The following is a 144,179-nucleotide window of genomic DNA, read 5'->3' as shown; positions in this document are numbered from 1 at the left end:
TGAGAAATTCCTGTTCTGTAAACCCAAACAAGGTTATGACTATTCAGCAAGTGCAGTTGAACCTATGAGACTTCACCTCATTTTTCAGCACAAGCATAAATTGATGAGCTAGTGAGGTTGAAAAGTAGGACGTTAACCAGCAAATAATACTATAATCCCAGCACTTTGGGAGGCTGAGACAGGAGAATCACTTGAGCCCAGGAGTTCAAGACCAGCCTGAGCAACATAGTGAGACTCCACCGCTACAAAAAAATACAATAGCCAGGTGTGGTGAAGCATGCCTGTGGTCCCAGCTACTCAGGAGACTGAGGAGGGAGGATCACTTAAGCCCAAGAGTTCAAGGTCGTAGTGAGCTTTGATCTTACTACTATACTCCAGCTGGGGTGACAGAGCAAAAACCCTGTCTCTAAAAAATAAAATAGGCCAGGTGCAGTGGCTCAAGCCTGTAATCCCAACACTTTGGGAGGCTGAGGTGGGTGGATCACGAGGTCAGGAGTTCAACACCAACCTTGCCAAGATGCTGAAATCCCGTCTCTACTAAAAATACAAAAAAATAGCCGGACGTGGTGGCTGGCGCCTGTAATCCCAGCTACTAGGGAGGCTGAGGCAGAGAATTGCTTGAACCTGGGAGGCAGAGGTTACAGTGAGAGGAGATCGCACCACTGCACTCCAGCCTAGGTGACGGAGTGAGACTCTGTTTAAAAACAAAAAACAAAAAACAAAAAACAAAAACAACAAAAAAGGTAAAATAAAATAAAATAGACAATTATGAGCCTGGGAGGTCAAGGCTTCAGTGAACTATATTGTGCCACTGCACTCCAACTTGGGTGACAGAACAAGACCTATCTCAAAAGAAAAAAAGCAAATAACAGTATCTTAATTTTCCCCAGGTATTAATAATAAGAATTATAGGTTATTGTTTATTGAAATAATAGCTTTGTACCAGGCACTTGATATGCACGATCTGAGTTCTTCTTTCTCCTGATATCAGAATTTGTATTGGTTAGAATGCATTAAGACTCAAGAATCTGAACACTCAGGCAATAGTGACCTAAATCGTAGAGTCATTTAATCTTCTCCCCTAACAAAGAGGTGAGCAGTTCCAGGGTAGTTTAGCAGCCAGGACACGAGTTGGGCATCTCTACATTCTCTTGGCTTTGTCTTCATGGTGACATGGTTATGGAAGCCCCAAATATCACATTCTCTCTTGACACCCTCCAAAGCGGGAGAGAGAAAAGTAACAGAAAGAGGAATCTCCTCCTATGCCTCTGATTATGGAGGAAAATGTTTCCCCAGGGTCCCCAGCAGATGTCCACTTTCAGCCCATTGGTAGAACTGGGTGGCATGGCTACCCCTAGCTGCAAGGGAGAAGACACACCAAAGAGTGTGTGTCTGCTGCATTCAAGGCAAGGAAGAGGCTTTGGGCACAGCTGCTGGGTAGGCAACCACTTGCCTTCTGCTGCGTTTATATTGTTATCTCCCTTTTACAGACAAGGAGGCTGAGACATGGAGAGGTTCTATTTCTATTTCCCCAAGTCACATACTTGAAAATGGCAGAATTAGGATTACCCTTCATGGAAGTCTGACTTGAGCCCAGATTCAATCACCACCATATACTTTTCTCATCTGCTGTACAAGGCTACATCAAGTTTAACAGCTTGCCCATTAATTGTACTTCCTGCTCTTTCCATTAACCTTAGATTGAGGTCCCAATGTTGTAAATTCTTTCTATAAGGCAAAGAGGCACATTCCATGGCTCTATAGCATAGTGAGGTAACTGAAGCGACCATTGAAATAATAAAATCCCTAGGAAGGGAATGATTTAGCAGAGCAATAATAGAGGGATGAATGTGGGCCAGGCGATACAGTGAAATAGTAAGTTCATCACAGTCACTGGAAAACCACCATTCAGACAAGGCCAGCTGATGCATGTCTGCTGTTCAGCACCACTTTTGCTGCAGAAATGAAGGTGAAGGTGAAGGGCATGTCTCAGCCACCCAACAAACCTAGCATATAATGGACCTTGAGCACAGTACAATTTTAGTGATTTCTCTTTGTGATTATTAATGCTGTTTTTGCTGGAAAGTGTATTTTAATTTCTTCTAGCAAGTGGATGAGGAAGAGAGGACAGGGGAAATAGTTTATTAACTCTCTACATCTGCCAAGCCCTAGGGAGAAGGCCAACTTGAGGCACAGCCGGGAAGTGTTATGCCTTGGGGGCCCTAACTCATGGGTATGTGCAGAGGGGTCTACACTCCTGGTGAACTGTCCATCTAGAAGGTGGCAGAAGTGTGAGGCTGTCGCAGGAGTTGCAGTATTTGAGGCAGACAGGATCAGTGGAGGAAGTGGCAAGCTCAAGTAAATGCCAGCCACACCATCCATCTGGTAAAGAAATGCCAGCCATGCCATCCCTGGTCCCATCTGACTCACCTTCACTGTGGCTGTGGAGCTCCAGTCCTGGGACAGCCTAATGCTTCTGACACCCTGGCTGCTGAGACTGTAGGAAGATGTGTGGTGGGCAGAATCATGGCCCCCGAAGACATCCATGTCCTAAACCCTGGATCCGGTGAATATGTTACCTTACGTGACAGAAGGGGCTTTACTGATGCGATTGAGATTTTAAGATACAGAAATGGTCCCGGTGGGCTCAGTGTAATCACAGGGGTCTTTATAAAAGCAAAAGGGAGGCAGGAAGGTCAGAGAGAGGTTTGAAGATGCTACATGACTGACTTTGAAGATGGAGGAAGGAGCCATGAGCCAAGGAATGTCGGCGGTGTCTAGGAGCTGGAAAAGTCAAGGTAATGAGTTGTCTCTTAGAGCCTCCCGAATGGACGAAACCCTGCCAACAACCTTGATTTTAGCCAAATGAGACCCATTTTGGACTTCTGACCTCCAGAACTGTGAGAGAATAATTGTGCTTTGTTTTAAGCCACTCAGTGTATGGAAGTTTGTTACAGCAGCATAGGAAACTAATTCAAGGGGCCAAGGGGGAGGCAGGTGCCCCGTTGATGCCCACAGACAAGGCTGAGATGGTCAGGGGACGTGCACACAGGGAGGGGGAGTGTCTGGGTGAGGACACAGCCCCAGCTGCCCTGCACCCTCCCTCATCCCCCTGTGCTGCAGGCTAGAGTCGGAAACTCTCCTCACCTCCCCGTAAGCCTTCCCAAGGTACATGGAGACCCCTGTTTGCAACTAATCACCTGCCAGCAGTCTCTGTGCTGGAAATACACTACATGACTTGTTTCAGGGCCAAAGGGCTGACGGCCGGTTCCTCAGTTTCAGAGTTCCTGCCTATGTTGTGTTCCTGCCCATACTACAATTTTCCGAAGTGCTTTCCTTGCTCTAGTTTTAAATGATCCGGCTGATGGGACTGCTTTCTCTCGCTTCCCTGGGAGGCTTGGTTCATTACGTCCATTAGCACTTCCCCATTTCTCCCCAGCAGGAGATTTTTAAAAGCATCAATTCAAATGGCAGCTGCCTCCCCTCCAGCAGAGCATTGGCATCCAAGCTCTGTTCTGTTCCCTCCCTTGTCCCTTGGCAGTGGAGATATCCCAGGCAGCCCCTCACACTGGGAGGCATGTTGCTGGTTAGAGAAACCTGTGTGCCCCTGGGCTTTACAAGGATTGCATTCCTTTGCAGTGGTTGTTCCCTGATTGGGAAGATAATCACTTTCAGAGCCTATGGAGAAACTGGGAAAAAAAAAAAAAAAAAAAAAAAACCCAAAGAGGTTTCCTTCTTTTACCTGAGTTGACTTTGATCACAGGACACTGCGTGGCCGCCTGACTTGCATTAGAAAGAAACCTCATTAGGAGTTGCCTGTACAGAGTCAAGAGGCCTGGCTTGAGCTTCAGGCACGAATTTCTCTGTTGTGGGCACCCAAATAAGGATGGGAAGAGGTATATTTAGTCTTTTGCAAGAGCATTTTGCTCTCCAAATAGCTGTATGAAAATCAGACCGTGCTTCATTGTTAAGCATCCAGAACATGTTATTAATGGAATGTGGAGACAGCATTAGGCAGGATTAGTTATGCAGACAATCAGCAGCATTCTGGGCTCAGAGCATTGAAAACAAAAATTCCAAATAATTAAACCTTAATCATTCCAAATATCAATGGAAGGTATTAATACAGCTGCTTTTTAAAAGATTTTATCTTTGCTTATTATTTACCAGAGCTATGCATGATAGGAACTTTTATACAAGTGCAAGCCTGCAAGCATACATAGGCCAAATGTGGATGAAGTCAATGAGGACAACACACAGATGAATAACTGTAGCAACCAACAGCATATTATACTGACAGAAAAAAATCATAAACAAGCTGGGCGCAGTGGTTCACATGTGTAATCCAGTGTTTTGGGAGGCCAAGGGAAGAAGATTGCTTGAGGCCAGGAGTTCAAGACCAGCCTTGGCAACGTAGTAAGACTCTGTCCCTACAAAAAATTTTTTAAAAAATTAGCCGGGCACAGTGGTGTGCACCTGTGGTCCTAGCTACTCAGGAGGCTGAAGTGGGAAGATTGCTTGAGCCCAGGAGTTCAAGGCTGCAGTGAGCTATGATCTTACCACTGTACTCCAGCCTGGGTGACAGCAAAAACTCTGTCTCTAAAAAATAAAATGAACCAAAATAAAATAGACAATTAGATTATATTAACAACCACAAAAAATATGTGTCCTTTGGAAGTATCCAGTGAAAGGATGGAAAATGGCATGCATGTTGTCATTCCCTCCTCTGACTGCAATAGACATCATGAATCAATCACCATGCTTTTCCTGGTATACCAAAATGTTGCATTAAAATCCTACTTTGCACTGTGCTGCAGCTAGCTGTTATCAATTGACAGGGTTTGGCATGCAAGATAAAACTCTGGTCTGCAAATTAGAGTCATCTATTAGCAATTTCATTCAAAATCACTTCATGATCTAAGGATTTGCCTCACGAGGATGCCTGCACGTCTAAGACAATGTGCTAGGTCCTGGAAGAAAAGGAACACAATGGATGTTTTGTTGAGCTAAGTGGAACAAATGTGAGTGTAAGTTAGGGGTAATCTTATCAAGAAAGATAATATTTGAGTTGGACCTATAAGAAGAAGAGGGAGTACAGCCCTTCAGGAAATGGGCAAGATCATGAGAAACAGTCAACAGGATGAAAGTACATTTTTGGGGCTCTCGCCTGTAATCCCAGAACTTTGGGAGGCTGAGGCGGGCAGATCACTTGAGGTCTGGAGTTTGAGATCAGCCTGGCCAACATGGTGAAACCCCGTCTCTACTAAAAATACAAAAAAAATAGCTGGGCGTGGTGGCACGTATCTGTAATCCCAGCTACTTGAGAGGCTGAGCCAGGAGAATAGCTTGAACCCGGGAGGCAGAAGTTACAGTGAGCCCCGATCATGCCACTGCACTCCAGCCTGGGCAACAGAGCAAGCCTCTGTCTCAAGAAAACAACAAACAAAAAAACCCCACTACACTTCTGAGATATTCTGGGATACAAAAGGATGAGATGGGGCATGAGGCTAGAAAGATAGGCTGAAGTCTCTGTGTGAGGTGCCCTGAATGCTGTGCTGGGACTTGCCTATGGCGAATGGAGAGCAAGTGATTTGTTGTTGAAGAGCAACCCAAAGCTATCCACGTTTTAGAACAGAACTCTGTCAGCAGCTTGCAGGGGGGTTTGTACAAAGGGGCCTCGAGAAAGGAAGATGTAATTCCTTCATCTCCCTTCCTCCTGCTGACATTGCAGAGCTGCTTGGTCAGTTCATTTCCGGGCTGGTAATCTAAATTGTTTGAGGTGCCTTTTCTGAGTTGTAAGAATCCCTCTTCTGCTTCCGCTTCCCAAAAGTCAGGGGATGTTGAGCCCTCCAGTGACCTGGCCCACTCTAGACTGGGCACTAGATTGCAAGCTCCCTGAGGGCAGGGACCAGATCTTGTGTCATTCTAGTAACAGCCCATGCCTGCCACACAGCAGGCACCCACAGAAGTTTGTTGAGCTAATAAGCGTAGGGTTTCTGATGACAGGCAGACCAAACCGTCATGCCAGAGCACAGGCTTCATGAACCTATGGGGTTTGGGCCTACTGTGCACTCAGTATAATGACCCTGTCTTAGAGAAAAGGTTTGCTGCCTAATTTTCCCCTAAAGGCTCTGTTAGCTCAGACTCATGAAGTGTCCTAGCTGGAAGCAAATTGATGGTGGGGAAAACTGAAGCCCTATGTTACCCATCTTGTGAGCAGCAGAGTCAGAATTAATACTGGGTCTTCTGAACTTGAGTGCCCTTCACCCTCTACAAAAGCTCACAGCTGCCCATTCTATTCGTTGAGTGCATGATCTGTGAACTTTCAGCAAATAGTTGAATTAATGGAGGTGGCAACTCTGTATAGATTACTGACTTCGAAAGAAGTAACATTTTTCAAAGAAAATCAATTTTACACTACAATAGAACATGAATTTTAGGGAGTGGTGGTTCTTCAGAAGGCATCTGGCAATCTCATGGTGTTTACAGAAAGCCCAGTTGATATCACTGTATCTGGCAAATGGAATTAATACAGGTTGCTACTGGACCAGCACAGTTAGTAGACAGAACTGACTGAGGTAACAGCTATAAAACCTACCACAGGGCCGGGCGCGGTGGCTCACGCCTGTAATCCCAGCACTGTGGGAGGCCGAGGCGGGAGGATCACAAGGTCAGGAGATCGAGACCATCCTGGGTAACACGGTGAAACCCCGTCTCTACTAAAAATACAAAAAATTAGCCGGGCATGGTGGCGGGGACCTGTAGTCCCAGCTACTCGGGAGGCTGAGTCCAGAGAATGGCGTGAACCTGGGAGATGGAACTTGCAGTGAGCCGAGATTGCACCACTGCACTCCAACCTGGGCGACAAAGCGAGACTCTGTCTCAAAAAAAAAATAAAATAAAATAAAATAAAATAAAATAAAATAAAACCTACCACAGGGTTGGCCCACACTTAAGTCTCAAAAGTCGTCATTTTGTTTTTCTTATTGGTGGTAGTATTTCCAGATGCTGCAGCTGAAGCCTAAGATGTTACCAATTCATCCCCTAGAAAATCCCAGATAAACTGTGGGAAGGGCTGGACCAATGGTTTTAGGAAACAGCCACCATTCATTAAGTCCCAGCTCAAAGCCAGGGACAGTGCCCGAAACTTCTATATGTTATTTATTCCTCTCGAAACCAACAAGGCAGGTGTTGTCCCTCAGGTGGACTTCCTGATTCTGCTAGTACCTCAGAACCTGGTTGTCAGTTACATGCTAGTGTTGCAAAATTGTATTTTGTGTTTATTTATTCGTCTTTGCATTATGCACACTGTTTAAAAGCATAATTGTTTGCATTAATGGGTTTCCTTTTCTGTGGAAAGGGTTAATAACAATTACTATTTCATAGTGTGGTCATAAGGATTACATGACTTCATGCATATAAAATACTCAGAACAGTGCCTTCCACAGGGCATCCACTCTAGTTTCTTTATAAATTGCAACTACTGTGATGATGATGATTGTTACTGCTTTGGTTTATTTTTCCTTCTTACTAGCATACTCTTCAGCCCTGAGACTCGTAAGACAAATGTTACATGTTTGCTTCCTTTTCCAAATGAAGCTAATTTTTTTCTAATAATAAAAGCAATACACTAAAAACAGAAAATAGAGACTAGCAATAAATAATATTAAACATGATTAATACCTTTAATACATTATTTTATTAAATTAATATAACTTATTTTTAGAGCAGTTTTAGGTTCACAGCAAAATTAAAGCAGAAGATATAGAAAATTCCCAAATACCCCTTGCACCACGCATGCACAGCCTCCCCATTATCAACAGCCTCCCCAGAAGGGTGCATGTGTTACAATCAGTGAACCCACATTGAGACATCATTATCACCCAGAGTCTATAGCCTACATTGCAGTTCACTCTTGGTGCTGCACATTCTGTAGATAATTTTAGCTCCTTTTTATATACTTATATGCACACACACACACACACACAACCATGTGTTCCCAAAACACATTTTAAGCTATCAAGAATTTAACCCAGAAAACAGTCATTCATTTAACCACCAATTCACTTATCCAACAGAAATTACCAAGAATTTATGATGTACCCAGCACTGCCTGGCCTGAATAAGTGGTGAGCAAGGCTGTGCTGCCTTCTTGGGGCTTAGGGGTGCTCTTCACAGCTTGAAGTGAGTGACTTTGAGAACGTGCAGGATTTCTGGAGGAAAAACAAACCTGACCTCCAGGACAGACCTAGAGGCTCCTTCACTGGACTGTTTTCCTCAAGAGCCACGAAGCCATTCTGCCCCTGCTCCTCTCCCTTCTGCACACACTCCGGCCTCAGCCCTCCCTTCCACGCCTGCACATGTACACACTGGTCAAGGGCGTGGGCCATCCATTGCTCCAACAGACTTTGCAAGAAGCTTTTTGGATTGTGTGAAAACAAAGATCTTAATTTTCTAGGGAAACATGATTTTTTTTTTTTCAGAGAAAAGCTGATTAAGTATTCACTGATTAAATACGAGAGAAAGCATTATTTATGGTTGACAATTAATCAGACTTAATCCATCTGGTGGCCAAGACCAGCCCTCGTACTCAGCCATGTTCAGGGAACAATTGGGGCACTTTGAGCCACAAGGACTGCCGGCAAGCTCTGCCCAGATTGCTGGGGAAGGAGTAGTGGGTGTGTATTATTTATGTTCCCCTTTCAAAACAAACCCATCAAAAGAACAAAGCCTCCGTTCTGCTGGCAGCGTCGGCAGCTCGGACATATGGCGCTCCCCCGGTTCTTGCTGCCGAGGAGTGGGCGTCGGGGCTGCGTTACTGCCTGCAGCCATCTGCTGGGTGCCAGTTCCTTCCACTCCGAGCTGCATTCTAATTGTGAAACAGGGCCACGGGAAGGAGGTGGGGAGGGTGCTGGGATACAAGACACAGTTCTGTGACAGAGGAAATGTGCCTGTCCAGATTGTCATTTCTTATGCACATGGTCCAAGTCCATTCCCCAGGAGGAGCGTGAGATCCTGTGTGAGAGAAAAAAGAAGGTGAAGGGCAGAGGTATGGAGCAAAGAGGGGACCAAGGAATGGGGGGCGGAGACACTAAAAGGAAGCTATTTATAGGTCCTGACCACAGTTTATTTCCAAATGATATTTTGATATTTCTAGCCTCTCTTGCAGATGCCTGTGAAAATAGTCACAAAGAAAGCACACACAGTGGGTGATAACTGTGTCTTCAGGAGCTATTTGGGTCACAGAATGAATGTTTAGTAAAATGTGATATGACCATAATCCTTTTTTACTCAGGAGTTTCTAAATGGAAGACAGGGAGAATCCAGGCATGGCTTGTAGCATTAGTTTGGCTTTTTTGTGTGCAGTAAACTTTGCTCTGTGTCCCTGTAATCTGACAAATAGGGTAGGAGGCAGTGGCAGAAGTCACACAGCACTGAGCTGGTGTGTGTGTGTGTGTGTGTGTGTGTGTGTGTAATGCCTTGAAGCAATTAAACATACCATGTGTGATTCTTCATGTCACATACTGCATGCTGTTATCCACAGATGACTTGCCCGTGTCTAGGCACCCTGCCGCAGGAAAGATGCAAACACATATAGATACACATTTATAAAACCAACTGGAAACACATATTTGTCCTTGGAGAGAATGAAATCCTCCAAAGACTGTTGTTCTGACTTGAGCTGTGGAATTTATGACATTAAGCTACCATTAACTGGGTTATGCCAGGGTTTTCTTCTGTTTTATTTTTCTTTCTAAGACCCAGGAATCACACTGACATTACTGAAACCATCACCTCACACCTGGGAGAATCACAAGACCAGTCATTTTCTTCTTGCCCCCGGCATGCCTGGAGACCAAAGTCTTTCAAGGGTTGCTAATCCCTCAGCAAAGGCAGAACAGGTGGAGATGGCATTTCTCTAAGCTAAGGATTTTCCCCCCCAGACTTAGAGGGAAAAACGTAGGAGAAAAAAATTGAGAAAACTATGAACACTTTTGTTTCCAAGGGCATTTCTCTTTTAGGGTAAAAATAACATAATGGTCCCTGGCCTGTGCATCTACCCTCAAGAGACGATGGCCTCACCTCTACCATCTTCCCTGGCGGAACCCGTAAGAATGGCCCAGAGCTCACTGGGCCTTGTTTGTGGCATTGACCTAAGGGGAGGTCTGGGTGCCTTTGAAATGTGCCCTGTTTCTGCTATTTACGTAGTGAAGCGCATGGAGTTGTCATTCTCCCTAGCCAGTGAATAAAATCTGAAAGTATAAAATTTAATTTGTAAGACTGAGAAGTACGAAATCCGATATTTGTATATCCCAGCAAGCATTACCTAACACTAGATCAAGGACGATTTCCAGAGACTGTCAGTATCTAGGAGGCTCTACCCTGGACACAGTAAAGCAGTTTTAATATCGAGTCATTTTCATTAAGCCTTCATGAGAAAATGAAGTGTGCTTCAGCTCGCAGAACCTCAGAGCTAGGAAACAGCAACCCCTTCGAGCAGGGGTTGGAAAAGTTTTTCTGTAAAGGAGCACATAGTTGACATTTTAGGCTTTGTGGATGGAGGCAAAATTGAGCAACTATTCTCACTGAAAGGCTTTTTTAAATTTTACAATTTCAGTTTCAAATGTAAAAACTATTCTTAGCTCTCAGGCTGTACAAAATTTGCGGCGGTCTGGATTTGACCGGCAGTTGGACATCCAAAGTCCCTCTGCAGTGTTCTCATAGGTAGCTGTCTGTACTTAGCTTACATTCCTCTAAGCCACAGAAAGCTCACCACCTCCCAAGGTCACTAAATCTGCTTTAAAGGAGGCTAAAATGGCTAGAAAACACTTTTTTATATTGAATTAGAATTTGCCTACTGCATCTTATAACTGAAGAATTACTTTAAGAACTGATTTAAATCATTTTAAGAACTGATTCAAATTACTAGAAATAGTTATTGATGGAAAACATTCTCTATTCCCTATTCTCCCGCCTAGCAGCCATGTTGTAAAGTTGTCTTCGTTCGTTGCAGTCATTATGAAAATAAATTATTGTGCTGTGCTGTAATGCAAAGAAGCCCTCGAGACCATTGGGGTTTACAAAGCTATTTGCCTTTGTACTAAATGTCTCCATACTGCAATGCTCCAGGAATTCTTTTCTTTCCTTCCTACCTTCCTTCCCTCCCTCCCTCCCTCCCTGCCCCCCTCCCTCCCTCCCTCTTTCCTTCCTTCCTTCCTTTCTCTCTCTCTCTCTTTCTTTCTTTCTTTCTTTCTTTCTTTCTTTCTTTCTTTCTTTCTTTGCTTTCTTTCTTTCTCTTCCTTCCTTTCTTTTCTTTCTTTCTCTCTCTTTCTTTTCCTTCCTTCCTTCCCTCCCTCCCGTCCTTCCTTCCTTCCTTCCTTTCATTTTTCTACCTGATTACTTATTACAGGGATGTTATCGTGTCTCTTCTTGTTGTCTGTGTGCCTACTGAAACAGTTACTGAAACTCCTCCAAATTAAATGTTTCTAATCTTCCCTGGGCTAAAAGTAGTTCTCCACGGGAAAAGATCCCAGGAGCCCTGGGGCCTTTGGTATTTGACTTGAGAACTTTATCAATACAGTATTTAAACCACCTGGAGGCTCCTGCTCTCTCTCTCTCTCTCTCTCTCTCTCTCTCTCTCACCCCCTCAATACTAGATAGGCTTTTGAGGAAATGTGAAAGTTTTCTAAAAGTCATTATTACCATCTGTGAAGTTTGCTGACTATAAATTCCTCGAGGACAAGTGACTTTCTTTCTGAACTTCACAGCCTTAGATCCTAGTCCAGTGCTTCACGTACAGTAGAAGTTCAATAAATGGTTCTGAAAGACGGAAGGAATAAGAGGTTTGAGGGTCGTGCTAGGTTGATTTGTCTCAGCATATCTCAATTTTTAGTGGAGGTTTATTGTGTTTGTTTTATTAACACTAACCTTAGGGCTATTAAATAATATCGCTTAGAAACCAAAAGAAATTAACCCTCAGGGGTATAATTTGATATAAATAGAGGTAGGCAATTTCCAGTATGCACTCTATTTCTATAGACCCAACATGTGCTTTCGTGAAACCTGGATCTGTGGGGTTTATGTAAATGTGAACAGGCTGCACCGGGCTCACAGACTGGCTGTGTAGAAGTGGTCTCTGTTTGTTGTTCAGATGTTGGGAGGTAACAGTGAGCTTTAACTAATTACACCTCAAATCACCCCCAGGAGGTAGGTAATGATTATGGATGTACTTGGCTGAAGTAACTCAGAATGTCTTAATAATCACTTAATAGAATCTTATCATGAGAAGCAAATTGCATTAAATGGGCAAATGAAGTTGACTGTGAGAAGCAGAGTTAGGAAATAAAATGCTATGGGGGGTTTTATATGGGAAAAATCCAATTAACACCTTTTTAAAAGAGTTGGCCTCATGGCTTTTTTCATATCTCTCACAGTGCCTATCACAGGGTTATGCCCTGAATAAAGACTTTCTCAATGGATACTAAAGAAATTATAGGTAAAAATGAAGGGTGTGAAAAGATACATTGTAAGGGGAGGAAGTGGGAGGTGCACCTGGAAGCCAACATTACAATTCTACTTAGAAGCAAATGGCAAAATAATTTCATTGTGAAGCTACTGTGCAAGCTTTGCAACGATGATCCATTTCTTTCTTATTCTTGAGCAAAATGGCCATCATCATGTAATAAACACAAAATGCCAACCAGACAGATTGCACATATACACATGAATGTGCTCTCGACTTACCCAAATTTGGGAAACCCTAGGGCTGAAAGAGCCAAGCCCAGGTGTTAAGGCAGCAAGATGACAAGAAGCTTGGCCAAAAGAGTGTGCGGGTAGAAGACACACTAGGAATTTTGTGTCCCATCCAAAGATAAGGAGACATCATGGAAGCTGCTGGAGACTTTTGTGACACTGGGTGGGGTAAAGGAATGGGTGGATTTTCCTCGGGTGAAATGATTTTGGGAGCTTGGGGTCACTGTCAAAGCTGTGTTTTTCCAGAAAACCAAAGAGCGGCAAGAACATGAAGAAAATCCAGACTGTCCATTCGTGATGCACAGATCCAACAGGCAGGGCCCAGGGGATAGGGTGTAGGGAGGTCAGTGGAAGGTGCTGGGGAGTGGGAGGAGGTCAGATTCTGGGAAAGTGACCAAAGCAGCACTGACCAAAAAGTCGTGTGCCTGAGACTCAAACTGGACCAAAGTCGAAAGAACAGTCAAGACTGTACTCTAGAAACAGCACGAGATAATTACATCGTTAAGTGGAATTTTACGCCTAAATTGAATACATGTACGTGTACAGATGTATATGTACACATATATATTTATAAATGTGTATGTGTATCTCACACATACACACACACAACTTTCACTTTCACACTTTCACAGTTCCCTGTCATATGACCTTTTTTCTTACATAAGGGACATGCATCAGATAAAACAGCGAACACATATTTACTATTTTTTAAAAATAGGATGAGCGGGGTGGGGAGTGGAGTGGAAGCACGTGCCGCTGGCAAAATGGGCACCGGGGCTTCTGTCTTCGCTGGGAGAAATTGCCTCCATTTTTATATGAAGGACCAGATGGACCCTAAAGCAAATAATAATGTTTAGGAGAGTGCTGGGATCTATTTTTTCTTGCAATGTAAAGATATTTTGCCCTAGCTTTCCTCCTGGGTTAGCTCTATAAATATTAGGAGCCTTTCTGCAACCATTGTTTGTCTGCACTTCCTTTACCTAACACCTCCATTTGCTGCCATTTGCCTACCGCGGCGATGGTGTCGGGCATTGGCGGCGTCACTAAATCACCCTCATTTCCCCGGCCCTGGGACTGAAGCAGGCCCTGGCCATTATCGCCTAATGGCGTGTTCTGCTGCTGCGGCTCTTCTCAAATCCGCGATGGACAGGCCTCGGGATGCATTTTAGCGTCATTGTAATTGAGCGCGGAACGCTCTGGCTTTTTTAGACCTGTTTTCCGGTCTTGTAAGGGTGACTGACAAGAGAAAGCAAGCAGGTGCGATGGGCAGTGGGGGGTCACCTTTTCACACCGAGGACAGCAGCAGCAGAAAACGATTCGCTGGGGGACCCAGGAAATGAGAAGCTAGGGCAGGCTTTTGAGCATCACCTAAAGACTTGAGTTGTCAAATGCAGCGCCCCCGCCAACGCTGATTCAGTCCACAGCGGCTCTGCAGTACTAACCTAATGGGTTTCCAAAACCTCCTCAGGGGTGCTCAGATGTGAATCACCGACTTCCAGAATGCATGCTGTCTCTCAGCGGCACAGATTCCTGCTGGCCCCCTGGGGAATTTTAATAACATGTCATTTAACAAATTAGAAGGTGAAGCAAATTAAATACAGTAAATCAAAGTAAAGCTTGAAAAACAACGTAGAAGCAAGCAGGCCTTTTCAAAGCAGGCAGATTTGAAAAATGTAAGGTTTCCAAATGGTTAGCCAAAAAAGGGAAAAGTTACCATAGCAACTCCTAAAGTCTGTCTAGCTAGTGGCCACATGTTTTCAAGTGTCCTGCTCTATAGTGGGAGATATTTAAGGGCAGTTTCTAGATTTTTTTTTAAATTAAGGAAATGAATAAACAAGCTTAGTGGATTAGTATCCCCCTTAAAATTCAAGAATCAGCCTGAGATTTCTGACAAGGAACAGCTGCTGTGGGTAATGCAGACTGACCACTTGGTGTCGCTGTTGTTCCGCTGCTGGGTTCTGCAGCTCTGTCCCTCGCTGTTGAGATGTCCTCCCTTTCAAGCAGATGCTTTCTGTGAGCCGCCCTAACATGCATTTATTCAAAATGTATTTATAGTGTCTGCCATGTGCCAGAAACCATGCGAGTCTCTGGGGATAGGCTGGTGAACAGTTTGTGGAGTTCACAGTCTAGCAAGAGAGACAACCAAACAAATGAAGTAATTACACGTTGTGATTAGGTCTATGAAGGAAAAGATCAGACTCCTAGGATGGAGACTAAGGTGGCAACAGCTTTTTTGCAAAGTCATCAGGGAAGACCTTTCTGACGATTTATTAGGCTGAGACCTGAAGGATAAGAAGGGCCGTGGACCTGGAAGGGACAGGTGAAGAGTGTACCAGGAAGAGAGACAGGGAAGCCCACCAGGGCTGCTGCACAGTGAGGGAAGAGGCTGTGGCCAGGGATGAGCAGGTAGGGACCGCGTCATGCAGAAACCTTTAGGCCAGGGTCACGCTTCTGTTCAGATGTTATTCCTGGCCAAAGGAAGGGTCTTGAAGATGATTCGATTATTATTATTTATTTAAATAATTTCCTTTTCACACCGTATTGTGATTCCCACTGTGTCACCTGTTGCTTTAGACATATGTGAACACTTAGAAAATGCATATTCAATATTATAACAATTTAATTTTTTAACACAGCTATTGTTTTCCTAATACCAACTATAGGATACAAAGCTTAACAAAATCTTTGCTGGTGGGGCAGAGCTTAAGAAGTCTGAGAGGCCGGGCTCGCTGGCTTACGCCTGTAATCCCAGCACTTTGGGAGCCCAAGGCAGGTGGATCATGAGGTCAGGAGTTCAAGACCAGCCTGGCCAGCATGATGAAACCCCATTGTCTCTACTAAAAATACAAAAATTAGCCAGGCGTGGTGGCGGGCACCTGTAATCCCAGCTACTCGGGAGGCTGAGGCAGAGAGTTGCTTGAACCCGGGAGTCGGAGGTTGCAGTGAGCCGAGATCACGCCACTGTGCTCCAGCCTGGGCAACAGGGCAAGACTCCGTCTTAAAAAAAAAAAAAAAAAGAGAAATCTGAGAGAAGCAGACAAAAAGCATACGGTGAGAGAGCACTGGACTGTGACATGAGTTGGGAGACACGGGTCACAGACCCCCTTACAGTGCTTCTCAAACTGTGGTCATTACCCCCTCACTTGTCTTCTGCCTCTCTGGACTTGGGATCTAGAGGCAGGGACTACCCTACCCACCTTAGTAACCACCACGATTAGCACAGGAACACAGTAGGTTCTCAATAAGTGCTGGATGGGAGGATGGATGCATGGGGAAAAGGGACAGGCACAGGGTAAGAGGTGGCTTATGCTTGTAATCCCAGCACTTTGGGAGGCTGAGGTAGGAGGGTCACTTGAGGCCGGGAGTTTGAGACCAGCCTGGGCAACATAGACTCTTCTCGAAAAAAAGAAGAAGGAGGAGAAAGAAGGAGAAGAAGGAGGGAGAAGGAGAAGAGTAAGAAGAAGGTAAGATATGTGGAAATACCAATGCTGATAAGTGAGCCTCCTGCAGAATCCTGGTGACAGCATCTCAAAGACAAATCATTCTCAAGTTCCGAGAACAGGTGGCCCTTCATATCCATGGGCTCCACATCCATGAATTTAATCAACCTCGGGTCAAAAAATATTTTTAAGAATGAAATAAAAACTATACAACAATAAAAAATAATACAAATAAAAAACCTATACAGTATAACCACTATTGATATAGCATTTACATTATATGTGGTATACAGTAATCTAGAGATGATTTAAAGTATATGGAAGGATATGCACAGGTTAGATGCAAATATGACACCATTTTATTTTGTTTTTATATATTTAGGGGTTATAAATGCCATTTTGTTACATGAATACATTGTGTAGTGCTGAAGTCTGGGTTTTTAGCGACATTGTACCCATTAAGTAAATCCTCATCCTTCATGTACTCTCACCCTCCCACCCCTCTAAGTCTTCAATATCTAATATTCCCCTCTCTGTATCCACGTGCACACATTATTTTACTGACCATTTTATATAAGGGACTTGAGCATCTGAGGATTTGGGTGTCTGCAAGGTGGTGATGGGGAGGAGGGTGGTTCCTGGAACCAATTCTCCATTGATACAGAGGGATAATGTAATAAGACAAAGCATTTCTCTAGCCTCTTTGTGTATGTCCTAAATGTTGATTGAGCACCTCATATATGCAAGGCATGTGCTAGATACAGGGATACAAAAATGAGTAGGACATCCTCACAGTCCTGATGCTACTAACAGGCAATAAAGGAAAAAAGCTGAAAGCATAGTTTAGAAAGTGTTATGTACTCAAGGTGAATAATAAATTATATGCTCTAGGGGTTAAGAAGAAAGAGGACTTTCAACTGTAAGGGTCAAGGAAAGTAGACCCTTACAGGACTCATCAAGGAAAGTGATGGTGACTTTTGCATTTTCTCTCGAAGGATGGGAGATTTCCTCCTGGATGACAGAGCTCTATGAGCCTCCCCTCCAAGCTAAGAGAGGTGGCTTGTTCCTGAACACCACGCTAAAGGAGAAGGGATTCAAAGCCATCTCCCATCCCTTCTCATTTTGTGAGCCGCCATAGTGCATCCAGACAGCCCTGCATCCCAGATCAGGAGCTGCAGGCCACCCCTGATGAGCACATTCTGGGTGTGAATTTGACCACAACATTCCCAAACCTTCCAAGCAGTCTTTGTGGCTTCCTGTTAGAGTCTTTAGTTTAGGGTCACTCTTTTTTTTTTTTTTTTTTTTTTTTTTTGAGCGGAGTTCCACTCTGTCTCCCAGGCTGGAGTGCAGTGGCGCGATCTCGGGTCACTGCAAGCTCCGCCTCCCGGGTTCACGCCATTCTCCTGCCTCAGCCTCCCAAGTAGCTGGGACTACAGGCGCCTGCAACCACACGCCCGGCTAATTTTTTGTATTTTTAGTAGAGACGGGGTTTCACCGTGTTAGCCAGGATGGTCTCCGTCTCCTGACCTTGTGATCTGCCCGCCTGGGCCTCCCAAAGTGCTGGGATTACAGGCGTGAGCCACCGAGCCCGGCCACTCTTCATTTTTCTACTGCAGTGTTTTTCCAACTACAGATCACAGTCCATTAGTGGGTCAGGTAATCAATATAGTGAATGTGACCAGCATTTTTAAAAAATGGACTAGAATAGAATGGAAACAATTAAGATGCATTGCATAGTAAGGGAAAGCTTTTATGGGTTAAGCATTATGTGTGCAATAGTGGCAGCCCTGCTGGGTGATCCTTCTCTGAGAGGCTTCAGGGGACAAGCTTCCCTGCCAGAGTATTGGTGCCATACTCCCATGGCAATTCCGAGCTTTGATAGAATTGAAGAGAAAGCTCTTAATTTAAACTTGGATATCCTCTAAGGTCCATGAATATGTAAATGCGTGCCATAATTCCGTGGAATACATTTTTGTGCTAAACATAAACATTTTTTGAAAGCAGATGTCTTTTTTGGAGTGGCACTAACACATTCTCTATTCTCCATCCCATTATGCGTGTGCGCACACGTCCTCCCACGACTGGCCAAAGGAAGTTTATGTCAACACTCTGAGTAATATGTTTCATCAGACAGGAAAATACAAGTCAAAGTGCCACGGAATGTTTGTGCCAGGGAGTCACCCAGAGCCTCACAAAGCTGTGGAGCCTTTTAAAGTCCCTCCAGGTCATTTTGTTAGGGTTGTTTGCAAATATGTACTTCTGCCACTAACAGATTTTAGTTTGATTCAATAAACCACTGTTTTCTACTTCCCTAGTGTCTCATAGAAGCCTTTACATTATTGATGGAATGTAAGGCATGCCTCGGATTTTCACTTCCAAAGGTAGATTGTGAAACCGTGGAAGCATGATTAAATTTGATAGAACCGAGTAATGCCCAGTTGTCATTTCTTGATTAATTCTTTCATTCAATGAACATTTACAAGCACCCAGTAAGAGAAAAGAATGTTGGTAGCTGCTGGGGATGCAATGATAGACAAGCATAGTCTCTGCTGTCAGTAAGTTCAAATTGCACTGAGCATTCAGCAAGTCATTGTGACATTTTTGCTTTTGGGGATGGAATTATGGAGAATAATACATTTGGGAAAAAAAATGAACCTCAACCCTTTCTAAACAAATGAAGATATTTTAATGATTGTATCACAGCAGCAGTGTAGGTGATCTGTGGCTGTTATAAGGTGGTTACCCTCCTTTACGCAAGATCCAAACCAATCTCAAGAATTAAGCAAAAGCACACATATGCTGTCTGAACATGTTAGAATAACTTGGAATGGAGGTGAGGCTCAGGCAAGCGTGTGCAGAAATGGCTTCAAGTCCCTCTTCTCCCTATGGTTCTCATGTTGTTCACACAAATTGCAGGCAACCTGCGGCCAGTAAGATTCTAAAGGGAAGGAGTCAACATTCATCTTGACGCTTTCAGTATCAGCTGTTGTGAAGTGGCAACTAACAAGCTGGTAAGTGCATTCAGGTTAACATCACTCACTTCACATTTTCACATTTCTTAGAAATTTTGCTGATTCCGGCCGGGCGCGATGGCTCACACCTGTAATCCCAGCACTTTGGGAGGCTGAAGCAGGCGGATCACGAGGTCAGGAGGTCAAGATCATTCTGGCTAACATGGCGAAACCCTGTCTCTACTAAAAAATACAAAAAAAAATAGCCGGGCGTGGTGGCGGGCGTCTGTAGTCCCAGCTACTCGGGAGGCTGAGGCAGAAGAACGGTGTGAACCCGGGTGGCGGAGCTTGCAGTGAACCGAGATCGTGCCACTGCACTCCAGCCTGGGGACAGAGCAAGACTCCATCTCAAAAAAAAAAAAAAAAAAAAGGAAGAAATTTTGCTGATTCCAGATATACCAGTGATAATTTTCTAATGTTATAGTTCCTGTTTGACAGCCTTCCCTGGAGAAGGGGAGAGTGTGAACTCATGTAGCCAGAGGTAGTGGCCCACAAGGATGTGGTCATGTCCAGGGCTTGAGGGCTGGGAAGATCCATAGATGCCAGCCTGTGTCAACCTATCTTAAAGACTGTGACCCCATCATCAACCAAGGCTTCCTCTGTTCCAAGACCCCTGAATCTTTCTGTGGAAGATTCAAAGAACAGTTTATTTTAAACACTGGGATCTTAGCAAACGCTGGCATCACTGAGCTTGGTCATAAAAAAAAATCTCTGATCCAACTGCTCACTGTCCCCAGAGTTCTCAGGAGCAGAGCTGACCTGGAGATGACCCACTCTGGTGTCACTGCCTTAAGTCTCTGTCAGGATCAGTCCAGATGCGTATCCATGGGGTGTATTAGAAGCCCACTGTTCCCAGAAGATAAGGCGACCTGACACCATACTGCATTGAACCAATAGGATAGGAAAGGTGATTGTGAGAGGTGACGAAGTCTGCGTTCTCCTGCCTCATGTAAGTAAAGACTTGCTTGTCTGTAATGAGGAGGATTGCCAATGTAAATATTCCAGAGTGAAACTACAGATTACCAAGTAGAGCCGATCTGCCTGACAACAGCTTTATCCATGACTGTGACCAACTCACAAAATTTCCATTACACTTACGGAAAGTATAATGTCCAACTTTACTCTCAGTAAAGTCCAAACATTTTTGTTACAAAATTTAAGCTGATGAAAACCTGGATTTTGCAGTGTGTGGTGGGAGTTAACATGTGGGTGTTCACTTTAACTCTTCTTTGAAATTCAGCCTTTAAAATCTATCACTGGAATTTAAGATGTTAATATGTTATCAAAGGACCGAGTGGCTCTGGGAAAGGGTGGGGCGAGGGCAGCACTGAGATTTCAGACATTGGTGGTAGTTAGGGCACTTCCCGAAGGCTTGCTTAGCTTTTACCACCGGGTGTGAAAAGACAGGTGTTTTCTGTATAAGCGCTGTGAGCACACTTTCATCTTTTTCTCTCCTCTTCACGTTGTCAGCACTGTATAGACAAAGAGGTCCGGGTGCCTACAGATAGCAGCTACTGATGGTATCAGTGCTCCCTAGAGCAGGTTGCGGGGGGCGACAGGGGGTACCATCTACCTGAATCGGACTCACTAGAGTTGCACATCAGACCAGCAGATTCCAGATTCCACTTCAGACTTGCTGACTGGAATCTGGAGAAAGGGGCAGTTCAAGGGCGGGGCCAGCGGGTGCCTGCCTTCTGGTGCCTAATGTTCACCCGCAGTGATTCTTATTCCAAAAGACATTTCAACAACATTGCCTGGTGCGAACAGCAACCCTGAGTGCACATCTGAATCATTCGGGGAACTTTGAAAAACACCTCTCACAGACCAATTCCTGGGGCTGGGCATGGTGGCTGATGCCTGTAATCCCAGAACTTTGGGAGGCCGAGGCTGGTGAATCACCTGAGGTCAGGAGTTCGAAACCAGCCTAGCCAACATGATGAAACTCCATCTCTACTAAAAATACAAAAATTAGCTGGGCGTGGTGGTGGGCGTGGAGGCTGAGGCAGGGGAATCGCTTGAAACCAGGAGGTGGAGGTTGCAGTGAGCTGAGATCACACCATTGTACTCTGGCCTGGGTGACAGGAATGAGACTCCATCCAAAAAAAAAAAAAATTCCTTTAGTCACATTTGAATATAATAGCTCTCCTCCAGGTGATTCTAATTTGCAGCCATGGCTGAGAACTAAGCGACTCATTAAAACAAACTTAATAACAGTTTTCCAGGTCCCTTAGTGAATAAGTCTGTGTGGCATCTTAAGGTCTTGTGCTAGGACCTCTCCTGTGCCCTGAGGCAGGCCCTATGCTCCTTTTGGATGTTAAGTGAAGCCAAACCAGGGATTATAGGATATAACCATAAGATTCCTTTGTCTCACTTCTTACTTGGTCTGGCTAGGACTTTCCCAGCTCCTGTGGGCTTTCTTATATGTGAGGAGAGGAAACTTGACAAGACTCTTAACTTCATATGCCTGTAGAGCGAGGGCACCAGTGAGCATTAAGGACCTGGGAAGATGTGTAAACTCAGCCTAGATAATGATATTGGGATACAGAATTTACTTTTTTTTAGAGAGAGAGAGAAACAAGGTCTCGTGCTATCATCTAGTCTGGAGTTCCGTGGCACAATTTTAGCTGGCTGCAGCCTTGACATCCTGGGCTCAAGCAGTCCTCCCACCTCAGCCTCCAGAGTAGCTGGGACCACAGGCGTGAACCACCATGGCCTGCTAATTTTTTTTTGATTTTTTATTTGTTTTGTAGAGATGAGGTCTCACTATGTAGCCCCGGCTGGTCTGACTCCTGGCCTCAAGCCATCTTCCCATCTCGGCCTCCCAAAGTGCTAGGATTACATGCGTGAACTATCTCTCCCTGCCCAGGATTTACTTTTAATTGACATAATTTTTTTCTTCTGCCTTTCCTGCCTGGAGTAAAGTAGAAATAAATGGTTTTCATATAAGGAAAAGAAAAACAATTTGATCTTAAAAGAAAGTAACCGGCCGGGCGCGCTGGCTCATGCCTGTAATCCCAGCACTTTGGGAGGCGGAGGCGGAGGCGGGACGATCACGAGGTCAGGAGATCGAGACCATCCTGGCTAACACGGTGAAACCCCGTCTCTACTAAAAAATACAAAAAATTAGCCGGGCATGGTGGCAGGCGCCTGTAGTCCCAGCTACTCGGGAGGCTGAGGCAGGAGAATAGCGTGAACCCGGGAGGCGGAGCTTGCAGTGAGCCGAGATCGCGCCACTGCACTCCAGCCTGGGGGACAGCGTGAGACTCCGCCTAAAAAAAAAAAGTAATTAAGTATAAGTGATAAACATTAACTGTCAATCTCAAAGAGACTCATTTTTGGATTTATTACCTTTTTTGGAATCATTACTTTTGATATTTGAAACCATTGTATTCTGATGATAAGAATTCATATCATCCAACATTGATTGGCTTACATGAGGTGCTTCTATAATACAATTCTTTCAATATCTCTATAGTTATTACCCAGCAGATATTTTTTAAGCACTGACCATATGCTAGATACTATGGACACTATGCCAGGATAAGAGTATAAAATGAGCAAGACAAACTCTTTAAGGAGGTGGGAGAGGTAGGTAAGTTTATAAGTAAATACAAAGCAAAATAATATTAACATTTATCATGAATAAATATTGGGTGCTATTGGAGTTGAAGGACTATGTATAAATTGCTGTCTGAATCAGCCATTTTGAACTGGGTTTTGAGGGATGAATAGGAGTTTTCCAAGTGAACCAAACAGAGCACTCCAGGCAGAGAAAATGATACACGTAGAAAATGTAGATAAGCAAGTTACCATTAAAAAAAAACAAAAAACTGGGTGAATTTGTTTTCTATTGCTGCTATAGAAAATTACCATAAATTTAATACCATAAAATAACACAAATTTATTATCTTACAGCTCTTGAGGTCAAAAGCCCAACATGAGCTAAAATCAAGGTATTGGCAGGGCTGCACTACTTTTTAGAAACTCTAGGGAAGAATCTATTTCTTTGCCTTTTTCAGCTTCTAGAGGCCACCACATCCTTGGCTCGTGGTCCCCTTCCTCCATTATCAAAATCAGCTATGAAGGTCAAATCCTTCCACATTCTGTCTCTCTAACCCTTCTCTCATGATGTTATCTCTCACTGATCACAACCAGAAATGGTTTTCTGCTTTTAATGACTCATGTGATTAGATTGGTACCACCTGAATAACCCAGGATAATCTCCCTTTCTCTGAGTCCATCACTCAATCACATCTGCAGTCTGTTTTGCCATGTAAGGTAACATATTCTCTGGTTCCAGGGATTAGGACACAGACATCTTGGGGGCCCATTATTCTGCCTGCCATACTACGAGTCAGTCTGCTGAGTGATTTCTTTGTGCCAGCATGATTAGAAAGGACGAGTTGTAGCCAGATCATAAAAGGCCCTTAAATGTCAGATTGAAGAGTATTCAATTTATCATATAGGTGAACAGGAGCCACTGAAGGTTTTGAGCCTAGAGTTTTCTTTTTCGAACTGCCTTTGGCTATACTGGCTCCTCATAAGAATCAATAGGAGGTGCTTATTACTAAGACTGACATAAAGGCTTGGGGATTGTGATTTAGTAGGTTCAGGGTGAGCACACAGGAACTTGCTTATGATCAGTCAGCTAACAGACATACCACTAGAGAATACAGCAAGGCTGGAGGTAGAGAGGCAAGTGAGAAAGCTTATGCCATCACTCCAGGTGAGAATTAATGACAGCGTACACTAAGGTAGCAAATGGCCTATGGAGGGAAGGAAGTAGGTGGATTTCAGCCAAGACTTAGGCAAATTTGGCAGAACTGTTGGTGCTCTATTGGATGCAGCCCCATGTGATATAAAATGCATATGCTTTAGAACCAGAGAAATGTGGGTTTGCGTCCTGACCCCAACTGCCACCTACCTGCAGGTGAACCTTGAGGAAATAATATCTCTGAACCTCAGGCTCTTTGACTTATAACATGAGGATAATAGTACAAATTTTGCAGGATTTGTAAGGGTTTGCAATAATATATCTAAGACGCTTAGAATGTAATAGGTACTCAAAAAAGGGTTGCCACTATTATTCATTGTCATGGCGATGGATGTTACATAGATGTAAAGAATGATGGTAGGAGACAGGACAAGAAAGAAAAGAATGAGGCTGACTCCCCAAATTTTGCTGAATGGGTGGAAGGGCAATTTACCCAGGTACAAAATAGAGGAGGAAGAGCAAGCTGGGAATGAAAGGGGCTGAGTTTCGATTTTGAACAAGTCACGTAGGAGGGTGGGATGGGGCTCGTGGGTTGAGTGTCCGGAAAGCAGTAACATATGTAGATTTGGAGTCAGGAAAAAAAAAGGGTGGGTAACAGATATTACAGCTTTCCCATGAATCTGAATACTTTTAAGAGATGTCTTTGAACATGAGCCACAAAACTATAGAAATGAAAAGAACTACTAATTCATCAAAGCCCTTTTTACCGCTGAAATCACTTTGTGTATTGTAATGATGCACGAGTAATTATAGTGCTCCTGTTTAATTAATAATACCCTGACCATTGAAAGGTGTGCTTAGAGAACCACCAGGCCCTAAACATTCATTTCGAGCCCTCACAGAGCTTGTCAGTTTGTGGTTCTCCCAGTTTCCTGGAAGTGAGGTCAGGAGGAAGTTAATATATTGGGCTGTATGTGTTTCTTCTGGGATCATTGGCAGAAGCCTGAGTCCAGGTCTCTGCTTCCTGCTCTATCATTTCATTCGTTTTCTTGCTTTGTTAACCCAAGACTGGACCCTCCCTCGAAAGCATTCCCTGCATCTTGTAGTGTGTCCTCTTTGGGGTCTGCTAATATGATTCTCCTTCATGCTAGAGCTCTAAAGTGTCAAGTTCCTTCCACCTATAGATCACTGGACTTGAGAAGGGGTCAGTGTAGTGTTTCTCACCAGTACCTGCTGGCCTCAGGATGAAGCACTGGTGCTCTTGGGTCCATTGGCTCTCCCAGGCATGTTGATTCATGGGACTTGTCCTTCCTATGTAGGCCCTTCCTTTCCTGCTCAAAGATTCCATAGTCCAGGAATTAATACCTGATCATCTAACAGATGGCCTGATTTATTCCCCCTTCCAGTCCCCCTGGCCTTCCACCAGAAGAGTCCAGGACTGGGAGTCAGGATTCCTAGGGGATAAGTCCCTGTCCTCTCACCTTATAGCTGGGTGAGCTGGAACAAGACACTGAACTTCTCTGTGCACCGAGTTGTGCTCATTTGTTGTTTTCATTTTATCTTAAATACAAAATACCTTATTCAAATGAAACCTGAAGTGGAAGCCCAGAACACGAAACAGGTAACAAGGCCGGGGTTCTGGGGAAGTGAGGATGAGAGTCCCAGGGCCTGTTCACTTGCCCTGACTCAGCCACATCTGCGGGGTCCATGGGAGAATGTGTTTCCTTGCTTTTTCCAGAGCTGGAGTTGGCCCCCTTTCTCCGTCTTCAAAGCCAGAATGTTGCATCTCTCTGTGCCTTTCTTCTGTGGTCACATCTCCCTCAAATGCTTTTTTTGACCCCCTCTTTCACTTTTAAGGACCCTTATGATGACATCAGTCCCACTCGGGTAACCCAAGCTAATCTCCCCACTTCAACATCCTTAATTCAATCATGTCTGCAAAGTCATCTAACACAATCACAGATTTCAGGGCTTAGGACAACTTTGGGGGCCATTACTCTGTCTCCCCAGGCAGCCATAGGCATCCTTACAGAGAGCGCCCCTGGTCTTCCTTTCTGAAATTCTGTTTCTTATGTGACTCCACCCTTGAACCTTTCAGTGGCTTTCCATGGCTCAAAGATAGCGACTCAACTCATTCATCTCTCATGTAAGGCTCCCCACAGTCTGACTCAAACTGATCTTCCCGACTTTAAATTCCATTATGCCCGCCGCAGCAACCCTCTGGCCTAATGACTGTCCCTAAATCATACTTAGAGTTTCCTGTCTTTGCACTCAGCTCCTCTCCCTGATTTACACCCTGTATTAGTTTTCCACTGCTGCTGTAACAAATTACCATAAACGTAGTGGCTTTTAAACACAGATTTATTAGTTACAGTTCTGGAGGTCAAAAGTCCAACGGGAGCCTCTCAGGGCTAAAATTTAGGTGTCACAGGGCTGGTTTCCCTTCTGCGGGGTCCATGGGAGAATCTGTTTCCTTGCCTTTTCTAGGGCTGAAGTTGGCCCCCCTTCCTCCATCCCCAAAGCCAGCAACGTTGCATCTCTCTGTGCCTTTCTTCTGAAGTCACATCTCCCTCAAATGCTTCTTTTCGGCCTCCCCTTCCACTTTCAGGGACCCTTATGATGACATGGGGCCCACCCAGGTAATCCAGGGTATTCTCTCCACTTCAAGAGCCTTAATTTAATCACACCTGTAAAGCCATCTAACATAATCACCGGTTCCAGGGCTTAGGACAAATTTGGGAGCTATCATTCTGTCTACCACACACTCCAATACCCATTCACCCAAGTCATGGGTATGAGTAGCAGACTTTACTGCAGGGCGGGGAAGATTTCGGGAAGGAGGGGTGCTTCTTTGCACCACACAGCTACTTCAAGCAGACTCTCAGACAGCAACCTTTTGGCCATTCCACCACTGAGGGTGGTTTCCTGGCCATTTCACCCTGTGTAGCATCCGAGCCTCTTTTTACTTCTCTTCTCTATCCTCCAACTCCTTCCGCCTTGGCCTCTCTACTTGCCTCTTCGTCTCATCCCCCACAATTTTGCACAGAGAATTCCTAATTCTTCTCAGTCTGTTATGCAGATTAATTAAGCTTACTGCAGTTCCTGTGTCTAAACTCAGCTCCCAGGAAAGAGCTCTGCTGCAAAGACTTTTCACGTAACAAGTACCGTCCTCCTTAGAAAGTGATTATGGCTGTAAATCACAATGCTTTCCTTCATTGTCAAATGGCCACATGCAGACTTGCCCACGAATGTGGGGCCACTACCGAGTGGGTGCCACGTTTCTGCATTTGCTCTTTTTCAGACAAACATACCTCAGGAAAATGTTTCATGGATATAGCTGGCTGGAGCAAGAGGATGGAAATTTAAGTTCATGCTTTCACTTCTCATAATCTTAAAGAAGAGACTGATGCTCACATGAGTGATGGGTCTAGATACAAATGTGGAATTTGAAAAGATCAGTAAAAAGTTCTATATTGCATCACTTCACAGTGGTCAAGTACTCACCCTCACCAGAAAATGTAGAACTTTGAAGTTGGGGACCACGTTTTGTTCATGTCTCCAACACCCTAGCATGGTATCTGTACTAAACAGATTCTTAATTCATTTTGATTGATAAAATTAATAAATACAGTGTAGGCCAGGCATGATGGCTCACACCTATAATCCCAGCACTTTGGGAGCCTGAGGGGGGAGAATCACTTGAGACCAGGAGTTCAAGAGTTCAAGACCAGCCTGGGCAACAAAGTAAGATCCCGTTTCCACAAAAAATCAAAAGATTAGCAGGTTGCGCTATTGCACACCTGTGGTCCCAGCTATGTGGGAGGCTGAGGCAGGAGGATCACTTGAGCCCAGGAGGTTGAGACTGCAGTGAGTCACTATGACACCACTGCATTCCAGCCTGAGTGACAGAGTGAGACTTTGTCTCAAAAAAAAAAATACAGTGTAAAAATCAATTATTTATAAATATAGATACATATACATTTTCCCCTTCACAAGTGTAGCCTTCTTTTTCTAACTCAGAAGAGAGACTGCTTTCTTCTTGCATTCTAGCACATTCAAAGGTGGACTGTGTTTCTTGCTGTCAGGTAAGGCTTTGTATTAAGGGGGTGAGTAATATAATGGACAATGCCCTCCCTGGGGGATATTGGACTGGAACATTGGTGTAGTGGAGGAAGTGTTTTAAAGCCACAAATTAGTATTAACATCTGCACAAAACAAGCTTTCAAACTGTGAGCCAACAGGATTTACAGCAGACTATTCATTCTGTTTCTGAGTTAGAGAGATGCTTATTCCCAATAGTGAATCACACATAGACATGAGCTACAAAAAGCAGCAATCTGCAACCCTCAGAGAAACACAGAGGAGACAACTGAAAGTTAATTCTCACTTTTGTAATTAAATATAACATTTTGCATTTTATTTCATATAGTTGCCAAATAGAATCTTCTTCCCACATACAGTTTTTAAGCAAAATTTGAAGCTTTTCTTTCTATAGTGGGTCCCAGCAGGAGAGGCTTTCGGTGGGAATGTGAGTTCTATGCCTCTTACAGTAAGATATGTAGTGATTCTGAGGGCAGGAAAGCAGTAACTGTGTGAATGACAAAAGCTTTCATTTCTGAGCTAGCTTAGCTAAGTCTTCATTATTTGTGCTGATAGAGAAGGGTGAAACACGGGTAAATTTCCCAACTTTACAAATTAGTCTCATACTGCTATAGACTGAGTATTTATGTTGCCCAGATTCACATGCTGCACCCTAATCCCCAGTGCACCCTAATCCCCAGTGCACTGGCATTAGGACATGGCACCTTTGGGAAGTGATGTTGGGCACATGATCTGCCTCTGCCAATCCTATTGTCCCAGGGCCTTAGGTTACTACAGCTCCACTCTGCGTAGCCCCTTGAGAATTCTAACAGCAGGAAGACTTTTTGTCTCATCCACTCCCAGTCCTATCAGTGTCAGTGCAAGAACTCCAGCAGAGGGGTCTGGTGGTTTTAGTTCTGGTCTTAACCTCTGATTTTCATGCCATACACTCTAAGTCAGAATCTGAAATTTCCCCCCGGCCCCGGACTTCATCGGTGACTTCACCATGCACCTCCTCTTCATAACACCTCAGCTCCAAGATGAAGCTGAGTCTCTTAACAGGAACATTCCAGCAGCAAGATATATCTGAATTTATAAACCAGTCTGTGCACTGAAACATCCTGCTGCTTCTCTGGTAGAACCATGATGAATTCCTATGACAACTGAGTATGCGTGGGAGGTTCATCTGTGTTGTCATGCAAAGCTGTTCGTTTTCATTCTTGTTTAGTGTTCCATGTGGTGAACATACTACAATTCATTCATTCTTCAGGTGATAGTACATTTGAATTGTTTCAATCTGGAGCTCTTAAAAATAATGCTGCTCTGAGAATTTTTGCACCTGCCATTTGGCTTACCACGTCAAATACCTGTGGCATGTCCTGGAGTGGAGTAGCTGGCTCATAAGGCATCAGTATATTAAGCTTTCGTAGATGCATATGTCAGAGAGTTTTCTAAAGTGATTTTTTTCACTGATTTAAAAACTATTAGGAGCAATGTATGAGAGCTTCTGTGCCCTCAACCAGCATTCGGAATTGGCAGGCTTAAATCTTTGCTGACCTGATGAGTGAGGTTTTTCACTGGGGTTTTAATTTTTACTCCCTTGAATTAAACTCTTTCAATTGCTCATTGACCATTGGGACTTCTCTTATGTGCAGTGACCATTCGAGGTATTTTTTGCCCATTTTTAAATTAATTTGATTCTTCATGTATTTTATATACCAGTCCTTTGTGTTGCAAATATTTTCTTCCATTTTGTGGCTTCCTTTTTCATTCTTTAAGGTGACTTTTAATGAATACAATCTTTTAATTTTAATGTAGTTTAGTTCAGTGCTTCTCAAACTATCTTCAATAAACACTTGTTTTTTATTTTTTTGTTTTAAGAATTTCAGTCACTGACTGATATGTATGTAAAATACAATAAAAATTAAAATAAAAATTAAATTTAAAATTTCTTTCCTCCTTTAAACATGAATATATCTTAAACCTATTTTAACATATTATCTTAAACATATATCTTAAATATATTTTAACATATTAAAAATAAATATATTTTAACAATATATTAAATAGATTTTAATATATTAAGATAAGTAGATTTTAATATATTAAAAATAAAAAATTAAAATAAAATATAATTTAAAATATATTTTAATGTATTAAAATATTATGGTTAAGAAAGCCATAAAATATTATAATAAATAATAAAGAGACTAAAATTTTATATATGAGAGGAATGAGTATGTATTTAAAAGAAGAAGAAAGAGAAATAAGGGATATAAATGTTCCAAAACCAGGTGAGTGGTTTCAAGCTCCCTCATAATTCCCTTTGTAATTTCTTTTGTCCATATTCTAACCTACGAGCTAGGGGCACAGTGGAGTATCATCAGCCAAGGCCAAGCCAGTCTACTGTGGCTCTCCAGCCTCCTGTGCTGCCCTGGCCCTTCTGCTGAGCTTCCCGCATCCACAATGGCTCCGCCATCAGTGGGCCTGGACCTTGCCATGCAGCATCACTCAAGCCTCCTTGCCACAGCACTCCTTTATTTGGGTTGAAAGTATTGTCCAACCTTGAATCCCATGAGAGTTCTCAGCAGATTTTGGTTGTGTGATGATTTCAGCCTTAAGCAGGTTAGTGTGATTCGTGATTGTAAACATACATCCTCCTGGGAGAAAGGAAGAGGTGGAGCAAGGATGTTTTATGGCCTCAGAGAAGCCCACCTTTATACCTTCCACCTCTTTCTTGATGGGCTTCTGGTGAGAGAGTGTGTTTCTCAGACAGTTGTAAAGATAAAAGGAAAGCATAGAGGCAATTATTGTCAAAATTAAGCCTGTCCTCTCTATTGCCTCCACTCCCTAAACACGATTTAAGCACTGGCCTGGAGAACTGAAATGCACGCAGTCATTTCCCATAACCAGGACAAATCACTACTAGATGAACAACATTATTTGAATTGTAAAGTTCCAGAGTGAACATGAGAAGCTATTTCTTCACGGCCCAGGCAAAGAAACGAAGGCCCAGAAGGTTTCAATCATGTCATTCCATCAACAGTAACTTTTAATAACTTTTTATTGTGAAATAAAACAAAAACACAGAAGACCACATAAAATAACTATATAGGTTAGTGAAGTATTATCAGCCAAACACCCTTGTAATCACCACCCAGATGTAGGGAAAAGAACTTTGTCAACCACTCTAGAAATCCCTCCACGTGCTGTGACTTAAAAATAGTAAGAACTTCCTTCTTCTCCCATTGCAGTTATCATCATCACTAAAGGTCGCACTATCTTTGTTTTTGACTAGTGGGAACCTTTGCAAGTTGGCTCCGAGTCTTTCTGACATGGTCCTACAGGCTTTGACAGCTTTCTTGCCATCTGCAATCATGACATGTTTCAGGCTCATTTTGGACATTTCCTGCTCCATACCTGAAAATCCAGTTCTACAAAAACAAGAAGCCCTAGGTTTTTTTAAAATAGGTAATAATATTTCAAGATCACAATCTGGGCATTAGGGGTGTTCATGGGTACTTCGGTAGTTCATTATGCCTGAAACTTTTCAGTGTTTAGATATACACACACATTTGTTTCTTAAAAATAAAATACTTTAGTATTCATACTGATATTTTACATTCAAATATCAAGACTACAGATTTCAATCCTCCTTTCTTCCCTGGTAAGATATGTGGTTCTCAAAGATGATAGAATTAGAAAATGCCATGCTTATTCATTTGCTTTATCCCACATTACATACACAGCAGCCTCAGAATGACAGTACTAACACTATCACTACTCATTATGATTACTGAAAACAGTTAAACTTTTTTTATATCTGTTATCCCTATTCTTCTTTCTTTCTTTATATTATATACAGTTGTTCTGTATCTACACTATCAGAGAATACAGCCATGATATACGATGCTCTCTCCCTCTTAGCTCTCCTTTAGTCTTAATTCTACACCTTCAGTGCTCACCACAAGTCATGTGTTGATACTTCTCAGATCATTTAGGCTGTCTAACACACATCGAGTTAATTCCTCAGTAAGAGCTCAGGGGAACAGTATTCTGTGGGATTTTTGTATGTTCGTAACAGCCTGTGCCTTTTATACTGAAATTTGTTTTGCTGAATATTAAATTCTTGACTTACATGTCTTTCTTTTTTTACCTTAAATATGTTACTCAATTTTCTTATGGCATGAAATGTTGATATTGAAAGGTCTGAAAATAATCAAATTTCCTTTACTTTATAAGGCACTTCCTCTTTTTTGCTTGGATGTCCAAAGGATTTTTTTTACTTTAAAATCCAGTAATTTTACTGGGGCATGCCATGCTGGTCATCTTGGATTGATATTCTCAGGTAAATGGTGTGCTTTTTCATTATATACTTTTAAATCATTTCTTATTTCAAGATTTTTTTTTTCTTGAATTACAGTTTTTGTTAATTGTTCTCTTCTCTTGCATTGGTTCTCTTCTTCAGTGGCCCCCATTATATGTACAGATCTGTTTCTGCTTGCCATCAGTAGTATTTGTACTTTCCTTTATAGCTTTTGATTTTTAACATTTTTCTCTTTCTCACCTTCTGCTTCTTTTAAGACATTATTTATTGTGTTTATTTGCTGATGTCCTTCCTATAAACTTCATATCTAAAATATTTTTTTCTTGCATTCCTTGTATTGAGTTCTTGAGTTCTGTCATGTCATTTCTGTGTTTTGCTAATTCTGATTTATCCTGTTCTCTCATGTCTTATATTATTTTCTTAATGTATTTTAGCTTGTTTTGAAATAACGGCTTTGATTTATTTTAAAGGCACTGTCTTTCTTGTCTGCTTTATTTACTGCAGGTGTAATTCTGTTACTTACTGTCTTTGTATTTATAATAACTTTGTATGGTGTTTGATCTTGATTCTTTTCTATTGCTCATTTTTATTTGAAATAAGTTAAAGAGAGCTTTTCTAACATCACAGAGATGCTTCTTCTGTTTGTGCGTTCATTTTTTCATGTAGAGTTTAGAAAACATGATGGATTGCTTCTTGAGATTTCTTAGCTCTGTTTCCTGCCACTGCTTTTATTTGTAGCTAACTTTCCTTTATCTGTGTTGTTCCTGTCTTGCTCCACTTTGATTCCACTCCCCACAATTTCTCCTCAGTATGAGTCCCTGTCCATTTACTCTGAGTAATCTGAGAAACCACTGAAGAGTTTTAAGCAAAGAAGTGATACAATCTAACTTATGCCTTAAAAGGATCACTCTGGCCTCTCTGTTGAGCAAAGAATGCAGGAGAGAAGACAGAAGGAAACAGGGAGATGGGTTAGGAAACAATTGTAGTATCGGTTCTGATAGATCGTATACATGAGAGAACTGAGGCAGATGGTTAAATCACCTTCTCTAGCCACCCAACTGGTAAGTGATGGAGACAGCATTCAAATCTAGGCATTCAACTTCAGAATCTGGAATAAATATCCACCATTTGAGGATGTTCAACACATTTTATTTATTTATTATTTTCAGAGACAAGGTCTTATTCTGTGGCACAGGTTGGAGTGCAGTGACACCACCATAGCTCACTGCAGCCTCCAACTCCTGGGCACAAGTGATTCTCCTGCTTCATGCTCCCTGGTAATTAGGTCTACAGACACATACCACCACACCCAGCTAATTTTTGTTTGTTTTTTTAGAGATGGGGTCTCACTTTGTTGCCCAGACTGGTCTTGAACTCTTGGCTTCAAGTGATCCACCTCAGCCTCCCAAAGTGCTGGGATTACAGGCTGAACACATTTTATACAGTCTCTCCACATTTCAAAATTTTACCACACTGGGATTCCAGCAGCAACATTTCCCAGAGTCCCTTGCAGCTAGAATGTGGAGATATGTAATGACTTTCACCAATCAGATGCATCCAGGTTTCAATAATAACACAGGAAGAAAAATGTTTTATTACATACATATTTTTAATTAATATATAATTCACATACTATAAAATTCACCAATTTAAAGTGTACCATGCAGTGGTTTTCAGTATACTTACAAAGTTGTGCAGCCATCACCATTATCTCATTCCAGAATACTTTATCACCCACAAAAAAAACCCTATACCCCTACACTCTATACCTCATTCTCTCCTTCCTCCAGCCCCTGACCACACTAAGCTGTTTTCTGTCCTCATGAATTTGCCTATTCTGGACATTTCATATAAATGAAATCATTCTATATGTGACCTTTTAGGTCTGGCTTCTTTCACTTAGTATAGCGTTTTTAAGTTTCACTCATGTTACCGTATGAATCAGTACTTCATTATTTCCTATGGCTGATAATATTCCATTTTATCATAGGACAATTTTTATATGTCAATGTGACTAGAGAGTGGCCAGATATTTCTGGGTATGTCTGTGGGGATATTTCCAGATGAGTTTAGCATTTGGGTCAGTGGACTCAGTAAAGGAGATGGCCCTCCCCAGTGTGAGTGGTCATCATCTAATCCCTTGAGGCCTGAATAGAACAAAAAGGTGGAGGAAGGAGGAATTTCCTCCTTTTTTCTGCCTTATTGCTTGAGCTGGGACATCTCATCTCAACTTCTCCTGCCCTTGGACTAAAAGATACGTGACTGGCTCCCCTAGTTTTCAGGCCTTTGGACTTGGACTGAATTGTATGCCCAGCTTTCCTGGGCTCCAGCTTGCAGATGGCAGATCATGGGATCTCACAACCTCCTTAATTGCATGAGTCAATTATTCTTCATAATAAGTCTGCATATGCATATACATTTTATGTCTATTGGTTCTGTTGTTCTGGAAAACCCTGATTAATACATATGAGTAGAACACGTTTTGCTTATCCATTCATCAGTTGACAGACATTTGGATTGTTTCCACCTTTTGGCTATTATGCATAACACTACTATGAACACTCATGTACAAGTTTTTGTGTGAACACGTGCTTTTTATTCTTGTGGGTAAGTTAAATTTTAATTTCAGATAAACAATGAATGATATTTCATTCATAATATTCATAAAAAGATGTACTTATTAGTATATCTAAACTACTGCATAGGACAATTATATTTTAAACTATTTGTTGCTTATCTAAATTCAATTTTAACTGGAAATTCTTTATTTTATCTGGCAACACTATCCAGGTGAGACTTGGATGTAAAAGGGAGAAATATGAGGCATTCTATCAAATATTTATGGAAGAAATAATATTCACTTCACACAATCTTGTCCAGAAAATGCAAGAGGAAGAAACATTTCCCAACTCATTGTATAAAGTCAGCATCATCCAGGCAAAGACATTCCAAAGACACCATGGACCAATATCCCTGATAAGGCCAGGTGTGGTGGCTCATACCTGTAATCCCAGCACTTTGGGAGGCCGAGGTGGGCTGATCACTTGAGTCCACCAGTTTGAGACTAGTCTGGCCAACATGGCAAAACCCTATCTGTACTAAAAATACAAAAATCATCCAGATGTAGTGGTCCATGCCTGTACTCCCAGCTCCTTGGGAGGCTGAGGTGGGAGAATCTCTTGAACCCAGGAGGTGGAGGTTGCAGTGAGCTGAGATCGTGCCACTGCACTCCAGCTGGGGAACAGAGTGAGACTCCATCAAAAAAAAAAATCTCTAATAAGTATAGATGAAAAAAATCCTCGACAAAAAATATTAGCAAATTGAATCTAGAAATGTATTAATGGGATAATAGATGATAACAACAGCCTAGATTCTTCAGGCTCAGCCCTGCTCCCAAAACCATGGCAGGCCTAGAAGCATCCTCTGAAATTCAAGAGTCTCCAAGATGTACAATTAAAAAAAAAAAAAAACAATTCTAGAGTCAAATTTTGCCCCTAGATTAAGCTTTAGAGAGTAATATACATTTTGCTGCCTTGAAGAATATTTTTCTGCAGAATTGACCCACTTTAAGATACCCTATCATAAGCAGTGGTGTGAAAATCATGAATGTGCATATTTCAGTAGGAATATTATGACGTATATTATCCATAACATTTCATATCTTTAGGAAACTCAAAATCAAGTAAAACTGTTCTTCTATAGAACACTTCTTTTCCCTTTTACTTAATCTTATGGAAAATTCTGAATCCTGTAACTGATTGGGTTTCTCACTTTCCTTTGACCACTAGAAATATTGGAACCAAAGCCAAAACCAAAAACAAGCAGAAATACTGGAGCCAAAATTGTGGTCCCCTCTAGCAAATGTATAAAAATATGTGGGTTTCATTTTGTTTGCTAATCTTACCTCTGGTTTTATTTTCCCCCTACCCTTAAGAGTGTCCTATTTTTTTATAGGGAACCCCTGGGAAATACTATACAAAAAGACCATCCCCAAGACACATAGTTATCAGATTCTCCAAGGTTGAAATGAAAGAAAAATGTTAAAGGCAGCTAGAGAGGAGTAAGTTACCCACAAAGGGAACCCCATTAGGCTAACAGCAGATCTTTTAGCAGAAACCTAACAATCCAGAAGAGATTGGGGAAAAATATTCAGCATTCTTAAAAAAGAAGAATTTCCAGCTGGGTGTGGTGGCTCATGCCTGTAATCCCAGCACTTTGGGAGGCTGAGGCGAGTGGATCCTGAGGTTAGGAGATCAAAACAATCCTGGCTAACATGGTAAAACCCCGTCTCTACTAAAAATACTAAAAAAAATTAGCCAGGCGTGGTGGTGGGCACCTGTAGTCCCACCTACTCGGGAGGCTGAGGCAGGAGAATGGTGTGAACCCAGCAGGTGGAGCTTGCAGTGAGCTGAGATCATGCCACTGCACTCCAGCCTGGGTGACAGAGCAAGACTCCATCTCAAAAAAGAAAAAAAATAAAAGAATTTCAGCAAAGATTTCATATCCAGCTAAACTAAGCTTCATAAATAAAAGAGAAAGAAGATCCTTTTCAGACAAGCAAATGCTAGAAGATTGTGTTACCACTAGACCTGCCTTACAGGAGGTCCTGAAGGGAATGCTAAATACCAGCCACTACAAAAGCATATATAAGTACATAGACCAGTGGACTATAAAGCAACCACACAAGCATGTCTTCATAATAACCAGTTAACAACATATGACAAGAACAAATCCACACATATCAATACCAACCTCACATGTAAATAGGCTAAATATCCCCAAATAAAAGGCACAGAGAAGCAGGTTGGATAAAGAAGCAAGACCCAACATTATGCTGTCTTTAAAAGACCCATCTCACTTGCAGTGAGATAGGCTTGAAGTAAAGGGATGTAGAAAGACTTACCAAGCAAATGAAAAACAGAAAAAAGTAGAGGCTCTTATTCTAATTTTAGACAGAACATACTTTAAACCAACAAAGATAAAAAAAGACAAAGAAGAACATTACATAATGGTAAAGGACTCACTTCAACAAGAAGAACTAACTACCCTAAATATATATGCATCCAACACAGGAGCACCCAGATTCATAAAGCAAGTTCTTAGAGACCTACAAAGAGACTTAGATAACCACACAATAATAGTGGGAGACTCTAATACCCCACTGACAGATCATCAAGACAGAAAACTAACAAAGATATTCAGGATCTGAACTTGACACATGACCAAATGGACCTAATGCGTATCTACGGAACACTCCACCTAAAGACAACAGAATATACATTCTTCTTATCCGCACATGGCACATGCTCTAAAATTGACCACACAATCAGACATAAAACAATCCTCAGCAAATTAAAACAAAACAAAACAAAACAAAATCACACCAACCACAATCTCAGACCATCATTCAATAAAAATGGAAATCAATACTAAGAAAATCACTCAAAACCATATTCCATGGAAATTAAACAACCTGCTCCTGAATGGCTTTTGGGTAAATAATGAAATTAAGGCAGGAATCAAGAAATTCTTTGAAACTAATGAGTACAAAGATACAACATACCAGAATCTCTGGGACACAGCTAAGGCAGTGTTAACAGGGAAGTCTGTAGCACAAATGCCCACATCAAAAAGATAGAAATATCTCAGATTAACAGCCTAATATCACTAGATGAACTAGAGAGGACTAGAGGAACTAGAGAAACAAGAACAAACCAACCCAAAGCTAGAAGAAGAAAAGAAATAACCAAAATCAAAGCTGAACTAAAAGAAATTGAGATGTGAAAAAACATTCAAAACATCAACAAATCCGGGAGATTTTTTTTTAATTTAAGAAAATATATAGACTACCAGCTAGACTAATAAAGAAAAAAAGGAGAGACGATCCAAATAAAAACAATCAGCAATGACAAAGACGATGTTACCACTGACCCAATGGAAATACAAAAAACCTTCAGAGACTACTATGAACACTTCTGTGCACACAAGCTAGAAAACCTAGAAGAAATGAATAAATTCCTGGACACATAAAACCTCCCAAGACTGAACCAGGAAGAAATTGAATCTCTGAACAGATCAATAATGGGTTCCAAAATTGAATCAGTAATACAAAGCCTGCCAACCAAAGAAAGCACAGGACCAGACAGATTCACAACCAAACACTACCAGATGTATAAAGAAGAGCTGCTACCAATCCTACTGAAACTATTTTAAAAAATTGAAAACGAAAGACTCCTCCCTAACTAATTTCATTAGGCCAGCATCATCCTGATGCCAAAACCTGGCAGAGACACAATAAAACAAAATACTAGAAAACCAAATCCAGGCAGGGAGTGGGTGGCTCATGCCTGTAATCCTAGCATTTTGGGAGGCTGAGGCAGGTGGACCACCTGAGGTCAGGAGGTTGAGATCAGCCTGGCCAACATGGCAAATCCTGTCTCTACTAAAAATACAAAAAATTAGCTGGGTGTGGTGGCAGGTATCTATAATCCCAGCTACTCAGGAGGCTGAGGCAGGAGAATTGCTTGAACCCAGGGGACAGAGGTTGCAAACACCGACTCCGGCAGCACACTAAAAAGCTAATCCACTACAATCAAGTAGGCTTTATCCCTGCAATGCAAGGTTGGTTCAACATATCAATACAAATCAATAAATGTGAAGCATCACATAAACAGAACTAAAAACAAAAATTACATGATTATCTCAATACATGCAGAAAAGACTTTTGAGAAAATTCATCATCCCTTCATGTTAAAAATGCTCAACAAGCTGGGCATTGAAGGAGCATACCTCAAAATAATAACCATATGTGACAAACCCATAGTCAACATCATATTGAATGGGCAAAAGCTGGAAGCATTCCCCTTGAAAGTTGGAACAAGACAAGGATGCCCTCTCTCACAAGTCCTATTCAGTATAGTACTGGAAGTCCTGGCCAGAGAATTCAGGTAAGAGAAAGAAATAAAAGCCTTTCGAATAGGAAGAGAGTAAATCAAACTATTCCTGTTTGCAGATGATACGATTCTATACCTAGAAAACCCCATAGTCTGTGCCCCAAAGCTCCTTGATCTGATAAACAACTTCAGCAAAATTTCAGGATATAAAATCAATGTACAAAAATCATAGCACTCCTATACACCAACATCCAAGCTGAGAACCAAATAAAGAAAGCAATCTCATTCACAATAGCCACAAAAAGAATAAAATACCGAGGAATACAGCTAACCAGGTAGGTAAAAGACCTCTACAGTGAGAATTACAAAATACTGCTCAAAGAAACAAGAGATACAAAACAAATGAAAAACCATTCCATGCTCCTGAATAATATTGTTAAAATGGCAATACTGCCCAAAGCAACTTATAGATTCAATGCTATTCCTATCAAACTACCAATGACATTCTTCATAGAATTAGAAAAAAAATTATTTTAAACTCTGTATGGAACCAAAAAAAAAGAGTCTGAATAGATGGGGCAATGCTAAGCAAAAAGAACAGAGCTGGAGGCATCACATTACCTGACCTAAAACTATACTACAAGGCTAGTAACCCAAACAGTGTGGTACTGGTACAAAAACAGATGCATAGGCCAATTGAAATGAGAGCACAGAAATAATGCTGCACACCTCCAACCATCTAATCTTCAGCAAAGGTGATAAAAACAAACAATAAGGAAAGGACTTCCTATTCAATAAACGGTTCTGGGATAACTGGCTAGCCATATGCAGAAGATTGAAACTGAACCCGTTCCTTACACCATATACAAAAATTAAGATGGATTAAAGACTTAAATATGAAACCCCAAACTGTAAAGACCCTGGAAAGCAGCCCAGGCAATATCATTCTGGTAATAGAAACGGGCAAAGATTTCACAATGAAGACGCCAAAAGCAACTGCAACAAAAGCAAAAATTGACAAATGGGATCCAGTTAAAAGTAAGAGTTTCTGGACAGTAAAAGAAACTATCAGCAAAGTAAACAGACAACCTACAGAATGGGAGAAAATGTTTGCAAACTATGTTGCAAACTTAAATTTACAAGAAAAACAAGACCCCATTAAAAGTGGGGGAAGGACACAAACAGACACTTTTCAAAAGAAAACATATATGCAGCCAGCAAGCATATGAAAAAGATGCTCACCATCACTAACCATTAGAGAAATGCAAATCAAAACCACAATGAGATGCCATCTCACACCAATAAGAATGGCTGCTATTAAAAAGTCAAAAAATAATGGATGCTGGCAAGGTTGTGGAGAAAAGTGGATGCTTATACACTGCTGGTGGGAATGTAAATTTGTTCAGCCATTGTGGAAAACAGTTTGGTGATTTCTGTCAGAACAGAACTGAAAACAGAGTTACTATTTGACCCAGCAATCCCATTATTGAATATATACATAAAAGAATATAAATAATTCTACCATAAAGACACATGTAAACCAATGTTCATTGTAGCACTATTCACAATAGCAAAGACATGGAATCAGCCTAAATGCCCATCAACAGTAGACTGGATAAAGAAAATGTGGTCCAAATACATTATGGAATACTTCATCGCCACAAAAAAGAATGAGATCATCTTTGTAGCAACATGGATGAAGCTGGAGGCTATTATCCTAAGCAAACTAACACAAAAACAGAAAACCAAATACCACATGTTCTTACTTATAAGTGGGAGCTAAACATCAAGTATCTATGTACACAAAGAAGGGAATAATAGACACTGGGGCCTACTTGAGAGTGAAGAGTGGAAGGAGGATGAGGATTGGAAAATTACCTATTATGTATCATGCTTATTACCTGGTTGACGAAATAGTCTACACACCAAACCCCTGCGACACGCAATTTACCTATATAATAAATCTGCATGTGTACCCCTGAACCAAAACAGAAGTTTAAAAAAAAGAGTGTCCTATTTAAATTTTTTTTCATATCATAAATATTTTTGTAAGATGTCCCAAATCCTTTGTAGAATAGGTGGGATTTGAAAGATGTTTGAATACATGATTATGCTTCTTTGGGTAAACTAGCCAGATCATATACTAATGACAAAAACTCCCAGGATACTTGAGAGCTCAGATGCAGAAAACTGTATGATAATTTAAGGTATTATTTTGACAGGGAAAATGGAGGTGTGGTACTGAATTTCTCAATTAGAATGTCAGGCCTCTGGCACAGAATTAAATCTTGGAGCACCCTGCTGTATTGCATAGTGAATATTCTTACTCTTAGTTTGTAACAATTTAAAACTCTGGTCTTTCTGGAATTTTAGGGAAATTTTGGCAAGGTTTGAGGTGAGCAGGGAATTTCAATAAATGCAGTTTTTACTGGCACTTTCAGGAATCTCTGTTAACTTTCCTTAAAGTGAGGAGTGACATAATTATTATTAAGAGGTAGCTATGAGTTTTAGATATTGTTTTCATTCTTAAGGAGAGAAAATGAATAATTCCAGGGATTTGGCAAGGCTGCAAATGTACATTCCATTTGTCCCTGAGTCAGTCTGCCCTAAAAAATAAACAAAGATAGTTCATTTTATGTGTCAGCTCAGAAGGTGTTTTTGGAGAAGATTAACATTTAAATCAGTGAACTTTGAATAAGCGAGCACCCTCCATATGTGGGTGGGCCTCATCCGGTCAGATGAGGGCCTGAGTAGAATAAAAAGACCAGCCACCCCAACCAAGAGGAAATTCTCAAGGTTCCTGGAACTGCAACATTGGCTCTTCTGGGTCTCCACCTTGCTGGCCCACAGTGTAGATTTTAGACTTGCCAGACTCCATGATTGCATGAGCCAATTCTTTATAATAAATCTCCTATATACATCCATGTTCTATTTGTTCTGTTTCTCTGGAGAATCCTGACTAATCCAAACCCATAAACAAAAACAAAGCAGTATGATCCACTTTAGATATATTAGACTATCAATTCTACTTTATGTCAACAAAACTGTGAGATACAGGAAATATGGATCTGTTTTTCATTTTGATAGAGAAGAAAAATAACAAATTTGCCCCAAATACTTGTAAGTCTCAAAGGAGGGAAAACTCAACATGCTTCAGAATCATCTCACAGAAATATTACTTGAAATACCACTGTGAGGATAACATGCAAGTTTTGTTGAAATAGCTTATTCCAACTGGGGCCAGTACAAAGGATCCATATACACCAGGGACTCGGGCTTAGTGCCCTACCACCCTCAGCATGTGGCTTTCAGGCTCACAGCCACACCCTGGTAAGTGACAGCAGTTCCACTTCTACCATAGTGTTATTAGGCAGTTTTCGCATTGCTATAAAGAACTACCTGAGACTGGGCCATTTATATAGAAAATAAGTTTAATTGGCTCACAGTTATGCAGATTGTACAGGAAGCGTGACTGAGGAGGCCTCAGGGAACTTACAATCATGGCAGAAGGTGAAGGGAAGCAGGCACGGCCTACATGGCTGGAGAAGGAGGAAGAGAGACAGACGGGAAAGGTGAACGTGCTACACACTTTTATACAACCAGATCTCATGAGAACTCACTCACTATCACAAGAACAGCAAGGGGGAAGTCCACCCCCATGATCCAATCACCTGCCACCAGGCCCCGCCTCCAACACTGGGGATTACAATTCAATGTGAGATTTGGGCAGGGACACAAATCCAAACCATATCATATGGCCTCCACATGCCAAAGAAGGTGTAGGGCGAAGGGCAAAAACTTCCTAAACCTAAGCCCTTTAAAGAGCTTTCCAGAAGCCCTGATCATAATAAAGCTTGTAATAAATGATGATTACAAGTAGCACTGCTTGTAACCCTAGACTAAGGCTAAAACCCTGTACTATAGTCAGCGTTAGCTACAAGGGAAATATAGTTGAGTACATTGTTATCTTGAACAAAATGGAGAATCTCTTAGTAATGAAGAATAGATACTACTAGGTAGGCTGCTAGCAGTGTCTGCCACTCATAAGCTGGAGAACGATGAGATAGTTTCTTGGACTTGATTTGTCTGGTGTCTTTGTGCCCTCTGAGGATAGGGGAAGGGAATTAGCAAAAAGAAAAGCTCCACTTTTGCCAATTCTCTGGTTACCTACCTTTGCACACATTGGTCCTGAGAGGACTCCTTTGGGGTGTGAAAGTTCACTCTAAACCAGAGGTGTCCAGTGTTTTGGCTTCCCTGTACTACATTTGTAGAACACATAAAATAACACTAACAATAGCTGATTAGCTTTTTTAAAGTCACAAAAAAAGTTTCATAATGTTTTTAGAAAGTTTATGAATTTGTGTTGGGCCACATTCAAAGCCGTCCTGGGCCTCCTGCGGCTCACGGGCAGTGAGTTGGACAAGCTTGCTCTAAACCGTGGTTGTATGAGTTCTCCACCTCTTGCTTCAGGAGTGCCCAGCAGGAGATGGCTGGGAGTGAAATGCTGTGGGGTGGAGTGAGGTTCACCTCCTCGAATACAGGGTCAATCTTGGGGCCATGGGTATATTCTGGGTGACCCCTGAATTCTCTACATTTTTTTCCATCTTCATTTTAATAGTAATGTAAAAGGAAATTATTTTATGTACTGTATATAAATAAAACTTCTCTTTTCCCATAATAGCTACTTGATACATACTTTAATCGATTTAGGGGTTAAATATTTCTCGCTTGGAGTTTGCAGGCACGCTCCTGGGGATCGTAGGGGATGCACCGTACTGAAGTTGAGCAACCTGCTCCAGTGTCTTTGAGCGACGACCTTTGGAAAGGGTGTGATCTGCGTTGCTGTTGCCTTTTGGCAGCACATACTGTGAGCAGTGTCCTAGGAGGTGATGCTGAAACGCCCAGCCCTGACGCTAAAGAGTAATCGATTTGTCAAAGTGCAGAGTCAACAGGTGCCTTAAGAGAACTGCTGACAGGAACAGGCCCTGGGACCAGGGGTTTGGGAAGCTGCTACCATTAACAGAGCGCTGCTGGGAGCGTCGTCTGCTCCCAGTGTCCGCTGTTGCAAAAGGGAACAGCCAGAGGGCGCAATTCTGCCAGTCTGAGCTAAACACCCCAAGCGCAGTAGGTGAGGCCAGGCTGGGTGGAAGGGAACCCACAGGGAGGTTAATGAGGGTGTGGACTGTGCTCTTAATTTATTCCTGAATTCCCAATACCTAGGCCACTGCCTTGCAACACGACAGCATCTTAATTTTTTTTTTTTTTTAAGAAAGCAAAAAGAATGAACAAATGAATGAATTGGGACCAGACAAAATTGCTTACTATTTGAATTTTCGCACTATCTACTAGCCCATACCCCGGGTTTTTGCATGCTTAACTTCTCTTCTTCCTGCTATAGTGAATTTGATTTCTGCCTTTTCTTTCTCCGCTCTCTCCACCCACTGAGGGAATTTCTGTTGTTGATGAACTTGTTCTTTGGACTTTTGTGGTGGAAAATAGGAAGAGAGGGATGGAATTGAGATATTAGCTAGTGGGTGAGAAGGGGAGGGAATTTGATTTATTGGTACTTCACTGGTACTTGTCTTAAGTGCAATTCCCTCCACTCTTCATGGACCTTCCCCGCCTCCCCATCAGCATCCTCTGGGAGCTCAATGTTGATTCCTTGGCCAAGCCTAGATCTCTTTGGGAGTTGCCCCACCTCTTGTCATATATTTGCATAGTAATAAATAATGAGTGCTGGAGTAAGAGCTTAAAAGCATAGAGATAATATTGTGCTACAGGATAGAGGCATTTTAAGGGTTAGTTTGAGGAGAGAGCCACTGGAGCCATAGTGGGGTGGGGGTAGTGAGAAGTGGCTTGAAGAGGTGTTAATGTCTGTTAGGGTTCATTTAAGGTTCTCAGAGAAATTCCAAAAACAGTGGAATTCCCCCTGGCTGTGCTTCTTGAACACGCGGCTGTTAGGATACTGAGTCATATTAACCTCTGGGTTTACAAGCCTTACACTTCTTACATTTCTTCTTTACGTTTCTTGCACAGTAAGAAATGAAGGAACAAAAGGAATAAATGAATGATAATGTATCTGGTCCTCTCTTACATTCTAGTGAGTCACCCTCGACATAAGGAGAAAAGTGGAGACTGTTAGATCTATTTCCTGAGAGAGAGAATAATTTTCTACTAGGTCACTAAACCCAGAGGAAGCCTAGAGCCCAAGAAACTTTGGGAGAGATTCAAGCCAGTGGTTACAATCTTGAATTACAACCCAGCCCTTCTTTCCAACAAAGGGTATGCATGGGGAAAGAGATATATCAAACTTTTTAGCCAAACTTTTAAAGAAAACCTGGGACAATGGAATGGCTAAGGTGAAAACATACAAAAGGACACTTAAAAATATAAATTTTTAAATTATACTTCCATGTCAGGAACTTATTAATATCTCCGTCAACCTCCCTTCTCCCTTGTATTAGGGTTCTCCAGAGAAACAGAACCAATGGGCTGAAAAGAGAGAGACATTTATTTTAAGGAATTGCCTCACACAATCGTGGGAGTTGGCTAGTCTGAAATCTGTAGGATGTAGGCCATACAGAGTTCATCCTGTATGTCAGTAGGATGAAGACCCAGGGAAGAGTTGATGCTGCAAGCTTGAGTCCGAAGGCAATCTGGAAGCAGAATTCCTTCTTCCTCGGACTTCTGTCATTTCTCTTCAAAGCCTTCAAGTGATTGGATGAGGCTCACCACATTATGGAGTAAGCTGCTTTACTCAAAGTCTACTGGTTTAAATGTTAACCACATCTAAAAAAAAATACTTTCATAACAACATCTAGATTGGTATTTGACCAGAAAATTGGCCACCATATCTTATCCAAGTTGATAAAATTAACCATCACACCCCATCCCTCCCAAAGCTTAATATAGTAACAACCAAAACGATGAATAACCACTATTTCAATGAGGAATTATCAACCCCACAAAAACAGAGAGCCATGTGGTTATTTAATGGGGCAAAAGAAGAGGGGATAATTGAGTATGAATTGGGGGAAGTAGTTGTGATCAAATCCCGACTCTTGTTAGGAAAAGGGTATGACATGAAGAAGAGGAGCATGTTCTTGGCTCTTAAAATGAAGAGTTTGGAAATGCTGGTATAGAAGGAGAGCTGAATATTACCTTTGAACAGTCAAGGGGTAGACTAAAGTCAGCATTATTTGGGTTTGTGATCACCTAGCATCCTTTCACCCACTGTTTGTAGAATTTCCATACTGATTTCCTCTTCCTCAAATTATTCTTCCTTGCAGCTAAGGTATAGGCATGTGACCCTGATTCAGCCCTATCTGCTATGAAAGGAAAATAAATCTTGGTACCCCAAAATCACTAAGCCAAAGGGAACAGTGAAGCTGGAGCTACTTAGGGCAAACCTGCCTTCCATTCTATCCCTAATAAAGATAGCTACTAAGATAAAAAAGCTACAGACCTCCCTCACAATTCGTCCACAAGGAACTTCCTTGTTGACAAAAGACAGACAGAACTCAAAGTCATCCCTTCTGCTCACTGAGATAAATATATATCTGATTGCTTCCTTTGGAGAGGCTAATCAGAAACTCAGAAGAATGCAACCAGTTGTCTCTCATCTACCTATGACCTGGAAGCCCCCTCCCCACTTCGAGTTTTCCCACCTTTCTGGTCTGAACCAATGTTCATCTTACATATGTTGATTGATGTCTCATGTCTCCCCAAAATGTATAAAACCAAGCTGTGCCCTGACCTTGGGCACATGTTGTCAGGATCTCCTGGGGCTGTGTCATGGGTGCATTCTGAACCTTGGTAAATAAACTTCCTAACATTGACCGAGACTTATCTCAGATATTTGGGGTTCACATTGTGCACACCTCTTATTTAGAAGTAAATAAAATGAAATCTAGGTACAGTGAAGAAAGGATCTATTGGTGAAGGTAGGGTTGGAAACATCCCATGTTTAAAGAGCAGTCATGGCAGAGCTCTTGGCATCCAGTCCTATCCCTGTTAGTATGAGCTATGGGGTCTTCTCCAGAGGAGCCCCTATCGTGTGGTTTGAGCTTTGCTTCTGACTCTACAAGGATAGCCTCCACTACTGACCCTCTGCGCTACCTACTATCCTTCAATATCCTTTGTCAAATAACGTGCATTGGATTTGAGGCTATAATTAGCTCACCTTTTATTATTAACCCTTTGTACAGTGTTACCTAAGAATTACTGAGTTTGATCTGTAGATGAGGCCCTGGGACCTTGAGGCAGAGGGCCTGATTTGAGGGAGACAAGAAGACTCTGAGTCAGCAAACCTCTCTTCTATCAGAAAGTCTGGTTTCTATTGGTGCAGACTGAATCATGGTTCCTGATGACTTACAAATACCACAGTGAGGTATTTTGTGGCTCGTAGTTTAAGAAACTGTTTCTTTCTTCATTTTTACCACTTCTCATGTAGATTTGCACAGACATAGCTTTTATCACAAAAATGTGGTTTAAATAGAAGTGTAGTGTGTAAAATAGGGTTCATCCTTATACTGTAACTGCTGGTTAAGTATTTGAGAAAGGGTATTTCTTCTTATTTCTCTTTTATATATACCTTTTTTAAAGTCACTAATCTCCACATGGGAGCTCATCTGAACACCCACTTTATTTAGATTTCATATGGAAATAGCTTTCACCCCTTAACTATTCTGTAAATAATAAAATTACACCATAGGAAAAGAACAGAAAACAACCCAGCAACTTCTGTAACTGAACCTTTCTTTTTAGCCAATGATCTGATTCAGCTGGCAGTGGGCCCTGTAATTATTACTAATTAATAAAAATTTAACAAAGAGAGTTTCAGCTTTTGATTTTAGATGAAAAAATACAGGATATGTGAGGGAAAAAAATGTAACATCGAATAGTTACTCTCAGTGAACTAGAAATTGTGGATATGCATGACACTGTGAACTAAGGAGAACACCTGGCCTTTTGCTCCTGAACTGTTAGATTACAATTAGTGCTTTTTTTTTAGTCTTTAACTTGGGTTAAGAACTGCAAGTTCAAAGAGATGTTTGTTTTGAGGAGGGAGTTTCCGATGGGTGTAAAGTGTAATCCATTCTGAGCATATGCTAGTTTAGAAAGTGCCTTGGTGGTGGCAATGTTTTCAGCTGGGGCAGCAGAATTTCCTTATCTTTGTTGCTCACTAGATTTGCGTTAGAATGATACTTTTAAAATTCATTAGACCAGTAATAATGCAGTGGCATTTAACGTGATACTCAGATGGCACAAAGCACTCTCACCACCGTGCTTCATTTGCACAGTTACACATTAATAAAAGGCCTTTTCATTCCACTCTCTGCCTGTTCAGCTGAAAGCCACTATTAATGCTTTTTTTCCTTAATCACATGTTTTCTGATGACACATTTCTTAGCCCATAATAACTAATGTTTCTGGCCAGAGTATTTAATAGTTTAATGGTTTTTTAAATTTGTAGACTGGTCAAGCTGGATTGGAAAACAAGCCCAAATATATTTAAGAAGAACCAAACTGCTGCATGCTCAGTTGTGACTATAAGTTCTCAGCACAGTCCTAACACACACTCACTAAATATTTACTGAATGCATGAATGGAAAAATGAATGCAACTGCTAGCATGGCATGAGATCCAAATGTGCAGCAGGATGGGACAATCCAGAACTAAACGCATTAAAATTTACTTTCACTAGCTTCTATTTCGTGTTTTAAAAAGGCACGAATGGAGGGATGGGGGACTTTCCTGAAAACTTGAACACTTAAACTAAAACTCAAAGTGCAGCAACTGGTGAATGTTATCTGGCTACATTTTTCTTGATCTGAGCTTGCTACCTTTTATTAGTTCTACTGGAATCGAATTTGTGTGTTTTTGGAAAAATTTGAAGTAGAAATCTTTGTAGCTGTAAACCTACAATGGAGATTTTATCTGTTCTTTCAGGGGCTGAGTGAGGGGAGATATTCAATATGCTCTTCATTCCGGACGTTCTGAAACATAGCCAGGCTGTCTAAACTAATTATGGGAGTTTGAATAAGGTTAAGTAACTCAGCTGTGTACTTTTTTCCACTCATGCATTGTTGGAATGGAAGGAGGAATAACTGAAATATTTTAAGGACATACTCCCCCATCATTTCCTTTCCCCTTGTAGTCAGCTACTCTTTTTCTAATCATTGCCTTGAAGAAGGGATGTGATAAGAGAAAGTAGAGAAAAAGGCACCTTTTTCCTGGTGTTTGGGTTTTTAAAGGGCTGAGAAAAAAAGGTGAGGGAAAACAGCTGAATAAGAACAAGGCCTTCCCAGGTTGGAAAAGAAGGTAGTGTTGAGGGGAAACGGAAGGCTCGTGAGAAATCATTGTTGGTGGGTCTGAAAGAAAGGAGGCCCTGCTCCAGTTCTCTGAGCTCAGCCTGGACTGGAAGCAGGGGAGGGAAATGAAAGTGCAAAATCTAGCCTATGTTTATGAGGTTCAAAAGAAGAATAAATCAGTGTGTTGTCTCCCAGATGGAGCCTCAGAGAGTGGGGAAAACGCAGAGAAGAAATGACTTTGGAGTGTCTCATGGAAACATCACTGACAGGAGCAGAAGACTCCCCAGGGCCAGAGATTGGCCTAGAAGTAGATTAGAGACCCATCCAACCCAAAGATAGGGGAAAGGGAGAACACGCAGGTGAGTGAGTCATATGGGACAACGGATGTCTCAGCAGATGGCAAATGCGAACAGAAGACTTTGAGGATCAGACAGACTTCCCCGCATACCTCCAAGTCCAAGTGGAGCTTTAGAAGCCTTTTGCAATTTAGATACAATTACAGGTAAAAGTTCAGGAAAATCCTGGAATTTGACTGAGGTTTTTTTCTATCACCCTAGGACAAAGTGGGATTGAAAAAGGGATTATGTCCAACTGTAGAAAAATAAAGCTCCGTTTCTTATATATTTGTGTTTGTAGATCAAGGTTTAGACGCATTACATTGAAGAAAATAATAACAATGGTTAACCTTCCTGAGCACTCAGCATGTAGTGTACCCAGCATCTTAAGTGCTCGATGTGTATTAACTCATTTAGAAAAGAGCTTCTCTGTTCATAAACTTTGATTTGACCTTCGTAGTATCCTTATACAAAAATACTTAAAAATACTGTAAAGTATTTCTAATTTCTGTTTTATTATTCAAAGACTGCTCATTTAAAAATAATTTATTATGTATAATTGTAACCATATACAAAAGTAAGGAGGGTAATATAAAGAATCCCCATGTATCCATCTCCCAGCCTTAATAATGATCAACTATGGACAATAATGTTTCATATTTTAAACCAAATCCTGAACATTATATCACTGTATCTATAAATATTCAATATATGTCTCTAAGAAATATGGCTTAATTTTGTCAAATATCCAGTGTTCAAATCTTCCCAAAGGTCTCATGAATTTATTTCCCCAGATTTATTAGAGTATAATTTACAAACATTGGATATATTTAAGGTGTATAATGTGATGATTTGATATATGTGTGTATCATGAGGTGATTACTACAGTTGATTTAATTAACACATCCATCATCTCACATAGTTACCATTTTGTGGGGAATAGGAGGAATAGTAAAAAATTGCAGACCTATTTTCTTTCTTTTTTTTTTTTTTTTTTGAGACGGAGTCTCGCTCTGTCGCCCAGGCTGGAGTGCAGTGGCGCGATCTCGGCTCAGTGCAAACTCCGCCTCCCGGGTTCACGCCATTCTCCCCTGCCTCAGCCTCCTGAGTAGCTGGGACTACAGGCGCCTGCAACCACACTTGGCCAATTTTTCGTATTTTTATTAGAGACGGTGTTTCACCGTGGTCTCCATCTCCTGACCTCGTGATCTGCCCTCCTCTGCCTCCCAAAGTGCTGGGATTACAGGCATGAGCCACTGCGGCCCGCCATCTTTTGCCCATTTTTTAATTGGTCTATTTGTTTTTTGCCATTGAGTTGTACACATTCCTTATGTTTTCAATATTAACCACTTGTCAGATATAGAGTTTACAAATATTTTATCCCGTTCTGTAGGTTGCTTTTTCATTTTGTTTATTGTTTCTTTTGCTGTGCAGAAGCTTTTTAGTTTGATGTAGTTACTCTTGTTTATTTTTGTTTTTGTTGCGTGTACTTTTGGTATCATATCCAAAAAATCATTGTTCAGACTAATATCAAGTAGTTTTTCCCTATGTTTTTTTCTAGGAGTTTTATAATTTCAGGCCTTACATTTCTAAATCTTTAATCCATTTGAGTTGTCTCATGGATTTTTTAACACTTGTTTTTTCAAGTCAGGATCCAGACTTGGTCCACATACTGCATTTGATTGATATGTCTCTCTTATTCTATAGGTTTCCTTTCCTCTTTTAATTTTTTCTTATATTTTACTTATTGAAAAATGTAGGTCAGCTATTCTGCAAAATTTTCTACATTTTGAGTTTTGTTGATCTTCATATATCATTTAGCATCCTCCCTTGGCCACTGTTGATTCCTGTAGTTACTGCTAATCTTTAGTCTCATTTTTTTTGTCTGTTTTCTTCATCCTTTCAGCTGTACATATGCCTGCAATATAATGGAGCCCTGCCTGAAAACAAGGTCAGTTGTGCAGCACAGGTTTGGTGGTAGGAGGAAGTCTGCTTTATTTTTAATGATTCTAGAGCTTTCACCTATGAAATCTAAATTTCACAGGTTCTGTTGAGCAAGCATTCTCCTCTTCCATCCCACACTGTAGTCTAACCAGACGTTTATTCACAGGTACTTACCATTTGTCTCAAAAACCTTCATTTAAACAAAGATAAACATTAACATACATAAAGCATTAATTTGTCTTGGCTTTTGTGTCCTACCCCTCTGTTTCTAATTTCTTTTTGTTTACCAGACAATGCCTGGTGCCCTGGGATCCATGATATGCTGATCCGTTCTTCATTCACTGCAGGATTGAGGTCATCCCTCAGGGAATAGACTTTCATCTGATTAGATGTATTGAATGGCTGACTTAGTTCCATTCAGGCCTCCGTAGAGAAGACAGACCAGTGGACCCTCCCCTGGGAGAAACAAGGTGGGCCTAATCCTAGACAGCATTTGATATACTCACAGCTGTGAACTCTTGAAAACAAACAGGTGGAGGAGGGAGAGTGCCATGTTGTATTCAGAGCAGGTAGTTGCAGTTTACTAATCAGATCAGCCATCCACAAGCTGGCATTACTGTAGCTCATGTGTGTGAACAGTGAAAGGCAATATTACTATTTTAGCTTTGGCCTTTCAGGTGACAGCAGCACTGGCTTATATCCATTTATTTGGCCTGAAAACTCTGTCATCTCTAATACTCTCTAAGACCTCTCCAGATTGTATTGTGTAAGACATAGATATGCTAGTTAGCTAAATACATCCTTAAACTGACTTTGCTATAAATAATTCCCAGTTGCATATAGCTTCAAATCTATTCTATCTTTTGGAAGAGTACAGTTATTTTTATTGCCTCTGAGTTCCATTATAATAAAAGAATTTGCAAGCAAAAAAAAAAAAAAAACCTTGGAGAAATGAAAACCCAGAACCATATTACTGGAGAAAGCATATTTTGCATTTGGATGTCAACTTTTGAGGGGAAATAATGATGTACTCAGAAGTAGAAACTGGTGAGCACAGCTGGAACCATTATCTAGACAGGAGCATCAGAGGGCTGTTACTCAGGAAAAAATCCTGTGAAAAAAGGAGATTTGCTACACAACTGAAAAAAGAAGCATGTCCCCATGCCTTTAAAGGTTTGAGGGAATGGAAAGTAGGCTACTGGGAAGAGAGGCATAATAAACTTCATAGCCTTGGCAGTTTACGAAATGCTCTATCTTACATTTTCTCATTTTAACTTCATGACAACCTGGGGAGTGTGCTGTCGTGCCCATTTTTAAGAGAAATTAATGAGGTAAAGGGCGATTAAATGACTTGCTCCAAATCACATATCCAATAAGTAATAGGATTTAAAACTAGGTCTTTGGGTGCCATCTGTACATCCCTCCCTACCACAAGCGTTTTGCTTAATGGCTACATGGTATCAGCCTCCCCAAGTCCCTACCTGCTGAGCTCTGAATTTCTTTTCCTGGTTACTGTAAGGACAGAAAGTGGCCCTTTCTCCTTACATGTCTTCTGTGATGCTCTGTTTGATAGCTGTCTGCTAACTACGAGGTATCCTTAGGCAAGTTGCTTATCCTCGCTGGGTTACATTTTCTTAATTCTGAAGATTTCTTCTACTTCTTAAATGCTCAAATTCTTTATTAGAACTTAACTTTTAAAGCATAATAAAAATAATAGCTATCATTTCTTAAGCACTATTCGGAATTAAGTACTACACTGAATCTTTTAGATGGATTGTTGCTAACTCAATACTGCCCTGAAATATTAACTTATTTTATGATAAGACTTCTGAGCCACAGAGAAGCCAAGCAGATCTCCCAAAGGGTAGGCCCCCATCATCTCTCCCTTGAACCACAGCAAGAGCCTCCTAATTGGTCTCCTTGCTCCCTCATTGGCATCACTACTTCCATTATCCACACGACATTCAGAGCGGTCGTGTTAAAAATGTACAGCAGATCAAGTCCCTGTCCTAATGGCTTCCCCTCTCACTTAGCCGACTAAAGCTCAAACTGCCCACCGCTTTTCTCCTTCATACTCTGTGGTAGTTAGAATAATAGCCTCCCCAAAATGTCCACATTCTAATCCCCGGAACCTGTTACTTTACATGGCAAAAGGGACAGATTTGTTTAAATTAAGGAACTTGAGGTGGGGAGATTATCCTGGATTATCTGGATGGGCCCGGTGTAGCCACAGGGGTCCTTCTGAGGAAAAGAAGAAGGCAGAGAGGGGGCAGTAACAGAAATTTGAAGCTGCAACACTGCAAAAAATCCCCAATTTTTTTTTTTGAGATGGAGTCTTACTCTGTCGCCCAGGCTAGAGTGCAGTGTCACGATCTCAGCTCACTGCAACCGCTGCCTCCTGGGTTCAAGCAATTCTCTGCCTCAGCCTCCTGAATAGCTGGGATTATAGGCACCCTCCACCACGCCCAGCTAATTTTTGTATTTTTAGTAGAGATGGGGTTTCACCATGTTGACCAGGCTGGTCTTGAACTCCTGACCTCATGACCTACCCACCTTGGCTTCCCAAAGTGCTGGGATTACAGGTGTGAGCCACCATGCCCTGCCCAAATGTGTGTTATCTTAAGCTACTAAGTTTCTGATGATTTGAGTAGCAATGGGAAACCACTACATCCTCCCTCACTGATCTTCTCCCATGCCCTGAACACACCAAGTTTGTTCCGGCTTCTGGGCCTTTGCACTTGCTGTTCCCTCTGCCTGGAGTGCTCTGCCCTGAAATTGTATAACAACCACCCTACCTGAAGTATCCCACATGGTCATCATTCTTTATCACACGCCTTATTTTACTTTCTTCATACTACGATCACCACCCGAAGTTGCCTTGTTGGTTGATTTGTTTGTTTTCTCCCTGTAGCATTCAACAGAAAGTATAAGTTCCACCAGAGAAGAATTTTATCTGTCTTTTTTATTGCTATATCCATGATGCCTAGGAAACTATCTGTCACACAGTATCCTCTATCTCAGTGGAGGTGTACAGTAAGCGATTTGGAGGAAGGTAGGAACGGAAGTAGCAAAACATATGTACAAACTCATGTCATTCTACTCCTGAACATTTATAAGATGGGCCCACTGTTAAGCCACCTCCCCTCAAACTGTAGATGATTTCTTCTAGAACCTTGCCAGATTTGGAAATGAGGGAGAAGAGACACATATTCAGAGAAATAATCTTACCATGCCTTTCTTCCCACTGTTGGCTTTGTCAGTCACCACGGAAGATTTTCAAGAGTGGAACAAAATGGATTTGTTTCAAAGGTCCTTGTTGACTACAATACTCTGAGACCTTTACAATATACAGAACTTCTTTACTGTATATACATACAGCAAATTCAATATTTATTTTCTACTTTCATAATGGGAAAATATGAATGTCCATTTAGCTTCTTTCCAAGACGACTGATACAAATAAGGAAATTCCAGTGATTCCTTACAAATGGATATCTCTTTTTCCCTCTTGTGTGAGGATTAGCAGCAATATTAATACCACACATTTACATAGGGTAACATGGTTCTCCTGAAACATGTATTTTAGGATTTGTTTGGAAAACATGGAAGTTAGTACTTTATAGATGTCAATGAATCATCCTAAGTTATCTAAGAGGGCTAGAAAAATGTCACTGGGGAGCCATGTTGGTTGACTCTAAGGCCTAGGCAGAAGCCTACAGAGGCATTCCCTAATCCCATCACCACAGTGGTTCATCTAAGTGAGTGGCTGGGGAGAAGGGGGAACAGCCCGGGCAAACCAAGCTTATATCACTCTTGCTGCTGGCTTTCCCAGGGAAGGAGTACTATCTCTTTCTCAGTCCCTCCATCGATAATCCCACAGCAGGAGCTCATCAGGTTATGTGACTGTCCATTAACCATTTGCTGAGGCCAGAAAGATGCAATTCTCTGATTGGTCAAGACTACCTCTCATGATGCCCACCTCCAAATTTAGCATCAGAATTAACTACACTTAATTGTTTCAAGAAAAGCTGGAAGGGCCAAATGCAGTGGCTTAGGCCTGTAATCCCAGCAGTTTGGGAGACCAAGGTGAGAGAATGCTTTGAGGCCAGGAGTTTAAGACCAGCCTAGGCAACATAGTTTCTTTTAAAAAAAAAAAAGAGAGAGAGAGAGAGAGAGAGAAGAAGAGCTGGAGAAAGGAGTTTTCCTAAGGAAAAACAAAACTGGATTTGTTACCAGTAGGAGGAATAGATGCTGGGCAGGCAAAAAGCAACATATGTCCTTTGCCTTCCCATTTGCTAAAGGTGGAGTTTCAGGCAGCAAGACTCTTGAATAAGAGATATATTTTTGAAGTGTGCGTTTTTTTCCCCAATCCTTAGATAACACTTCATTACCACCAGCCTACTTCACTTGCATTAAAGAGCCATCTGGTCTGGGTTTGACTATTCTATCCATGTTGCTTGCAATTCTAGCTTAAATCCCTTGGCTTGTAAAGTCAGTTAGCAGCATTTAAATATGCTGAATTCTGGAAATGTTGGGATTATAAATAGTTCATCATATTTTAGAAATGCAAACAGCAGTTCTGAAAACTTAGCCTCTCAAAACCTTCAGCAGGGTTTATAGAGTTTCCTGTTTTATTTATTTTGTTTGTTTTGCTTTTTTTGCATAGTTTTAAAAAAAAGACATTTATTATCAACAATTAGTCTTACACTAAATAAATGATATAGCAAAACTTTCTGTATAAATCAAAACTTCAAATACTTATTTTTGCTTCTAAAGGCCATGCTTGTTTGAATAACTTTGAACTCATTTGTGTGTTTGATTTTCTAAACTAGGTTTTCAGGAAAGTGAAGGTGAATTTAAAGGTATATTTCTTATAAAAATGAAAAGCGAAGAGTATTAATCATATTGTTCTGATTTGGGTAGGTGTCTCATGTGTTGCCAATTTGGAACATAAAACTTAAGACTCCTTTGATCATTTCCTAAGTTTTACTTTATAGAGCCTTTGCTTAATACTATTTTATGAACTTTATAGGTGATTGGACAGGGCATTTTAGTTTATTTCACCAACTCCACTTTGGTTATGAAATACATTGTAATCTAAATGTACTACAATCATGTCTTCTGGGATTCGTCTGCCACTCACTTTTCCAGGTTCCTATTCCACGTTAGGAACTTTAGTAGGTGCATCTGCTGTTTTCCTTTGTCCTGCATCCCTTTTACTTCGGACACAGCACTAGTCCTTCAACTGCTCCTCCTTTACTCCATGTGGTTCTGGTGGGACTGTCAAGTATGTTAATGCTGCCTCTGGCAGAGGATTTTAGTCGGTGATCCAAGCTAGGTTAGTTTTGACCACATTCCTCCAGACACAATACTTGATTCAAGGAGTGAGCACATCCCCCGCACTGAAACAGTGTCTTCCAGAATTTTCTGGAATAGATATCATTCTTATCTCTCGTTAAGATATAACCCAAGAGCCACACTTGCATCCACACTCCCTGCCTTATGGAGAAATCTTGTCTGTAGGATAGAATGAGGCCAAATGTACCAAAGGAGGCACATGTAAGAGATGGAGACAGAGAATTCAGGCAAAGAATTTTTGCAGGACCCCTGTTTATATAAATAACTGAATCTCAACATGTTTTACAAAATTCTTGGGCCCATGTAAGGTATAGAAGTTTATTGCTGAAGATCTAGAATACTGGGTAGAGAAGAGGTACTTTTGTATTTGTTTATGGTCCAATCTGTTTACATGAAGAGTCTTTGTAGCGTCCAGATACCATCTTTTCTGCTCAGGTTCAGGAATCCTGGCTTCATTTTTGTTATTGCTGAATGCACTGTTTCTCACTAATAGTACATCTTCTACCATGAGAAAAAGGTGACAGTGCTCTCATTACTCACGCTGTCATGGCTCTTTAGAACCTCATTCGTACTGGAAGAATATAGATATTCTGGCCCCTGCAAGTTTCCCAATACAATTTACTTAAAGCTAATTGCATTATTGCTCATTAAGCTGCATCATCCATGGTGCCACAAATAAAGAGTGACTTCCAATGATTCTCTCAGAGGTGATTACTCTGCTTCATGCATCATGGCCACAAACACAAGTCTTATCCAGTGGATGCAGGAAAATATGAATGATCACTTGTTTTTCTTCTCATGTTAAACTTACCATTTGTAACTTTAAAGCATAAACATAACAGCACATATTTCAACTACATTTTCTCTTGAGTTCTTTTGGCCATAATCACTCCATTTGTAGAATGTGACCTCTTTCTATCTTGACCACACCCACGTCCTCCATATACTTCTGACAACAGGGGATAGGCAATTAACTCATGAGGTAGAAGATAAGTGTGGCCTCATTTTCACAAGGAATGCATGTCCTTAGTCTAGCACAGCTTAGGACTGACTTAGAAGAGCACAGCCCTTATCAACTTGGGGCAAGTGTGGACATTGATCCGAATGATCCAATGGCTTTGCATGGTAATGATCTCAAAAGTACTCAGAGAAGAGGCTTCGCCACCCCAGAGGATACCCAAAGTATGGAGTCAACAGAGAGGGTGGGATGACTGCCCTGGGTGCCAGTGGTGGGGGCACAAGGTAAAGGATGTCTGCCATCACCAAGCCACCCTCAAGTACTATAACCTGAAAGCAGCACTGTGGCTGAAACTTGGATGGACAATAGGTAAGGGACCACATGTGCAGTTCAAGCTAAGGGTTAACTTGAGTTGTTAGTACCCCCAAAGACCTGAATTCATCTTGTCTGACGTGGCTGAGTGTCATCCAAAATCAGTGTATCAGCATCATTCTGGCAGCCCAATCTCACACAATCCCACAAAAGAATTAACACTCTGGCCAATGGGAATGGTTCTCATCAGGCTGCCTTCCTGGAGCCCAGCCTCAGAACCTGAGGATGACCCTAGGAGTATGAGTCCTGGAGCTTCTTGGGGCATCTCTTTGACTCCACACACAGGATAGCAGGTTTGAGACCACCCCAAAAGCACAAAACAGGGAAAGGGGCCCACTTGGGTTCTGATCCAGGTTCAGGTAACTCTACTGGCCCTGGTCAATCCCAGTCACAGAGAGGACTTAAAATATTTTGATGAAGATGCTTCCAGCAGCTGGGATGCATGTGGTATCTGGTCCTAGCCCGGGGTACTCTGCCCAGTTGGCACTGCTAGTTCAAAGGAAGACTTGAAAATGTCAAAGGAGGTCCAAATGATAGGACTCCCTGAGGCTCAGGGCCCAGCAGAGGGGCCTTTCTTGCCAGAGTGTAAGGGCAGTCCTACTGCAGGGAGTCCCAGTGACACTGTTTGAAATCCTAGATAAAATCATGCCTAAGGCCAGATCCATCTCTAGTACTCCCAGTTTCGAAATCCATTTTCAATTTTTGCTTAAGTTGGTTTAAGTTGAATTCCTGACACCTGCAACAGAAGGAATTCTGACTAATGCAAGCAGAGCTGTCGCTACTAGCCTTTATTCATTCTCCTCTCACTGTTCCGAGTTCCTTTTTCCTCTGCCTTCAGTATCCAAGCCTTGCTTGCCTTCAAGTCCAAGCTTGAAGGATAGGTAGTTTGGATGCCATCAGGGCTAGAAGGATCACAGTGAAAAATAAACTGCAATAGAAAGGTTTATGTTATAAAAATAAATTGTATATAAGGGTTTAGTTTATTTGCCAAGTTAAAGGACATAACCTACAACCTTTAAAATGGTTCAAGATGAGGAATTTGATAACATGTATTTAATTAAGCCATCATTTATTACTTTCTTTACTGTATATCCTTTATTCAGTAAAAGACTAGGAATTTTAACTATTTAGAGGATGCCAGATATTCCACGTAGACCACTGCTATAAGAACTTGGCATTCTTGTAAAACTCATTCTTTACAACAGCTATTCTAAACCCTTATCACTTCTTCAAACTCTTTATCCCAGCTTACCCTCACCCATCTCACATCCCACCATAAAAATAACCCCTGAGCTTATGCCTAAAAAGAATTTAGGCTACCGTTCTTAGAAAAGAATTACGGTCAGGCCCCACTCAGGATAATCTCCTTCTAGTCAACTCAAATTCAACTGATTTGGGACCTTAATTATATCTGCAAAGCCCTTCCCCTGTTGCCATATTTTATTGGCTAGAAGCAAGACACAAGTTCTACTTACACTCAAGGGGTGTGTATTATACAAGACATGATTCATTGAGGCTCACCTTAGAGAGTGTCTACTGTATACTCCAAACTTTAGTAGTCAAAGAAGAAGAATGAGCAAGAGAAATAGAAGAATGGCCACTGAGAAAAGAGGAAAACAGGAGATTGATGGGGTATGTAAATCAAGTGAAAAAATTGTTTCAATGGTGTCACTTACTGAGTAAGATGAGAAGATGAGGACCTATGACTGACCATTGGATTTGGTAACATGAACTTGACAAAAGAGGTTTCCATGGTGGAATGTAAGCCTAGTTAGTAAAGAACTGGAGTCACTGAGCATTGACAACTCTTTTAAGGAGTTTTCCTATAAAGAGAAGCAGAAAAATGATGTGGTAGTTGGAGGAATTATGGAGTTAAGGTAGGAGTTTTTTTAAATGATGCTCATTTGCTAGTGGAAATGTTTCAACTGAGAGAGAAAAATTTGCACATGTAATATAGGAAAGCAATGGGTGACAATGGGAGTGAGATAAAGAGGTGGCATCCTGTGCACAAGTGAAGTTGATGGTTTTAGGCAGAAAGGTGAGCAGCTCATCCATTGCAACAGAAGGAAAAGCAGAGTGTGCACACAGGAAGAGAGGAAAGAAAGGATAGATGTGTTGCTAAGAGCCTCTTCTGTTGCTTATATATTTCTGAGAGAAATAAGATTCATGATTGACGAGGAGGAGGGTGATGGAATTTGGAGGAGGAATGAAATAGTCTGGGAGAGTCAAAGAATAAATTGACTAGGAAAATGCTGAAGGATCACCAAGCAGCATTGAGGGCCAACTTAATGTTTGAGGTCAGTGTAACCATGTTTCTCCTGAGACACATTTAGATTCTCAGGAGAAGGAACACAGAAGGTAGAGATGGGACTATTACCAGAGTTGGGACTCTTTTCAGAATAATATAATGGGATATTACAGGGCCAAGAAAGGTAAGAGCATATTTAAAGGAGTGATTACATAAAGGACCATGGAATCTAAGCCAGGCAAGGAGGGAATGGGTTTTGAGGGATGAAGATAAACAATGAAAATCATTTTTGAATCAGTTGGATTCCAATGAATTTAATTCCTGTTCTCTCCTTACCTAAGAATTGCCTAAGAAACAAGTGCCAAGAATAATCAGAATTAATTGTTCCCTTCCCTTTAAGCAGCCACCAGGGCACCCAGTCTTGTCTTAAATGTTTATCTCAGTGACTTTAAGATATCTAAGCCTCCAGGTCAAATTTCATCACTTAAACCCCTATCTCCATCAGGGTCAGGAGTCACATGAACAAGGTATCTAGTGGAGTAAAAGAATTTTTTGAGCTGGGGTACAAGCATGAGCTGAAAATACACAAATGAGATGTTTGAAACTAATATAAGTGAGGGAATGCAATTGTTGTAAATGACAAGGTCTGCAGCTAACCATGGAGGATGGTGGCTGAAGGGGAATGGTAGGAGGCCAGATACACTGGAATAAAGAGAGAGAGGAATGGAGAAGCCGTGGGATTGGATCATCTGTGTAGATACTGAAATCACCAGGAATAACAACAAAAGAACGCAAGAAAGACAATAAACCTGGTGTTGACATCTCCAAGAAATGTGTGGTAGTGACCAGGAGGACAGGGGAGGGCTACAGCCAGGAGGCCTGTAGGGAGCAGCAAGCTGATGGCATGAGTGTCAAAGGACCCAATGGGGGAGGGCAAGGAAGGGACAGCAGTTTAGAAGTGACAGTGAAGAGTAGGGAGGACATCTGCATCACCTCTGGCCCAGTGGGAAGTGACAGGTGAGAGAAAACTGGCCACCACTGTAGGGAATTCCGAGTGCTCAGGGGAAAGTTTCCTTTCAAGCTGCAAGGTGAAGGGACTGTTCAGAGAGGAGTGTGGTTGGAAGAGTTTTTCTGATGACAGAGGGGAATAGAGATTTGAGTGATGAAATTTGACCTGGGAGGCTTAGACATCTTAAGGTCACTGAGATAAATATTTAAGACAAGACTGGGTGCCTTGGTGGCTGCTTAAAGGGAGAGGGCAATTAATTCTGATTATTCTTGGCACATGACTCTCAGGCAATTCTTAGATAAGGAGAGAACAGGAATTAAATTCATTGGAATCCAATTGATCCAAAAATGCTGTTCATCCTTCTTCCTTAACAACTGGAGTTGGCCCCCCTTCCAGTTCACACTGATTCTGTCTTGATTTAAGTCCTCATTAGTTCTTCCTTGGACTGTTACAATTGCCTCCTAACTGGTCTCTCTCACTGATCATGCCTGTCTCCAATCCATTCTCCACATTTCTGCCAGAGTGTTCTTTGCAAATCATTAATTTCATCAGGCAGCTCCTCTGCCCTAAATCCACTAATGGCTTTCCTAATGCTTCAGGATCAGATCCAAATTCCTTAGCATGGTAAGGCCCCTCCTGGAAAGGACTCTTTCACTGCCATCAGCCTCATGGGTCCCGCTTCTCAACAGTCTCATGCTGTTCTCTTTGTCTGCAATGCTTAGCTTCCTCTTTTTTGAGTACCTTGTATACATTCTTTTAAGAAATAATTCAAGTCTCTGAAAGAATATACAAGAAACAGACACTCCTGGTTGTTCCTGAGAAGAGAAACTGGGCGGCTTGGTGAGAGGTAGAAGAGAAGCTTCTCACAGCATGTCCTTTTGTACATTTTGAATTTTGTATTCTATGAATGTATTACTTCATTTTTTAAGCAATGGAATTGAAAAAAAAATTTAAGCATTAAATAGACCCCCAGAAAGATAGAGTCAAGTGTTTCCTCCTCTGAAAGTCTTGTCTACCTCGATGCTCATCTCCACTAAACTACCACCGTGCCCTCCACACAGCTCCATGGCAGTGTTTACCACATTAGATTGTTAAGTATCTGCAAACAAGCAAGCAGTCCTACCATCCTCACAGCCCAGAGGCTCCCTGAGGGAAGAGACTTTGTCTAACTCAATTTGGTATCTCCAGCCCCTTGCACGGTGCCAATACAGAGGAAGGGCTCATAGAGATTTGTTGAATTTGTGAACAAATAGAGTTTCTGTGCAGAAGAAAAGCAAAAAGAAATGTAAGCATTCACATTTATTTCACAGAAAAAGAAAATGAAGCCCAGAAAAGTTATTTACTAATGATTTCACAACTAGTTAGCAGCATTAAATGAGAACCCAAACTTTCCAGAGTCCAATTTTGGTACTAGGGTAAGTTATAAGATGGTCACTCTAAGATAGTAGACATGATGCTTATTATATCTACTTATTTTGTCCCAGGGCTCTGGATTGTCAGGAAATTTCCAATTCCAGTCAACTGCCAGTTTAACCTCCAAGGAACAATTTCATGTATCAGGTCTTGGGTCCTAAATTGGAGTTAGGAAAACATGTATCTCAAATAGCTTATAGGCCAGGCTTATACTGACAGGGAATTCACATGGAAATCTTGTGGCACTTTTCTTTATCTTAAAGGCTGTGTTTGTGTTATCGTGTTCTTGAAACACACAATGTGGCAGACATAGCTATACACGGTGACTCTAGAGATAAAAGGATAGCACAGGAAAAAGTGATTGCCACGACTCAAAGCCCAGTCCTCATTTGTAAGCATTTGGCTGAATTCCTCAGGCATTCAAAGCAGAAACCAATGGCATTTTATTTCACGTGGGATCTATGTTTTTCTGTGTAAAATGTTTGTGTTAACAATTACTTGGACTAGATTTTAAGCATCCTGTGGAGATCTTCTGTGGTCTTCAAGATCAGTGGTCTTCAAACATTTTTGCCCACATGCTGCTCTGAGAAACCTTGGAAAACCTTGCATCCCTTCCACATTTTTTGTTGCCACCTACACTATAACTTTTCATCACAAGTTTGCAAAGGGTGTTATTTCCAGCATATTGCAATTCATGATATTTTAAAATAAAGCTGTTAGCTCACTCTTTTAAATTTATCCTGAAGAATCTAAATCCCACGGTGATTTGTTACCCAACATTATTCATTTTAAATATACATGAACCAGCTCTTCTTTCACAGTCAGAAAATTTGCATTGTTCCCTTTTCTTCTTGAACTCATATTTTCACTGCATTTTCCCCACAGAATGTTATCATGTTGCATATTTTCATGCTTGAAAAACTTCTATTGATCAGTATGTCATTCTTTACAACGGGCATTATAACTACATATTTATATAATTTTACTTTCTTGTGACTCTAAAGACTAAGGTGTTAAAAAATCTCTGGGTGGAGTTATCCTAATAATTATTAGTAATATACAATTGATCAAACAGCAACTATATTATAAATAATAAGTATATTTAAACAAAAAATAAAAGCGTATGCATTGATTATATGGAAGGAACTTTTTCTTTTCTAAGGTAGTGATGGATGAATATTATTTATAGCTAGAAGGAAACAGAACTCCTCCCGAATTGTATTCATGTGTTTGACTCTGTCTTTGTAGATATATTGCTAAGGTACTTTGTTCACAGAAATTGAGTAGATGGAAATGGGAGAAATGTGTTGTAGCAATGTTACTCAATTCTGTGAATTCCTTTCAATTATATGCCAAATATCATGCAATGATAGATTATTTACATTCTTTCTAATGCTCTATCAGGTGACAATTTTGCTCCCCAGTCATCATAGGCATTCCCTTTCTCAATGCCTGCACAGGCTTCTACTTTGCCATATTGTGTGCACCTGGGACAATACACCATAGTAAGATATGGGATCTGTGAGAAGAATGACTTTTTGCCAAGTGGGATATGGACATTGTGAAAGGGGAATGGAATGGAGACCACACACACGTTCTCAGGCAGATGGGTTTTAGGAAAACGTAGAAAAGGATCAAGGACATAGAATTGATTCTCTTGAAACTATCCTGCTCTGCACCACTGGAGGAGAGTCTTCATGTATCCTAGGGGAGGTACTTGGGGTTGGGAGCTGCAGGGAAGTGCAGGTTTATCCCAGTTTAAAGATGTCCATTTCTTTTTTTTTTTTTTTTTTTTTTTTTTTTTGAGACAGAGTCTCACTCTGTCATCCAGGCTGGAGTGCACTGGCGCCATCTCGGCTCACTGCAAGCTCCACCTCCCATGTTCTGGCCATTCTCCTGCCTCAGCCTCCTGAGTAGCTGGGACTACAGGCGCCCGCCACCATGCCCAGCCAATTTTTTTGTATTTTTAGTAGAGACAGGTTTCACCCTGTTAGCCAGGATGGTCTCAATCTCCTGCCCTCGTGATCTGCCTGCCTTGGCCTCCCAAAGTGCTGGGATTACAGGCATAAGCCACCATGCCCGACCGAAGATGTCCATTTATTAATCATCATCTTTTGAATAAAAATGACAGAGAGCAAAAGAGATTAAGCAGTCCTAAACAGATTGGTAATGACATGGTGGGTAAGAGGAGAGCTCTGTAAATCCTAGCTCTGAAATTAACTAACTATATATATGTAATCTTGTGCAAATTATTTAACCTTTTAAATTCCTCATCCAGAAATCAAGGCAATAATGATACCTACTTCATAAGGTTGTTGCGAGGATTAAATGAGCTAATATGTAAAGCACTTAGAGCAGTGCTTGACAAGTAGTAGTCATGCAATAAATCATCACATTCGTATAAGGAAATGACTATATATGACATAAAAATTAGGACAATAACCCCCACATAAGTTTGATATGTACTTTGCTGTTACCTAAGCTAACTGCTTTAATTTGTAAACTAAACAAAAAGGTATAAGGTTCCACCGTAAGCATGTGGCAGAGCCAATATTCTTACCCAGAGTTTCCACTGTTAAGGACTGTGTTATCCTGCCTCTTGAAAAATAAATGAAACAAAAATAAAAGATATAAGAGGCATATACATTGTAAAATTATTCTTTCTAGATCAAAGTAGCATATGTTAAGCAAAATTTATAGTATGCTTATTTCCAGAGTAGCAAAAGTGTTCACTGTGTTCTTTCCTTACCTTTTATAACCACAGAAATTTCCATTATTTCATTCCAGATACTTCTCTCCAACCCGCCCCCCACCATGCACACACTTATTACTAAATATATCATCCAACTTTTGGTGCTTAGAAGTTCAGGGGTTTTGCCTTGCAGCTTTTACTGGGGCTTCAAGCAGATCATGATCAACAGTTTTATTAAATAAAAATGAGAGGTCCTTTTCCCAGTATTATTTTATTTTTCCAGTATTTCTAGCTGTCCCCCTCCTCACCTCATTTAAATCTGGGTTTTATGTTTGATAGCATATACAGTAAGTTGAAAAACACAACAAAGAGCTTAAAAACCCACATCTGAATAACATCGACTTCAGGAACAGCTGCTAAGATAAAATAAATCCAAGAGAGCCCAGCAAGCAGGATGTGATTTCGTTTCTTAAAGGGACAGGCAGATTCATATATGATTTAAGTCTTAAGCTGTTATTCAAAACACAATTGACATCAAAGTTTTTCAAATCTAAAATTTTATGGGGGTGTTTTACTCAGTACATAGAGGATTCTATTCCACTATACCTCAATTTGAGCAATTATTTGATAACATTATTGATAAAGGTTTACAAAGCAGAAAGTGTAATCCATCAGGAATCAAGCCTCCAGATTTCTTCTTCACTGAGAATGCAGAAAAAGAAACTTTGCCTAGTGAATAATGAAAGCAAATGGGAATTTGTAAATAAGATAAAAATTAAATTGAGAATTACAGAATAAAAACATATGAACTGTTTGCAACATCTTAGCCTTCTGTAGTGTGATTCACATTACGGAAAACTCTGTATTAAAATAATTGCACAAAAGTCTGATTTGAAGTAATAGGTAAGGAAAGAAAGGAAATTCAGCATATTAAAATATGATCTTATAGAATAGATAAATGATAAAGAGACTATGTGTTCTACAAAGGTGTTATTCATCATGCAAAAAGACTTACCATAGTTTTCTTTTAAACATCTAGCTTCGCTAGTACATTTAGAATATGATTTGATTTATAAGTACATTATTTACACATGACTTTTCCTGGAAAATATCTATTACATAAAGAAAGTACTAGCAAGAAAACATAGTGCTGTGGCCTGAAAAGTTCAGAAAGAAAAAAATCATTTTGTGAAAAGTTGTTTTTATCAATATATTTTAATTTGTCTGGCCTAATTAAATTAGTAAAGAAAGAAAATATTATTCAGAAAAATGTTCATATCTTAGATATATGCTGATAATATAAAGCATAAAGAGCCCCACATATTTCCTGTTTCTTATTTAATTTTTCCATTCATGCAGCGCTCTGTAATAACTTGTATACTTCATTTCTCACTTTTTTTGCTCACTTGAGTGTTTCCATCTGTGACACTTAAGCATATTTTTACCAATGAAATGAAATATCATAGCCTCAGGTCACTTCATGAATGTCCTTTTTTCAGTGTACTATCAGGGATGTTTTTGGCTGCAAGTAACAAAAACCCAGTAGTGTCTGAGAACTCAAAGCGTTTATTGTTCACTAAACCGAATGCCCAGAGGAAGGTGGTCCCAGGTTGGTTTGGGAGCTCAGTGCTATCAACATGGACCCAGGTGGCTGAGCTGATTTCAGTCTAGGCAGTCTGACTTACGTGCACATGGCACACTCTACTTCTCTGCAATACTTACATTTTCAATACTCTGTCCTAGGAGACTGAGTTCCTGTTTTGGGCAGAGATCTTTTCTTTCCTTATATTCCTCAGTGCTTGACACACAGTAATCAATAAATATTCATTAAACCAGTGAGATCAATTTTAAACAGGAAGAGGGAAACTAGAACTATGTGAAATAAAAAGGTGCTTAGGTACAGAACTAAATCAATTAAGATTATTCAAATTAATGCTGGATCTTTGTGTTCTGCAGTTTTTAAAGAGATTTCAGTATAAACGGAAGACATTTTGGGTCACTTATAGTCCCCCACTTTTTTTTTTTTTGAAGCTTTGTTGACTGAATGACCCTGGGTTTAAATTTGCAACTTTAGAAGAGTACACTGCGCTAAATTGCTCTGCGTGAGAAAGGTTTAGAGGCTGACTCTGGAGTCAGCAAGGTTAGCTCTATATGTGTGTGTGTGTGTGTGTGTGTGTGTGTGTACTGGAAAGGAAGAGGGAATTGAGCAAAAACGAAATAGTTGGAGGAGAGACCCGAGAAGTGATATGTTTGCTGGTGATTTTTTAAAAAGTGAAATGTTATAGGTTGTGTGATGAGACCCCACAAGTTTCCAGTAAGTCTATGAAAGTTATATGATACTTGGTATTGTTGGATACTGATGAAGATGAGTTTGTGTCAAGGACTTGCGTTAACATGGCTGAAATGTTATATCAGAATTTAGGACAGTCCACCTAAATCCTTAAAACGATTACCTATTATGTGTGCGTGTGTGTGTGTGTGTGTGTGTGCACCCACATTTTGCATATGTGCACACTGCATTTACTAAAGGTGATATATTTCTCTCTTGGAAATATAGTTTGAAAACTACTCTCTTTGGTACCTGACCACCTTTCTATGATAATACCTTATCAACTCTTTAATTTATGCATAATCAAGTTTCACATGTCATATTTAAAACTAGTAAATCACTTTTGGGACACTTGGAGAGTTGGGAACCAATGTGTTAGCGCTTGATAAAATTCATCAGGTGTTCTTACTCAGAAAGAGTCCTTTCAGAAGAAATCATAAGGCAAAACACTCAGCAGATCAGACAAAAATCTAAAGTACTAAGAATGGAACACCCAGCAGAATGGAACACCTAGGCATTTGTCTGCTGATCTGTGTGTTTGTGTATGACAGGGTTGGTTGGTAGTGGGGTGGGGAAATGGCAGGACGGAGGAGGGACAGTTTCCTTTTCTGGAGATTTTCACCTGGCTGGAGGTGGGAGGAAGAGTGAATAGCAGTGGTCTGTTTTTCCTGCAAACTCAGTCAGCACTTTGTAAGTAGCACATACTGTCATTGCAACTACTACTACTACTGGCCAAAATCCAAAGGGATTAGCTAGAAATGAATCATCTTTGGAAATGCAGCATGATGCAGAAATTCACTAAGATAGTCAGAGGAGTCAATCCCAGCTAAGTGTAAGGCCATGTTTTAGAAGTCAGAAAGCAGAGCTGGCAGTCTGGTCTCGAAGCTTTTTTAACTCACAGAACTATTGTGAAGCTTGCAGAGTCAAGATTGCCCCAAGGCCCTGGCCTAGATTTTTCTCTTCCATGGAGTACTCCCTGATAATTCTAGCACACTGAGAAGACTCTGAAGTCTCTTGGCCCTTGGACTCTGCTCCGTACTGTTTTGCAGTAAATTACAAACAGCCTTAAGTTGGTCTTGCTAATAAAATGAAGCCATGGATGTGAAAGTGCCTAGCATAGTATTCAGCAAGACTTTATTTATCCATTTTGTTATTTCTGGAAAAGTAGTCCTGGCCAGAACACAGAATTAATGAAAACGCGGCCGTTAAGCAGAGGTGACTCAGCCCATATTCTCATCTGCTACAGCACAAGGCCCTAACAGGAAATGTTCTCTACCAGATCCAGAAATTGTTGCTCCTATTGAAATAACCCAGATGGTATGCATTACAGAAGAAAGCCTTTATAAGTTGGCCCATTATTATCCAAATCTGAATATGCATGTTAGTAGAAGCACTGTGGCCTGAATGCTGGCTGGGGTATTTGAAACACTTGTTCCTGAGGAAATCATATGAGTAGAATAAAGGGTGGGTCATTAGCTTAATGCATATTAAAATTAGAGCCTATTTTTTACAGCGAAATTAAAATATTTTAAGATCACAATACTACATACTTATAAAAATTCATATAACAAGTTAATAAAATGTAAGGCAAATGTTCCTTTGCTCCTTTCTGCCTTCCTCCCAATCTCACTATTATTATTGTTGTTGTTATTTTGATACAGGGCCTTGCTCTGTTGCCCACGCTGGAATGCAGTGCAAAATCATAGCTCACTGTAGCCTCAAACTCCTGGGCTCAAGCAAGCCTCCTGCCTCAGCCTCTCAAAGTGCTTGGATTACAGGCATGAGCTGTCATGCCCAGACTTTTTTATATTTACTTGTGTAGTTATCTTTACCTGTGCGCTTTATTTCTTTGTATGGGTTTAAGTTACTGCTTACTGTCCTTTCATTTCAGCCTGATTGACTCCCATTAGAACATCTCGTAGGGCAGGTCTGTAACCAACAAATTCTGTTTTCGTTTATCTGGGGATGTGTTAATACTACTTTGTTCTTGAGGTATGGTTTTGCTAGAAGGTCTTGGTTAACTTTTTTTTTTTCAGCATCTTGAATATGTCATTCCACAGGCTCTGGCCTCCGTGGTTTCTGATGAGGTGTCAGCTCTTCATCTTTTTGGCCCTCAATCTCATCATTATCTGGGGCACTGAGGAGCTGGGGCTACAGAGGTGAACATGACCAACAAGGACCCTCGCTTCAGAGGGCTTATGTTTTAGGTGAAGGAGAAAGATCACAGCAAGAAAACAAATAAAACAAATAAAACCCAGCCTCAGAAGGTTTCTTTACATATGGAGGTGGGATCTGAATGATTAAAAAAAGAATCAGTCTTGAATCTTTATGGGAAGAGCCTTCTAGGCAGACTGAATGGCAAGTACAAAGAGCCAAGGGAACTGAAAAGGTAGCCTCTATGGTTGGCACTTTGTGGCCAAAGTGAGAGTTCTGAAAGGAGAATGGGAAACAGGGACCAGGTCATACCAGGGAGGGCTAGGTGGGAAGTTACTAAATACAACGAGAGGCCATTGAAGGTTCTTAAATGGGAAGGGGAATCAGAATTTGATTTTCACTTTTGAAAGATGCCTCCAATGTAATGGGGGCAAAAATGAAGTCTTCAGACAGGTTGCAAGAAATTCATTCACATATACACGCAGACATACAGAAATAAATATTTCTATTTTTAAAAACAAAAATGGTGAAATATAGTACTTATTTTGCAACTAGTTATTGGTGTACATTTTTAGAACTCTTTGAAATTATGCTCAAAATCAGTTTGCTGCATCTTAGAAAAATCAAACACATTTTGTTTTTTGACCTTTCCTTACCCACTCAAATGCAGTAACTTAGTAGGAAAACAGGTTTGGGATTTTAACATTTTGCTCCAGAATGTGTTCATCAGATTTGGCTCTTGAATGACTTTTGGATTGTCCCAGAAATCAGATTTATTCTTAAAAAATAATTATTTTCTTTTTTTTTTTTACCTTGCAACTCCAGCTCAAAGGAAATAATTATTTTCAACAAATTACAGTAAATACTGATGTGATACTTTTTGAATATGTATACACTGGAATGTGTATACAGCCTGCTAAAGAGCTTACTTTGAAATGAAAAACATTTATTTGAATTTATAAAATTCAAATTTTATAAATTGAAAAAAAACAACAAAAAAATAATTTACCAAATAATTATTGAGTACCAGCCACAAAGCATCAGGCACTGTTTCAGGCACTGGGGATACGTTAATGAAACAAGTAGAGAACATTTCTTTTCCTGCTGAGTTTATATTCTAGTGGAGGGAGACAGACCAAATGAGCAATCAAAATAAGTAAATGATCTATTATGGTTTAAGATTGTTTAGGAACAAAGTCAGATAAATTTGGAAAGCTGGAAGGGAGTTCCAATTTTAAACAATGTTGTCAGGTTGGGCCTTACCAAGATGGCGACATTTGAGCAGACTCTAAAGGGAAGACGTAAGTAATACAGATGCTAAGGGGATGAATATTCAAACAGAGACCCTGAGGCAGGAATGTGCTTGGCAAAGCTGAGGAACAGTGAGGTGGCTAGTGGTTGGTTGAGTGCTTAGTTGAACGGTTGACAGATTGTAGGACATGGAGTCAGAGAGGTAAGGTGGTGAAGATGAGGTTGTAAGGGCTTTGCAGCCATGGTTAGCACTTCAGCTTTAACACTGAGTTAGGGGAGCCAAAGAAGAGACGTGACAGGATCTCACGTTTTAAGGGAATTACTCTGCCCACCGTGATATAAACAGACTATAGAGGAGCAAGGGTAGAAGTTTTGATATGTTTTGGAAAACAACAGCAGCATTTCATAGTCACATCCTCTTAATTTTGCTAAAAAAAAGTGGAAAGCAGCCAAAGTAAGCATTTTTAAAATAAAATTTTCAGATCTTATCTTTCCTTCTGATATAGTTCGGATATGTGTCCCTGCCCAAGTATTATGTTGAATTGTAATTCCCAGTATTGGAGGTAGGGCCTGGTGGGAGGTGACTGGATCATGGGGGTGGTTTCTTATGAATGGTTTAACATCATCCCTTTAGTGCTGTCCTCCACGAGAATAGTGACTCTTCATGAGATCTGGCTGCTTAAAAGTGTGTGGCATCTTGCTGTCTCTCTTTCTTGCTTCTACTTTTGCCATATGATGTGCCTGCTCCCACTTCATCTTCCGCCATGACTAAAGATTCCTGAGGCCTCCCGAGAAGCAAATGCCAGTGTCATGCTCCCTGCACAGCCTGCAGAACTGTGATCCAATTCAACTTCTTTCCTTCATAAACTACCCAGTCTCAGGTATTTCTTTACAGCAATGCAAGAATGGCCTAATACACTTACCACAGTAAAGTTCTATCAAGCCCAATTTCTTTTAGCCCTGGGCTAAAAATGTTCTTAGGCTTAAGCCTACAGTGGCTTAAGCAATAGGCCATTTACTGTCTTACATGATATTCAGTATAGAGATACACAGAGCCAAGGTAGACTAATGTAGTCACTCAGTAACATCTGGGCTTGGGGTTGCCTTTTCTGTATGGGCACACCTTAGAGGTAGTGCAGGTTCGGTTCGAGACCACAGCAATGAAGCAAATACCACAATAAAGTGTGTCACACAATATTTGGCTTCCTAGTCCATATAAAAGTTATGTTTATACTATATTATTATATATTAGTATGTAATAGCATTATGTCTTTAAAAACGATGTACATATTTTAATTGAAAAATACTTCATTGCTAAAAAATGCTAACAATCTAAAAAAATCTGAAGCCTTCAGCAAGTTATTATCTTTTTGCTGGTGGAGGGTTTTGCCTTGATGCTGATGGCTGCTGACTGATCAGGATGGTAGTTGCTGAGGATTGGGGTGGCTGTGGCAACTTCTTAAAATAATGCAATGATGTTTGCCACATGGATTGACTCTTTCACAAAATATTTTTGTATCATGCAATGTTGTCTGATAGCATTTTACCCACAGTAGAGCTTCTTTCAAAATTGGAGTCAATCCTTTTAAACCCTGCTGCTTCTTGATCAGTTTAAGTTTATAGAATATTCTAAATCCTTTGTTGTCATTTGAACAACGTTCACAGCGTCTTCACCAGGAGTCGATTCCCTCTCAAGATACCACTTTCTTTGTTCATCCATAAGAAATAACTCCTCATCTGTTCAAGTTTTATCATGAGATTGAAGCAATTCAGTCACATCTTCAGGCTCCACTTCTAGTTCTAGTTTTCCTGCTATTTCTACCACATCTCTGGTTATTTCTTCCACTGAAGTCTTGAACTCCTCAAAGTCATATATGATGGTTTTAATCAGCTTCTTCCAAACTCCTCTTAATGTTGATATATTTTGACCTCCTTCAATGCCCATGAATGTTCTTAATGGCATCTAGAATGGTGAATCCTTTCCAGGTTTTCAATTTACTTTGCCCAGTTCCATCAGAGGAATCAGTATCTATGGAAGCTACAGTCTTATGAAATGTATTTCTCAAATTGAGACTTGAAAGCCCAAACTACTCATTGATCCATGGGCTGCAGAATGGATCTTGTGTTAGCAGGAAAAGCTCTTGGGTAACCAGGTGCATTATCAACGAGCAGTGAGATTTTGAAAGTAATCTTTTTTTCTGAGCCATAGGTCTCAACAGTGGACTTAAAAGATTCACTAACCATGCTGTGAACAGATGTGCTGTCAGCCAGAGTTTGTTGTTCCATTCACAGAACACAGGCAAAGTCAATTTAGATAGTTCTTAATGGCCCTAGGATTTTTGGAATGGCAAATGAGCATTACCTCCAACTTAAAGTCAGCAGCCGGGGCCGGGCACAGTGGCTTAGAGCACTTTGGGAGGCTGAGGCAGGTGGAGCATTTGAGCTCAGGAATTTGAGACCAGTTTGGGCAACATGGTAAAACCCTGTCTCTACAAAAAAATACAGAAATTAGCTGGGCATGGTGGTGTGTGCCTGTAGTTCCAGCTACTCGGGAGGCTAAGGTGGGAGGATTGCTTGAGGATCACTCAAGGCTGCAGCAAGCCATGATCGCACCACTGCACTCCATCCTGGGTGACACAGTGAGACCCTTTGTCAAAAAATTAAAAATAAAAATAAAAAGTCAGCAGTTGCATTAGCCCCTAACAAGAGAGTCAGTCAGCCTGTCCTTTGAAGCCAGGCATGGACTTCTCCTCCTTAGCTAGAAAAGTTCTATGTGGCATACTCTTCTAATAGAAGGCTTTCTTTTGGTCTACACTGAAAATCTGTTTAGTGTAGCCACCTTCATCAATTATCTGAGATCTTCTAGATAACTTGCTGCAGCTTCTACATCGGCACTTGCTGCTTCACTTTGCACTTTCATGTGACGGAGATGGCTTCTTTCCTTAAACCTCATGAACCAAACTCTGCTAGCCTCAAACTTTTTAAATGAAGCTTCCTCATTTCTCTCGGCCTTCACGAATTGAAGAATTAGAGCCTTGCTCTGGATAGGCTTTTGCTTAAAGGAATGCTGTGGCTGGTTTGATCTTTTATCCAGACCACTTAAACTTTCTACCTATCAGCAATAAGGCAGTTTCACTTTCTTTTCATGCCTGTGTTCAAGGGAGGAGGACTTTTAATTTCCTTCAAGAACTTTGCCTGTGCATTTACAACTTGGCTAACTGGAACGATAGGTCTAGCTTTCTGCTTATCTCAGCTTTCAAGATGTCTTCCTCACTAAGCTCAATCATTTCTAGCCTTTGGTTTAAAGTAAGAGATATGTGACTCTTCCCTTCACTTGAATACTTAGAGGCCATTGTAGGGTTATTTATTGGCCTAATTTTAATATTGCTGTGTCTTAGGGAATAGGGAGGCCCAAGGGGAGAGAGAGAGAGATGATCAGCCAGTCAGTGGAGCAGTCAACACACACATTGAATTGGCTGTCTTATAAGGGTACAGTTTGTGGCACCCCAAAATGATACAATAGTGACATCATAGATCACCATAGCATATGTAACGGAAAAGTCTGAAATATTTCAAAAATTACCAAAATGTGACAGAGACACCAAGTGAGCACACGCTCTGAGACAAAATGGTGCCACTAAACTTGCTCAATGCAGGGTTGAGAAACAAACCTTTAATTTATTAAAAAAAAAAAACACAGTACCTGTGAAGTGCAATAAATTGAAGTATAAAACAAGGTATGCATGTATTTTTCTTGCTTTTCTCTCGTGGTTGCAGAATACGTTGCCACAGCTCCAAACATGTCTGGCTCACTGGAGGATGTCCAAGGCAAGAAGTAAGGAAAAAACTTGTCCTTAGGTTGTCAGGATAAAATCCTTCCCCTGAAGCTCCTCATCCCCCACTCCCCTTTATGGACTGAACAGAATTAGGTCATATTTTTAGCCCCTCAACCAGTTATTGGTTGACAAAGAGGGACAGAGTACCAAGAGGTTTAGACAAGTGGTTCTTAAAGGTCTGCTGAACCTTGGGGAGGCAAGTTTCCAAGAACCTTCCATGGAGTCTGCAAAGTCAAAACTATTTTTATTATAATACTAAGACATTATTTGCCTTTTTCACTCTCATTATGAGTGCACAGTCGAGTTTTCCAGAGGCTACCTGAAACAGCACAACAGATTGAATGCACAAACAGATATGAAAATCCAAATGCCTTCTATTAAGCAAAACATTAAAGATATGGGCAAAATTTTAAAGTGACACTATTCTTTTTACTAATTTTTTGAAAATATAGTTTTTTTAATGAAAATGTGCTATTTGACATTTTTATTTTTATTTTTAAAAATAACTTTTTAAAAATTTGTTTTAATATCAATAGCTGTAGCCCACATAAACAAAAGTTCTTGGGGCCTCAATAATTTTACAAGTGGAAAGCGGTCTTGGGACCAAAAGATTGAGACCACTGGTTTATTCAGGCATATCTTATTCCTCCCTGGGGTTGCTGAAGTCGGAGCTAAACTTCCCAGAGCTCAACTAAGCTTGGCTCAAACCTTTTAAAAATATAACTGTTAATGGTAAGGCCACCTGGGCTCAACAGCAGCTAGTCGGGTCTCTGATTGCTTAGGCCAAAGGAAAAGAGGAGGATTTCGTTGGGCCCTGAAGTTGTCACCGTGGCGTGCTTCTTCTGCTTTTTCTGGCCTTGATCTTTCATCCAGGATTGGGGATACGTGCATGCAAACTGGCAGGTGGACATTCCTCCCGCTCTTGTTTTTCTGTGTTAGTATCTTCTTCACTCATACTGTTTTGGTTTCAAAGTGCTCTCAGGAGCCTCCTTAAAATATCAAACCTGTTTTTCGCCTTTTGAATAAATCCTTTGGCTTCACCAAAACTAAACAAAACAAAAATCAAAGTACATCTTTGTGTGTAACCCATATGCCTGTGATTTCTCCATCTGATCTCCTTCCTTTCTCTGGCCTCTTTTCTTCCCCAGTGAATTTTAGGCTGCGGTGAAACCAGGGAGGAGACGGCCTGACCCTGACCACGGGTGCAGCAGGCATACATTTTCATTGCACATATTTTGTCGAGTGGGTGTAAGACATTTTTGCATAAACTGAGAGTTCACGAATGCCATTTCTTAGTCTTTCCTTTGCCCGCGGTCTTCTGCCCAGATCCATTTCTTTGCCCTAATTTTACAAGTAACTTTCTCCCGGCTGGATTGTTTGCATCCACGACTCCCAACGCTTGAACCTCCCGTCCCTTGGGCCTGACCTAATTCTAGGTGCCGGCTGTTTATTTCTCCACTTTGGCAAACGCACATGGCTCTTCTGGAAGCTTCACTTTTGCTGCTAGGCTGGGTGTTGGGGTTCAGTGGGGCTCGGAAAACGTGCTCTAAAGTAGCCACGACCCCTGTCCCCGCAGAGCCCCCGTCCCGGACGCTGCAGGCGTCAGGAGGGGGCGGGAAGTAGGGAACGGCCGGGTGAATCACAGGGCGTAACAGGTGCCGCAGCCGCAGCTGCGCCCGCAGCGCGCGCGGACTCCAGGGATAAGGTCTTCTTTTTCTCCGGGTTTTTTTGGAGGTGAGGAGGAGACTCCCGAGGCCCCCACCCGACCAATGCAGGCCGCGGTTGTTCATCGCCTAGCAACTGGCGGAGCCAATGGTAGGCAGCGGGGCCTGCGGCGCCGGCGCGCGGGGGCGGGGTGGGAACCTCGGGAACCTGCGGAGGTCGGGAGGCGGCTGCAAGGGGCGGGGAAGGCGGGAGCCCGCGGCAGAGGAGGGGCCGCCGGCTGGAGGCGCTGCTGGCCCTCGGGGCTGCGGGAGCCGGGCTAGGACGCCGAGCGGTAACTCCCCGCCGCTCCCGGGGGCCGTGACGGTGAGCGGCCGTGCCTCGCGGCGGGGATTGTGACGCGCCCCGCCAGGGAGGGGCGGGCGGGCGCCCGAGGTGAGAGCCTGCACCTGGCTCAGAGCCCTGCTGCTGGGCGCGAGGCTCCGCGCGGCTGTTGGGGCCGTTGCAGGGTGCGGGCGAGCGTCGACCCGGGCCGCGCCTGGAGGAGGTAGTGGGAGGTAGGTGCTGGACCCGGGATCGCTCTCGCTGGCGTTCGCGGAGCTGCGCCCGCGAAGTGCTCTGACCCGGGGAGCCCCAAACCCTGCCTGGGGTGGAGCGAGGGTGGCGCCCGGCGTCGGGGGACGAGCAGCGCGGAGACGTCGGGGAGGAGGGGATGGCCGATTTGGGGCTGCAGAGTCTCAGCAGCGGCCGTGGAGCATGCGGGGTTTGGCGATTTGCTAGTGCAGCCGCAAGAGGCAGTCTTCAAAACCAGTTGTTGGGTGGCCGGTGGCCGCTGCAGTGGAGGAGAGCCCCGATAGTGGTCCAGTAAAAAGTCGAGGGGAAGAATTTACATCATCCAAGAGGCAGGCATGTGTGAAAATACTTTGGTTTAGAATTTTATCATGAAAATACTTTGGTTCAGAATTTTGTAGTTAACGACAGTAAACTGAATTGTGAGCTCCCTGCACATTTTTTGAGCCTATGTTGTATGTTAATTGCCCAGTTAGGCAAATCGCTTGGGCCCAGGACATAGAATGTACTAAATAATTTGCTGTCTGCACGTATAATAAGGGAATCTTTAGATTATTTCCCAGTTTCAGGACCTATCGTTGTAAATGCCAAACTGCCATTTCTAGCAACGCTGATAAAGTTCTTGAATCTGAGAGAATTGAGATTTCTCTTTTCTGGACGCTGTAATAGGTTGATGATTAGAAAAGAGGGTGATTTAGAAGTGTAAGGGTGGAGGCTTCTTGAACTTCCTGGGCTCCCTAACAATTCAGATTAGAGTCAAGGGGTAGAGTTGGCTGTGGGTGATGGATGTCATGGAGCCTTTCATGGTTCATGGGGGTTTGGCTTACTGTGGGGTAGAAGAAAATTCTGGTACTCCTACAGTTTGATCCTGAACTAGAAAGGTTGGTATGAGTTCACTCATTTAGGAGACTGAATAAAATTTGTAAAGAATTAGAAATTTGGAGAGAAAAATGCCTTTAAAGTTTGCGTCAAGCTATCTTGAAATTTAGAGGTTAGAGGTAGATTTATGAATTTGGATCCAGTCGGCAAAACTTGATCCATCAAATCTCTTTTCCTAAAACTATCAACCTACAGGCCTAGGAAGCTTAGGTTATTCATTCACACTAAACAAGTAAGGAAAGCTAATAGCTAATTTAACACTGTTTTGCCTGCTGTCAATGAAAGTTTCTCAAACAAAACGGTTCTTTGAGAAGAGGGTTAGGAACTGATAGTTACAATGAAAGCTCTTTTAGTGACTGGCTGAGCCTCTTAGACCAAGTCATTTTGTACCTTTCCTTCCCTTCTCGTTTCCCAGCTGTACAGGGAAGATAATAAAGCTCATGGATTACGTAACGTGGGTGAGACAGCTTGAAGATAACTGTGAAGACTTAGTTATTCTAGGATGAAATGTGGAGATCTCCTCATAACACATTGTGCCTTGTGACAAGACTTGTTAAAGCACATTATGTTCTAAACATAATGAGGCAGATATATGAGAAAACTAAATGTTATGCTGAAATTGTTTGCTAAAGACCTCAAGTCTGGCACGATGTCCGATTATGTACTTGGGATCTCCTAGTACTTGACAGTCTGCTCTTTGGCCAAAGCAGGCGGTGACACCGGTTTCATAAAGTAGGCGTTTGAGTGCCTTCTGTGTAATATGCACCTAGAGAAATTAGGTGCATGAAAAGACACCGCCCCAGAATTGTGTGATTTTAATTCATTTCACATGCTTAAGTTGGATCGATTTCAAAGATTTTTAAGTTTTTTTTTCCATGTCTTTTACAATAGCTGTGAACATGCCTTATTGGTTTCCCCATTTGCTCATGACACAAAGAGGTTTTGATACAATGTGGGTTTGTTTTGTGGCGTTGGTAATGGCGATATGGTTAGCTAGTAGTGAAGGTACAAGTTATCTTGAATTCATGAGTGTATGGGATGAGATAGAATAGAGAAACGCACCATTCATTATTAGTAATGAAAAACATCCTAGAATCGTGCCTTTTGATTGTGGGCCAATGTTATATGTAGAACCAACAGATTTACTAAATTACGCTTTAATAATTCTTTCAATAAACATTCATTAAACGCTTAGTAAGTGGCTACTTGCCTGACCTGAGGTTAAAAAGATGAGTGTTGCCTTGAGGAATTTGTATTTTGGAAATTATCAGCATAGTGAAGGAGAGAGCAAAGAAACCTCACAAAAAGCAAATATAGGAAGGCTTTCGAAAAGAATGAGAATTTCAGCTGTGTCTGGCGGAGGAAGTGGAGTTCATCAAGCAGCTGGTGCATTCTGCGGCAGTGTACAGTTGAGGAGTTACAGGTGGCTTGGTAGAGTTGGACAAGGGTGGGGTTGCCATATTAATAAGGCTGTAGAAGAGTGCTGTGAACATTGACCAGTAGGTTACAGGGAACCTTAAGAGGGTTTTATGAAGGGGAATTATATTTGATTTTTACTTTAGAAGGATATTTCCACCAAAACCAGCATTTTGAGTGATCCAAAATGTATTGAGCATAATCCAAATAATATCTGAAAGACAGGAGTCTCACACAGCAATTAGACTTGAGGTATATTTTGCTGAAACCCTCAGAAACTGTAGAAAAGCAGAAATAATTATACAACAGACCTTTCTTGAGTATCTTCTACTTTTAAGACTGGAAGAATAGGGATACAAATTAAATAAGATACTTCCCCATTTTCAAGCAACCTGCATTCAGTAGGAGAAATAACACAATTATGCAGTACAGAATCTGGGTGTCAGACATAAAAATGTCAGATTCTAGCAATGTAGGATTCTGAGATGAGAGAAGAAATAGTCTTTCAAATTAGGAAAAATAAGTTTTTAAATAGAAATTAAACTACAAGCAGTTAAACATTCAGAGCAATCGTAACTACAGTTCTCGTCTTTTAACTCTTGCTTCACACATACCCTTTTCTCATATTCTCTTGAGTCACATTTGATCTACCATACTACTAGCTACGTGATCTTGTGCCCTGGTTGTCGCATTTGTGAAGGATGATAACAATACCTACTTCGGAGGGGTGTGATTAGAAAAATAGGTTAGTATCCAGAACAATACCTGGACAAATAGCTCATACTTATTGAGCACTTAATATTTCTACTTGATATAAAAATGCTGTAATTGAATAAGAACTGACTTTAAAGGCAGGATTTTTTTTGTCATCTTAAATCTATCCATGAGCATCTAATAAAGCCTGTACATTCAGAGAAACTAACATTCTTTTAAACTCACATTCTTGAACAAGTGATTTTCCTTTTATTTGGTGATCATCTTTCTGAAGTCTGATTTTCATTTTTAGCCCTCAGCTTTGTCATTAAGTCACTAATCACCAAATCCAACACGTTTTTAAAATTCAAAACCTGCCCATTCTATGGCATTTGCTGCTGTGTATCACCCTTCCTCTTTAAATCTCTTCTCCCTTGGCTTTCCTGAAGTCCGTTTCCCCATCTCTTTGTATCTCTTGCGTCCAGGTCTCCTTCACTTGCTCATGTTGATGTTCTTCAGAGTTCGTTCTTCTGCCCCTTTTTTCTTTATGAATTTCATCTATCTAAACGTGCTCTGATGTCTTGTGAGTTCTAGGCCTAGAGTTTAGCCCCGTGTGAATGTCTCATGAGGGCATCTCCAAACCCAGTAAGCTGCACAAAGCTCATTATCTCCACACATTTGCCCAAACTCAGTTTTACTAACCTTACTCCTCTGTTCCCTTTATCTAAATGACACTATTATCTGTCAGGAGCCAAAGACAGGTTTTTTACATGGGAGAGTAAATGCCTCCCTTTTGTATACTTGTCACCATGTCCTGTCAGTCCAACTTCTGAGTTATTTCTTACCTGTTCTTCGCTATCCTCAGTCACTGACTGAGTCAGCCATCTGGTTCCTGACCATTAATTGCCCAGTTTACTATAATATCTGTCTCAAATATTTTTTTCAGATTATAAAAGTATTGTATGCTTTTTGTAAAAAAAAAAAAGATAAAAAGCAAAAAAGTATTTAAATTATGTATAGTTCTTGGCATACAGTGAGCACTGAGAATATATTTTTGTGCCACGGTGCTAAAAAATATAACTTATTTTGCAGGCATTAAGTTTGGAGGAGATTTATAGAGAAATATTGTTCTAAAAGAATTGTAGGACTAAATACGATTTTAAAATCGTATATAGAGCCTAAATAATGTCCAGTAGGTACTTAAAATTCAAGATGAGTTCCAGCCACTGCATATACTTTTCATTTGCCTGTTAATTGTAGTCTGGTTGTGGTTTCCTGTCTGAAAGGTGTCTCCTTCGATTTGATTCTCTATTCTATAGCCAAATGTTAGGAATATCTCCCTGCATAGGATCTAGACTATAAAAGCAAGCCATCATCATAGAAATAATCTGTAAGTACAACCCATCATTAGCCATGTTGTTTTGTAATGAGGCGATAGGCTCAGAGAATTGATATCATTTGCTCAGCATATTTGTTGAGTGTCAGGAGGAAACCAGGCCTGTGAGGCTTTGGAATCATAAATAGCTAGTTTTTAGTCTTTCCAGGTTGAATAGCTGGATTTTATTTCTGTCTTCCAGGTTTGTAACTGTAAGTTACCTAATCTGTTGCCTCAGTTTCTTCCATCAATAAACCAGTGCTATCTTTACTTCTTCCTTGGGCTAGTGTGAGGGTTAAGTGGTACAGCTGATGGAGCCCCATCTGGCATGCATTAGGTGCTCTTGAATTCATCATTAGCTTCTCTCCTACCGGTTTCACATAATTAGCTAGTACAGGAGTTACTGACTTGCCATCCGTGGATCCTTTGCAAATGGATGGCTTCATAGATCCTCTGAAACTCGAGCCCAAATTGCCTGTTCTTGTACTTTTAAAGGAAGAGGGTCATTGGCTTTGGGTTTTGGGGCCCAAAACATTTTAACCCCTGAGTTGACAGTAAGGCCAAGGACCCAGGGCTCTTGGTGCCTCCACAGTCAAACTGGGTAGAATTTAGAATTGTTTGACATATTTGAGGAACATTATATATATGTATTTAAAGCATTTTAAAGGACTTCAGGTGTAAAGAATTAGTTTATATTCCTTGGCTCATGACACATTTGTTTAACTGGTGCATTTATAGTTTTAATAATACAATAAACACCACCTAACCCTCTGCATAACCCTATGGGCCCCTCCATTTCTTTTTCCTCTTTCCCTCACCTGAGGCAACTATTTACTGAATCCTATAGCCATCATTCCCTTGGTGTCTTTTAAATTATAGTTTTATTGCATCACATAATTTAAAACTGTGTATGTTACATGCCCTATCTTCTGAACATTTTTATTATGTGTCACTGAAGTTTTCTGATTACTGCATAATATTCCATTTTGTGAATATGGCATAATTTATCCATTCTCCTGTTGGTGGTATATGGGTTGTTTCCAGGGTGATACTCTTGTGCTGCTCGCTATTGTGAAGAATGCTGCTGTTTATGTGCACACCTCCTGGCACACATAGGCAAGAGTTTCTCTTGGGTTTCACTAGGAGTGGACTTGCTGGGTTGTAGAGTATGTTAATAGGATAAATGAATGTTCAGCTGATGAACTATTTGTTTTTCAGAGTTTCCCCCATCTTCCAAGGTTTAATAAGCTGCTTAGCCAGGCATTCCCTAGGCCTGTTATTCTCAACCTCCATTTACTGCTTTAGAACACTTTTATATCATTCTTGGAACCCATTTGTGGGACCCATAGATAAGAATTCCTTTTTGATTTTCTCTAATTGAAAGTGCATATAAATAGAATGCTAATTTATATTGAACAACATTCTATAGAACACAGCAGTGATTCTCAAACTTCGTGTCAGAATTACGTGGAGGTTCTGCTAAAACACTGATTTTTCGGTCCTTCCACTAAAGCTTCTGAACTGTAGGTCTGGAGCAGAACTTGATAATTTGCATTTTTAACAAGTTCCCAGGTGATGTTGATGCTGCTGGTCCCAGGGTCATACATTGAGAACTATAACCAATGATTGAATTTGGGCTAAATCATTGAAAAAAATGATGAGTAGATTTATTAATTATGTTTGGTTTCTTTGTTATTTCCAATGCCTTTAGTAGATGTTATTACTATTTCATTATTTGAGGAGTGAAATACCGATAAATAGTAATTTAAAAATTTGATTTGGACTTCTTAGCTGACTTTTAACCTTAAAAGTTGATAGACTTCTAAAAAGTGACTCTTTTTTTCTTTTTTCTTAATAATCTTCTTCTAAGAATATGATTGCTGCTATTGCTGTGTGTACATTGGAAGAATTTGAAACTGATACACAGTTTCTAAATTGCCATGCTCTTGATTCATACCCTGAATCACCTTGCTCCTTCTCTGAGCTGTTACCAATCAAGATTAGATTGTAAGCCCTTCTAAATTGCAGCATGGCCAAAGTGTTGACTTGTCTATCATACTAAGACAGCAGCACACCTTACACTAATACGTCCTTGGACTTGGACATTTGTTCGGCAATCTCGACTGGGCTCCAACCTTGAATGAGTGATGATGCCTAATACTGAAATGGAGTACAAAGAATATGCTAACAAGCTTGCCAACCAAGAACTCAGTTGAGGTGGTGGGAGAGAAATTGTATTCCTGTTAGATCTGTGCTGTAGCAGAGTTCATATTAAGTGTTCTAGAAGCACAAAGAGAAGGAATGGCAGTGCAGGGAAAGCCTGGCAATATATTTGCTAGATTTTTCAAAAATTTTTTTGAATTGTTACGTACAGAATTTAATATTTTGTCTGCTTTTGTATAGTTCCCATTCTAGTTATTCAGTTGGCATAATTATTTGATTGTAATTTAGTTTCAGGTGAGGTGGTCAAGAAGAGAATACTTGTTCAGTTTGAAAAAGCAGCTTGAGGGGAGGAAGAGCATTAGGACAAATACCTAATGCATTCGGGGCTTAAAACCTAGATGACGGATTGATAGATGCAGCAAACCACCATGGCACATGTATACCTATATAACAAACTTGCACATTCCTCACATGTATCCCAGAACTTAAGAAAAAGCAGCTTGAATATTGTATACTCTCCCCTCTCCTGTACGAAAGATAGTAGGGTGTAATGTGAAATGTGCTAGACTACCAGGGTTTGAATTTTAGCTTTGTCATGTTCTAGCTCTGTGTCCTAGGTCAAGAAAACTCCAGGCTTCAGTTTCCTTATCTGTAATGGGGGAAAGTATTTGGATCATTGTAAGGTTGAATAAGTTCGTACACATAAAATGCTTAAAAGTGTTCCAAGTAAGTGCCACATGCTTAATAAATTATTGTTATTAAAATTAGGTAGAATCTCATTTGCTAAACATTGGGTTGTAAAGACAATGTGTGCACATTGTTATAAAAATGTGAAGAAAAGGCAGGAAGTGATGGCTCACGCCTAATCCTAGCACTTTGGAGGCTGAGGTGGGCGGATCATGAGGTCAGGAATTTAAGACCAGTCTGGCCAACATGGTGAAATCCCGTCTGTACTAAAAATACAAAAATTAGCAGGTACGGTGGCATGTGCCTGTAGTCCCAGCTACTCGGGAGGTCGAGGCAGGAGAATAACTTGAACCCAGGAGGCAGAGGTTGCAGTGAGCCAGATCACACCACCGCACTCCAGCCTGGGTGACAGAGCGAGACTCCGTCTCAAAAAAAAAAAAAAAAAGTGAAGAAAAAATAATTTTAATATACATAGCTGTACTCAATTCCATATTGGGTCCCATGAGAAATGTAAAAATCAAAAGATAATAGAACTGGAAATTCTTTAAAGGTCATCTAGTTTGACTTCATAATTTTACAGATGTGGAAACTGAAACTCAAAGAAATGATGACCGGTTCAAGGTTGCGCAGTACATAATAGAAATGTTGCTGAGAACCGTGGCCTCTGATGCTGCTCAGTCCAGTGCTCTCTCAGTACCCTGTGCAGCTTCCCTGAAGTGACAGCACCCTGGAAAACGAACAGTTTAATTGGCAGCCAACTCCAAAACAGATGAAAACATTAGCAATAAAAAGTCAGTGTGTAATGGAATATCAGATGGTATACGTAGATTAAGTCCCTACTGTGTTTAACTTTGTGAGCTGCTCTCTTGAAACGGAAATGCACCTTCTTAGTTACATTCATCGAAGGTTGAAAGATTAAGAGCATTTGTTTTTAAAGAGAGTGTTAATAGTTAAAATTTCCCTCTGTCCTCCTACCAAGGTTGGATTGTTCATTAAGCCAGGGGGAGAGTCCACGTTTGCCAGGTCTGCCAGTACTCCAAGGGCTTTGCCCTTGACGATAGTTGGGGGAAAGTCTGGCCTCTGCATTTCTGTTTCCTGTCTTCCCGATGGGCCGGGTTCCTGCAGACATTCCCACTGAAGTAAAGACTGCATTACCCTTGCTCATGGGTATGTGTGCATATGTAGAACAGGTGCTAGAAGTGTACTTGATTGGTGAGATTTGTCTTAGTTGAGATTTCCACTCAAGGGCAGGGATTGAGCTAAGAGTGCTTTCACACATTATCTCATTTAATTGTGCTTGAATTCTCTGCCGCTAAAAGTTTTGCAGAATAATACATGCTCCTGAAACATTCAAGCTGTATAAAGATATGCTGTGGAAGAGGTGAAAGCCCTGGCCTTCCACCCCTCCCTATACCCAATCATTCCATCCCCAGGAATGTCATTTGTAACAGTTTGTGACTTTTCCAGAACTTTCCCCTGAATATATGTAGGTAGTTTGATTTAACAAAAAATGGTGATCATACTGTTCTAATTAACCTGTAACTTCTTTTTTTGTGCTATACATGCAGATTTGCTTTAATCTTTAATAATCCCAGAATAGACTGGCTGTACCATATGTGTTGGTTTTTAACGGTTTGTCCATGATGGCTATTAAGATTGTCTCTAGTTTTTGCCATTTCAAATAATACTGCAATTCAACAATGTCCTCAATATATATTATGCCTGCTCTCTTATATGCCTAGAAGTATAATTGATTAGTGGGAAGATTTACACATTTCAAATATTTGTTAATTGTTGGAATTGCCCTCTAAAACAACAAACTACTGATCTCTGGTAAAGAGCTATTTCCCTTACATAATTGATTATCTTAAAAAACTCTAGGACATTTGTATAATTTTCTAACCAGTTTTTGCCTAACAGGGCTGTTTGCCGTTTTATTTTATGAATTTTTTATCACTCATGCCATTCTACCATTAGTTTTGGCGTTTGAGAATGGTGCCGTTTATCCCCGTTTTCCTCTGCTTATCATCATCATAATTGCCTTTTAAAAACATAGATTTTTTTCTTTGTATGAAAAACACATTCATTTATAGAAAATTTGGAAGACAGACAGTAAAGTTACATTTTTGTGCATGAAAGTACATAAAGAAAGGAATGAAAATCCTGCCCTTGCCTTTTCCCTATTTTTTAAGTTGGTTTTTCCTTGCAATTTTTTCTGTCCTTATAAAAACTTTAGTGTTTATAGAGCAGAATTTATACCTGTACATATCTACTGACACTTGTTTTGTTTTGTTTTTTTCTAAGGACTAAATAAGCTCATGTTAGATATGGTTTTGTAACTTTTTTACATTACTTAACAAAATATGGAAGCCTTTCCAAGAGTAAAATAGCTAATAATAGCTAGCATTTATTGAGCACTTACTGTGTACTCACGACCTTTTTTTTAAGCCCTCTACATGCATAAGCCTATTTAATAAAATTATGAAAGAAATTTGATAAATAAATTTACTATGTAACCACATAATTTTTTGTGGTAAACTGCTTTTACTCTCCTTTTGCAGATGAGGAAAGTGAGGCCCAGAGAAGATTTATGTTCAGGACCACTTAGTCTGTAAGTGTAGAAGCCGGGGTTTGGAACCAGATGGTCTGACTTCGGATTTTAACTCTTTTACTGTACTGTTTCTCATACTACAGCAATGATCAGTTCAAAGATATATAAGGAATTTAAAGAACAGCATGTAGCTCTCTGCTTTCTAAGCTGAGGATAGCTGTCTAATGGCAGATTTTGGCCAGGAGCTTCATTGAGATTATATCCCTCAACCCAGAGATACACATGAATTATTGTACCATAATTTGTGTGTTCACACTATTTTGTGCAGTCTGAGCCCAATTGGGAGATAGACTGAGTTCTGTCTTTACTGGTTCTTAAAGGAGTGGTGGTAGGAGATGCTGCTTCTTGAGCCCCTCACCCACTGAAGCAACAATGTGTGATGGTTAAGAGAATGGGCTCTGCAGTCCAGTGTGGGGTTGGGGGTTGGAATCCTGCCTCTGCCACTTGCTAGCTCTGTGATCTTGGGCAAATTAACCTCTCTGCCACAATTTCCTTATCTGTAAAAGGGAAAAAATAACAAAGTTGTTGTGAGGATTGACTTAATTATATACGTAAAGCATTTAGAATAGCTCCTGGCACATGTGTTATTAAACCAGTATCCTGTGTCCTAGTTATAGTGTACTTAGTTTTCCACCTCTTACTCCATTAAATACCCACAACCTTAACAAGCAGATTATCATCACCCCGTTTTACAGGTGAGGAAACCATCTTGGAGAGAGAGTCTTGGAAATAAATGTTTTCGTCAAGATATGACCCAGTCTGTTGACCCGGGCCTCTGAGGCTTGCATTGTTTGCACTGTACTTTGCAACTATAAATCCTCTATTGGCCACAAAACATCAGGAAGGCACATTATTAATATCAATTTTTGAGTTCGTACCATTCATGTATATTTAGATTTTTGAGGAAGAGTGTTTTTCTATGGAAAATATCTATGAAATTATACCACTCAGAAGAAATAATTTAGATTTTAAATTCGTAAAGAGTAGATTTTCTGAGAGGTTGGACTTAATGTTTCTGTACTGATGTGCGCATGTGAACAATTTTCAGGTGCAGAGATATTTCTAATGGAATTCAAAGCTACAGTCTCCTTTATAACAAAATCATAGTTGAAAGTGATATTACAGTTTTAAATAATTGTAATATGTCTGGTTTTTAAGAATCAATACTGATAACTAAATTCTTAAATTTTAGGACTGAATTTGTAAGATAGGACTAATGTTGCAAGACTTAGTTTTATCTTCTTAACCTAACAGTCTGGTAACTCTAACATTGTGAGATTTTAGCAAAGACTTTAGTTAGCTCTATTTGTGAAAAATTCTGTGCAATACTTAGAAGCCCAGATGGTGTTAAGTTACCATGTCCCTGTGTAATGGAAAGCTATTATTTTCTGTCAACTGCAATTGTTTTAGAATTCTGAGTAGGTAGGCATTTGCACCTTCTCAAGTTTGAATTTCAAGTGAGTTTGAAAAGAACACTTAAAGTAGGGTACTTTGTGAGGGAAATCTTGTAATCAGGATACCGTGTTTCTGCGGAGCTCTCTCTCAGTTTGTGGCTGCAGAGATTTGGCGGTGAAGAGGAAAAGACATGGGAATTGAGAGTAATTCTTTTCTCTAAAGGATTGACTCTTCTTTTGCTACTTTTCCATTGCTCTGTTCCTTTATCCACTTCTGCCTGCCAGAATGAACATGTTAATTTGTTACCAGTTTTTGAATATTCATTGATTATGCCATCCTTTAAGTTTAGTGGGAGGGGATACAGAAATGTAAAATGTGTGGTACTGGAGAGTGTGGCTGGGAAAGATGAAACAAACCAAGTATGTGGAGGGCTTAGAGATTGAACTTGGTGGGCTGGAGTAGTTGGAGAAGGTTATGTGATGGGGACGGTGGTTGTGCGCTGTTTTGTAAGAGCATTAGTTTTGAGATAGGTGCGAGAAGAAAGCACAGGTGGAGGCACAGAGGCTGAGTGAGTGTGCCGTATGTGGGACTCAGTTCATATTGTGAACATTTACCGAGCACCTGCTGTGTTTCAGGTACTGTTGGCTACGAAGACGCATACGTTCCCTGCCCTCTAGAAGTTCATAAACTAGTGGGGAAAGCATCTAACCGTAATAGTATGGAATGATTAATTGTAACACTGGTTGATATCATTGTTAAAAACCTGATCAGCGGCATTGGCATCATTTTTGGTTATGTTTCAGTAAATTATGGTGTAAGTTTTAGAAGGGACTCAGGAATTTCTCAATAAATTTATATATATTTAACATCTATACTTAAAAACTTGTATGAGTTATCTATTGCTTCATAACAAATTACTCTGAAATTTAGCAGCTTAAACAGCCAGCTTACAACAGATGAGTCAGGAATCTGAGCACAGCTTAGCTGGGTGCTCTGGCTCAGGGTGTCTCACTAGGCTGTCAAGGTGTTGGACAGGGCTGCAATGATCGCAAGGTTTGACTGAGGTAAAATCTAGTTCTAAACTCACCTGTATGGCTCTTGGCAGGCCTCAGGTCCTGTCGACCTCAGACATCAGTTCCTTGCCACACGGACCTGTCATAGAGTTGCTTACAACGTGATGGCTTGTTTTCCCCAGGGAGAGGTATCTAAGAGGGCAAGGAATAAAAAACAACCTCAGATGGAAGCCACAGCCTTTTTATAACCTAATTTTGGAAGCGAAATCCCTTCACTTCTGCTATATTCTATTTGTTGGAAGCTAGTTAGTAAATCTAGCCCATACTCAAGGAACAGAATAACCCAAGGGCGTGTCCATCAGGAGGCAGAAATAACCGAGAGCCATCTTTGAGACTGCTTACCCAAAGTTCTACAAGGTATTGTTGTGTATTGAGAACCTCTTCATCTTTGGGTTAGAAGGAAAAAGATAGCTAGCCAAGGAACTTTTCTGATGGAAAAAAAACAGATATGATTAACCAGAACTACAAGATGTTTTTGCTAAAGGTCTGTAAAGTTAGTTTCAATGTTATGTTAATATTTACTCTACGATAGAGAAGTATAAACAAGAACAAAGCTATTGTTTTGTGGCCAAGCAGAGACCAATTTTATAGTTGTGCCTCAATTTAAGTAGTATATAAGTTCCTGTGAGAACTGTGTGCTCTGAATGGACTCATTTAAAGTGGATTATAAGAACACAGTCTTCTAAAGAAACAGTGGAAATCATTTTGATTATATTCTATTTTCAGTTCGATGTGCATGCATGATAGAGATTTATGTGTACAAAGTTGAAAGGTTGAATAGTGATAGAATGAAAAGAGCACAGAGTTGACCGGGCATGGTGGCTCATGCCTATGATCCCAGCACATTGGAAGGCCGAGGCGGGCAGATGACTTGAAGTCAGTAGTTCTAGACCAGCCTGGCCAACATGGTGAAACCTCCATCTCTACTAAAAATACAAAAATTAGCTAGGCACCCGCCTGTAATCCCAGCTACTCAGAAGGCTGAGGCAGGAGAATCGCTTGACTCTGGGAGGCAGAAGTAGCAGTGAGCTGAGATTGTGCCTCTGTACTCCAGCGTGGGTGACAGAGTGAGACTGTTTCAATAAAGGAAAAGAGCACAGAGTTTTGAAATCAGATTTGTTTCCTGGCTTCACAACCAATTAGAAATGCGACCTTGGGCCAACCTGTTGATCTCTCTGAGCCCTAGTTCCTATCTGTATAACAGAAAGCAAAAGAGAAAACATTTGGATATGAAGAATGATAGATTTAAGCTCTGCATGATTTTACCCAGAAAAGACCAGAGTTCCCTTTCTTATTTCATACGTAAAGTATATGGCATTGGTACTTTGCAACCCATAGCAACATATAGGGAAGACAGAGTACTTAAAAAGTACTTACTACTTCAAAAGTGGTAAGGTAACACTTTTACCAAAATTATTGTAAGATTTTCTATTACAGTATAAAGACATTGATTGGAATCTATGTTGAGAAGTACTTTGAACAAGGAAGTTTATTAGATGGCTATATACTTGTTTCGTACCACTAATGAACAAAACTGTATCTCCTATTTATGGATTACTTTATATATTTTTCTTACTTTGATGTATTTCAAGATTATTCTGTGACAATCTTAAATGAATGAAATGCCTTTTACAAGATATTTAAATTCTTTAATCTTCAAGTTTTGCTCATAAAATTCACTCATAAATTTGATCCATCTTGGAATTTGGGTAGCTGTATCTGAGACAGGTCTCAATTTAGAAGGTTTATTTTGCCAAGGTTAAGGACACATCTGTGACACAGCCTCAGAAGGACCTGACGACGTATGTCCAAGGTGGTTGGGGCACAGCTTGGTTTTATACATTTTAGGGAGACATGAGACATCCGTCAGTATGTGTAAGATGTACATTCATTGGTTCAGTCTGGAAAGGCGGGACAACTTGAAGTGGAACGGAAAAGGGGGCGGGGGCTTCTAGGACAGGTAGATGAGATGAAAGGTTGCTTTCTTTTGGGTCTTTGATCAGCCTTTCACTGAATACACAATTTGCGTGTGAGAGGGAAGTAGAGGAATAGCCACTTATGCCTTAGTCTGATTCATTGAATCTACATTTTTATGTAAATAATAGGGCATAGGAATCTATCAGATGTGCATTTGTCTCAGGTAAGCAGAGGGAAAACTTTGAGTTCTGTCCTTTGTCCCGCACCTTGGAAAATAAGCTATCAATTTACACTGCAAGATTGAAATCCAACAGAACTGTTTTAGGGTGAAAATCTTGAGGCCCACAAGGAACTTTGGACAAATGTAGCGTTTTCATCTTTGTAGCTATTTTATTAAGGAATAAAATGGGAGGCAAGTTTGCCTGATGCCGTTCCCAGCTTGACTTTTCCCTTTGGCTTAGTGATTTTGGGGTCCCAAGACGTATTTTCCTTTCATATACTCTAACAAATCATATTCGTAGAGAGAATTTCAGGTTACAGGTTACTTGAACTAAAACATGAATCACTACTTACTTTTTTCTCCTAAAGTAACTATGGTAACAGTGCTAGAATAACTAAGTTTGCTCTTACTCCAATTCTGAGGAATAATCATGTCCACTATATAATGGCTTACTATTATTTGATTAATCTATATTATGAACGTGTGTTCCTGCACTGACTTTGTAATGGAGTCCTTCTTGGTTGCATTTGACGCTTTCAAATTGAAATGGGCTTGTGATGGTATTATATTTATGCAAAACAGATATGGTTCTGTTACCTTTTTTTTCTTTTGAAATTAACATTGACTTAGTTTAACATCTTCATAAAAAATGCTTTGCAACCTTCAGCAATGCAATTTTAGCTGTATTTGAGCTGAAATACAATAATATGCTTAAATTTACTGCTTAGTTTTAGGGTATGTATTGATAAAGAGTCGTAAGTCCCCTTTCTTGGAAAAACTGGTCGGGTAACTTTTCTTTTATCACAAGTCTCCTAGCGTGTAATTGTTACATCATTGAAAAGAAGAGGATTCATGGAAACTTTTAGATTGTGTGAAATCATTACTGTTAGTTAAGTTTTTTGTTTCATAGGACTTCAAAATGGGGTTTTGGTTTTCGTTGTAAACATTTTACAAAGTTTGTATCAGTAGGGCAAGGAACAATTCACTGTCTAGCCTGTAGGCACAGGAGAGCTAAATTCACAGAGAAAGGGTAACTGACTTAATTTACAATTTTAAAGAATGGGTATATAATAGACACATTTTGGTGTTCTTTCTGTATGAGGAGAAAAGACTCTTAAAGCACTATTGTCTTACAGATACCTTAACAAGAACACAGAGAAATTGGAAAGGTGCCTATTACTGTTTTCTTCTGACCTTGTTTCTTCCCCCAACCAGTTGATTATGAAATTAGCTCACTGCGTACTGCGTCTTTATAAAGATATCTGTCTCTAGATCGTTCAATAATTTGTGTTCAACCTTTATTAAGAGCAGTGGTACATTTTGTTACAGGTTTTAGAAGCCTGTCGTTTATACCAAATAGCCCTGTGTCTAGATGATGATGATGATGATGATGATTAATATTAGCTTATGTGTGTCTTCTGTGCCAAGCAGTGTGCTAAATACTTTATGACTTTTCTCTTGGGAAACTTAGGAGGTATTCTTCGTTGTTATGGTAATTTACCTGTGAAGAAACTATGGCTCAGAGAGGTTAAGGAATTTACCCAAAGCTGAGTTATATTAGAGTAGAAGGGTTTATTGTCCCTTGGATTCTGTTTTACTTACAGTGATTATCTGAGAAAGCCACAAGTAAAATCAGTGTCTTTCTTAGTTGGTACAGATTCAGTCTTTATCCTTCTCATCCTGTTGCTAACACCCATTTAAGGACAGTAGGAAGAACAAAATAGTTCAAGGTGCCCTTCCTTACCAAGCACATGAGTAGAAAAGTGGCAAAAGACCATTGCCAGACTGAATTACTTCCTGTGTTATATGTGTGTGTGTAACATCATAACATGTAGTAGACACATAACATCATCTGTCTCAGTATATATTGTATGCTGCTCTACAATTTAGAAATCATCCTTGATTTCTTTTTTGCCCACATTTCAATCCATCTTTGAGTCCTGAAGGTTCTGTCTCCAGAACACATCCCTAATTCATCTACCTGTTTCTGCTTCCACTGTTAAAACTGTAGTTTAACACTGGTTGTCTTGCCTGAACTATTGTAGTAGCCTCCTGATTTCTTCCAGCTTTTACAATTGCCTACCTATAGTCTACTCACAGAGTAGCCACAGTAATCTTCTTTAAAGCATAAAAGAGAACATGTTACTTTCCTATCTGCAAGAAGCACATCAGTAGATTTTCATTGCAGTTTAGAGGAAATCCGACATCCTACGCTGTAGCCTTGCTTACTGTGCTTCAAATATACTGGCCTTCTCTCTGTTTTTCATCCATAACACGTTAATATCCATCTTAAGTCTTTGTATCTGCTGTTTCCTTTACCTGGACTGCTCTGGTCATTGATTTTCTTGTGGCTGACTCTGTATCATTTAGGTTTCACTTCAGATGTCACCGTTTCAGTGGAGGTTCTCTCACTGATCCAGATGCTCCCTACCTTAATACTCTCTTGTATTACCATGTTTTATTTTCTTTTAGTTATCACTCTGTTAAGTTGTTGCTCACTTGTTTGGTATTTATTTCTACCTCCTTCAGAATATGAACTTCACTTCTTGAGAGCATATGGCCTCCCCTGTGCCTAGAAAAATGTAGTAGCACATAGTAGGAGCTCAATTAGTATTTATTGGAAAAATGTAAATTTCTTTTTTCTTTTTGAGATGGAGTCTCACTCTGTCGCCCAGGCTGGAGTGCAGTGGCACGATCTCAGCTCAATGCAACCTCTGCCTGCCAGGTTCAAGGGGTTCTTCTGCCTCAGCCTCTTGAGTAGCTGGGATTACAGATGCCCACCACTACACCGGCTAATTTTTGTATTTTTAGTAGAGACGGGGGTTTCACCATGTGGGTTAGAGTGGTCTCAAACTCCTAACCTCAAGTGATCTACTCGCCTCAGCCGCCCAAAGTGCTGTGATTACAGGCGTGAGCCACTGCAGCCGGCCTAAATTTTCATTTAACACTATATTTTGAATATTTTACCACAGTCTTAAATATTCAGAACAATGGTTGTGAACTCTTGATCCACAGTCCAGATTTGGCCTAAAGACACATTTTACTTGGCTTATTACATAGTGCTGTTGTTTGAGGTATAACTAACTTACAGTCAAGTGCACAGATCTTAAAAAGTGTACAACTCGATGAACTGAACGTGTGTATACCGGTGTAACCACATCTCAGATCAAGATGTAGAAAGTCTTGGCACCCCAGAAGCCTCACTCATTTCCCGCTCAAGGCACTCCTCTTTCCCACAGGATAACTTAATACATAGAGGTTTTTTTAAAATTAGCTACTAACATTTTAAAATTGGGAGACTTCACATAAAAATCCGGAGTTCCAGTATCTCATAAAAACATCTAAGATCAACACAACTGCTTTCCCCTTGACCACAATTTATTGTAGCCAAGAAGCAGCTGTCCACAGTATAGATATGTGTTCCCCAGGTTGCATACAGTCTTCACCCTTCCTCCTCTTCCCTCTGACCTTGAAATCAATTGCCAGTTGCCACTTACAGTTTCGTTTGAATTGCTTTTCTTATGATGGAGAAATATTTATCTCTTCCATTGTCTCTATAAAAAAGTGAAAACATAAATGGAAACAGAAAGGGTGTCTTATACTTAGTCCATACCATTTGTAGTTTTGACTGTTTGTTTGTTAGCCATCTAATTCTACACAACAGTTACGTTTAAATGCTGTATAAATATATTGGTTTTTTTAGCCATTCTATGGAAACATAAGCACGTGTGATTTTTGTTTTTTTGATATTGTGAATAACAAATTTTAGATTAATCTTTGTACACATCATTTTATTAGGATAATATTTTAGAAGTAGATTTTCTGGATCAAAATATATTTTCATTTTTAAGACTTGATACATATTGTCAGCTTTCTTGGTAGTAGTATAAATCGCTATAATCTGGAGAGAGTATATGGAAGTGTTCATTTCTCTACATCTTTGCCAACACTGGGAATTGTAATTTACAAGTTTTGCCAATATAATTGGTAAAAACAAAAAAAAAAATGGAAATGCTGGCCAAGAAGTTTTTCATCTTCTCATCTACATAAGTAATTGTATTTTATTTTAAAGGATATAATATGGAAATATTACTTAGTACTATACTATACCTTAGATGTATGTTGAGTCAAATCATGTACCATGTATCTTGTGTATAAAGTAATATGAATACCTCAGTAGAACTTGGGAAGCCTTTAACCTTGATCCTTACATATTATTTATATTTCTGTGTATATACACACACACCATGTTCTGTCTCTGTGCATGGGAATAAATATTGCAAAATCCTTCGTTTTAAAGCACATAGAACTAATTCTTAAGCATTGGGTTTATATTGGCTTTCATATTTTAAATTAGATGCTATTATTCTATAATCTGCTTTTTAAGGAGATGCCTACATAGAAGAGTGACAGCAGCTGGACTAAATGTTTAACTGCTGAACTAGTTCCTCAGGTATCCTGGCTCTAGAGATTGCTATGGGAGATTGGATGACTGTTACAGATCGAGGTCTGTCTTCAGGTAACTAAGTCTAAATAATTGTAAACTAAAGCAGAAACTGTAAAGGTGAATTTTTCAATGAAAATATAAAATAATTACTGCAGATGTTGAAGATGTGACTAAAGAGAGATAAGTGGTTATAAAATACTTATTTTCATGCCTGCTGAGAACACCACTTTATTTGTATCTTTTTGGAAAAAAACGTATATAGTTTTCATAAAAAAGAGGCTTTGCCCTAATTTGAAAATACCTTAAAATATATATGTATATAGTATAATTATATCTATGTTTGTGTGTATATATATAATTCAAGTCTTTAGTAGTGGAGATTATGTTAGCTTTACATACGTTTTTCTAAATTATTTATATAAGTGCCTTTTATTCTTTCAGAAAGCAAAACTATCTCTCAATATACCTCAGAAATAAAGATGTCTCCATCAAGTTTATACTCACAGCAAGTGCTATGTTCTTCAATACCTTTATCAAAAAATGTGCACAGTTTTTTCAGTGCCTTCTGCACAGAGGATAATATTGAACAGAGTATTTCATATCTTGATCAGGTAACATGTTTTTGTAAAAAACAATAGCATAAATCATGTTATATAATAGAATGTATCAAAGTTATGAGAAAAACATTTGTCAAACACAAGTTTTTTGTTTATATAGTGCCCCTGAGACTTAGATTTTCAGAGAACCTTGGTGATTATCTCATCTAGAGATAGCAAGTCTAACTTTTTTATCTGGAGCAGGCTGGCCTCCTCATTGTCCCAGGGGCTCCTCCACTGAGAGTCTAGCCATCACTTTATGGATGCAGAAACCCAAGTGCCTTGCTCCATGTCACAGATTTATAGCAGAGGCTAAAAGAGCCCCATCCTTTTATCTCTTTGTCCTTTGGGATATTGACTATTTTCTTAACTATTTCAAGATAGTTTTCTATTTTTCTCAAAAGATTTCTATCTTTTGATTTTTTCTTTTACTAAGTTGTCCAGTAACCAACCCTTTAAAATAATTCACATATATTTTTAATTTTTAATTGACAAAACTTATATATATATTTGTCATGTACAACATGATGTTTCAGAATACACATTGTGAAATGGCACAGTGCGCATACCTCAAATACTTACATCATTTTTTGTGGTAGAATTTACTCTCTCAGCAATTTCGGGAATATAGTACGTAGTTATTAGCTGAGGTCACCGTGTCATGCAATAGATCTATTGAACTTACTCTTCCTATCTAACTGAAAGTTAGATATCCTCTGACCTGTATCTCCTCAACTGTAACCAACTTTAAGAAAACATTTTCTCCTACCAGGAATTGACTACTTTTGGTTTTCCTTCATTATATGAAGAATCCAAAGGTAAAGAGACAAAGAGAGAGTTAAATATAGTAGCTGTTTTAAATTGTATGAATGAGCTGCTTGTGCTTCAGCGGAAGAACCTTCTAGCTCAGGAAAATGTGGAGACACAGAATTTGAAGCTGGGAAGTGATATGGACCATCTACAGAGCTGCTACTCAAAACTTAAGGTAGAAATTGTGTATCTGTATTTTGATGCCATAATTATATAATTGAATACTATAAATTTTTACTGACTTTATTAAATATTTCAGGGTTTTCTTAAGCTTTAGGGTTTTCTTTTAAACAGGTAAATAAAAGTCAACTTATAATTTGCACACATCTGCTTCCTAATACCTACAGTATATTGATGACATTAATTTTTTGAGGTGTTTAATGACTTGCTGAATCTGTAAAAAGTTAGGAAATATTCTGTGCTCTGGGAAAATAAAATAACGATTCTGTCATCCAATCTTGGTTAAGAAAGTATATGCTTCATTTAAAAGTCTTATTGTAAGAGGCTGCACAAGTTAATTCCAAGAAAAATATTATTGAGGCATCTATGATGCCACATGAGCTAAGGCTCAATAGTTAAAGCAGACTAGATAACTTCTCTTAGAAGCCTTGGGTCTCTGGAAAAGACTATAGAAAATTCCTTAGTAAACTTGCTTTTCTCTTAAAAAAAAAAGGAAGTATTTTTCACAGGACCATTGAACCTACTAACTTTAAAATGTAGAATATTTGATACTGGTTTCTGTTTTGGTTTCTTTCTTTTTCTTCCTTTTATGTTTTCATTTGTATTTTAAAAATGTTTATTCAGGGAGAAGGGAACAAGGTGTTCAAAATCATGGTGTGGTCGGGACTTACAGTTGTATATTATTAAGGATGTAATATAAATCAAGTCAAATTTTTTCATAAATATACTATTCTATATTGGGTTTTGTTATTTGTGAAAATCAAAGCCTTTGCATTTGTATACTGTCAGATGATCAGCTTCCTTTTAGTTTTTCATCTGTTGGTCCATGCCCCTTTACTTTTCCTTGTTTTTCTTTGTGTACATCCTCCCCCACCGCACGCTGTCTAAGAAAACAATAAAAAAACCCACTCAGGATCTTGAATCTTTGAGCTCTGTGAGGGAATAATAGGACCTCTCTATAGAATATTTAAAAATCCCGTAGCAGGAAATGTGCCGTGATGATGTGGCATAGAGTTGGCCTACATGGGAACACTAGAAACACTTGGGGATTGGTTTAGAGACATCTTCGCTCTTTATGAGCACCTGTGCCTACCAGCCTGTCATTGATAGTGCTGTCTTATGTTGTCTTCTTGGTTCATACACAATGATAAAAGTGTGTTTTCTCGCAGTAATGTTTTTAGGCTTTCGTGCATCCTATATTCCTAAGGGGTAGAGATGATCCAGCTATGTCTCTTGGGGAAACTGTGGTAGATTGGAAAGGGTAGTTGGTGCCCCCCAGGCTTGTGAAAAGGTTATGAGTTATGGATGCTACCTTAATCCAGATCAGAGAGACCTATGGAAGGTCTTATTAAGGATTGGGCTGATCCAGAGGTTGTAACCCTTGGCCATGTGTCTTATAAGTAGCTAGTAAATCATTATGATATGTTGGTGATCTGAGGCTATTGAGCCTTTCCTTCAAGGAGTGGTCCCATTTATTAGGACTACCCAGAGCAGAGACTGTTTCTTCAGGATGTCTTCTAATATGGGATTTGACCTAGGCCAGAATCTTGTTATTTTGAGTCAACTATGGACAGAAATGTGTATTCAGTGGGGAAAGTTGCTAATCTATCTGGAAAAGTTTCTAGATCTAGCATATGATTAATTCAACTTGTTGAACAAAAATGTATTGCGTATGTGCTAGGCACTGAGTTTCAAAGCTGAGTGAAACCCCAGTCTTAGTTCACGAGGAGATTGCAGTCCAGGGAAAGGAGACATATTGAAACATAACTGTTTGCTTCATTAATTGTTCTTGGGGTAGGAAGCAAGGGAAGGCTTCACGGAGAGGTAACGCCTGATCTGAGATTGGAAGAATGAGTAGAAATTTGCTAGTGTTTGGAAATGTCATTCTAGGCAGAGTATATGACTTGTATAAATGTGTAGCAGCATGAGATCACTGCACTTTAGAGGAACCACAAATATCTCTGTTGGGGCGCAATGGGTATGTGATGGGTATGAAGAGTGGTATGAGGTAAAACTGGAGCCTTGTCTCCAGATGGTATAAAAGGAATTGTACGAAAACAGTGAAGCACTGAGGAGTTGTAAACAGGAGGAAGATAATGTGTAAATATTCTGGCAGTGGGGTGGAGAAATTATAGGGGAATTGCAGACTTGTATTTGGGATGGAGTTAGGGGGCTCGAAAGCCCTAGTGATAAGGATGCCTGTTAGCGACCCTTTGCTGAGGTCTTGGACTTGAACTAAGGTAGTGCTAATGGGGATAGTAAGATTGAGATCTGATGAACACTTAGGAAGTAGAATGGGTAGGATTTTATGAAAAATTGAATTTGGAGAATAGGAGTCATGAATTCAAGACCCCATTCAGGTCTCTGCCTTGAGTTACTGAGGATGGTGATGTGGTTCACTGAGAAAGGAAGGAGGGGTGCATGCGGATGTTCAGGGGTGATGCTGAGTTCAGGTAAAGTGTTGATCATCACGCGGAGCGAATTTCTGATTTGACGTATATGCTACGTATCACCTGGCCTAGTGCCTGTAAGTTATATCATGCCAACTAATCTGTCCTAGCAGTAATAGTAAGTTTTACACATTCAAAAAACGGGTGCCAAAAATTGACAACCTTAGTTATCCAGGTTATACTCCTACATTTTCTGTATCTTCTTGAGATCTGTTCTTACAGAAATTGTGCAAGTTATTATTTATGGTCGGTTATGACATAACTTGATTGGCTTTTAAATTTTATAAAAATATTAGTACAATTTAAAAAATATTCCGTATGGGTGGCCTCATGCAGAAGTTGGCACAGTTCCTCAGGAAATGCAGTAAGTTGAAAAGGAGCATCTTGTCTCATACTAATTCTGGATTTGCTGCCATTCCTCTCTGGGAAGTACCTTCAGAGACTTTACCACCTGCAGGGAGAAGTGGTGTCACACAGAAGTCCCATTTCTGTGACTCGACATGTTGCCACTTTGCTTGGTCACCCATCTTTTTCTTCAGACGTAGCTCCAAATCACTTTTGCTTCTTTTTCAAAGCCAAGTACACTCTCGAAGAATGATGACATTGCTGTACTTGAGGAGATCTTAAAAAATGTGGTATAGAAGTGTTAAAAAGTATTAAAAATAAACTTTAAAAATATTCAGGGGCAGCATCATGGGAGTGATGCTCTTTCCAGGGATCCATTTTGAAGCACTTTTTTATATATGTAAAAAATTTGATATGTAAATTAAAATTTGATGTGTAAATTTAAATGTTATAATTTTATAGTGTGCTTTGTAATAATTCCTTTAAATAAACATTTCACGTGCCACTAACATTTGATTTTGACTAATAAACAGTAGGATGTGTAACTTCTTGTTACTGATCTTTTAAGGATTCAGTTATTCTAAATCCTTTGTTAATTTTAATCAGAATTGCATGTAAATGTTTTAGGAACAACTGGAAACTTCCAGGAGGGAAATGATTGGGCTTCAGGAAAGAGATAGACAGTTACAATGTAAGAACAGGAATTTGCATCAGCTACTAAAGAATGAGAAAGATGAGGTGAGTTGTCAGTTACTGCAGATGAAGTTTAAGTGAATTTTTGTTTTCTTTGTAATATGAGATGACCATAAGAACCACTTTACTTGAAAAAAGAAAGAACCATTTATTCATCTCCCCGAATTGGTATGGTAGACCTTTGTGTATAGTATTTAACTGGAAGGTCAGGAACCCTCTCCACCACAGCCCCCGCCACCACTGGATCCATTTGGCTTAGATATTAGTTCATAGCTGGTAACAGCCAGCGTCTTGGACTGCCCTTCCTGGACTCATGTTCACTGTCACTTTTTCTTAGGCACAACAGTGCTTTAAATGCAGATCTTTTATTCTCTGCTGTACCTGTACGTGGTAGCCGAGGTGCCCCTTCTTGCATGCACTGTCTTAAATACTGACGTTGTTCATCTAGTCAAGCAGTTTCTTCATTAAATGGGCACAGAAGCAGTTCACATTAAAAATCTAATTTCTGACACAAAAGATACAATTCTAATTTCTGCTTTAGTGGTTACTTAGCAGAATTCTAATTTCTACTTTAGTGGTTACTTGGACCTATAGCACGAATGCATTTCAAAATACTATTTTTTCATTTTTGTAGGAAGAAACCATTATGTTTTTATTGCTCTAAAGTATGACCTCTGACCATTTAATAACTATAAAAATATAATAGTTTCAGTGTTTTATGTTGTTTGAACTATAATTAAAGACTTCTGAGGAGTGTATTTCTTTAAAGAACTCTGGAGTGGTTTAGATAGATTTGTTTTACCATATTTGTTTATTTAGTAGTATATTTAATAAGTAGGTAATTAGTATTTAAACTGTAAGGTTGCTTATACATGTTTCCTTGAGTTCACAGACAATTCTGACCTAGATCTGTTGATTACATTTAAACGGTTTGAATACAGTTCATCTTCAGTAGGGATTAAGTTAATCATGTTAATCCCTAGCAGGGATTGGGAATGGCTTTATAAAAGAATAGGACATACTCTATCAGGAGCTGCCTGAGAAACTGTAATTGATCTGAACTTTGAACAGCAGTGTCTGGCACGTAATACATACTCAGCAAATATTTGGACTGGATTATTCTGCTGTTTGGACTTACTCTTATTTGAGAATTGTTTTTAATTAGAAAAATGAGCCTGCTTACCTGCTGCCATGTGCCACAGGCTTAATTCACTTTGTCACAGATTAACAAAAAGTATAAGTGATTTTTAAGTCAGTAATACAAGGAGTTCACTTAAAATGATCAGATGAATTCAGTTTATCTCAGATGAAGCTTTAATCATTTTAATACTTCCATAAGAGTATCTGGTTTTTAAATATTCAGAATCTATATGTAAGGTAAAAGGTACAGGAGATAATTCAGAAAATTAGCACTTCTAGAAATTTAAGAATTAAGCTTTATATGATTCATATAATATTTTAAAAAGTGGTTTCTACTGGTTACAAATAAGGAAGAATCATCCTAGGATTTTAAAACCTATATGGGGAGATGAATTTTAGGATTTTTCTCTTTTGAATTTGTGAATTGTAACTGGGCTTATAATAGCAAATGCCTTTTTCAGGTACAAAAATTACAAAATATCATTGCAAGTCGAGCTACTCAGTATAATCATGATATGAAGAGAAAAGAGCGTGAATATAATAAACTGAAGGAACGTCTACATCAACTTGTTATGAACAAGAAAGATAAGAAAATAGGTAAACAGCTGGCAAAGATCAGCTAAGGGAATAAATTAGCTAATACTATGCTTAGAAATAATTGTAAAAGGATTGAACACAGTAACTCGTGAAATGTTATTTTCATGCTTTATACAATTGCTTTTCGGTGGTGGTGGTTTATATAAAAAATTTAGACAGCTGGTTCGTGGAAAATAAGTCATTTTGCCTTGCTTTATTTAATTGCATGTGTTTTTTAACATGACCAGTGTAGAATTAATCCATAGAGAAAAACTAAGCCAGAGGACATTCTAATTTTCCATATCAAAGAACTGATAATATTAAAAATCAGGGTCAGTTTCTGAGTGTCAAAATAGAGTAAACCTCATAAAATTTATCATCAGACCAAATCGTTCATGTCAGTTTGAGTTCCTTTAAATAAGTTTAGCTGTGCATTTTTGGAGAAACTAGTCAAAACGATGGACTTTGAAAGTTAGGCATGTGTGTGTGTCTAAGGTATACTTTTTTGCTAATAGTAGGCTTTTTCAAAACATTAAACCATTTCATCCAAATATGTGGATAATTTCAAGTAGATAGTGTAAATTAAAAAGTGAAGAAATATGAAAGTAGATCTTTACAATACAGTTTTGCTGGCCTGGTATAAATACGAGACACAAGAAGTGTGTATTTATTTATTGAAGAGTGGTTTCCAAGTGACCATAGGTAGTCCTCTAACATACATTATACCATGACACCCCTAAACTGTCTTACCTTAGATTTGAAAAACAGACGATGAGCATACGTTTCAGGCTGTCATGTGGTACACTCTGCCTGCTGTCAGCAAGCAGTTTAGTGTTGACTGCATCACTGTCATTCTACAGCAGAGCTGTTGGAGGTAGCCGAATACTTTATTTTTTAAATTATTGAAAAATAGAAATGAAGATTCAGTAATATGCAGTTAAGATTGGAAAGCTTTAGGTATCCTGAGTTAATCTTACTCATTTGGAGAATCATTGGTTTTTAAGGTTAGTTAGCCTCATGTTCATTCATGAAGGAAAAACAATTAAAAAGCAGGATGAAATGCTGAAAGTATTTTTTGAAATTTTTAAAATTTTATTATTATTATTATTTTTTGAGATGGAGTCTTGCTCTCACTGCAAGCTCCGCACCCTGGGTTCACGCCATTCTCCTGCCTCAGCCTCCAGAGTAGCTGGGACTACAGGCGCCTGCCACCATGCCCGGCTAATTTTTTCTGTTTTTAGTAGAGACGGGTTTCACCTTGGTCTCGATCTCCTGACCTCGTGATCCACCCGCCTCGGCCTCCCAAAGTGCTGGGATTACAGGCGTGAGCCACCGCGCCCAGCCGAAATGCTGAAAGTATAAAATGTAACACAGAGAAGTTTATTAAGGATTTAGTTCTGGAAACAGAGCTCTTCCATTATAGGGGCCTAACTGTTTCCTGGTCCAATCAGAAGTGACAGTTTCATAATGATTTTTTTAACTCTAAGATTACAATAATTTACTCTTATTTCCTTCTTATGCCAAATGTTTCCATGTCCACCTGCGGCAGAAGATATTACTACTACCAGGGACTTTGACTCCTTTGATGAAGTTGAAGATGTTAATGTTAACGGGGCATGGCAAACTTTTTCTGTATAGATGCATATAGTAAACATTTTCAGTTTTATGGGATCTACAACTTACTTGTTGCACCTACTTATCTCTGCCATTGTAACAGGAAAAGTAGCCATAGGCAGTATGTAAACAAGTAGATGTGGCTGTGTTCCCATAAAGCTTTATTTACAAAATCAGGCAGCCAGCCTGTGGGCCATTATCAGCCAACCCTGATAATGAAATTAATAATGATAAAGTAACATTTATTATGTACTTACCATGCGCCAGATACTGTGTTCACTCTACAGTGTTGGGTGCTTTAACAGTTATTTCTTTGTCTTCACAACTCTTTGGTAGATACTTTTGTTATTCCCAGTGTCCAAGAAGAAACAGGCTTAGCAGTTAAATAATGTGCCGAGATCTCATTGCTTCCAAGTGTAGTACTAGAAACTCGAAAATTAGGCTGTTTAAGCCTAAATCCTAACCTATATACCAGGTTCACTTTCACCATTTATGTGTATAGAGTGCATTAGAGTTTTAGACGCTTAAGCATGTATGGTAAGAATTAATGTTCTGTGTTCCTGTTTGTAGCTATGGACATTTTGAATTATGTTGGGAGAGCTGATGGAAAAAGAGGCTCCTGGAGGACTGGTAAAACTGAAGCCAGGTAAAGTCCAGTTTAAATTGATAAATGTAATCAGACTTCCTTCTATCCTGCATTTTCATACTGACAGTTTCTTTCTCAGGAATGAAGATGAAATGTATAAAATTCTCTTGAATGATTATGAATATCGTCAGAAACAAATCCTAATGGAAAATGCTGAACTTAAGAAGGTTCTTCAACAGATGAAAAAGGAAATGATTTCCCTTCTTTCTCCCCAAAAGAAGAAACCTAGAGAAAGAGTAGATGATAGTACAGGAACTGTAAGTGGCTCTTTCCTCTCTAATGTAGTCTTCAGATTGCTAATAAGAATCATTAAAACATGTGATAGGCATTCCCAATGGGGACACTATTGGTATTTTGAATAGGACACTCACTGCTATGCTACTTTCAGTTACCGTGACAACCAAAAAGACTGTGCCTATATGTTTTCAGACATTCCCTGAAAAATGCTGCAGATGATTTTCCAGGAAATTAATACATGTATACACTGTAAGAAGTGCTTTATGAGCATTGTCTCATTTTATAATATTCCTTGTAACATATGAGATTATTTCGTATAATTTGATGATTTAGATACTATAAATATCCCCATTTTATAGATAAGGAAACTAAGGCATAATACTTAGTAGCCCAGTATCACACGTGAGAGTGCTGGGGTTTGAATCCAAGTTTGCCTTGCTCCAAAGCTCACGATCATAACCACTGTGTCAAATATCCTTTCAGTTGTTTTAGTATTAAGTACTCTACTTTTCACAGAGTGAAACTTTCGTTAACTTTGGGAACCAAATAATCAGTTCCTAAATTTATTGAGTGTTCTTTATGTTCTAGTCTCTGGAAAGGAAAGGCTAAAAAGATTTTGACTTTTTCCCTCAAGAAGCTCTTTTTGGGAGAGACAGATGTGGAGACGTGATTATTACATTATTGGGTGCTGTAATAAGGTGGTGCAGTGTGCAGAACAATTATGGCAATCAAGGCATCACAGAGAAAGTGACATTTTCACTGCTTCTTAGAAAATAAGTATTTTTGAGGTTAAAAAAAAAAAAAAACATGGAGAAAGCATTCCAGAGAACGGGAGTAATACATGCAGAGGTCTGAAAAAAAAATCACATAATGGTGAAAAGTTCATTTTACTTAATTGCTTTACATATAAGTTAAAATCTTAGGTTTCAGCAAGTTCACATTAGTAATTAAAATCTGAAAATAATGTTGATGGAAAATGCTAGTTAACAAACAGCAAGGTACCAGAACTTACTTTTTAAACCTGTATTTGAGGATTATTTTGTGGTATCACATATCAGTCCAGCTGATAAACCCATCCCAGCACTTACCTTTTCTTTTTTATTCCTTAACATTTTTTTAAAAAATATTACTTGAATTTTTTTTTTTTTTTTTAAGAGACAAAGTCTTGCTCTGTCACCAGGCTGGAGTGCAGTGGCACAATCTTGGCTCACTGCAAGCTCTGCCTCCCGGGTTCAAGTGATTCCCCTGCATCAGCCTCCCAAGTAGCTGGGACTACAGGCACCCGCCACCACGCCTGGCGTGTGTGTGTGTGTGTGTGTGTGTGTGTGTGTGTGTGTGTGTGTTAGTGTTAGTAGAGACGGGGTTTCACCATGTTGGCCAGGATGGTCTCAATCTCCTGACCCTGTGATCCGCCCTTCTCGGCCTCCTAAAGTCCTAGGATTACAGGCGTGAGCCACCGCGCCAGGCCTTTTTGAGATGGAGTTTTGCTCTTGTTGCCCAGGCTGGAGTGCAGTGGCACCATCTGAGCTCACTGCAATCTCCACCTCCCGGGTTCAAGCGATTCTCCTGCTGCAGCCTCCGAAGTAGCTGGGATTACAGGCATGCACCACCACACCCAGCCAATTTTGTATTTTTAGTAGAGATGGGATTTCTCCATGTTGGTCAGGTTGGTCTTGAATTCCCGAATATCTTTTACATTCTCCATTTTGAGGCCTGCTTGACCTCTTATATGTAGTTAACCTTTTTATCTCAAACTCTGTCACTTCTAGTCAATTCTTAACATTCACTAATACTTCTTAAAGGTTAGCATAGTGTCCGTTACTCCTGCAGCGTCTTCAGTTTTTGGTCCAACCTTAACGTCTCATCACCAGATGTCAGTCAGCAAAAGTATGTGGTAAATCAGGGAGATCTTTCTCCAGTGATTAAACCTTCCTCACCCCCATTACTCAGCCAGTGGGTAGTATCTTGTATAATTCTTCATAATTCAGATGTTTAAGTGGACTAACAACGATCTCTTGAATATATTTTCTAGTTTTAAAAGATCCATTTTTCTAGCTCCCTTTTCTCTTTCATTTTTGTAGGGAAAGATTTTTGAAGCATTATAGCAAGAGAAATAAGATGTAATGTTGGAATGCCTAGGTAGCATCCAGGTTTCATTTATTATTTGACCTACTTACTTGTAGCTAAAACATATACCGAAAATTCAGGTAAAATGAGTTTGTTGTTTTGTTTTTTGGTTTTTTAGAGGCAGGGTCTTGTTGCCCAGGCTGGTCTTGAACTCCTGGGCTTAAACAGTCATCCCACCTTGGCCTTAACAAAGTGTTGGAATTACAGGTGTGAGCCACTGTGCCCAGCCAAATTTTTTATTTTCATTTTGTGGTTACAGAGTTCTGTTCAATCTGAGAAATGTGCGATAATTACTCATTTTTCTTTTTTTGAGATGGAGTCTCGCTCTGTCGCCAGGCTGGAGTGCAGTGGTGCCATCTTGGCTCACTGCAACCTCCACCTCCCGGGTTCAAGCGATTCTCCTGCCTCAGCCTCCTGAGTAGCTGGGACTACAGGCATGTAACACCACGCCCAGCTAATTTTTGTATTTTTAGTAGAGACAGGGTTTCACCATGTTGGCCAGGATGGTCTCGATCTCTTGATCTTGTGATCTGCCTGCCTCGGCCTCCCAAAGTGCTGGGATTACATACAGGTGTGAGCCACTGCGCCTGGCCAATAATTTTTCTAACAGATTCGTAGTATTCTAATAGGCTTTAAAATGTTCAGAAGACAAGTTGTGCTTCCTTGGAACAGTTACTGGCAAGTAGCTTTTGAGGATTGGAAGGGGCTAGAATCACCATGAGCCGGATCTTGGGCCATTCCCCTGTCTGCTCTGCCTCCGAATCCCTGACCTCTACTAGCCGTTGCTGACCTCAACTACTGAGTTCTTCAGAGTCAGTTGCTCCCTCATCCTGCTGATCTCTATGTGAGAGCAGTCGAATCAGCCCTTCTTTCTTTTCAGCTTTTATCTTCCTTTTTACCCCAGCAAGATTTTTATTGTTCAAATTAGTGAAGCATATCTTTCTACCTTCCTGAATATTAATGACAAATTAGAACTACTTTATGTAGATGTGGGTTATTATGACTTATATCCATTTTAGTATTGTTTCCCCATGTTCTTTATCCTGCTTTGATTCTGTATGATCATATATCAGTAAAGTTTGCTACTTCTTTATGATTTTGTGTTTTGGCAGAATACAAAGAAAAATATCTCCAGTTGTATACAAAAGTACATGAGGAAAATAGAATTAACAGTTGCTTCTATTAAATACTTCAGAGATTATTTCACAAATGCATTTCTTTAAGCAGCCTAGGATTAGAAACAAGTTGATCTAATGTCAAGTATCAGTTCTGCCTCTTAGTTGTAATGCTGCTTCTCTAAGCCTCAGTTTTCCTACATTGTAATGAGCTGAGGGTTAAATAACGTGTGAAAACATCCAACACATTAGACAGGTATTGATACCTCCTCAGACAGCTTCATGACTCTTGTCATTAACTGTATTTGGATTCAAATTCAGGTTTAGAGAGAGCTGAATTTAGGAGTCTCTGTCTTTTTTTTTTTTTCCCAAGACATTTATGTTAAATACTGGGTCATATGTGCATAAGACACAGCACAGAAATGCTTCGGATGCGGCTCCCTCTGGAAATCAAACTGAAGACTACTTGCCTGAGCATCTAAAGCCATTGTAACGTGGTAGCCTTTCCTCTTCATCTCTCTCCACTTGTAGGTTATTTCTGATGTTGAAGAAGATGCCGGGGAACTGAGCAGAGAGAGTATGTGGGACCTTTCCTGTGAAACTGTGAGAGAGCAGCTTACAAACAGCATCAGAAAACAGTGGAGAATTTTGAAAAGTCATGTAGAAAAACTTGATAACCAAGGTAACCACTGCTTCTCTGCATGTAAAGTGAGTTGTGACATTTGGTAAGGTGTTGATTTTCAGTCACTTAGAAAGCTACATCTGTAGGCTCAGAGCTAAAGTACTATACTTCAGTTTGGTGGTTTGAAAGCAAGATTTTGCATACATTTATTTTTTCATTTTATTTTATTTTACTTTCTGACACAGAACCTTGCTCTGTCACCCAGGCTGGAGTGTAGTGGTGCGATCTCGGCTCACTGTAACCTCTGCCTCCCAGGTTCAAGTGATTTCTCCTGCCTCAGCCTCCTGAGCAGCTAGGACTATAGGCGCACATCACAGCCAGCTAATTTTTTGGTGTGTTTTTAGTGGAGATGGGGTTTCGCTGTGTTGGCCAGGCTCATCTTGAACTCCTGGCCTCAAGTGATTCACCTGCCTTGGCCTCCCCAAAGTGTCCGGATTACAGGTGTAAGCCACAGTGCACAGCTGAGATTTTACATACATTTAGATGTGAGGTTTGAACCTCACTGAGAAAAATACACTTTGGTCTCAGAGTGAATGTTTGAAAAGAGGACATCATGGATCCATCTGCTCTGGATGCAGTATATAATCGAATAAAGATAACTGAGTCAGGATAAAAGACTACACGTTGGATATGGTGTATACTGCTTGGGTGATGGGTGCACCAAAATCTCAGAAATCACCACCAAAGATCTTATTCATGTAACCACACACCACCTGTTCCCCCCCCAAAAAAGAGAGAAAACAGAGTCTCTTTTACTGACTCTCAAAAAATCAAGAAATATTTATCATAGTATAGATAGGAACTTTTTGCTTATTTCTAGATGCTTGCAGATTACTGTGTTCCTAGTAATTCACTTAAAATTATTTTTAAAATAATAGATGTTTAATGCAAAATATTAATTTGGAAGTGTATAAAGTAGAATATCCAGGTCTCCATTCCGTACATATAACACTTAACAGTTTGGTGCATATTTTTCTAGACTTTCCTCTATGGATTTGCAAGATACTTATTTTTTAAAAATTTTTAAAAATTGAATATCACCTATATTTTTGTTTAGTGTGCTTTTTTCACTTTATTATTTCAGACATTATTCTTTTTCCTTATACATAGCTCTACATTGATGAATATATTCTTAATATTTTCTACTTGGTAAAGTTTGCTTTTAAATTAGGAAAATGAAGATTTCTGCTCAGTAAATGAAGCCTATTTAAGGAAAAAATTTAAATTGTCAAAATATGAACTCAATGCCATTGTGTTAAGTAGTAAAGAGCAATCAGCAAAATTATTATTACAACACCAAAATGAATATACTCGAGATTTTGTTCATTTGAATCAGTGCTGTCTATTAGCAAATAGCAAGTGTGTTTGGACTTCGTGTTTGTTGAATTTAATATATGAGAGCAAGATTTGTGACACGTCATTGATCTTTGAAGCAGTGTCAACAAAAACATAATGATTTTATTTTTCTCTTCTCTGAATATGGCCATTTTGTCTGTTTTTAATTAGGACATAATCTTGAATAAATATAGATTACAAATTAAATGTTGGCAGTAGAGCTCCATTTGTAAGCATGTCATTTAGTCTTAAAATTGTACAAATATATAATTGTCATGAACTCCTGTAGTTGCTGTGCTGCTTAAAAATTTTTTATAATGTTAAAATAATATAAATGTAATTTTGTTATAGCTTATGAAATTTTAAAAAGCCAAAGGACATAACTACTTTTTAGAAAACCTATAAAATTCCAGAAAGATAAAAGTTCTGAGAGCCCTTGTTTTAACGATATGTGTAAAAACACTGTAAACTAAATGGTGGCTATAAAACCTATGTCAACTTACTGATTTTGTCTTAGTTTCAAAGGTACACCTGGAAGGTTTTAATGATGAAGATGTAATCTCACGACAAGACCACGAACAAGAAACTGAAAAACTTGAGTTAGAAATTCAGCAGTGTAAAGAAATGATTAAAACTCAGCAACAGCTTTTGCAGGTGAATATGAATTACCTTGTAAAACTGTTCTCCATGAAAAGCCAGAATTGTGCTGAACCTTAGCAGATTTGTATTCCTTTATTTCATAAGGCCCTGGTATTTGACAGTTTTCTAGTCTACGTTTCCTGCTAACACATACGTTGTGTACCATTCCTTAAATATTCCATACTTTGCTAGTTGGGGTTGTAGCTTTTGGGAAATGGGAATTCTCGTTTGAATTTTGGATTCTTAATAATTTCTATTCCTGCCCTGAAGTTTGACCCGCCTTCCTTTGCTTTCATTTCAAGTTGTTGGAGTGTTGCAGGGCCCCTCAGGAACTTACTATGTTTTAAATTTTAATAGCAGCAGCTCGCTACTGCATGTGATGATGATACCACTTCACTATTACGAGACTGTTATTTGTTGGAAGAAAAGGAACGCCTCAAAGAAGAATGGTCGCTTTTTAAAGAGCAGAAAAAGAATTTTGAGAGAGAAAGACGAAGCTTTACAGAAGCCGCTATTCGCCTGGGATTGGAGGTATTTTAAATAATGGTAGTGCTTTTGAAAATACTGGAGGTGGGTGGGCCTTAGTAGAATGCTTCTAAGGTCTACTTTGGTTTCTTGCTATTTACTTATTTTCTAAAATATTTACTGGTGACCTCATAAATAATTTGAAATGAAAGGGAGGCTGAGCATATAGAATGGGATTATTTCCCCTTACCAGATTTGAGAACTGAACTAAAAAAAAAAAAAAAGGCTATAAGCATTTATTACTCCTTTCAGATTGGCTTTCTCCTGCTAAGAGATTTCCACAAGAAATCTCTTTTGGTATCCATCATTCATCCACTGTCAGTAGGTGTGGTGTCAGAAGACAGTGCAACCAAGACTGCGTTGCTGTTTAAAAAGGAAGTATAATAAAAAAATTAAGTTCTCTTCTCCCCAGTCTGCTGTTGTTATATATACACTCTACAGCTTGCTTTTTTTTTTTGAGACGGAGTTTTGCTCTTGTTGCCCAGGCCGGAGTGCAATGGCGCGATCTCGGCTCACCGCAACCTCTGCCTCCCGGGTTCAGGTGATTCTCCTGCCTCAGCCTTCCTGAGTAGCTGGGATTACAGGCGTGCGCCACCACACCCGGCCTATTTTGTATGTTTAGTAGAGACAGGGTTTCTCCATGTAGCTTGCTTTTTTTACTTAGCAATGTGTCTTCTAACATATTCCCCCCTCAAAAATTGTAGCAGTAATGTCTGACTATAGTTAAAAGAAATCAACAAAACTCATAAAAAAAGCTACAAAGTGAGAAAGTCTCCTCCTTTCCCATCCCCAGTTTCAGTCCTTAGAGGTAACTTTTGTTAAAAGTATCTGTTGGAAATTCTTGTAGGAAGTACTATTTTAACTTTTAATGTATTTCAAGTTTTCTTCTTTATCAGTTTATTGATTCTCTGCTATGAAAGATAAGGAATTCTGTGTCCTTATTGTATCTCCTGCCTACACCCTTCCTCATTCACATCTGTCTTCATAATGTTGTTCCTTTTGTTCTTCTGATTGCCTTTTTTTTTTGCTTTAAGGAAATAATGTGAAGCTTCCATTTCATTTCATGTTTGTTCAACTTTAGTCAGTGTCAGTTCATCCCTGCAGTGAAAGCTGAGGACATTCTTGTAGTTACTCTTGTTCTACCTCTCTTGCTCCCCTACTTTGCAGTTTTTGTTTGTGATACTATTTTTCATTGTTATCACATTTATAGTTTGTCCTTCAGTACAATCCAGGTATAAGTACTTTGTCTAAACTTGAGACTTCAAAGTTGGAAAACCAGGAAAGAAAATTGATAACATTACAATTATGTAAATATAATTCTATAACCAAATATGTTTTGACACAGAAAATACTCTGTATTGTTAAGACTTTGCCACCCAGAGAGATATATCACTATCTAGTGAATTCTTTGACTTTCTCTGTAGCTTCCTTTGTGATTTCCTGAATCAGATTCAGCTGCCGTGTTTCTTATATCTCATGTTACTGTCCTTCTTGGGTTTCTATTCAATTTGCTGTATTACCTTCTTGAGTAATTTTTTTTTATAAATAGTGCATGAGCTATAAACATTCTGAATTCTGGAATATTCAAAAATATATTCATACATGATTGGTTTGACTGGGTGTAGAATTTAGATTACATTTTTTTCCCTCAAAACTTTGAATTATTCTCTTTCTCCTAGTGTTTAGTTTTACTGATGAGAAGCCTGATTGTAATATACCTGTGTTACTTTGTAGATATCTGTGTTTTGTTTTCTGTTTCCCTCTGTGGAAGCTTGGGTATTTTTTTAAAGTTTAGACATTTTACCGGGATATGTCTGGAGAGTTCCTTTCAGCCTAAAGATTCTGTATTTCTTTAATTTAGGGAAATTTTCATCTTTATTTTTTCCTTTGACTTCTCTGTGTTCTGAAACTTTTGTTAGAAACGCATTTGGCCTTCTGAATATATATCTACAGGTTGACTTTTGTTCTCAATTCTGGAATATTCTCTTACCTTTATCTTAGAGATCACGAAACTGGCCTTTCAGGGTCAGTTTTATTATTTGCTTTAGCCACTAAGTTTTTGTTTCAGAATTTATCTTTAAAATTTTCTAATGTCCCTAATTTTTGCTTTTCTTTATATAGTGTGATGATATTTTACAGATGTTTATTAATCTGTCTGATAATATGTGTTACTTTTTTTTAAAGATTTATTTCATCTCTTGAATTATCTGTTATCCATGGTCAGTTTTCTATTTATCTTGACCTTTTTTCTATTACTAGTTTTCTCAAATGTTTGGTGATGCATAATTCTGTATCAATATTTATGAATGAAAGATTGTGTGTTGCTTGTTTTAAGTAGCTGACATGGATTTCCTCAGTTCCAGTCTAAATGTCTGTTTCATCAGTAGCTATCTTCAGGGAACAACATGTGCACCAGCATTGTGTCCTACCTGTTTCCGAGCCCATATCCCCCACAGTACTCCAACAGATACTCTTGATGCTTTGCATATTGCTCCCAGTTGCCAGGTGCCTTTCCCTGCATGAGAATCTTTCTCCGTCTGGTCACTGGGATGGTGTGCATAGTGAGGGATAGGAGGGAGGCATGCAAGACCTGAGGGCTGATGGAGAATTTAGTTTAGGATTCATCAGCTGTTCAGAAGGGGGAGGTTTGACATAATTTGCATATGCCCTCTTGTGGTTTAGTGGTGGTGGCTACCAGTACTGGTAGATGGCTGGAGGATGAGAGAAATGCTTGATGAAGTCATAGGTCCTTTTTTTCAAGTGACTAATTTACAATATAGAATGTTTTTCTTTTGTTTGTAACTTCGTAATGTTTTGTATGTTCAAAAGTTAGGCTAATATTCTATTCCATTTTTTGCATTGTTCGTGTGAACTTAAAATTGATATGAAGACAGTGATGGTTGGTTTAGTAGGTGAAACATGAATTTCTATTTTTTAAATGTAATTTTTTCTTAAGTGAAATTTTTCTTAGTTTTTTTTTGTTTTGTTTTGCTTTTTTTTTTTGTGATGGAGTCTTGCTTTGTGATGGATTGTGCAGTGGCGTGATCTCGGCTCACTGTGAGCTCCGTCTGCCGGGTTCACGCCATTCTCCTGCCTCAGCCTCCGGAGTAGCTGGGACTACAGGCGCCCGCCATCACGTCCAGCTAATTTTTTTTTTTTTTTATGTATTTTTAGTAGTGATCTACTCACCTCAGCCTCCCAAAGTGCTGGGATTACAGGCGTGAGCCACCATGCCCAGCTTTGTTTTGCTTTTTGAGACAGAGCCTCGCTGTGTCGCCCAGGCTGGAGTGCAGGGGCGCGATCTCAGCTCACTGCAACCTCTGCCTCCTGGATTCAAGTGATTCTCCTGCCTCAGCCTCCTGAGTAGCTAGGATTACAGGTGCGCGCCACCATGCCTGGCTAAATTTTGTATTTTTAGTAGAGATGGAGTTTCACCATGTTGGTCAGGCTGGTCTCAAACTCCTGACCTTGTGATTCGCCCATCTTGTCCCCCCAAAGTGCTGGGATTACAGGCATGAGCCACTGCGCCCGGCTTTTTTTTTTTTTTTGAGATAGGGTCTTGCTGTGTCACCCAGGCTGGAGTGCAGTGGCGCTATCTTGGCTCACTGCAGCTTCAACTTCCCTGGCTCTAGCCATCCTCCCTCCTCAGCCTCCCAAGTAGCTGAGACTGTAGTCCTGTGCCCCATGCCCAGCTAATGTTTGTATTTTGTGTAGAGACAGGGTTTTGCCGTGTTGCCCAGGCTGGTCTGGAACTCCTCAGCTCAAGTGCTCCACCAACCCTCAGCCTCCCAAAATACTAGGATTACAGACGAGAGCCAAAATTATTCTTAGTTTTTTTAGGTTAACTCATTTGACATAAGAAGTATCTATAGATAGCCAGAGAGCAAATACAGATAGCTAGAGCAATCGTGTGAAATGGCAACTGTGTGGACATTGAAATATTGATCATTATTCCTTTGGTTTGTTATGGTAGAGAAAGGCATTTGAAGAAGAAAGAGCCAGTTGGTTAAAGCAGCAGTTTTTAAATATGACTACCTTTGACCACCAGAACTCAGAAAATGTGAAACTTTTCAGTGCCTTCTCAGGAAGTGAGTACTTTATAAACTCTTTAATTTGAACTTGCATATAAAGTTATTTACATATTACAAAATATTATGTACTATTAATACAGAACTTTGGAAATCACCAATTAGAGCTCTCTAATTATAACTAAAAGTCAACTTTATTTTATTTATTTATTTATTTTTTGAGATGGAGTCTTGCTCTGTTGGAGTGCAGTGGCGTGACCTCAGCTCACTGCAACCTCTGCCTTCCGGGTTCATGCAATTATCCTGTCTCAGCCTCCTGAGTAGCTGGGATTACAGGTGTGTGCCCACCACGCTCGGCTAATTTTTGTATTTTTAGTAGAAATGGGTTTTCACCGTATTGGCCAAGCTGGTTTTGACCTCCTGACCTCAGGTGATCCACCCATCTCAACCTTCCAAAGTGCTGGGATTATAGGCATGAGCCACTGCACCTGGCCTAAAAATCAACTTTAATATTTTATTTACTGTAGTCAAAGTGAGGATGAGAGGGGGACTGTGCATACCCAAAGTGACTTTTGTTGTGAGTTTGTAATAATGTGAAGTTTTTGAAAATTTACATCTAGAATTTTTTTTTCAAAATGGAGTCTTGCTCTGTCACCCAGGCTAGAGTGCATCTCGGCTCACTGCAGCCTCAACGTCCTGGGCTTAGGCAATCCTCCTTGCCTCAGCCTCCTGAGTAGCTGAGACTATAAGCACACACCACCGTACTCAGGTAATTTTAAAAAAGTTTTTGTAGAGACAAACTTTCACTATACTTCCCAGGCTGATCTCGAACTCCTGGCTTAAGCAGTCATTCCACCTCAGCTTCCCAAAGTGCTAGGATTACAAGTGTGAGCCACCCCACCCAGCCTAGAAATATTTTTAAAACTAGATCCTTTTGGCTGGGTGTGGTGGCTCACGCCTGTAATCCCAGCACTTTGGGAAGCCGAGGCGGGCAGATCACGAAGTCAGGAGATCGAGACCATCCTGGCTAACACAGTAAAATCCTGTCTCTACTAAAAATACAGAAAAATTAACCTGGTATGGTGGCGGGCACCTGTAGTCCCAGCTACAGACTGAGGCAGGAGAATGGCGTGAACCCGGGAGGTGGAGCTTGTGGTGAGGCAAGATCGCACCACTGCACTCCAGCCTGGGTGACAGAGCAAGACTCCATCTCAAAAAAAAAAGAAAAAAAAAAAATCCTTTGAAACATGTGGACTATGCAACAAAGATAGCAAGATTAATGATATTAATTTGAATTTGTTCTATTTCTTACCTCACTCAGAACTGCAGATGAATCATCCTGATGATTTACCTTCACTATATTTAATGCCTCACTGTATGTACTGCCTTTTCCCTTCCTTGTTTTACAACAGGTTCTGATCGGGACAATCTTATAGTGCACTCGAGGCAGCCGCAAAAGAAGCCTCACAATGTATCTAATGGGTCTCCAGTTTGCATGTCTAAACTTACTAAATCTCTTCCGGCTTCACCTTCCACTTCAGACTTTTGCCAGACACGTTCCTGCGTATCTGAACATAGGTATTTGTCTATAGGTGATCTTTTCACATATTTCTAAAAATTGGTAAAGTTGCACTGCTGAGGAGAAGGTGGTGTGTCTGTAGTATTAGGAACAATAGAGATTTTGGAGAGGAATTTAGTAGATGATTTATTCATTCTACAAATATTGAGTGTCCAGTATATAAAGACACTGTGCTAGATGCTGGGAATACAATGGTGAACAGGTAGATCTGTTCCTTGTCCTCTTGGAGGTAAATCATGTGATGTGTGTCTTTTTATTTCACATTTAAGATATAATTTAGAACATAATCTTAATTATAGGAATTAATATTTTGAGTACTTTAATTGTATTAAATAGATGGATATTGTTTTGACAGTTTTTGTAGAGTACATATCTTAACATTTTTTTCTGGCATGCCCATTTTATTGTTGTTGAAGGGCAAAGAACTGAGAAATGCCTGTTCATATTGAGTGATAAAATCTGTGCCCAAGGATGACAGTGTGAAAAAACGTGGCTCTCCACCCTGGGAAACCCATATTTTGCTCTTAATTACTACATTTTGGTATTTTCCTCTATCTCAAGTTACTATATCATTTTCTAAAATAATACCAATACTCTGCTTCAGCGCCAATTCCAAGATTAATTTTAAACGAAGTAGAGAAAGCATGTAGACCATTCCTAGTAAGATAGAGAGGAATAGAAAAGGTCAGAGGGGTAAGTTAGAAAGTATGGTGGCAATCTCTTTGCTCTTAATTAAAAGGAGGAGACAATGGCCTTGGAAAACAGTCAGAGCTTGAAGCAAACTCGGCCTGTGTTAAGAGACTGGAGTGGAACTAAGGGTTGAAGAAGCCAGCTGGCCCTTGGGCCAAGAATTATGAAATAGATGGAGTTTAAAACAAGAAAGGAAGCTTTTAAAAGGAGGAGGAGGACACACTATAAGTTGTAGTTGACTTTTAAGAGGTGCGGGGATTAGGACTCCAAGTAAATGTTAGAGGGGATGAAAAAGAGCTAGGTAAGAGCACTCTAGGCAAGTGTAGAGACCCTGAGGTGGGACACACCTCATTCATTTGCAGTGCTGACCAAGACCTAGAGGTGTGAGATGAGGATGGAGAGATGTAAAAGTTCAAATACGCACAAATACAGAGAGGATAAAATCATGAACCCATGTGTACCTATGACGCAGGTTCAACAATTATTAACTCATGATCAATATTGTTCATACATAATCCCACTCTGCTCGCTGTCTCCACCCCACCCCCAACACATCTGGGATTTTATTTACAGAATATTTTAGTGTGCATTTGTAGGTCAAATATTGTTCTAAGGGGAATAGAAAAAACATTAGTTTTAAGAGAGTGAAAAAGAGTACTGTTTTATAATGTCGAAAACAGATTGTAGGAGTCTAATAGAAACCAGGAAATCCAGTTAGGAGGCACTATTGGAGTGGGAACGAAAAGACAATGGTAATTTGGACTAGGGTCATAATGTAAAGGTAGAAATGCTTGAATTTGGGACCTATTTTGAAGTTAGACCAGTAGATGAATTGAATATGGGAAGTGAAAGTTTGTTTATTTTACAATCAAAAGATAATGTGTAAGCTCATAGTATTTTCTTACATAGAATGTTAATCAAACTTCCAAATTTGACCAATCAGAACTATCTGTATAGACACAGATGCAAATTCTAGCCACCATTGACAAGTAATGCATTTTATATCTAAGAGATAGCATAACATAGTTGTCTCAGTTGTTTTTATATATTTTACATATTTAGCTTTTTATATCATTGTTTTTAGTTGTGAAATATTTGACAAATATCTCTTGAAGACCTTGTTTTATGTTTAATAAAGTTCAGCATTTAGTACCTAAATCATAGGGTGTTGCAAGTTAAGTGTTAGTATATGTAAAGTACTTAAAAGCAGTACCTAGTTCATTGTAAACATTTAGTGAGCATAAAAATAAAAATATATGTACACAAATATAAACATGCTTTTTTTTGTTTCTGAGTGCTCCACTGAACAACATCAGTGGCATAGAAATAATTTTGGAGCTTAAAGGAATTAAACTATTCATTGTTAACTAGCCTCTAAGAGGAAAACAAACAGAAAAAAGTTTTATGACTAATAGAGAAGCTGTGCAGCCTGACATGGTTCTTCACATTTTAAATTATTTGATAAACTTGGTTCTCTTGCTCCCGAAGCATTTTGGATCTCGGTTTATATTAATATTACAACAAAATAATTAGGAGTATTTGTAGCTAATTTCTACAACATCCTCATTGTTCTTTCACTGTAGAATGGAATTTTACATAAAGGCTGTGCCTTAGATTCCAGGCAAGGAGACTTGTGCGTAAGTTACTTACAAAACTTAGTTTGATCATTTGTGCAAGGGATTCTGATGACCGAATTACTGTAATTGTTGGTAAATAAATTTATAGTAATTTGGTCATCAGAATCCCTTGTACAAATCATTAAACTAGGCATGCACCACCACTACTAGCTAAGTTTTTGTAGAGACAGGGTTTCACCATGTTACTCAGGCTAGTCCTGAATTCCTGGGCTCAAGCAGTTTGGCTGCCTCAGCCTCCTAAAGTGCTAGGATTATAGGTGTGAGCCACTGCTCCCAGCCTTTTTTTTTTTTTTTCCAAGTAAAATTTTAAATTAGATGTGTGGCTTAGATTTTTAGAATTGAACTTAATTTTTTTTTAAGATTGCCACATTATGAGGTTGAATTATTAAACAAAAGTCACAAGAAATGTACATTTAGAAAAGTTTTTGTGAAAAAAATTACATGTTCAGTTGATAAAAAAGTATTCATTAGCTCAACTGCATAGATTTTAAAGTTACTGTTTAACCAGATTTATTGTTTTGAGGCTGACTGAACCAAAACCATCTTGCTATAGAGTCTGGTCTTTTAGCCACTTCTGTAGGCACTCATTAAGTATCTGTCTGAATGGATAGATGAAAGCATACTTTAACAATTGGACATGTAAAGAAAGAAGATATAAAGAGATAAGTAATAGTGGCAGAAAAACGGGGACATTTGGAATATTAGCTTTCAAAACCCTTAAGCTCTACTTTAAGCTTCTCTACCTTAAACTTCACTTGGCAGCATGCATCAAAGTAGACTAAAGGGATAAATAAAATAAATAGATAAGATAAAAGTGATAAATTACGCCATTTTGAAACACTTCTTTTTACTGTTTTTGATCATGTGTCCTCCAAATTTACGTAAATTCGCACAAGACATGGAAGCAATGAGACCCTAGACATCCAGGCATGTGTACAGTATAAAAGAAGGAGAGGGTAGTCACTAAGATCTGCCTTTCTTTTCCCAACAGTTCAATCAATGTACTGAATATGACTCCTGAAGAAATTAAACCAAATCAGGTTGGAGGAGAATGTACAAATCAAAAATGGAGTGTGGCGTCAAGACCTGGATCACAGGAAGGTTGCTATAGTGGATGCTCCTTGACCTACACAAATTCTCATGTAGAAAAAGATGACTTACCTTAGACATGTGGACTGGAATTGTTTTCATTAACATATTCATCAAATTTCACATCTAAGTTGAAACAGGGTGTGTCATAAAGTCAATTATCTCTAATAACTTAAGATGGTCTAAGTTGTTTGTTTGGACTTCCCCGTCTTCCCCCAAAGAATTGAAATCTTAAATCTATTTAAAAGGATATAAAAGCTTTGGATATGTATTTTTAGTAACAGAAGCATCTGGTTCTGTGAATAAAGGAATGTATAGATGTTTGGATGGAAACAAAAGCACTAGAATGAGTTTCCTCGTATAGGTATTAAAAATAGCACTTTTAGGAAACTGATTATTGTAAATGTTTAATTTTGTCTCAAATATAGTTGGCATTGGAAGTTTAGCCTTTACTTGAATGTATACTGTAGATTTTTAACAAAGCAAGTTCTATATTTATTATGTTTAGTGTGATTTGAAATTACCTCTTTCATATGTTTTAAATAAAGTGAAATTTATGTATGTTTTGTACATAGATATACATGATTATGTTAAGAGGCTTTAAGATTTAAAAGTTTCACACAACCATAAGTATAGTATTTCATGCCAGTAAAATTTTTTTAGTGGTATTCTGTTTACAGATGTATTAGGACCATTGATGCATTACATTTAAGAATTCTTTTTAATACATCTGGGCAATAAAGATTGAAAGCTATTCCATGAAGCTGAGTTCTTTAGATAATCAACACTACTAACATTACATTTTTGAGATTTTTATGACATTAGATTTTTATTTTGTATATGTAAGATATTATAATTTTTAAAAGGACTATTGATAGAGGAATAGGGGCAAAACAACAAAAGTACCTTTGAATAAAACAATTTAAGAAATTGGTTTAAGATATTGGATGATAGAAGATATTTAAGATATCTAGATGATGATATTTTCCTTATGAGATGGGTACCAGTATAGTAATATCTGTATACTAACTAGGGCTTTGTATTGTCAATAATTTTTTAATAATTTTTTAATGAAGTATTTGCCACTAAAGAAATATAATGTAAAACCATCAAATTTTATAATTGAGATATTATGATACTCTGGAAAAATGTGTCATTTCATTTTCAGAAAACTCTTAGGCTCTCTTCAGTCTCTGTAATGTTTCTGATTGCATGTTTCATGAAAAGTATGTTGTTGTTTTGATAGTAATAATAATAAATGTAGGCTCAGCTCTTTCCCAGGATTTTCATCAAAAAGCTTTAAGTGCCTAACCCTGCTTGTCTCTGTACATAGAAGCCTGCACAGATCCAGTCCTTGCTAGGTATCGTAGTTTAGGCCCATTTACTTTCCCCTGTACTGGCAGTTCAGCCACTTACATGCACTCACCCTCTTTGTGGCTATTTTAAATTCATATTATTAAAAAAACAAAAAAACAAAAAAAGCCACTTATTTGTGTTATCCATTCACTATACATAACTATGTAACTCTTTGGAGTTGCATAGCAGCAGCCATTTTTTTCAGGGCTGATAGGATATCATTAAGAGTATCTTATGAGACATTAGTGGATATACTCATAATACAGTAACCATATTTATAGTTTTAAAGAGCTAGCTCTTGAGCATTAGTCACTCAGTACCTTCAGCTTGATGCATGGTCACTTCTTTACTATTTAAACTACTACACATGGTACAAAATATCGAAGACACTACCATATTCTAAAGGAAGAAATCTAGCTGGGATGTAGGCTTTTTTTGTTTTTGCTTTTGTTTTTGTTTTTGTTTTTTTGTTTGTTTTGCTGTTTAGCAATAACATGGTCAAAAAAGGCAATCAGAAATTTTAAATGCAGTTAATGGATACATTTGTCAAGAATTTTCCCCCCAGGGTTTTCCATGGTGTACTTTGCAAGAAATAAGCATTCTAATTTTTAAATCTCTTTAGCAAATATTGTATTTTATGACAGTGGAGTTCTGGAAACCAGCATCTGTTTTTCGTTGCGTGTTTCCATTTTAAAGTGAGTTCTCAAATTGGAAAGAAAAATTCATTGAGACTTACTTTAAAATCTAAAGTGTGAAAGAAACAGCAGAGTGAAAGCCAGACTCATTGCACCTTTGATGTCTGCATAGATCCAGAAGTTGGACATTTTACCTAACAACATCACTTTTGTTAAACATTCCAACTCCAAAACGATCCCCAGTCACTTTAATCTCAGAATGTTGGAATGATATCTGTTGAAAAACCCAGGACTCCACACACAAAACTGCTAAGATTTTGTTTCCCATCTCTTTCTAGGTGTTTGCAATGTACAAATAATACAGCTGTGCTAATCTCACATTTAGCCATGATAGATGATGGTTCTAGAGTATACTTCCATTTGTAAGTCCTCCTGATAATCTTAAGCGCTTTCTTGTTTATCACTATGTAAATCTGAAATATTTTGTACTTCATTTGTTTTTATCCATTCTGAATTTTCAAAGCATAAAAATGTGAAAGAAAAATTGAGATAAACATTTTGTTCACTATGAAGTATTTGCATCTGCAATCTATAATGAGAATGATATTAAATTATGACTAAAATTTAACAAATAGTATTTTCTTATAGAAGCAATGTATTAAATGATTAGAACACAGGACAGTTCACAGCAAATTGTTTACTTACGTGGCATAATTGAAATACTATTATTTGGAAAGAGTTCTATATTGCTTACCTTAGCGAACCAGAATTGTTCATAGACTTGTGATAATATGGTGTTATGGGAAAACATTTCGTGCGCATGATGAAGAGAGCACCGTTAATCTAGTCTTGACTGCCCCTGGTGGAACATTTGAAAGCCCCTGGGACCCCAGGAGAGAGGTTTTTGCAGCATGTATGCCTGGAACACACTTGTGAGTTAGCAAGACCCTGCTGTGATTACGCTGTTGTACAGGTCTTCAAAGTATATTGCCTAATATAAGTCATGTTATTTCTAGATTGGATTTTAAGTAAGTATGGATTATGGAAGTCTAGTAAATATACTTTTCTCTATGTTTGTCCTTTTTCAGTCTTTTGATAAGCATTTATGAAGTACCTACTGTATGTCAAGGGTTACAACTACTTTCCAGTCCTTGGAGATACGAAGACAGATAAGCATGCTGCCTGCTATTGAGAATCTGAGCTGAGTGGAAGACCAACTATTAAACCTACATTGTAATAAACAATGGTAGATGCCAATGACACATTCAATCTGTTCATAAAACATGGACTGATGGGTTTGCTCCAGGGCCACATTCGTTTCCTAACAGTAACGTGGCTAGGCTTCCATTTATAAGTCTTAGCAGTATTTCCTTTGTGAAGTACTATGTAATAGATGATTGTTTGCTAGATTTTGTTTTCTACCATCAAAATGTTGACCTGCAAAGCAGCGTAGGATTTTCTCTCCTCAAGAACATGTATTATCTAGTAGAAAAAGCATTCCCAAAGATTTGGCCCATGCAGATAAGGATAATGAAACTGGTCACTCTAATCCTTTCTCTAAATATACAGTGTTTTTCAAGCTGGATATAAATTAGAGTGGGTGAATATTGATTAAATTATTTGATTTATATAAAATCAAATGATCGAGGTTTTTTTGAACATTTACAAATAATGGATTGCTGAGAGCTCAGGAAGTACTGTACTGTCAGTAACATGAAGCTCCTGATAAAGATCCACCTCATTCATATCTTTGAGCTTCAGAAATACATGTACCTAGTATATAATGCTTAACAGCACAGAATATTTATTGATGAGAAATATGAAATACTGATGAAACAACACATTTCTTTACTGGAGTGAATGGACTATGAATTTGGGGTTAGAATCCTAAAGCTCTTCTTTCTCAAGAGGGTAGGAACCTTGTCATGAATCCTTATGCATGTGTATTTCCAACCCTATCTCAATTCCTTGCATATAGAGTATCATGATAGAGTAGGTTATGCTACAATTAAACATTAAGTCAGTGTGGCTTAATAAATTTAATTTATGCTCATGAAATGTCCAGTGTGGACTGGGCAATCCTCCATTTTTAGCTATGCCATCTGGAACACATGGTCTCCAACATTGCCAAATCAGACAGCACGCAGACTAGCAGATGGTGTAGGATATTTTTAAGGGCCAGACCTGAAAGAGACATGCCTTCCACCTACAGCCTCACTGCAAGCAAGACTGGAGGTATAGATAGAACATGTAGCTATTTGGTGAGCACTTACAGTCTGCTACCGAATGTAGTTGATGCTAGATATTTCATCCATGCACATTGCTCTGCAAGGGGTTTAGTGCTGATTATTAAAGCAAGTATTTTTAATTTTTGGAAGGAATGTATTTTAAAGCTTCTCACACATTCTAGCCTTTTTATAATACAAGTTTCTCAATGTTCAAATGGTAGTTTCCCTCATTTAGTTATTAAAATATCTTACAGTGCGCAAAACACTTTTATTTTTCAACTGTCAGGGAATCTTAACCTTCCTATTTTTAGAGTTGATAACAGACTCAAGTGTTAAATAATGAACCCAAGGTCACATAACTGCTATTAAGTGATAAGACCAGACTTTAACCCATATCTTAGGTTTGCTAAATTTCCACCTTTTCCCACACTGCTGCAGTGCCTGCTTGGAGGGCTTTCTAAGTGAAATTCTTCACCCATTAGCTGCCACCTATAATCTACATCAAAAGTAGTGATCATTTGGTGCATGTGCAAGACTTGGCCTCCTTTTTTTGTGGTTGGTTACCATGGCAAATCTATTCAGGGTTGGACCACTACCTTTTTGCAATTAAGGTATTAAGGATTTCATTGAAATAGCTATTTTAGTAGTTTATGTTACTCAAAAGGCCATTGAGTAATCTGAAGATACATCTAGATCGCCTGCAATTTGTGTGTGTGTGTGACAGTGTCACCCAGGCTGGAGTGCAGTGGTGCAGTCTTGCCTCACTGCAGCCTTGCTCTGCTGGGCTCAAGCAGTCCTCCTACCACAGGCTCCCAAGTAACTGGGACTACAAGTGTGTGCCACCAGTGGTGCCTGGCAAGTTTTTTGTATTTTTTTATAGAGATGGGGTCTCACCATGTTGAACAGGCTGGTCTTGAACTCCCAGACTCAAGTGATCCACGCCCCCCTTGGCCTCCCAAAGGGTTGGGATTATAGACGTGAGCCACCGCCTCTGGACAGCCTGTATTTTTCTGCCCTGCCATTTTGTTCACTCTTGGCAGTTTGTGTGCCGTGTCCCACTGTGGCTACAGTCACAGTGACCAGAAATACCTCATTTTGTCCAAAAGATTCAGTCACCTTTTGCAGACATTTTATCATGAAAAATATAGTAGTAGAATTAAAGAACGTGAATATTTTTACTCAGTTTTAGAAGGAATACAGCTGATGTAGGGCAGCTGGATATTTTCTGGTTTCCCTGTTGCATCTGCATTTAGATAGATTTTCTTATTTCTGGTCTGTCATGACAGTTTAATTCCTGTTGACAGTGCTCTGTTAAAGCAAACCATACCCCAGCCCAGTGTACTCATTAGAAAAAAGTAAACGTTTGCATATTCCCTAGAACCCTAAAACTGATAACAAGAACCCTCCATTCTGGCTTTTTGGATCCAATTTTCTATTATATATGATGTCTAAACCGAGGTGGTGAATTGTTCATCCCAGCCAGGCATAGGGTCAGACAACTGAGTTCCCTAGGTTTAGACTGCTAGTGGTTAGCCATGACTACTATGGCTGGTTTTGTTAACCTCTAAGTATAGTTTTTACTTGACTATAACATGCTGTAATTTATTTACCCTACCTTGAGATTTTTTTCTTCTGTAATTTTCAGCCCAGAATTATTATCTCAAACTAAACTTGTCTTTTGCATTTTTAATTAGTGAAGAGGCTCAATGAAATGCAATTTTCAAAAAGAGTGTAAAGCTTTTGTGGAATATCAATTTAATTTCTAACCACTTTTAGTTTCTTTTATCTTGAAAATCTTTTACCTTGATAGCTAGTTGATTTGATTTTGTAATGTTATTCCTTTTAAGCAAAGAGGTATTAAATAATAAGGAAGACTGGGTGCGGTGGCTCACAGCTGTAATCCCAGCACTTTGGGAGGCCGAGGCAGGTGGATCACCTAAGGTCAGGAGTTCGAGACCAGCCTGGCCAACATGGTGAAAAAAATACAAAAATTAGCCAGGCATGGTGGCAGGTGCCTGTAATCACAGCTACTCGGGAGACTGAGGCAGGAGAATTGCTTGAACCTGGCAGGGGGAGGTTGCAGTGAGCTGAGATCGTGCCATTGCACTCTAGCCTGGGGGACAAGAGCGAGACTTCATCTCAAAAATAAATAAATAAATAAATAAGGAAAATCTCTATAAATTAGATTATCAGTGAAACTAAACTTTTCCAAACAAATAAATTTTGAGATTCTGTGTTAATGCCCCAAAGAAAACTAGAAATCCAACAACTAGCCACACATAAAGCCTTGGCACATATGTTCTAAAGAAACTGTTTTGATCTTAAACCATGAAAAAGTTTAACTGGAGTTTTAAAAATCACATTGCCCTTTTATTTCCAAAGCACTCGTCTTCATTTTTATCAAGGGCAAAGATCTGAGGAAACAACTCATAAATGCTTTTCGTTGTTGTTGAGGCAGAGTCTCACTCTGTTGCCCAGGCTGGAGTGCAGTGGTGTGATCTCAGCTCACTGCAACTTCTGCCTCCCGTGTTCAAGCAATTCTCTGCCTCAGCCTCCCAAGTAACTGGGATTTCATGCATGCACCACCATGCCCAGCTAATTTTTGTATTTTTAGTAGAGACAGTGTTTCTCCATGTTGGTGAGGCTGGTCTCAGAGTGGTCCTGACCTCAAGTGATGTGCCTGCCTCAGCCTCCCAAAGTGCTGGGATTACAGGCATGAGCCGCCGCACCTGGCCTCATAAATGCTTTTAATTGAAATTCTTTGATAAGGAACGAAAAGACTATGGTAAATCTCAGAGGCAAATTCTGGCCTTGGCAGTGAGGGCCAGAAGGGGGTGTACGTCGGAGACACAGTTGCTTGTGGTGTGGTTTCCCAAAATCTGGAGGTGCACATTCCTGTTGACTCAACAATCTTTCTCTGGACTTGGTAGCCTTCTGTTTTGCAGACCCCCAAGTACTGTACAACTGGGATTCACTAATTATAGCTTGAGTGACTATAAATTGTTATCTAAATGAGAAACTTTTGATATTGAAATGGGGAGCTATTCATGATTAGGCCTGTACCACAGTGGAAACTGGCACAAATGGTCACCCTGTGTATAGTGGAAGCCCTGTCTAAGTAAGCAGAACTCTGACTTGAGTTTTGATTGTTGAACCTGTAAACCAAAAATAAAATCCTAAGCCCCCCCAACTATTTGAATGGGCCCCTTCTCTCAGCCAAGGGCATTCCAAAGTTAACCTGAAAAACTAGTTCAGGCCATGATGGGAAGGAAGGATCAGACATGCCTGATTATACCCTCCTTCCTCTTGGAATTCAGGAAAAGCTAACCAGCATTAATATCAACACAGACTTTAAGTCTTACAAGAGACATTTACAATCTATGCTCCCTGAAGGCTGTTACCTGGAGGCTCTATGATAAAACGTTGGTTTCCACAGCCCCTTATCATCATAACCCATACATTCCTTTGTATTGATTCTAAGTCTTTAGATAATAACTCATTCAGGTGGCACGGTTGCTCACACCTGTAATCCCAGCACTTTGGGAGGCTGAGGCGGGTGGATCATGATGTCAGGAGTTTGAGACCAGCCTGACCCATGGTGAAACCCCATCTCTACTAAAAAAAAATGCAAAAATTAGCTGGGCGTGGTGGTGCATGCCTATAATCTCAGCTACTCACGAGGCTGAGGCAGGAGAATCGCTTGAACCCAGGAGGCAGAGGTTGCAGTGAGCCAAGATCGCTCCATTGCACTCTAGCCTGGGTGACAGAGGGAGACTCCATCTGAAAAATAACATAACATAACATAACATAACACAACATAATGTAACTCATTCAACAAATTGCCAATCAGAAAAATTTTTAATCTACCTGTAACCTGGAAGCCACTGCTTCAAGTTGTCCCACCTTTCCAGATTGAACCAATGTACATCTCACAGGTATTGATTGATATATTACATCTTCTTAAAAAGTGTATAAGCAAGTCACACCCAGACCATTTTGGGCACATGTCACCAGGACCTCTTGAAGCTATGTCATGGGCCTCTCCTTAACTTTGGCAAAATAAACTTTCTAAATTGAGACCTATCTCAGATATTTTTTTGTTCACAAACCCTAATCCCTACAAAGGTACTTCCTTTAATTCGTGCCTCAGGTACAGTTTCTAAAAGATGGAATCAAGTTGTGGTCTAACCTAATATATAGTCAGCTCTCCTATAACACTCATAAACACCATGTAAAAAAGCACAAGTTTGTCTCAATGCAGTTGACATATTAGGAAACAATTTGAGCATAATGCAAAATTTGTTTTAGCTTATGTGTGATTCTGTTAGTGAGAAACACTAAGTGAATGCAGAAAGCTGCCCAGCTGATCCAAACTAAACAGTAACACACAAAACAAATATACATCTCAAATGTCTACTGTTACAGTAGATAGGTAGTCAGGCATGAGCAGGGCAGGAGAGGGCTCCCCCACCACCCACCAGGAGGTCAGGCGACCATCAGATGATGGTATGGCAGTTACCACACTGCCTCTCTCAAAATGATCATTGGCAGCCAGGCCTAGAAGAGGCAGTTTCCTGATGGTTCACGGTTGTCACACTAACGTGATAATTGATTGCAGGCACCAGGGAGAGGCAATTTCCCAGATTAAAAACACTTGAAATTGGTAATCAGCTTCCAATAAAATCTCAGGAATTAGGTGAGTGAGCTTTAACATATGCATTAAGAGACAAAATGGCAGAGTATGGCCTCCCTGGGGCATTTCACTAGAAGAGGGAAGAAAGCCTCAGGTGAGCATGCATACAACTTCCTAAACACACTGTGCATGCTCACCTCCCGAGCACAAGGAGGGCACTGTGCGTGTGAGCGCCTACCCTAAGGGAAGAATTATGGGAAAAGGGACACAAGACCCTGGAAGTATGCCAGTATGTTCAACCCCAAGTCAAAAGGTCAGATGTCGCACTTATCCTTCAAGTCACCTGCTTGTGTCTCTTCCATGCGTACTTTCCTTTCTTTCCTGCTCTAAAGCTTTTTAATAAACTTCCACTTCTGCTCTGAAACTTGCCTCAGTCTCTTTTTCTGCCTTAAGCCCCTCTGTCGAGTTCTTTCTTCTGAGGAAGCAAGAATTTAGGTTGCCGCAGGCCCATCAGTAATTTGGATATTCACCACCACTAACACCACCATCTATCTCAGTTTCCCATGTACATTAAAAACAATACTCATCCCTATCTGATGTTACAATTTTCCCCTGGGATTTTAGACAACTCTCCTTCTACCACTTCATAACATACAAGCTGCAACCCTTCCAACCCCTACTTCCACAAGCTAACTTCCAGTCTTTTTCAAGGTAGAGTATCATGTTTGTGGTATTGTTTTTGCATTTCTTAACCACTTAACATGTATAAAACTCTGCTACCATTTTTTATTAGGATCATATTTTTTAATGAGTCAGTGATGAATTATTATTATTTTTTTTGAGATGCAGTCTTGCTCTGTCCCTCAGGCTGGAGTGCAGTGGCACCATCTCGGCTCACTACAAGGTCCGCCTCCTGGGTTCATGCCATTCTCCTGCCTCAGCCTCCCGAGTAGCTGGGACTACAGGTGCCCACCACCATACCCGACTATTTTTTTTGTATTTTTAGTAGAGACAGGGTTTCACCGTGTTAGCCAGGATGGTCTTGATCTCCTGACCTCATGATCCACCCGCCTCGGCCTCCTAGAGTGCTGGGATTACAGGCGTGAGCCACCAGCCCGGCCCTGATGAAATTTTTTACTGCTGTGCACCTAACTCCATTTTCCCCATAGGTCCTGTTATTTTTACTATAATTCTGCAAAACATGATTTTTAGGGACATATGTGTTGTATTAAAGCAGAGTTGATGAAAAAGAGCGCCTTTTGTCCCTCCGCTTACCATATGCTGACTGCTGACAGTCTCTCAAAATTCCATGCTAGCTTTCCTGATTCTACACATCTGTAACAAAGTATTATTTGAGGGACAGAAACTTTAAAAATTGAAAACAACCATCAAAAATACATCAAGCCCTTGCTGTGCCAGGCACAATACTAAGCCTTAGTAAGCCATTTATTTGACTTTTCCTAACAACTCTCTATGCAGAAGCTATTGTTACACTCACTTTATAGATGAGAAAACTAATGCAAAGAAAGGTAAAATTGCCCAGCGCCACACAGCTAATACGTGGTGAAGAAGGCATGTGAACACCAGGAATCATTTTATAGCACATTTTCTACTGAATCTGATGAACTTGCAAGTGCCTGATTGCATGCTGCTCACTAGGGGTGTTGCCTGAGAGGTCTGGATGGGCTGAGCTTGAGAAAGGATCAACATGCCTTTGGCTAGAGACTTACTGCATCCATCCTTGGAAAAGGAAAAGAAATGGCCGTGAAAAGTTCAAATTCTTACTTTGTGGATATAACATGTCCTAGTTGCCACAAGATTATGATGTTTTTCAGCCATGTCCATGAAATCATCTTTGCAAAAATAACAATGAAAAAACAATGACAGTGAAAGGGATCTATCTGATCTAACCAACTCCCATCTTGCCTTGAAGCTCCAGTCTGCTTTAGTCATTCCTGGGTTTGGGCCAAGCTAACTTTGGGAGAAATTTATAGTTTAAATGTTAACAGCCCTTCCCCAAAACTAAACCACCTTTGTAAAGCAAATGAAAGACCACCAGGTTAGGTGGATGACAAGAGCATGAACTCTGCTAAGGTGTAGACCTAAACAATTACTAGCCATTTTTCTGGAGGTCACAAGATTTGCAACTTCCCCCAATTACTCCTGCAGATAACATTACTATTGTAGAACTTAAGATTGGTCTTTTGAGATGTCTTTTCTGACTTTTATATTTCTGACTACCATGGCTCCACTTGGACCTGCCAACCAGTCCTGTGGCCCCACCAAGAAGCAAACTCTGCACACCTCTATGATTGCAGCCCCAACCAATCAGCAGTACCCATTCCCTTGCCTGCCAAACCATCCTTGAAAAACCCTAGCCTCCAAATTTTCAGGGATGCCTATTTGAGTAAGACTCCAGTATCCTGTTCAGCTGGCTCTGTGTGAATTAAACTCTTTCTCTGTTGCAATGCTTCTGTCTTGATAAATTGGTTCTATATAGGCAGTGGGCAAAATGAACCAATTTGGCAGTTACACTCAGACAGTGGATCTTTGTGTAGGTTATTCAACAGTGTTGTGCCAGCCTACAGGACAAAACACTAAGCTCACAGAAGAGTGTTCACTTAGAAGAAAGCAACACTAATGATCCACACAACATCCTGAATTTGTGTTATGTCCCAGAAAGCCTTGTCATAAATTCAGTAATTCTGGTTAATCTACCAAGATAAGTGTGTTTGATTTTGTAAGGTATACGGCAGTGATCTCCTATTTTGGTGTTTTTCAATAAAGTTTTGGTTACAGACAAATCAAAAATTGATGAAATTTTATTTTCCTTTAATATCAGCTTAAATGGTTCTTACAACTGTAAAGCTTTTCCTGACTCTGTAGGGAGGCAGTCACAACTCTGCTCTCAGAACTGAACTTTCTTTTATTCATTCGGCAAATGTTTATTGAGTACTTATTAGGATTGCTATGCTAGGTGCTGGGATTCTAACATGGAAGGTGACTTGGCCATTGTCCTCAGAAACTAACAAACTACTAGAGGAAATAAGCCAATGGGCCACTTAGGGCAGTTGAATAAGTGCTCAATAAAAGTTTTGGAGGGCTCTGAGGCAGGGAAGAGGGGGAGAAACATGTTTAGCCTGCGGAATAGGAGGTCAGAGAGGATGCTTGAGCTAAGTATTGAAGAGTGAACAGTACAAATAGAGGGAACAGAACATACAAGGTCAGAGGTGTGGAACCATGTGACCTTCAGGGAAATTACAAATGGCTCTGTATGAACAAAGTGAAGGGTGTGGGAAACCAGTGGGAGGGGTAGAGAGGAGCCAGGTTAAAAGGGTCTCAGATTCAAGGAGTTTTGAATTTACCCTGAAGGCTTAGTGATGTGCTTGGTCAAGCACAACTGTGACCCAGAGTGTTCCCTCTCTCTCTTGTCATAGCATTGTGCGTATCCCTCTATTAAAGCATTTATTACAAATGCCTTAACTGCATATCCTTCTGTCATAGCATTTATCACAATTCTAATTTCCATATGGAGTATTGCTGAAGAGAAAGCAAAATGGAGATGAGACCAGGTTGCAGTAATCCAAGCAAGAAGTGACTGAGAGGAAGGCATGGTCCTACAGGTAGACTCTGATTGGATGTCAGGGTTAAGTAAAATAATCTAGGTTGATTTCCGGCTCAGATAGCAGTGGATGAAAGGGCTTACAAAGAACAGCTTTAAGGGATTGAGCAGAAAATAGTCTAGTTAGCAGACCTGGGTTGCCTGTGTGTTAACCCCAGCAAAGGTCTGTCTTCAAGACTGGAAAATGACCTCTAAGTCTTACACATTCTGCCTGCTAAGAGTGCTTTTGCATTCCTGAGGCCTTGGGCCAAGCTGTACCAGTGTGACTAGATAAGTTTATCCTAACAATGTGATTTATGGTGAATGCCTTTTTCGCCTGTGGGCTGGAGTCTGAGTAGCTGAGATCAGTCACTTGGGTAGGCACTGCATACCTATGTGATGACCCCCGATAAAAACAATAAAAAAACCCTGAGCACCAAGTCTTGGGTGAACTTCTGTGGCAACACTTCACATGTATTGTCACATATTGCTGTGACTCCACTGGGAGAAGATACCTGAAAGTTTGTGCTTGCTTTCTCCAAGACTTTGCTCAGGTGCCTGCCCCTTTGCTGATTTTAATCTGTATCCTTTTGCAGTAATAAATCATGACCACAAGTATAACAGCTTTTCTGAGTCCTGTGAGTCCTTCTAGTTCATGTGAGTTCATCAAGCTTAAGGGTGATCTTAGGGACCCCTGACATAGGGATAATGAATTGTTCTGGACATGTTGAATTTAAGGGTCTCTGAGCCATTCAAGTTCGTGTGAATGAACTCGGGTTTTTATTAGGGGTCATCAGGTAGGTAAGCAGTGCCTACCCATGTGACTGCCTACTGTTGGCATTTGGATGTATAAGTTTGGAGCTCAACAAAGAGGTCTGGAGTAGATATTGAGATCTGAGAGCCAATACATAAGTGGCTATTGAAGCTAGGGGCATACATGAGGTCACAAAAAAGAGATAGATGGTAGAATGAGAAGCAGAAAGTGGAGACTTGGATATCACTGGCATTCAAAAATCAAATGTGCAGGCATGGTGGCATGTGCCTATAGTCCCAGCTACGTGGGAAACTGTGGCAGAAAGTTTGCTTGAGCCCAGGAGTTCAGCAGTGAACTATTATCACACCACTGCACTCCAGCCTGGCCAACAGAGTGACACCCTGTCTATACTTGAGAAAGAAAGAAGAGAAAGGAAAAGAAAAGAAAAAGAAAAAAGGCAAATATGGAAGCAAAGGCTCCTTTTATGGAGTGAAGAGACAGAAGGTTGAGAGTCAATATCAAGAATATATCTAGGCCAGGCATGGTGGTTCTTGTCTGTAATCCCAGCACTTTGGGAGGCTGAGGCAGGCGGATTGCTTGAGCCCAGGAGTTTGAGACAAGCCTGGGCAACATAGTGAAACCCTCCCTCTATAAAAAATACAAAAATTAGCTAGGCATGGTGGTGTGCTTGTAGTCCCAATTACTCAGAAGGCTGAAGCGGGGATCACTTGAGCCCAGGAGGTCAGGTTGAGGCTGCAGTGAGTTGTGATAGCACCACTGCACTCCAACGTGGGTGACAGAGCAAGACCCTGTCTCAAAAAAAAAAAAAAAAAAGGCACCCTTAGGAAGGAGAGAATTCCAAGGAAGTTCAAATGTTACAAAGAAAACAATATATACAAAAACACTGGCAGTATTGTGGTCATTAGTAACTTTAAGGAGAGATCCTCTGCAATTCCTAAGCTAATGTAACCAATATTTATTGAGCACCTGCTGTGTCCTGAGCCCTCATGAACTCAGTATAAAAGCAGATGCCCAGGTAATTGATTTTATCTTGAGTGGGTATCTCCCTGGAGAGAGTGTAGCAGTGGGGAACTCCTCAGTCCCTCGTGAGAGTGGGAGGTTGGTTGTATGTCCTGAGCTGTATCTTTTTTTTTTTTTGAGACGGAGTCTCGCTCTGTTGTCCGGGCTGGAGTGCAGTGGCCGGATCTCAGCTCACTGCAAGCTCCGCCTCCCGGGTTTACACCATTCTCCTGCCTGAGCTGTATCTTAAAGGATAAGTAGGAGTGAACCAGGAGGGATATGTCCAGGGCACCACTCACGGTGGGGTTTTGGGTAGCATAAAGGGCAAAGCAGGGGACCAGACACCAGGCCAGCAAGAAAGTCTGGAATCTGATCCCTCAAGAGAAGCTTGGGCATTATCCTGAAGGCATTTCCTGGAAACACTGAAGGATGTAATACAGAGGAGTAAAAAGATGACTCACACTTTAAATAATAATTCACTTGGCAGTTCTGAGAATGACCTAAGGGAAACAGATCTGGGGGCAAGAAGGGCTCTTAGGAGACCAATGCACCAGTCCTGGTGTTTGGGTGTGTGAGTATGAAGTTCTTTCATTTGCAGTTCCTATGTGAGTTTATTTTTCTGCCTTAACTAAGGTCCCTGAGAAAAACAGAACCATGTTTTATGCTTTTATAAATTTCCTCTTTCTCTCCAAGCTGAGTATGTGGTCCATCACGAGCCATCTGGGAAAATACACTTTTATACTGGGAACCTTTCTGACATATGCATGCTTTTCAGGAAAGTGGAAAGTATATCCTCATTGAAAATTAGTCTCAGATTTGAGATACATTGTAGGACTCAATATATTGCCCTTATTAGAAGGCAAATCTTTTACTGTCATACACATGACTAAGCTGGACCTCAGGAAGAATTCATTTCTGTTTTCTACATTTAATTGACATGAAGGTTTATTCATCCCTACTGTTATTAATATCAAGAAAATGGACAGAGGCACTAGCATTATTTTAATCAGATTAGTTCTAGATAATGAGTGAATTATCCTAGGAAGAAGAACTAAAACCTGACCCCTGGCAAACTCCTAATGATGAGTCTGTACTGCTATCATTGGTGGTGTCCCTCGGCAGCTCACAGCCATGTTAGGTGAATGTGGGCCTGTGGGGAAGTCCTGTAGTGCTCCCTGGAGTGCTTGGGGAGAGATCACCAGCAGTACCCAGTTGTTTAGTAACCATGCTCTGATTGGTGCATCTCATAATCAGTAGTGCTGGGCACCTGTCATATCTAGAACAAGTTTCTGCTGGCAGCCGAAGTCCACTGTTGGCTTTGACATTTTGGTTCTTAGAGGACGGTGATAATGGTCGTGTGTAACCCACCAAGAAGTTAACTGTTCATAGCAGCTTGAGTGTAATAACTCCTGGTTTATACTAGCCTAAAAAGGCTTTCTGTAAGAAATGCAGTATAAATTGGGCCTCCAAAACCTAGGTTTCTCTGTGCCTTTTTAAAATTAAAACTTTAAAAAAATGCCTGGAGCTAAAAAGAGAGAAAAAATAGAATTTACTCATCTATGGATTATTAAAAACCCAACATGCTCTATGACATAGAAAAGTAAGCATATATGTTCTTATTCAAAAATTTCATCAGACATGCGTATTTCATCAGACTGATAGGGCAAAACTGATATTTAAGATCAGAAGTACACCTGAAAGGTCAGGACTCTGGTATCCACCTAAACCATGGTAGAGCATATGTAACGCTGGGAGAGAAAAACTTAAGTTGGGATGTTGAATGGACAGCTGTTGCTGGATTTGTATTGAACTGATGCTTCTTTGCTTCAGAAACAGCTCTTCTGGCACGATGGTGACCTGCCATGGAAAATGCTGGGTCCCAACGCCCAAGTGACTGTAGCTGTGGTTCAGCCAGGACCTGAGCATTTAGATCACCTGTTGTCAGACATGCAACACTGTCAACATAGGTAAGTTTCCATTTTTTATGAGCCATGTTAAAAAAGGTAAAATTAAACAGGTGGAAATCATTTTAGTAATAGGTTTTATCTAACCCAAATATATCTAAACTATTATCATTTGAAACTATAATCAATGTAAAATTGCCAACTGATTTTACATTTTTTTCATACTCAATCTTTGAAATCCAGTGTATATTTTATACTTACAGCACATCTCAGTTCAGACCAGCCACCTTTCAAGGCCTCAATAACCGCAGGTACTTAGGCTTTCGTATTGGACTTCACAGCTCTACGAGTGGACCCAGAAAGAATATTTAAAGGGAAAACACTCTATTTCCATTAAGCAAAAGCAACTTATTTTCTAGCAGAACTTATAGGAATACCTTTTTTGTTGTCATTAAATTCCATCCTCTTTTCCACGATAAGGTTGCTATTATTAAGAAACTTAATTTGGTGAAACAGACACTAAAATAGTTACCATGTGAGACGTAGCACGTTAAAAAACGCTATGTGAACACAGAGAAGAAAATCAAAGACCCCAAGATAAAATTAAAACTGCATTTCCCTATAGCATAGTGATGTTGACTTAATTAACCATTGTTTATCTCAATGCACCTATACCTTTTCTGGAGCTTTCATTTCCCCACAGCTCACTATATTCCTTTTCTAGTGCAGCATTAACAAGTTACCACAAGCTTGGAGGCTTAAAATAACACATTATTATTTCACAGTTCCTGTGGGTCAGCAGCCTGGACACAGCTTACCTGGGTCCACTGCTCGGGAGGATCTCACAAGGCTTCAATCGAGATGTCAGCCCAGGCTGTGGTCTCCACTGAGGCTCCAAGGGAAAGACCCTGCTTCCAAGCTCACCTAAGTTGTTTGCAAAATTTGGTTCTTCGCAGCTGTAGAATGGAGGGCTTCAGTTTATTTCTAGCTATGCGGTGGGGCGGGGTGAGGGAGCTGCCCTCAGATCCTAGAGGTCACCCACAATTCCTTGCCACTTGTCTATGCTGCACAGAGGCGGCCCACGCATTTCAGCTTGCTTTGCCAAAGCCAGCAACGAAAGACTCCAGCAAGACACATTCTATCATCTTATGTATGCAATCCTGTGCAGGCAATCACAGACATGTCCATCACATAAGTAACCACGTCCACTCCATCACCTTTGCTGTATTCTTTTGGCCCACTCAAAGGGTGTGGACTAGTTAGGGCGTGAGAATCAGCCCTCTTAAGTCAGCCTTCGCTATTTCATGTGCCAGCTTTCTAGAATATTGATCCTTTTGGTATTTTAAGTCATATCTGTTGTCATTGGAAATCCTCTTTGAAGTAGAAAGGACAGAGCTCACAAAATATAAACCGCACCACTATTCCTGCCTGTCATTTAGACGTTTGCCAGGGTAGCAGGTTGATTTCAGTCTTTTCACGGAGTTTACTCTTTGATATGATGATATCTTTACCCCCATAATTAATTTTATTTTTATTTTTGAGACATGGTCTCATTCTGTTACTCAGGCTGTAGTGCAGTGGTGCGATCTCGGCTCACTGCAAGCTCAACCAGCCCAGGTTCAAGAGATCCTCCCACCTCAGCTTCCTGGGACCACCCCAGTGGGACCACTGGCGCAAACCACCATGCCCAGCTAATTTTTAAAAATTCTTTGTAGAGAGGGGGTTTCACTATGTTGCTCAAGCTGGTCTCAAATTCCTGGGCTCAAGCGATCCGCTTGCTTCGTACTCCTTTGGGATTCCACAAAGTGCTGAGATTACACGTGTGAGCCACCACGCCTGCCCCCTGCATAATTAATTTTAAATTAATCTCCACATTTCATTCTCTTGGGCTAGATTTCGGGGGAGGGGCCTAATTTAGATGGCGTGTGCCCCATTGGGTGAATCAAATAAAAGCATAGCTGCCCTGGGCCGGGCGTCGTGGCTCATGCCTGTAAATCCCAGCACTTTGGGAAGCCGAGATGGGCAGATCACGAGGTCAGGAGATCGAGACCATCCTAACACGGTGAAACTCCGTCTCTACTAAAAATACAAAAAATTAGCCGGACGTGGTGGCGGGCGCCTGTAGTCCCAGCTACTCGGGAGGCTGAGGCAGGAGAATGGTGTGAACCCGGGAGGCGGAGCTTGCAGTGAGCTGAGATCGTGCCACTGCACTCCAGCCTGGGCGACAGAGCCAGACTGTGTCTCAAAAAAAAAAAAAAAAGGCGTAGCTGCCCTGGCATGGATCTGTGAACAAAAGTTCTCTGAAAAGAAATTTGGAAGAAAGACTTCATTCAGGAACAGTTCACAAGCTTTCTGTGTAAACCAGTTACTTTCCAGAGAACAAAGGGAGGGTCCTGGTTTTATAGTAAAAGTTCACGCTCAGGTTCCCAATCAGGTCCACTTTATGCAAATGAAGTCTTTAAATTTGCTTAGTTCTGATTGGTTGATGCAGCTGCATTCTGACTAGTGGATAGGACTGAGTCCTAATTGGTTCTTTCAGATGAGCTCTGATTGGCTGCTTTAGGTGAGCTCCGAAAGCCCCAGTTAAACTAAGGTTGGGGTTTCCAGGGAAACTCCGAGTATGTGAGCTCTAGTCAGCAAATGGCCTGGCCACTTGGCTCTCTTTACAGTTTTGGCCCAGTTAGGTACTTGGGATTCATCTTGAAGGATTGGCTTTTGAAGTATTTGTTCTGTTAGCACTTGTGAACCTGAGAGGCCGGGAAGGCAGAGTGAAAACCAGAACCCTTGGCACCCATCAGTTAGCACAGGATCATTTCCTGGATCATCAGGATCCCTTATAAATGTGTCTAATGGCCAACTTGCAGAGAGAGCTGTTGTTGATACACTCTTCTGAGTTTCCCTCTGTGAACACCTTCATCTGGTTCATACAGGAAAATTAAGGAAGCCGAATTTTTGGGAGAGTGATTGAAATTGTGGAATAATCAAAGCAAACCAATGGCAGCTTGTGTTTAAAATTAAAGACCAACTGTAAAGCACGGCATTTACCTATAGTAATTTCTAAAAGTTATCAACAGAGTGAAACAACACCCAGTGGGCCATGACCATGTCAACGTTGGCTCATTCCTCAGAAACTACATAGTGTCAGGGCTCCATGTTCATGGACACCATGAGGGGAGCCTCCTAGCAATGACCCTCTTCTCTCCTGCAGGAAGTCCAAGGTCCTTTCCATGACAGTCTTATTCCCAAATAGCATTTGCTTTCAACCCATGGTATTTCCATATTCCATGAAGAAAACTAAAAATATAGACGAATCACCCTGCAAGTATCCAGAGAGTTTCCAGGGGGTTTCTCACACACACACACACACACACACACACACACACGTTTAGTGGGGATCTTTTAGGTCAATACATATAGATCTACATCATTATTAGTTGTTGCTTGGTGGTCTACTGCATGAATGGTTAATAATTGTTTAATTTTTCCTAGTTAGACAATAAAGATTTTTAAAGAATATATCTTTGTGTATTTGCTTATTTATTTGATTAAGATAAATTCCTGAAATTGGAATTGTTAAACCAAGAAATATGCATATTTTTAAGGCTTTTGTTATGTTTTGTCAAATGATCCTCAGAAAGAATGTTATCAATTCACACTTCCACTAGCACTACAGGACAGAACTATTTGGTATTTTTTATGTTGTTACCTTTGCTGGTTTTATAAATAAAATATTCTCTTGTTCTTCTTGTTTTTTTTTTTCCTTTTACTACTGAACTTGAATTTTTTCCCCATTTTCATTAGCCATTTATATTTTTTATCCTTCAATTCTTTACTACTTTTCAATGAGGCCTCCCTGACCACCCTACTTCAAGTTGCAAACAAACCCCTTGACCCCTGACATTCCTGACATCCCTTTACCTTGCTCTGCTTTATCTTTTTTCCTATTGTAATAATCATTTCTAACATAATATATAATATACTTATTTACTAATAAGTACTTCCTCCCCAGCCAAGTTCTGGGAAGTGGAGGGGACTCTGATCACATCGAATATACAGCCTCTTCCTTGGCTTAGATAAGAGACAAGACAAGCTCTTATTCTCCTGGCACTGCAGCTCCAGTCCTTAGATGACTCCGGGATAGTTATTTGACCTGGACTTAAAGGTTATTCCCAAACTGCATGGAACATGTAGAATATGATGTGACTTCTTAATTTTCTGTTCATGTATATGCATACATACGTATAAATGCACACCCACACTAATATTTATCTGTATATATTTATAAGTGTGTGAATATTTTAACATTTTAAAGTTTATGAACTGGGGTATGTTTTATGCTCAGTGTATACATTAAATATACTTGGCTTCTTTTTCTGAAAAGCTGTTATTTATTATTTATGTCCAGCTGATTACGTCTTAAAATAATAAAATACATAGGCTGGGTGTGGTGGCTCACGCCTGTAATCCCAGCACTTTGGGAGGCTGAGGTGGGTTGATCACAAGGTCAGGAATCGAGACCATCTGGCTAACACGGTGAAACCCCATCTCTACTAAAAATACAAAAACTTAGCCGGGTGTGGTTGTGGGCGCCTGTGGTCCCAGCTACTCGGGAGGCTGAGGCAGAATGGCGTGAATCCGGGAGGCGGAGCTTGCAGTGAGCAGAGATCAAGCCACTGCACTCCAGCCTGGGTGACAGAGCGAGAAAATAGTAATAATAATAATGATAATAATAATAATAATAATAATAAAAGATATAAAATGAACACTAGTACCACTGACAACTCTAGACCTCTTGAAAAATTGTTACAATAAGAATATCATTTGCTGGCCGGGCGCGGTGGCTCAAGCCTGTAATCTCAGCACTTTGGGAGGCCAAGACGGGCGGATCATGAGGTAGGAGATCGAGACCATCCTGGCTAACACGGTGTAACCCCGTCTTTACTAAAAAAATACAAAAAAACTAGTCGGGCGAGGTGGCGGGCGCCTGTAGTCCCAGCTACTCGGGAGGCTGAGGCAGGAGAATGGCGTAAACCCGGGAGGCGGAGCTTGCAGTGAGCTGAGATCCAGCCACTGCACTCCAGCCTGGGCGACAGAGCGAGACTCCGTCTCAAAAAAAAAATCATTTCCTTAAATTTGTTAAAGAAGCGTTCTGGCATTCTTATTCCTAATGTTTAGTCTCTTTTATTATTTATTTCAGAACAGAGTCATCCAATAAATCTTTACAGAGTGTCTACTATATGTTAGACACAGTTCTAGGTACATAGGATACGTTAGACTACAGTTGGGTTAGCAGGTTTTTTCTCTCAAGGGCCAGATAATAAATATTTTAAGCTTTGCTAACCGAGAGGTAAAATCGAGAATATTAATGTAGTTACTTACATAATAAGAGAGAAAACAAATTTCCACAATTTTCTTATTGATGAAATTCATAACCAAATCACAGTATTCAGTTTTAAAGTTAGTTTTCTCTACCTTCAAAATTAATTGCAAATCTTCATTGGTTAATGTCAACTTGCAATGAGATTTTACATATTTTGTCCTTAAAAATGTCCTTTCACACAGATAGGTTCTGCCTAATACCAACATCTTTCCATGAACATATCATTTTAATTGAATATATTTATTGTTTGGAAAGTGCTTATAGAATTCGGTTCTTGGCTTAATATTTGTCATTTAGTATGTTATTACATTCCAAATTAATCACTTCCAAGTGGAGATTAGGTGAAGCTCTCTAATTGTAATTTAAATGGGCTTTGAAATATGAAATTTTCATTGCATTTGCTTTGAGGTCTGTCACAAATCACTGAAAGTGCATTAGCAATGTGGCCCAACCAATCTACAGTACAGGATGCCAACCTGCATTTGGAAATACAAGGCGAGGGGTTCATTCCACCAGGAGATGGAGTTGGCAATGGAAGTGGTCAGGACTTCAGGCGATGTGCAGGTTCTAGTCCTCACAGCATCTGAGCAGAAACCCAATCCCATGGGCCAGGCCAGTGGTTCTCACCCACAGCTATGTGGCAGGAAATTAACTATAATACAGTATTAATATTTGTGAATGAATTATTTTTCTAATATGATTTAGGCCCAATTCAAGCATATCCTTACTGTTATTCCTACACAATCACAGTTTATTCTTTTTTTGTTTTTGTTTTTGTTTTTGAGAGAGTCAGGTATGGTCTAACTATTAGTATGCAGGATGTGTGCTGTGCACATAAACATCACCAGGTGAGGACTGGAGGAAAAAACCACTTACCTGAGATGCAAGACTGCTATCAAGAAATGACCCGCTAAATAAAAACAAAACAAAAACAGAAATGACCCACCGCAGTAGTCCTGTAGGAGCCCAGAGCTCACCACCTCAGAGACCATGGTAATGGCAATGAAGTAACTCTACATCCCACATGTCCCTGGATCACAGGCTACTGATGGATTGCTGGTGTTGGTTTTCTCCAGAACTAGATGACTCTCGTTTTAGTCCATTTTCTGTTGCTATAACAGAATACCACAGACTGGGTAATTTATGAAGAAAAAAAAGTGTATTTGGCTTACAGTTCTGGAAACTGGGAAGTCCAAGAATATGGTGCTGGCATCTGTAAGGACCTTCCTGCTGCATCATAACACAGCAGATGGCATGACATGGCAAGAGGGCAAGAAAGCCACAGAGAGCTTGCTTTCACAACGAAGCCACTCCCACAATAATGAACCACTCCCATGATGGTGACATCCATTCATTCATGAGAGCGAAGCCACCATTAATCGATTTATGAGAACAGA

General features: G+C 40.0%; 1 protein-coding gene across 8 annotated transcripts; it reads left to right on the top strand.

Moving 5' to 3' along the window:
- Positions 1-77,283: 77,283 nt before the first annotated feature.
- Positions 77,284-124,902, top strand: SSX2IP (SSX family member 2 interacting protein). 8 transcript variants are annotated; one of them, XM_017963069.2, is made up of 15 exons: positions 77,346-77,458; positions 87,437-87,486; positions 96,479-96,610; positions 96,980-97,149; positions 97,907-98,119; positions 101,547-101,657; positions 103,214-103,349; positions 105,513-105,588; positions 105,668-105,845; positions 109,599-109,749; positions 111,602-111,738; positions 112,081-112,254; positions 116,222-116,336; positions 117,689-117,854; positions 121,174-124,519. In XM_017963069.2, exons 3-15 carry the CDS (start codon positions 96,568-96,570, stop codon positions 121,346-121,348), a joined length of 1,845 nt encoding a protein of 614 aa, XP_017818558.1. In that variant the 5' UTR covers positions 77,346-77,458; positions 87,437-87,486; positions 96,479-96,567; the 3' UTR covers positions 121,349-124,519. The 8 variants fall into 8 exon arrangements, 5 of the variants coding, with proteins under 5 accessions (XP_003892170.1, XP_017818558.1, XP_003892171.1 ...); XM_003892122.4 differs by having other exon boundaries at positions 77,381-77,649; XR_649921.4 differs by lacking the exons at positions 77,346-77,458; positions 87,437-87,486 and adding an exon at positions 77,499-77,649 and having other exon boundaries at positions 121,174-121,412; positions 124,351-124,902.
- The last annotated feature ends 19,277 nt before the right edge of the window (positions 124,903-144,179 follow it).

This window comes from Papio anubis, chromosome 1, assembly GCF_008728515.1.
Source record: "Papio anubis isolate 15944 chromosome 1, Panubis1.0, whole genome shotgun sequence".
NCBI lineage: Eukaryota > Metazoa > Chordata > Mammalia > Primates > Cercopithecidae > Papio > Papio anubis.
The sequence above is the reverse complement of the archived record's forward strand: the minus strand, read 5'-3'. Positions and strand labels throughout refer to the sequence as shown.

Bases quoted from the DNA above. Each gene is read 5' to 3' on its own strand.
- SSX2IP (XM_003892121.4), top strand. From the start codon at position 96,568: ATGGGAGATTGGATGACTGTTACAGATCGAGGTCTGTCTTCAG. The intron at 105,846-109,598 runs GTAAGTGGCTCT...CTCCACTTGTAG, and splicing joins TAGATGATAGTACAGGAACT to GTTATTTCTGATGTTGAAGA. The intron at 112,255-116,221 runs GTATTTTAAATA...TTGTTATGGTAG, and splicing joins CTATTCGCCTGGGATTGGAG to AGAAAGGCATTTGAAGAAGA.